Below are 144,179 nucleotides of genomic sequence, written 5' to 3'. Positions count from 1 at the left end.
AAACATAACTATTGTTGGAAATACATTTAAGTTTGTTGAACAAGAGCTACTATTTCCGAGATGGATTCATTCAGTGTACAGGTCACTCCAAAACATTATTTACATGTTATAAAAATACAGTAGAAATTTGAGAATTTCCCTGGACAGTGTCAACTATCACTATGTTTTGAAGATGTACTGTACAGTTAAAGCTACTATACAACACCAGCAGCAGTGTTTATAAATTGCTTTTCTTCATTCAAAGTAAATCCGGTGAGAGCCAGCTACAACCCATGGCTGGTCATTAGCTGGTCTTGCTGGATTTACCAGGTCTGTCTGGTCAGGCTCACCCTGTTAGTCTTAAAGCTACATGAGATAACTCGGCACTTTGGCAACCCCTCTGGTCGTGATAAAATCGGCACTGCGTTTTAAGAACCACACTTCCCACAATCCCCCACTCACTCGCTGTAATGATGGGGGGGAAATGATAACAAACGTGCGTGCGCAGACTGGATTGGAAGATTGTAGCTACTTTCTGGAAGGATGGCTTCAATGCAGGTAAACACCAGTCTTCTTTCTTGTATGTGCATGTAGATTTTGTTTCGCTGGGCGAAGTGTTTGTCTTCCTGATGTTGTGACACACGAAACGTGTCACTTCCGTTTCCACCACAAGATTTCCCGCCAGTGTACTAACCAGTATACCGAAATACTAAAATAATAAATTCACATGCAGTCTCATGTCCCGAAAATGATTTTTGGGGTCTTGCTAAGGCCAATTAATAAACTAATAGCAAGTAAAAGTGAATATTGAACCATAAAAAAGTTCTCATTGAGCTTTAAGGGGGCATAACCATAGGACCTTGTCTCATTGTTGCTTGCGGCTTTAATTCGATTTTTATTACACATTTTATTGCACAAAGTCTCTTAGTCCACAGGCAGAGAATGATCAGAGACTTTATTCTCAAATGAAATCAGTACAAGCACAAGACATAACAAGTAACCCCAAACTGAACAAACCTAATTTTGAGGCCAATGGGGTAGATGGTGATGGTCTAGATGACACTTCTCCACACACCCTGGTCCAGCATACCAGAGTTAAGTTCATCAGCACTGTAGCCAGGGTCCTTCATCAGCATGTCCACGCATGTTGTCTTTCGAGCACCATGTGTCTTCACCATGCTTGGGTTCCCAGAGGACAAGGTTTGAAGTGATGAGGTCAGGAGGGCGTTTCCTATGGCTGGCTATCCTCAGTCTCCGCTGACGTATCTTTGTGGTCAGGAAACACAAACCACAACGGTTACCATGGTTTCGCGTCAACAGCACTGCAGCGGCAGAGGCATCGTTCGTATCTTCCGAGGGTTGCCTATATCAGATCGCCTACCTAGGTCCTAAGTGGAAATATCCAAATTACAATATGGCCAAGGCATTCAATTATATTTATACATCATTTTAAGAACTCTTACCTATTCATTTCACCGTTACCCTAATTCATTATTATTATTAGGACTATTGTCAATAAAAAATTTCCACCGCTGCTGCTTCAGCACAATTATTTGTAGGCTTAGTTTGTGTTTGTTTGCATTAAAACAAAGCAGGCCTGATTTTGTTTGTCCTGATTTTATGCTCATTTCATCTTTACTGTTATGAAGCACTTTGGGCTGCAATTCGTTTTGTGTTGAAAGTTGCTATACAGTTTATTAAAACAAGCCCATAAAAACTGCACAAGCTGGCCGTATGAACCTGTGTTTGTGTCACGGGTGCGGACCTTCTATTTCTACTGGGGAGTATCCGTCCAATCAGGGCGCAGAGGCAGCTTCCAAGTTCAACAGTTTATTGTCTTTTAATATAAGGAAACAAGCAATTAAAAAAAAGTGTCTTTAGGCCACTATTGGGTCCAGTCTCTAGTCCGATTCAGGCCAAGAGCCTTCAGTAGTCCTTGCGGCGGCAGTCCCCGTTACGCTGTCTGTCGACACGGGCCAGGAGGTACAGTGGGTCCACCAGCGGTATCTTTGAGACAACAAGGGCAGTCAGGGGAACGGGCAGCAACCCACAACAAGAGACAGTGTGCTGCAATTATAAGTGGGGTGTCTGCTAGTTACTATTCACAATTGGTAGACTACTAATAAAAATGCTTAGGCCGCTGTTACGGGGAGATAGGGACAGAGTACAATGGGGGGGGCCTCATTAATTAGGCTAATGTTTAGCCTCGGGCTAAACAAATGGCAACTAATACACTGCAACCCACTCCAAACTATACACTCCAAATAATAAATCAAAGAGAATAAGCTTCATGAACACACGGCAAACATGAAGTAGAAATCAAATCAAACTAGAAGATAACTCCTCCCCTCAATGACTGTGGCTACTATCCTCTAAGCAGGTTAGGATGTTGCAATAAAAGCGAATTAAACTTGTGGAGTAGGCCAACTACAACAGATGGCGCCTATGCGCAGAATGTAGGCGAGTAACGATTTGCTGGGTGGTGAATCAAACAATGGAAGAGCGGCACTTAACTGGAGGAAGGGTGGAACGCGTCCCCACCCCTCCACTGTCATCAAAGACTCGTGCGCAATGGCGCTGCAGTCGGACCGCGGCGCTCTGTTCCGTCTTCCCGTGTGGTCTTCTATCTGCCCAAGGCACACACACAGGAACGTCCAACAGCTGTAGGTTCGTTTGGTTCTCTGGTCACGCCGATTGCACCGTCATCCACCATCAACGTCTCTCCTCGTCTGTCCGCACCTGCCTGATATACGTGAGAGGAGAAACCCCAAATTGACCACACCTGTGTGCCAATCAACCCAAGCGCCCGGCGCACCGCTAGCGTGCAGACGGCCACCAATTAGTGTTCTAATTAAGGCCGTGCCCTGTTACCACTGCACACCCACTCGTCACCCCGTGAAATTTGTCCTCTTGTCATTTTCTGCAAATAATGTCTGACATTCTCAATTTTGGGGAAAAGTAGCATATAGAAAGTGCACTTACTCAAAAACATCTATAAATAGTAAACCATACATAGTAAACCAGGATGTTGCTGTGATCTCATCCTTTCCAGAGCTGTGTTCACCTGTGGTCTGAAGTATAGGCTTGTTTAGATTGCAGACCATACCACTAATATGACAACCAGAGATTGCACATATTTGTCTCCAGGATCCTGTATAAAGGATACACAGGGATTTCCACAATTCTTATTTATTGAAAATAAAATAATATTGAAAACTGAAAATTGGGCAGCACCGATCACTATTAATTATTACGAATTAATTATTATAAATTACGAAAATTATTAATCCCCATCAATGGACCCCTGTCTTTCTTGGCAGGGGAGGGGGGGGGGGTTCAAGAGAGGACGCCCTGGATGTGTCTGGGAGGGATGGTGTATCGGACGTGGATGTGCCTGCGAGGGATGGTTGATCTGACGTGGATGTGCCTGGGAGGGATGGTTGATCAGACGTGGATGTGCCTGGGAGGGATGGTTGATCAGACGTGGATGTGCCTGGGAGGGATGGTTGATCAGACGTGGATGTGCCTGGGAGGGATGGTTGATCAGACGTGGATGTGCCTGGGAGGGATGGTTGATCAGATGTGGATGTGCCTGTGAGGGATGGTTGATCAGACGTGGATGTGCCTGGGAGGGATGGTTGATCAGACGTGGATGTGCCCAGGAGGGAAGATGGATCTGGACTGGCCTTGATGGTGGGGTTCGACATGCATGAGGCAATGAGGACAGGTGGAGTCAAAGATTGTTTTGACCCCACTGCCTCATGCATGCCATCATAGAAGCTCCAAGTAGCAGGGGTTTCTTCTCCCTGGTCAGTCCCAGAGCCAGTTGGTGGAGCTCTCAGCTCCTAAAACAAACAGTGGCATGAGATATCTGCAGCATCTAGAAGGCTATATTCATGTTATGTGAAACACATTTACTGTGTACTTCTTTAAATTCACCCATTTCTTTAAGGCCTGTTTTGGACTTGCCTGACCCTCCAGGTTCATTTCTATTATGATGAAGCTGTTAAGAAATATGTCCGGGAAGATGGTTAAAATGTTTTGGTCAGAATGAGTGCTGTGTGACTCCTCCAATCACTCCACATCTTACCAAGTAGTAGTCCTACACATCATTTATCAAGTCCTAGTAATGGGATACAATCACACAATTAATCTTCTTTCAAAGAATCTTAAACATTAAGGTGTTTTTGGTTGTAGGCCTAATCAGTGAAATCTGCCAATGGAACAAGTGAAACTTTGCTTAATGTTTGGAAGAAGATGCATTTATCTAAAGACAAATCACTTGTCCTATATCTCACTGAAATGTTGCTTGTTGGTTGAGTGTCTACATTACGTGTAAAAAGATGTGTTTTGTGGTGAGTGGCAGGCCATTCATGGACTAAACCTATGAAAAAACTTACTCCCAAGCTTCTTTAGTGCCGTTTCGTTTTTTTGTGGACAACTTTTCATTTTCCATTCTCAGTTTGATCAGCTGTTTAGTCTGAACAACAGTCCTGGTAAATATCCACCAGCCACCACTTTACATTAAAATCAAATGAACATAATGTAGCGTTTTCTGAACTGGAGAACGGAATTTGATGCGAAATACAATGCAAATGTCGTATAATTTGTGAGGTCGTATAATTTGTGAGGAACTTACATTTGTACGGCGCATTTTCCATTTCGGACAATAAAATCAGCTGCACATGTGAATCGAGCCTGCATCGGTGCAGACTCGCTACTGAGGGTGTTATAAGCCACTTCCACTCGGCGCAAATTGGTTTCGGATGGCACTTAATATGGCGCGGCCTCCGCGTGAACGCGCAAACCGAGGGGGAGTGCATAGGGCGAGGGAAGAGGAGCTGGATTCGAAAAGGGCCCTAGTCTACACCTACCTCCGTACGGCGAGGACATCTTGTGGATGGAACACATGAACATTGTTGACCTCCACATTGGTCTACCGCTGATGAACACAAAGATACATCGGTGGAGACTAAGGATAGCTGACCATATCGAACGCCCTGACCTCATCACTTCAAACCTTGTCCTCTGGGAACCCAAGCATGGTAAAGCCACAAGTGGTGCTCTGAAGACAACATACGTGGATATGATGAAGAAGGTCATGGAGAGTGGTTTGTCAGATGGAGCTGTGTGAGGATGTTAGGGCTAGCGGAGGAGGACCCAAAAGCAGACTCAAAAGGCTTGGAGGTGAAGCCCGGGCCAGGCAGGATCAGGTCGGAGAGGCAAGTGGGGGTCAGGCAGGGACGTGGTAGTCAGACAGGCGTGGGTCGGGCAGGAGCATGGTAGTCAGACAGGCGTGGGTCAGGCAGGTTTGTGGTCCTCAGACAGGCGTGGGTCAGGCAGGCTCGTGGATCTCAGACAGACGTGGGTCAGGCAGGAGCGTGGTCCTCAGACAGGCGTGGGTCAGGCAGGCTCGTGGATCTCAGACAGACGTGGGTCAGGCAGGAGCGTGGTAGTCAGACAGGCGTGGGTCAGGCAGGTTTGTGGTCCTCAGGCAGGCGTGGGTAAGGCAGGTTCGTGGTCCTCAGACAGGCGTGGGTCAGGCAGGCTCGTGGATCTCCGACAGGCGTGGGTCAGGCAGGAGCGTGGTAGTCAGACAGGCGTGGGTCAGGCAGGTTAACTAGGATAAATGAAAACAAAGAACGGTGAGACAGGCTCGAGTAAGGAGTAGGGATTTAGCTGGAGTCATGTTACCCACTGGGTTGGTCAACGATCTGGTGCAGACTGCTGTGTGGAGCGGCTTCTTAACCTCGTGCTGATTGGCTGATTAGCTGCAGGTGTGGGACCGCTCGGTGGCAGATTCGGAAGAGGCCAAATCACCGGGATGAACTGCAGGTGCTGGTCGGGGGTGCGCTGTTGCTGATGGGCACGCAGTTCCCTCTGCGCCCTCTCATCTTCTGCGCCAAGGTCAGGCTCACACGCAGGGGCAGGGTCAGAGGCAGACACTGGTCCAGAGGCAGGTACAGAGACAGAGTCGGGGGAAACGGACCGGCGAGGCAGGCGCGGTGGAGCCGTGACAGAGGAAGTGGCCATTCCTACAAACACTCCTTCTCAGTGATTGCAAAATTTCCTCCGACGGAGAACCTGCTCCCAGCCGGCTTTAGGTGACTGTGGTGGTTTGACAGATGGAGGAACGTCCAGCTCAGATTGTCCCTTTAGCGCCACCCCACTAGACACCATGGGGTGGATAAGGCGCTAGCGGGGCTGTCTCCTCTACTGGTCCTGGTGATCGCGAATGGTGGTCTGACAGATGGAGCTGTGATAGAAGGGACTGGGTCAGATGGACCTGTGACAGACGGGGCTGTGTCAGGTGCCCTCTTCATCAGAGAGTCCAAGGTGGAAGTGGTCGCCCCTTGACAGACTTCTTCCCACTTCTTACGAATGAGCCTCTGACACCGAGAGAGCTCCAGATCTCGTCTCCAGTGGGGCTCGGGTGATCGTGGAACGTCCGGGTCAGATTGTCCCTTTACCAGCACACCACTAGACGCCATGGGGGTGGATAAGGCGCTAGCGGGGCTGTCTCCTCTACTGGTCCTGGTCATGGAGAGTGGTGGGGTGACAGAGGGAACTGTGACAGAAGGGACTGGGTCAGATGGGGCTTTGTCAGGTGCCCTCTTCATTAGAGAGTCGGAGGTGGAAGTAGGCGCTCTTTGATAGGCTCCTTCTAACTTCTCGCAAAAGAGCTTATGATGCAGAGAGAGCTCAGGACCTCGTCTCCAGTGGACCTTGGGCGATCGTGGAGTGTCCGGCTCAGATTGTCCCTTTGCCAGCACACCACTAGATGCCATGGGGGTGGATAAGTAGCTAGTGGGGCTGTCTCCTCTACTGGTCATGGTCATGGAAAGTGGTGGACTGACCGATGGAGCTGTGATAGATGGAGCTGTGTCAGCGGCCCTCTTAATCATAGAGTCCGAGGTGGAAATGGCCGCCCCTTGATAGACTCCCTCCCACTTCTTGCGAAAGATCCTCCGACGCCGAGAGAGCTCCAGATCTCGTCTCCAGTGAGCCTCGGGCGATCGTGGAGTGTCCGGCTCAGATTGTCCCTTTGCCAGCACACCACTAGACGCCATGTGGGTGGATAAGGCGCTAGCGGGGCTGTCTCCTCTACTGGTCCTGGTCATGGAGAATGGAGGTCTGACCGATGGACCGGTGACAGACAGTGCTGTTTCAGATGGAGCTGTGACAAATGGACAGGTGACAGATGGGGCTGTGTCAAATGAACCGGTGACAGACGGGGCTGTATCAGATGGAGCTGTGACAGACAGTGCTGTGTCAAATGGACCGGTGACAGACGGGGCTGTGTCAAATGGAACGGTGACAGCTGGGGCTGTGTCAGATGGAGCTGTGACAGCTGCCCTGTTCACCAGAGAGTCTGAGCTCTTGCAACAGAGCCTCTGACAGCGAGGCAGCACCAGACGCTTCCAGTCGGCCTTGGCTGAGAGAGGAACGTTCAGCTCAGAATTGCCCTTTGAACTTTTGCCCTTGTGTGTCGGGAAGGGCTCGGCGACGACGCCAGGTGGCACGGGGGCGGAGCCTCTACTCATCTCAGACACCGGGTCTTGTCCACAGCCCCCCGGATCATAGGAGTCAGAACCTGAATCGTCCATTAGCGCTTCCAAAAGGGCAGGGAAGTTGTCACCCCGGACTGTCACACTGTCCAGCTGGGCCCTTTTGAGATACAATAAAATAAAATGACTTTTGATGATTTCAGTACACTTGTACAATCAAAATGCATCATACCACACATCTCACACATGCATGCACACGCGCACGCACAAAAAAACACACATAGACACACACACACACACATACACACACACACATGGTTGGATACACTGAAAAAAACATTATGAACTTACCAATCAATGTCTTCAAGGTTTTCATCCTAATTTATAAAGGAAATACCAGATGGATGTTGAGGTCATTAAGGCTTCACAAAGACAGAGCAAACACCATGTTTCGAACACAAGGATGCCCACAAGTACACCTGGCATCAGAACACCTTAGGCCGAAGGTCGATGATCGATTTCGTTATCGTATCATCTGATCTGAGGCCATGCGTTTTGGACACTCGGGTAAAGAGAGGGGCAGAGCTGTCCACTGATCACCATCTGGTGGTGAGCTGGTTTCGATGGCGGGGGAAACTTCTGGACAAACCTGGAAAACCCAAGTGTGTAGTGAGGGTGAACTGGGAACGTCTGGCGGAAGAGCCTGTCCGGGGAGATTTCAATTGCCACCTCCGGCGGAGCTTCTCAGGCATCCCTGTAGAGGTTGGGGACATCGAACATGAGTGGTCGGTGTTCAAAGCCTCCATTGCTGAAGCTGCGGCTGGGAGCTGTGGCCTGAGGGCCATAGGTACCTCAAGGGGCGGTAACCCTCGGACACCGTGGTGGACAGCGGTGGTCAGGGAAGCCGTCCGACTGAAGAAGGAGGCCTTCCGGGATATGTTAGCCCGGGAGACCCCAGAAGCAGTTGCAGGGTATCGACTGGCCCGGAGGGCTGCGGCTTCGGCCGTGACCAAGGCAAAGCAGCGGGTGTGGGAGGAGTTCGGAGAAACCATGGAGAAGGACTTTCGGTCGGCACCAAAGTGTTTCTGGAAGACCATCAGACACCTCAGGAAGGGAAAGCGGGGGACCATCCAAGCTGTATACAGCAAGGAGGGGACACTGCTGACCTCAACTGAGGAGGTTGTTGAGCGTTGGAAGGAGCACTTTGAGGAACTCCTGAACCCGACTAATCCACCCTCTACGATGGAGGCAGAGCCGGAAGATGATGGGGGGTCGTCAATTTCCTTGGAGGAGGTCACTGAGGTAGTCAAACAACTCCACAGTGGCAGAGCCCCAGGGACTGATGAGATCCGTCCAGAAATGCTGAAGGCGCTGGGTGTAGAGGGGCTGTCTTGGTTGACACGCCTCTGTAACATTGCGTGGAAGTCTGGGTCAGTGCCGAAGGAGTGGCAGACTGGGGTGGTGGTCCCAATATTCAAAAAAGGGGACCAGAGGGTGTGTGCGAACTATAGAGGCATCACATTACTCAGCCTCCCAGGGAAAGTTTACTCCAAGGTGCTGGAAAGGAGGGTCCGGCCGATAGTCTAACCTCAGATCGAAGAGGAACAATGCGGATTTCGTCCTGGTCGTGGAACTACCGACCAGCTCTTCACTCTCGCAAGGATCTTGGAGGGGGCTTGGGAGTTTGCCCAACTTGTCTACATGTGTTTTGTGGACTTGGAGAAGGCTTACGACCGGGTCCCTCGAGAGGTCTTGTGGAGGGTTATGCGGGAGTATGGGGTGAGGGGGTCCCTACTTGGGGCCATCCAATCCCTGTACACCCAGAGCGAGAGTTGTGTCCGGGTCCTCGGCAGTAAGTCGTCTTCTTTTCCGGTGGGGGTTGGCCTCCGCCAGGGCTGCGCTTTGTCACCAATCCTGTTTGTGATTTTCATGGACAGGATATCGAGGCGTAGCCGTGGGGAGGTGGGTTTGCAGTTCGGTGAGCTGGGGATCACGTCGCTGCTTTTTGCAGATGATGTGATCCTGATGGCATCAGCTGCCTGCGACCTCCAGCACTCTCTGGATAGGTTCGCAACTGAGTGTGAAGCGACTGGGATGAGAATAAGCACTTCTAAATCTGAGGCCATGGTTCTCAGCAGGAAACCGGTGGCCTGTCCGCTCCGAGTAGGAAATGAGTCCTTACCCCAAGTGAAGGAGTTCAAGTATCTGGGGGTCTTGTTCACGAGTGAGGGAACCATGGAGAGGGAGTTTGGCCGGAGAATCGGAGCAGCTGGTGCGGTTCTGCAGTCGCTTTACCGCACTGTTGTGACGAAAAGAGAGCTGAGCCAAAAGGCAAAGCTCTCGATCTACCGGTCTATCTTCGTCCCCACCCTCACCTATGGTCATGAAGGATGGGTCATGACCGAAAGAACGAGATCACGGATACAAGCGGCTGAAATGAGTTTTCTCCGGAGGGTGGCTGGGGTCTCCCTGAGAGATCGGGTGAGAAGTTCAGTCATCCGGGAGAGACTCGGAGTAGAGCCGCTGCTCCTTTGCGTTGAAAGGAGCCAGTTGAGGTGGTGTTGAGGAATTTACATCCAAACACCTTAAACCTTTGTTCTCTCTCTCCTTTTGTAATTCATCACCTCCCCCAAATATTCACATAGCTGTGCTAATATACAAAATGGCCTCCAGGAGGCCATACACTTTGAATCTGTCTACAACAGAATAACCATCCTTTGTCCCCAATTGCCGCCTTTTTCTCATGTCACATGTCTGTACTTTTGGCCACGCCTGCCATTTCATATGACGTACAATGGAGTAGCCAATCACATCCTGGAAGCACCATACCTGTGTTTTGAGCACATATAAGGCGGTACTAGGCGAGCTTAAACTCACTTGTCTGGATAAGCCACTCTTGTTGTGTTGTTCAGAAAGTCCTTGCGCTCGTATGTTTTCACAATAAACCAGACTTAACCTTTTGAGCGAATCTTGGTAAATCCTTTTTACTAGATCAGTAATTCCATTACAATTTGGCGACTCGGGACGGGATCGGCTGCTGTGGGGTTCACCTGGAGTGAACAACGAAGGAAGCCAGACGTGCGGAGCAGTAGCGAGCTCTGGAAAATCTTCTCTCTTTGCGCCTATTTGCATTGGTTCGGAGAAGTCTGCCTCGTTGGTTTCACTCGGCTAAAGTCACGGTACGTTGAAAAACGAATCCTTTTATGCTTGGTATTTGCCTTGGTTTCGTTTCAGATTGTGTTGGTCTAGATTGTTGAAAACAGAAACCCCCGGGGTGGGTTTTAGTAACTATCTAAGGAGTTGTGACTCAACAATAGATATATTATATTGTATTGTTCTTTGACTTCGTCCTTGTTTCGTTACTAGGGTATATGCCTTTCAGAAGAAGTGTGGATTTTGGTCTCGTGATTTGTTCCCCTGCAGTTGATGTACAGTTAAGGTTGTTTATCGGTTGCAGTTTAGAACGGTTTTGAGTTAATACGCCAAAGTTGGCACAGAACGGGCTTCCCTTTGGCCGGTCGCGGGAGTTGTACCGTTGAATGTTTTTCTCAGCGAAGGTTGTACCGTTGAATGTTTTTCTCAGCGAAGGTTGTACCGTTGAATGTTTTTCTCAGCGAAGGTTGTACCGTTGAATGTTTTTCTCAGCGAGGGTAGCTACTGGGAGTGGTTTGGTAGTAGTCCATCCGCATTTCTTGGAGAAACGTTTTCCCCTTTATCCCGGGTGGTTGGGTAGCTTCCAACCAAGAGGCTGGTGGTTCAGCCGGGCAGGCAGGCATATGGTTTTTGCTTGTTGTAACGTGGGCCTTTGTTCGTCTTTTGTGTTCTGTGTCCCTGCACGGGGTTGTTCGTTTTGTTGTTTACTGTTTGAGCCTAGGCTCTTGCCTTGTATTGTTTATTAAGCGCGCCTATTATCCAGGTAAGTATTGTAAGTATTTTGTACACTGTTTCGACTGTTAAATCCTAACTACTAGATCTAGTAGCTGGTCACCTGGGAGATGCAGGAAAACACCACTCCGCTCTCCCGTGATCCGCCATCGAGCCAGAGGGAGAACAAAGGACCAGTTGCTGGGTGAGTTTCTTAGCGGTTTAATGTGTCTTTGTTTCTTTCCAAATTGTATTCTTTCCCGCCGTGAGTTAACTATAAGGTTTCCTTTCATTGCTGTTTTGGGGTTTTAGGCTGCGTAGTGTTTATTAGGGATTCTACTGCTAGCTTGCAATTTGTCTAGCCCTGATGAGATTGCTGCGCTGAAGCATTATTGTGAGCTTTTGTTGGCAGATTTCGTTATGCGCTAAAGCATTTTCGATTTCTTACATCCCCATCTGACACTTAGTGTTAAATTTTTAGCTAAGATTCGGGCTCAGCTAGAGGTGTTTGAGATGTCTAGGTTAAGGGAAAAGCCTGTTAATTCTATAGACTGGTCTGCTTTTAAGATTTGGGAGAGAGTAGCACGAGAGGGTTTTTTTAGGTCAGGAAGGATAAGGAGGTTCAGCAGACGGTCTCTCCGCCATTTCCCCAGCAGAATAACTCTGATTTAAAATTTGATTTTTCCCCCTCGACTCGTTGCTCCGTGCTCACACCACCCAATCAGGCTGTTCTTCCCCCTTTTCATGCTCCCGCCATTAGCCACGTCCCTTCTCTCTCCCCTCTACAATACGAGTTAAGCGCGCCCCTTTCTACGAGGTATTACACCGAACAAGAACAGGTCAGGAAGGAAGAATTGGCTAGAGCCTTAGACTTGGGGTCGAGCGCCACCTGCTGGAGTTCCCTTGAACAACCCACAAGGGAGATTTTAACTAGCCAAGATAGAGCCATTTTTTTAAGGTAAATAAACAGGAGAAGACAGATGTAGCTGAGGACGTAAGGTTTGTGCATGATGGTGGGAGGATAAATAATGTTTGCCAGTGTCTTAATCTGAATACAGCATCTCCTAACCCAATTATATATTTTTAAATGGTTATGTTAAATATCTCATGTTTATAGTTTGAGGCACATTCATCGGGCCTGAGTGTTTTTCTGAGTGTTTTTACAGACAACTGTCATTCCGGGAGTGATGGGTGAATGCCGAACCAGGAGACGGGCACAGGACCGGAGGTGGAGATGGAGGTTACCGGCCTGCTTCCCTACAGATGGGCGACCTGTGGTTCGTGGGATGCAGGGCCAACGCCATGTCACCGACTCACCGTGAACGACAGATAAGTATGACATAGGGAAGAGACCATTTTGTCCGAAGCGTGCCCAATACTCTGTCCTCAAATGCAGAAGAGGGAAGTTTTAGATATACAATATTTAATAATTAGCTATACAAATAAAGCTTTGATTGATTTTTTGATTAATTGATAATTGATGTTTTGTTAATTGTAAATGAAGCGAGTTCATTTTAGTTATTTTATTTGAGTGATGCATTTTTTTTTCCCCCATCTCTGTTTTATCCTGACTTCAGGGAATTTGTTTTCACCCTTAGGGGGTGTTGTTTTGTTGAGATGAGAATAAGAGCAAAATCCAATTGCCTTGATCATGACTGGGGACTGGGCATGTTAAAGTAATTCTTACACTGCCCCTGATGTCACTGTAGGCTACTGCAGAGCCTAGATCCCTGCTACTGTCCGATTCGGTAAATGGACAAAAGCTAGATCCCCACTGACAAACTACATAGACTGACGAGCCCGACTGGCTCTAATGACACTTGAACAGACACCCTGTTTAAGTTTTCCTGACTGACTAACACAATTTTCCCCCAAAGCAGGAGCTTGCACTTAACCATGTTTCTGAGTATCTTCAACAGACTGCTGATAACCGTGCCTGACCAAAAAGGGGAACAGGGAGACCAGACCAGAGGACTCAAAGAGGGGAACAGAGGGACCAGACAGGGAGACCAGACCAGAGGACTCTCCTTTTGCTCTTCTGTTTTGTCTCTGTTGTCTCTCATCTGTGGATTCACAGGTCTCTCCTCCCATGTCTCTCAAAGACATTGCCGACCTGCTCCCCGTATGAAGTCCCCACTAAGGAAAGGTGACCATTCCGGACGCCAGAGAGGGCTTCTTCTTATCATCTCCAACCAGGCCGTTGGGTCCTGATCCGCGACCTGGGGCCGTACCAGATTCAACTCACCACGCAGACGGCTGCCAGAGTAGCTGAGAGAACTTCGACGCCGTTGCGTCCCAAACCAAGGAGCAGAGGAGCAGCCTGAGAACAGGCCAGAAAACATGGAAGAGAAGTAGATGTAGCGGGGTGAACCTACCCGTCAAAGATGGAACAATCAGGACCAGGGCATTCTGGCCTGTGTGGAATAGCTGTCGAAAGTAGCTGAGAGAACGGTCCATGCAGCCGAACCAGAGATCTCAAGGGCAAAGCGGTCACCGCCACACTGTCCTCTCCTCTGATGAGCAATCGGAGAGTGACCTTGACGGTCACCGCCACACTGTCCTCTCCTCTGATGAGCAATCGGAGACTGACCTTGCCGGTCACCTCCTTCTCGTGGTTGTGGTATGACAACGTGGACAATCTCAACAGCAATGACTGCACCTCTAACCGCACACACTGGAACCTACATTAAACATTCAGAGACGCAAACATGGAAGCTATGATCCAGAGGAAATTACATGCGATTATTCACAACAAGAGTGAATGAACTTTGAAATTATCTTGAAAAAATATCATATTTGTTTACAAGAGTTACAATGGTTGAAACATGAGTTGATAAATAAGTTTGGGTTTTTCCTCTAAATTGACCAAGAGGTTTTTTGCCCTTCTTACACTGGTAACCATTCATCTTTTTGCCTTGTTCAAACTTTAAATCAAGGTTTTTGGTGAATGGTTGTCCACTTTTAGACTATAAATAGTATATAATCATGTCATCATTTTTACCTTGTTTCCTGTCATATTTCTGTAATTCCATTACAGTGTTTCGGGCATCTAGTGAGGAATCCTCCTGGGCGCCTCCCTAGGGAGGTGTTCCAGGCGTGTCCGGCTGGGAGGAGGCCCAGGTAGACCCAGGACTAGGTGGCGGGACTACATCTCCGCACTGGCCTGTGAGCGGCTAAAGATTCCCCAGGCTGAGCTGGTTGATGCTGCTAGGGAAAGGGATGTCTGGGGCCCCCTGCTGGAGCTGCTGCCTCCGCGACCCGACCCCGGATAAGCGGATGAAGATGGATGGATGGAAGATGGATGAAAGACAGAGCAGCTTCTGTATTTGTTTGAATTGTATGATTAAAGTACAATGAAACTTTGATTACCAACCTTAATGATTCGTTGGCGATTTCTCCATTGATCTAATAGCCAAAACACAATCAGGATCACAGAGAGAGCAATCAAAACTCCCGTGCAGAGGAGTGTCACATAAAGATCCAGGAACTGAAAGAGCGTCACCTCAGGACCTTGGTATACATGTCTACTTGAAATTGGCACCCTCTCTTGGGTTCTAAAAATATGATTTATTCCACTAGCGAACATATTGGCAAAGTCACATCTTTAGCAACATGTTCTTCTCATCGCAAACACCGCACTGACGCTTGTCCACTTGTTACAGCAGGATGTACCTTGCCGCTGTTACGTGAACATGTTAAGCCACTGCAGGTCTGCTGCAACTCTTGGTTCTTTTAAAACAAGCCTGAAGACTTTTCTTTTTGCCACTGCTTTCTAAGAGGAGCTATGTTTATCAGTATACTGCACTGTAACTTTTATTCCTGTATTCTATTTGTCCTGCTTTTTGTTTAAATATCTATAATGACTTGCTTTTTGTTTTAATGCTTTTAATTTGTCCTGCCTTTTGTTTTAAATGTCTATAATGTCTTGCTTTTTGTTTTAATGCTTTTAATGTCTCATGTAAAGCACCTTGAATTGCCCTGTGGCTGAAATGTGCTATATAAATAAACTTGCCTTGCCTTGCCTTGCCTTAAGCCGTGATGTGACAGATCAGATAGGACACTGTGACTGGACGGCTAGTCCAGGCGGCCAACTAATTGAAATAAATGTATGGCTAGATTTAAATAGATTTAAGCTATTTTCTTTTTGCTTAAGACCCAACGATACCCCTTATTTAATACACTCCCACATTCAGAATTAAATAGGAGCACTTATAGGGCTTTGCGAAGGCTGCAGAGTAAAAGTATTGCTTTTCCATAAAAAATGATATTTTGTCTGAAATTATTACATTATGAAATTTTGACTGCCCGACAATGACACTCTGTTGAGATCATACCAGCCAGTATTACAGCGTTGGTACTGCGCGCTGGGTTGCCAGGTACTATTCTAGTTTCACCACTGTGAGATTAGCAGTAGCCAGCAAACGTTATACTTCCATGAATTAGCAGCATTATAGATGTTGGTTAGCATCAAGTGTGTGTGCGACTATAAAACGGCAGCTTTTCTGTCCACTTCCGCTCACTCTTTTCAGCTAAACGTTTGGTAAAATGGTCGAGTTTTGTCATCCTCCCAATGTTCCTATATCATGAAAACATTTTCGTCGCCCTCCAAAGCTGTCTCCTCCTCACGTGTCAGGCTAATGTTTCCCCCCATTATGGAGTTTATTGTGCCAATTGGTCCTAGTACAGTTTGCTTTATTGGTTCAGACAAAGAGGACAGTTCAAAACGTAGGAGAGAGAAATACGAGTAAGCTGTGGGTTTGACTCCTTTTTATCTTCTTCTTTTTTTATAACTTAATACGTATGCACATATAGGCTATAGCCTACATTGCTTGCCTTCCATACACCACACAAGCTCGAGCAAAACTGTTGTTTGTCCGTGGGTGTGTCCAACCCCAAAGTCAGTTTCCACACAACAGCATACGTGTATACGACGTGTGCTCCAGATACACCGCACAGCCCCGCATCTTTACTGATTCAAACCCAGAAATATCTTTTTTTATTTTTTTACTTAGCTCATAGAGAGATAGAGATAACAGAAAAGATAGATGGAGAAGAAATAAACATATATAGACAAGCAAAACTGTCTCATGAAATGTGCCTCGTCTTATGTTCTTATCACAGTTATGCTTTAGCAGCATGCGTTCTGAGGTAGGCTATAGTCAGAGGTAGAACAAATAAAAGAAAATGATAAAAGAAAATAAACATAAATGACTAACTGAACATAAATGGCTAACTAACACAGTTTATGCAGATAAAAGGATCAAGGCAGGGCAATAATGCTTACACAGGACAAAACACTTGGCTCCTGTGTCTCGCTAATCCCTCTTGCTCTGCCCCCTCCCTTCTCCTACTCTCTCCGGTGCGTACTGTAATCTGATAGTTTCCGATCTAAACACTATAATTCACGCAACTCGGCAGAATAAACCTGGATCCCACACCCAGTCAACTGCTAGTTCATATACAGGTCAAAATACATAAAGACGTATATAATATAATGTAAACCCCCTTTAACCTGCAGGCCTATATAAACTGTAATTCAAACAAAGCTTAAATTCAGAGCCTGGTTACTCGAAGTCAAATACCGTTAAGCAGTGTTCAAATGTGATACGGGACTCAAACCCTTATCAAGAGACACCAGTCTCCGGGGACACCTCCCAAGGGTGGGCCTGGTTACCCACGAAGAAACAGTGCTTAGTTCAGGGACTCTAACCCCAGTAAAAAAAAAGACTCAAGAGCCTGGTTACTCAGATAGTCAAATACCGCTAAACAGTGTCAAAAGGGCCTGGTTACCCCAAAATCCTAGGATAAACAAGACAAATTCTCCTCTGAGGGTGTGTACTTGGTTCCTACCTTTCGGTTCGACGCGGTACCGGCAGCAAGCCCCCTGCAGAGTCGGGTCCGCCCCAGGTCACACAGCCCATGTCCAGGTGTAGCTTCTGGCGACTTGTAGAACAAGTCAAATTGTTGTGGAAAACTTAAGTTTGTAGGAATACCAAGCAAATAAACACACCGTCCTCAGGACTGAAGTTGAAGATTTCATTCGTCTGAGCTCAGAGGGTGAATTCAGATACAGGGAAACAAGGCAAGTAGATCGGTAAAGAATGCACAAATGAATGAATTCAAATATGCTCCCTTAAATACTCTGTAAGGTCTCGGCCCCTAGACGCAGGATACTTTGTTACAAAGATGCATTTCTGATCCTGTGACAGCCTGTTGAACAAAGGCATCATTGTGACTCCTGGTCAGTAGTAGCAATAGGAAGGTCGTGCCCTAAAATCTAACCAACCCTAAAGATTACGTGCCTACAGGTAAATGGCAGAAGGAAGGCCATTACAGACTATATTGTAATTATAAATTCCATTACAATGGACAGTGAGACTCAGAAACGGCTTGATACAGTATTTTTTAGAGGTGTACTTATCTTATGTAGCAATCTCCAATTTGAGTACTGCACCATACAATGAAGCACATCAGTTTGTGTGAATATTTGTTGCAGTTCAGTTAGGAAGTGACACATGGATAGATAAATAGCTCATGTTTGGGTCTGACTTGAGTATTAATTTGGAAAAGTAACAAGGCAATATGCCTGAACTACATCAAATGTGTGTGGTTATCAAAATGTATGCACACAATTTAGCCAATAAGAAACACATATTTGTTCAAGCCCTGGTTTGTTATGATTATGTTACCTGTAAGAGGACAAAACAGTTTTAAACATCTCAACAAAAATATACGACCATTATCTAAAATGTTGCATGAAAACTTGGTCTCGGAGAGATGTTGATCAGGGAAAAGCACCTAAAAAGTCTTGTATCTAATGTTTTGATATTTTACATGAACTGCTTTTCCCTCTAAGGTAAATCATTAAGAGACTTTTGAGGAGATTAGTATGATGCCTGCCTAATAATATGATTATTAAGACGAGTGAGTTTGCTCCAGCAAAATACGACTCTGTAACTCCATGTAGCACTCAATATAATAAAAATAATAATAATGTTCCTTAGTATAAAGTACATAACACAATTCGATCAACTCATTAATATGCTCAACAAACTTCTTTTTCGTCAAGATTCATTTAGTTAATCACATCAATTTTACGGTTAAACATCTGTCCAACTCTATTCCGAATCTCAGTTAGTTTAATACCATATATAATTGGGTTTATCAGAGGAGGCATAACCAGGAACTCAACAGACATTATATTCCTCAGTGACAGCAGGCTGGTACTGCTACCATAGCGAGCATACATGACATCAAATGTGAGTGACATGGTGAAGTTTATAATGGTGATCAGGTGTGGCAGGCAGGTCTGCATGAATTTTCTCCGGTCTGCCTGGGATCGCAATGATGCTCTGATTATGTGCACATATGAAATTAGTATGAAGACAATTTGAGACAAATGACAAAACGTGAGAACAAACCCGTATATGTTATTCAAAGTGGTTTCAATGCAGGATAGCTTAACAACCGCCCAGTTTGTACAGTATAGTTTATCAATGTCAAAACTACACAAGGGCAGTCTGATTGTTAGCACTATCCCAATGATTGCCTCTAATAGTGAGAAAAGCCATATAATAAGAAGCAATTGCACCACCTTTTGAGTTGTCATAATGGAATGATATTCTAATGGTTTGCAGATTGCAACATACCTGTCATATGCCATGACTGTTAAGCTTGTGAATTCACAGAAAGCATATAAATAAATTAGACATATTTGTGTCAAGCAACCAGTATATGATATCACATAAACATCAGATAAAAGGTCTGCAAGTATCTTTGGGTAAAAACTTGAAGCACCATAAATTCCATTAATACACAGATTGCATAATAATATGTACATTGGTTTGTGCAGCATTTCATCCAACACAATGGTAACAACCAGTGTTAAGTTCACAAAAATAGTAAACAAGTAAAACATGAGAGCAAATGCAAAATAGATTTGTTTGTTGGTCCGTGTCTCATTTAATCCATGAAGCACAAATACCATCTCTTCAGAGGCATTTTCCATTGTGACTGAATGCTGGCAAAGACCTTGTGCACAAAGAACTTTAGAGGCTTTCACTCTCACCAATTGAAGTGAAAATGGCAGTCATTATAAAAAATAGCTGCAATATTACAACAGGTACTGCACACTACTGCAAGTTTCACTTCATTCTTATTCAAAGTGTTGTTGGTTTTCCGGTGTGTATTGTCTTCTCAACGGTAACTTCAGGGCATCCCAAAATATAGCTTCAGTCTCCCCTACAATGAAAGGGGAGCACAATCCGTGTGTTTATATATATATATATATATATATATATATATGCTGAAAAATCTTAATTGATCGTCAGTCAAGTCAAACACAAAAAGTACCCTACACGTTTGGCAGATACAGTTCAAATCTAGATTGAAGTCCCCAGTGATAATCATTCACATTGTCTCTGGATCTCTGCACAGAGAGACTGAGCAAACTATGCCGTGTATGAGACTTTAAGAGCTGTATCTGAGCTGTCGTAGCCATGTTCCTGATGTACGGTGTATGGAGTGGCAGCTGCCCCTGCAGACGTGGCCTTCTCTGGAGGTCACCTGAGAGCTCACATGAGACCATGTCCATAATGAGAGTTTCCAAAACAGGAAACAAAGAAACATAGACATTGTCCTGCCCAATATTATAATTATAAACTGAAATTAACACCACCTTAAGACTGACAGACTGGGGGAGACTGACCAAACAGACTGACCCTCTCTCTCTCTCACTATCTCTTTCTCCCTCTCTGCTATCCAACTAATGACCAGATAAGGTTTGTAGCTGGTTCTCGTTGGATTCAGTATGGTATGGTATGATAGCGTCATCTACTCTGTATTGAGGTCATTATGTCACACATTTACCACGGACTCAATGTTATATACCATCCAGTCACAGACAGGGGTAGACTGACAGACTGGGGGGTAGACTGACAGATAAGGGGGCAGACTGACAGGTGGGTAGACTGACAGACAGGGCCATAGACTGACAGGGTTGCCCACCAGGTAAATCTAGTAAGACCAACTAATGACCAGCTACGGTTTGTAGTTGGTTCTCGCTGGATTCAATATGGTATTAAAGCGCCATCTACCCTGTATTGAGGTCACTGTGTCACACATTTACCACAGGCACAATGTTATATACCACTTAGGAGCTAGAGGGCACTGTGTGCACATTTTGGATGGGAACTATAGTACTTTGTACAAAGTGCAAACATTGTCACGCCACGAATCATGCAATTTTTTACAAAACAACTTGTTCTTATCAGACTTGATGGAGACAATGCCCAAGAGTAGGCTACACATGCAGACAGATGCAGACTAAATCGGGTAAAGCATTCATGAGAAAATTAGGTTTAAAGCGCCAAATTTCAAATACCTGTAATGCTCTTGTTTTTTGTTTTTTTTAGATATTTGCAAATACTTCAACATGGTGCAACATGGTAGTGACCTTAATATTGTATAAGAGGATAAGGACTTGAACTTTGTGGTCAACATGTTTTTACTTAAATAGGCCTATCAGTTTCTCTGCCATCTTGGATTGGATTTTTAGCTGCGAACACCCTATAGGGAGACATGCACCCTAAACCTACTTGTGAACTTTCAGACTGATTGAACTTATGGTTGATGAGGAGAAACATTTTATAGGTTTTGCCAAATTGTCAACCTGCAGCCAAATCTATCAGGGTGGAAACTATGGGTCCAGCTGACAAATGTATTCCCCATGAGGAATGACATAGGTTTGCCAAGTTTCTTACAGTTTGTGGGACCTGGAGATGGAGCAGTATGGAAAAATAGCCCAGTGCTTCAATCTACAATCACACCCCGAGCTGTAAAATGATGTTCTGTGTTAAGGTAATTCAAAACACTCCCGGCCTAAGACAAAAGTAACGCACTAGTGAGCTTTTTGGGGGGCGAGAACCTGTACTGAAATTTAATTAGTAAGTCGTTACACCCTCGTTACTGGGGAAAGTAATAATGTTATTGTAACTGGATCCTCCCCGTGATTTGGATCCACTCCAAAAAGACCAGCTCAGTGTTAATCCTGGTGACTGACTGACTGACTGACAGACAGACAGACAGACAGACAGACAGACAGACAGACAGACACGCAGCACCGAAAACATAACATCCTCTCCAGGACTTTGTCTCGGGCAGAGGTAGTCTGGAGTCAAACGGCACAAAACATGGGCAGAGGCACAGCGCTGTAGCCTACCTTTCAAATCCAGCTGCATTTGAACTTATTTCAGTCGTGACTAAACCCTAACTAATTTAGGTAGTACACTTTGCCGTTTGTGTAATAAAAACCTCTGTGAAGTAAGAGTTAGTTAACGTGGAAGAAAGTCCAAGTAAATCGCACCTTGTGTGCCAGATATGCTACCGACAGCTTGCTAGAGTGCAGGGCTCGTTGGTAATACTTCAAAAGTTGACATCTGCTGTCAGTGACCAATCAAATGTCAAATCAGCCTCTCCACACAGCCTACTATCTGCGCAGGCCAAATAGCATCCGTTTGAAAATCCGATCAAATTCTCATTGGTGTCCACGAATATTGCTGCAGTGAGAGCTTCTAGGTACTCAGAATAGGGCAGAGGTAATAAAAACCAAAAACGGTTTTATGTGAAGAGCCTCAGAAGGCAGGAAATTCCACCTTCCAATGATCACCACGACACTAACTTTACCGTGTACTAACAAGGTTTTTCCTGCACAAAGCTTCTACACTGTACTTCAAACAATATGTTCTCACCACTGGGCAGGCTAGTACTTTTTTGCTTTTTAATAGACTATATACCTACTGTATAGCGGCTGCTTCTCTATTGTGCCAATACAAGCCATAACAAACCCTATAATTATTGCTTAATTGTACACTTTAATTAAAATGAAAATTACCTGGTTCCAGATTTTAAAATGAATAGCATAGGATGTGTTAGCACTGGTCAACTGAGCACAATAACATGTTTTTAGAATAACGGATCCAATCATTAGTCCACTCTATGTCCCGAGAGAACAATTAATAAACCACAGACTTGTGAGACCCAGCAGGCTCAAACATAAACAAGTAGTATCCTTTGGTTGCCAGTTCTCATTAGACTCATTGAGAATGGGCCAGAGACGTACAGTACACAGTGACAGTAATAACCTCCCCTCAGACTACAGTATAATGCAAGAAACTGAGTAAAGTTGGCCTTTTAGACCATCAAACTCTAAAGGCCATTGTATACTGTAGAATTACTGTTAGGGCTGACCAGTCAGAGTTTTGTCAAATTAGAAATGTTGGAAACTTGGTAGTTTGGCATAACTATAATGTATGTACATGCTCAATCCTGCAAACTTTCTTAGTGACAGCCCTTTATGAAACATCGACCTGACCAGGAGAACATAAGGGCCTTGAGCCTTTGTATGTTGTCAGGAAAAGTGGACAAGCCAGGCCAGCACTCCCAACTGGAATAATCAACTTTTAATCTTTATTGATCTTATGCAAGCCACATAGCACTTTGCCTTTGTATGTTGCCCATATGAGATAATGTTTAGAGTTATGGTTTATTGTAACATTTGTAAAGCCATCACATTTATATCAATGATGGGATTGGTATTAATTAGAAAGTTGAGCTTGATGCAGCTCTACAAAAGTGCCTATGATCAGGCAGGCCGATACTCTACTCAAACTCTTACTAAAAAAACATGAGAGTGTGTATTGCAGTCAGTTCATTAAAGTTTCTATTTTATGCTCTCATACAGTGCCGTAACCAGCACCTAGAAAATACCAAGGTCACGAGTCTCAGCGGGGATGGGAAGGTTAGGTCAATAAACTCTACTGTAATCTGTATCAGACAGTAGGTTGGCCGCGGCCAGGGGCTTAGGAGACCACAGCACATGCTCCTGTATGGTAAATGGACTGCACTTATAAAGCGCATTTATCCTCCCCAAAAAAGGCCTCATTCACACACACATTCACAGCAGCTGCCTGCTCATTGGGAGCAATTTGGGGTTCAGTGTCTTGCCAAAGGACACTTCGACATGTGGACAGGAGGAGGCGGAATTCGAACCGCCGACCCTACGATTATTGGACAACCCGTTCTACCACTGAGCCACAGTGTTAAAAAATCAATTAATCAATTCTGAATCGATTCATGAATCCCAAAATCGATCTTTTATTTAATGAATGAATGAAAACATGAAGGAATGAATAGTTCATTCATTCATTCAATGATTCATTCATTCATTCATTCATTTTTGTAAATCAGTATCGATACCCAGCCGTAGTAGGCCTGTTGATGTGTTGCATAACTTGGCAGTCATGTAATTAAGGTTACAGCTAAAAAAAAAGATAACCCTCATCAAATGGCATGTTAGTCATCACCAAAGTCTCAAGATTGGTTGGCTCTTGAGGTCTCTAGAGTAAAAACCGAACTAGGAAAGATTGCATTCAGTTATGTTGCTCCTAGAGCATTGAATAGGTATCAGATGTCTTTTAAACAGGCTGCTAGGAGAGCGGCACTAGCTCATGTATGTATATAAAGCTATCTTAAAAGGTCAAAAGCTACCCAACTTCCTAACATCCCTTATTACTTGGCATTCAAGCAATTACCAGACAAGGTTTTAGGATTGGTTGACTCCTGACGTCCCTAGTCAAAACTGAACTTGGAAAGACTGCTTTTAGTTATGGTGCTCCTAGATTATGGAATAGGTTTCAGGAGTCTTTTAAGTTGGATCCCTTAGTCATTTGGGACATTTTAAATGGTAAATGGACTGCACTTATATAGCGCTTTTCCACCTTAGCGGCACTCAAAGCGCTTTACAATGGCCTTTCATTCACCCATTCACACACCAATGGCGGCAGCTGCCATGCAAGGTTCTAACCTGCTCATTGGGAGCAATTTGAGGTTAGGTGTCTTGCTCAAGGACACTTCGACATGTGGACAGTCGGAGCTGGGATTCGAACCGCTGACCCTTCGATCATTGAACGACCCACTCTACCAACTGAGCTACAGCCGTCCCTTTTTTTTTTTTAAACATTTGATTCAGGAATATGGGGTCGGTGTCTGTATATTTTATGTTTTAGATAATATTGTCATTATATTTAATTGTGTAAAATGTATGTACCAGTGTAAATGAGACATTGGTCTCAGTGAGCTTCCCTTGATAAACAAAGAATAAACAAATAAATAAATACATAAAATAAAGAAGTCACCTTAGACATTTTTAGGGATATGATTTGGGAATATGGGGTCGAGGTCTGTATGTTTTGGTTAATGTATTTGTATGTGTAGAATGTATCAATGTGATTTTATATTTTTTGTACTGTTTTATATTGCTTATGATGTATTGTGTAACCAGGACACCATTGTGAATGAGACCTTGGTCTCAATAAGCTCCCCTGGCTAAATAAATGTAAAATAAATAAAAATAAACTAGAAATGCTGCTCAGAGTGCACAGACCTCTGCCCGTGAATGCTTCTCATGGCTCTGTGTGCTGAGCAGGACATGTTTGGTATGTCTGCATTCGTTAGGTTGACAGCTTTATTCCAGTCCAAACCACAAGCCTCTGTGACCTTCCCATGTTGGCAGTTTCAATTCCTATTGACAATGAATGGGCAGAATCTTTTGCTCCCAAAGTCCAAAAAACAAATGGAGGTGAATGGCTGGCCATGTTTGGGGGGCTTGTGGACTCCACTCAGATGAGGATGATTTCTCTAGCCCAGCCTCTCCGTTCAGATGAGGATGACCTCCAGCCCAGCCTCTCCCATTTCAGGATGGACGCCTGATAGGATGCCGTTTTTGTAAATCATTTTTTAGAGTTTTTTCCCTGTCTGCCTGCCACAGAATGTGTTTTTTTTTTTACATCATTTTTATTGTTTTTATAACTAACTGTATATTCCATAATATTTTATGTCCAAATGTCATATAATGGGTTGCAAGCCCGACACTGTACACCTTTTTTTTTCTGGCTATACGTAATGTGACAGACCATACTACACACATTACATTACATTACAGTCATTTAGCAGACGCTTTTATCCAAAGCGACTAACAATAATTGCATTTAACGTAGGAAGAGCCAATGTACTACTACTTGCCAGAACTCACAAGTGCATCTTCTTTCTAAAACAAACAAGTGACTAAGAGCATAATCTAGTGCTGAAGGCAAAGTGCAAGAATCACAATCTAAAGTACAGTGCAATATAATATAATAAGTGCTTAGGTGGGAGGATTGTTGTAGTACTTCTTGAAGAGATGAGTTTTGAGCCTGCGACGAAAGATGGGCAGCGACTCTGCTGTCCTGACATCAGTGGGCAGCTCATTCCACCACTGTGGGGCCAGGACAGAGAAGAGCCGTGACCGTGTCGATCGACCGCAGGAGCCTCGGAGTGACGGGGCAACCAGTCGCCCTGAGGTAGCAGAGCGTAGTGGTCGGGAGGGGATGTAGGGTTTGACCATGGCCTGGAGGTAGGAGGGGGCTGTTCCTTTCATTGCCCTGTAGGTTAGCGCCACAGTTTTAAACTGGATGCGAGCCGCTACTGGGAGCCAGTGTAGGGAACGGAGGAGGGAAGTTGTGTGGGAGAATTTGGGGTGGTTGAACACCAGGCGAGCAGCAGCTTTCTGGACAAGTTCCAGAGGTTTAATGGCTGACGCCGGTGCCCCCGCGAGGAGGGAGTTGCAGTAGTCCAGGCGGGAGATGACCAGGGCCTGGATGAGTACCTGCGCCGTTTCATTAGTGAGGAAAGGGCGAATCCTCCTGATGTTGTAGAGCATGAATCTGCAGGAACGTGTGACGGATGTGACATGTGAGGAAAATGACTGTTGGTCATCCAGGGTCACACCCAGATTCCTCGCAGTCCGAGTCGGGGTCACCACTGTGTCTTCAATGGTGATGGCCAGGTCCCGGTGCGGACAGCCCTTCCCCGGGAGGAACAGCAGCTCAGTCTTGTCCAGATTGAGCTTGAGGTGATGTGTCGTCATCCACTCCGAAATGTCAGCCAAGCACCCAGCTATGCGTGTCTCCACTTCTGTATCAGAAGGGGGAAATGACAGAACCAGTTGGGTGTCATCGGCATAGCAGTGATAGGAGAAGCCATGCGAGCGAATGACAGAGCCCAGAGATGTAGTGTAGAGGGAAAACAGGAGAGGACCCAGGACAGACCCTTGTGGAACCCCCGTAGTCAGACTATGCGGTTCCGAGGTCGACCCTCTCCATGTCACCTGGTAGGAGCGGCCCGTCAACACCAACACACCTTTTCCTTTCCTCATCCTTGCACACATTTGCACATTACACACACCACACACTTTACATATTTATTATATTGGCTACATATTTACTAGGGCTGGGAATCGATTCAAATTTCAAGAATCGATTCGATTCCGATTCACAAGGTTCAGAATCGATTATCACGATTTGATTCGATTCAATATCGATTCGGTTAGTGTTACTAAAACCTGTTTTTTTAATTTTATTTAGCTGTAACCTTAATTACATTACTGCCAAGTTATGCAACACATCAACAGGCCTACTACGGCTGGGTATCGATACTGATTTCCAAAAATGAATGAATCATTGAATGAATTAATGAACTATTCATTCCTTCGTGTATTCATTCATTCATTAAATAAAATATAGATTTTAAGGATTTCCTGTAGGAGTCTTTCAAATCCTGCAGGATTATAATATTCCTACAGGAATCTAACAGATCCTACAGAAATTCTTCAAATCCTGCAGGATTATAATATTCTACAGGAGTCATGCAGGTGGAAATCCTGCAGGATTGTAATATTCCTACAGGAATCTAACAGTTCCAACAAAACCTGCAGAATTTAGGGATGCACCGATGCATCGGCCGAACAACGGCATTGGCCAATGTTGGCCTTGTTGACTGCCATCGGCCTATCGGCAAATAAAATGACATTCACCGATGGTAGTGGCCGATGTTAGTGGCCGATGATTCGGAGAACGCACGTGTAGTTTGCTTTCAAATTAAAGTGAAATGAAACACTTCATTTCTTTGTTTCCCTGGCACAAAAGGGGGAATAAAAATTTAATAAAATAAACATCGGCCATCGGCATCGACCGGATTGTTATTTTAAGCATCGGCAACGGCCCAGAATTTTCCAATCGGTGCATCCCTAGCAGAATTATAATATTCCTCCAGGAATACAGCAGCACGTCACATTACACAATTGTCCAAGTATGTTAGCTAACATTACCCACTACTTTGCCACTTTTTCGTCTTAATTCAACATTACGGAATACTACCTTGCTTCGTCGTCGGTCGTTGACGGCAACACTGGACTGCAATCCGTTGAAACACTGAACATGAAAGAAGACGCACAAGCTACCTTTCGAGGACAGAGACCAACGGCAACTTCAGAAGCTTCAAGCTTGCACTTGAAAGCGAGAGACGCATTTCCAACCGTCTTTTCGAAGACAAGTTCGTTGGCAAAGATCAGGTAAGATAGCTAGTTAGCTAGCTATAGTTGTCACAAAAATAAATTATTATTGTTAGCTAATTATATGACATTTTATAAAGTAACGTTACTAGCCTAAAGATACAGCCCGGATTTCTGCGCAAACCTGAACCTTCAGTACCACCCGGTATGTTGCCCGTTAACGTTACATTGTATTCATTCGGCTAGCTAACGCGGTTACTTTGTTAACGTCAACTTAGCTGGTATAGACTATCTCGGTATAAAATGAGCATAACGTTTTTTATGTTTTGGGTGGTTTCAATGGTATCTAACGTTATGCTAGCCTACTGTGTAACGTTAGACTATGATTTACCAAATTAGCTCACTAATCTAATGGTTTTTCTTCCTCTCTTCAGCAGTGAAGTCCAACATAACGATCTGTCTTATCTGGTCTCATCCTCTGCAACAGGTATTATGGGCATGCACTCTCCTACTGGACATTGAAAGGAAATGTAGGGCATGGGTTGACAGCAAATTAGGTCCATCCATTCGTGTTTTGATTGTGACAGTGAGGCTTGTGAACATAAATTGTGGGATAACGTTAGCTAATATAGGCTAAATATAATTTAGTATCTGTCTCTATCCCCGGCAGACAATGTGGGCACTTATTGAGTGGTGTGAGGGCTCGCCCTTGGATGTTGTACACACAAAAAATTCTTCAGAGCACCTATGCGGAGGGAGACAAGGTGGATGTGGAGTGGGAGGATGAGAGTTCTCCCGCTGTAATCATCAAGCTGGATGGTAACTATTTAGCCTATTTAATCCTGATGCTGTTTCTTTACTTCAGTGCATTTCATCAGCTACTCCACATTTCACATATGCACTCATGTCTTAACCTGATGCATTAGGTGGTTGGTCTCAGAAGGCAAATGTACTCCCCAAATTAACATTACTGCTACAGCCCAGCACACTACAACCCATATGCTAAATTTATGTAAGCATACCTTTTTAGACAACAAAGACAAAATCGAAAGGGGTTTACAGAAGATGGAGGGAACCAGGCCAAAGCTCACAGCTGATCTCCCAAAGAAGAGGCCGGTCATACAATAAAGAGCTTCCTCCCCAAGCGTATCCTCCCCTGACCTGTCCATGTCCTATGAAAAAAAAGGTAAATCTGAATAAACATAATAGATAATCGTGCACAGTCACATCTTCAACCTTGCTGCATTGGCAGTCTCTGTGAATGTAGCCGGGTAGAAAAAGCTATAGTCCCTATTTGGCTCTGATTGACAGGTAAGCTATATCCTCAGGTTCATTCACGGATAGTAGTGATGGTCAAGAACGGGCATGAGACAACAGTTTCCCCCAGGACTACAATATTTATTGGTTTGTTTGAGCAAAACAACACTTTAATTATGCAGCTTAAAAACAGTAGAAAAATATAGGTATGCAAGACATTAGTGTTCTCTGTAAGAACTATGGATACTATGGATAGATGTGCTACATACAAAAATTGATGTTCTGCCGGTTAACGGAAGAGACTACAGAGGCTGGGACGTCGCCATGGCCAGTGAGGGGAGTAACGAGGCGACAGAGCACCCACCATGCCCCAGTGACACCCACACACATACACAGCACACACACACACACAGCAAGGCACAGCAAACCTAAGTGAAGAAAACCAATAAGGGAAACTGAAGAGTGAGGGTTTACCAGACACACTCGTGAAGGGTGACCGTGAAGGGTGATCGTGAAGCGCCGGTGAGGACTCCGTCACCAACCCCCCACCGCAGGGACAGCCACGCTCCAGCCTACAGGACTCGTACAGAGAGAAAGGTAGAGAGACAAAAGAACACAGGTTATGTTTGGCACAACACAAGCACCAACTTGGCCTACTACTAAAGTCTGGGAGAAAATACAATAATCTCAACTTGGGAGTCACCACAACAGTGAACTCCCAGTGTACAGAATAAGTAACCAAAACAATAAGGAAACGAAACAGCAGTGGCAACGTGCATCTCCGCTCATAGCACCAGGCCCCTACAGCGGGCTCAATACATGGGGCACATAGGACAGGACAGGATGCTAACAGGGGGACCTCTCATCTGGCTCCCTACCGCTTATTGTCCATGAGTGAACACTATACACGGGGGGCTATGCAGCAGGACCGGGGTAAACGGATCACAGCCTCTCGGAATCACGCTGAGGGACACAAAAAGGTAGCTTTCCGTGACTGCAGGGCTGGCGCCATTTATAGCTAACAAACATTTGAAAGCAGGAAGTTGAAGCATCTAAGCTCCGTCCCCCAACTACGGCAGTCGCGGATGCACAAATCAATCCCTGCTGGCTACATAAAGGTGGAAATAATAATAATAATAAATTATTTATTTAAACTACAAAAAAATCACAAATCCTGATGGACACCATAAAATTGAACAAAAAAAAAGATTTTCCTGCAGGAGTCCTGCAGGGAAATTCCTGCAGGAATTGTGCAGGACTTTTTTGTAAGGGACGGTTATGCAATGGAACTAGTGCTAATGTTTTTACAGGCAGTAATAATTGGCGCAGTAATATTTCACATAGAACGGTAAAGAGGCTTTGCCCGTGGTATATTGTGAATATACAACGGGTCTTAACCAATCAGATTGTGAGGTCGGAACTACCCATTGTATAATTAAGCAATAAACCACGAGAGGCCGTGTGTTATAGTGATTTTATAACAGCTAGGGGGCGTTAGGCACGACGCGAAGCGGAGTTGCCAACAACAAAATCTTTCCTTCTTGAAGACATAGAATCCTTTCCATGTCCTTCCAACAGCAGGGAACCCGCGCCCCTTGAATTACAAGTCTGCAACACTATCAATTGAGCCATTGGGCAGTCGTAGTAGTGTGTGCTTTGAATCGAATAAGTCTATCATGGGTTGGTAAATACGGGTTGAAACGAATTAGTCTTAGCTGGTTTAGCGCTATTTATTGATTGTATGTCGTAGTGTTGTTACTCTGACTGCATCGTTGAAAATAGGGGTTGAAAATTTGGGATTTCTGAGTTTCCGGGTTTGAATCTAAATAGCCTAATGAATGAAGTCTGATCAGTTGGTAAAATTATAGCCCTTTAAATAACCAATTTTATGTTGACTACTGTCTCTGCCTTGTCAGACAAGCCTACTGTAGTACTGTAGCCTCACTGTAGCAGTGCTTTACTGCCCCTCATGGTTGCGGGTTGTAATATGTTTTTTACTGCCGCTGCCGCCAACACTGTATGCCTTCAGACGCGGGAGTATACTTCTAATGACTGTACATGATTATAATGGAGAGTGATGAGGTAAAAAATGCAATGCTGAGGTCACTGACCTCTGACGAGAGGTCATATTAAAATTGCCTCCAAGTCTGAAATTAAACCTTGGGGTAAGATTATATTCTGAAACTTTCATGCTTTACTATTATATTATATATATATTATAAAATGCACAATTGGTTTGCCTATCTGCCCCACTAAAGCTATATGCATTGTTGCATCCATTGTCAATTCAAAAATCAACATATCATTTTTTGTTCTTACTGTACCTCACATCATGTCTCCATCTGTGATCCACAATTTTCAAAGCCTCTGTCCTACATTAAACACTCAGAAATAAAGGGTTTTGCAGAATTCTTCAAATGTTAAGATTTTATTATAGAAATGCCAAAAAGAATCACACGCTATTCAACAACACTCACAATTTATGGCAATATGTCAAATAAAATGGACTGCTTGTAATACGTTTTTTCTAATCAATGTTAACTGATACTGTAGTATGATTGCATACCATGCTGCAAGAAGCCGTATGTATATTACAACTAAAAAAGAATGACAACTTCTTACAGTATTGGCTTTTTGGAATGTTTTAGGTACCGTATGTCAGCTGAGATATTTCAAGTCAGGCTAGCTTCTTATTCAGTTCAGCTCAGACTAAAGATTAGTCTACTGTATGCTTCTGTATGATTCACGTTATTGACATGCATTGGCCTCTACTCTAATTAGAGCTAACATGTCCTGATCCAATAGAAACTCCACAGCTTCAAATGCTAACTAATTATAGAACTCACGCTCAATGTACAGTACAACTACACAATGTTAAGTTACAATCTTGAGTTATTCATGCAATGTGTGAGGCCTACTGTCTTTAGCAGTATACACACACACACACACACACACACACACACACACACACACACACTGCAAACAGCCCAGTTCCCTACAAGCCCTACACTCAATGTACTGTACAACTATCATAATGTGGAGTTACAATCTTGAGTTGTTCACACAATGTGTGTAGGCCTACTGTAGTTAACAGTATACACACACTGCAAACGTCTCATGAAGCCCTCTACAATCTCTACACAACATTGATCACACTGAAGCATTGATCAAGCTCACAGCCAATCAATCAATCAATCAAAGCTTTATTTGTATAGCGCATTTCATACCCAGAGGCAACACAATGTGCTTTACAGAGAACAAGGGAGGTGGGCATAGCCAAGGCCTGTCATCAATGGGCCTGGGTTGGGTCATGTTTGGATTTACAATTCTAATCAATACTTGACACCAGACCTGCTGGCGTGGGTTTCAAATGCATCAAACATCATGTGACCATATAAAAACCCGTCGTCTGATGATTTTTCTAATACCGTTTCTGATCTCTTTGGTCCTGATGCCATAAACAAGTGGATGGAGCAATGGGGGGAAAAAGATGAATTGAGCTGAAATAAATCCATTGATCTCCCTAGATACTGTGCTGTGTCTGTTATAAATAACAGAAAATAATTTACCACAAATTTTCAATGTGGTACAAGACAACCCACATCTGCCAGCAGACCAGTTACAGCACAACTGAGCACTTATAGGATGAGCAGACCATTAACCTGCGGGCACATACCAATTACACAGGTTTCTTCAATACTTTAAACCCAACATAGATAATACATATACATAACAGTTAACAGCTCATACACTTATGTGACCCAGTCTGGAGGTTTCGTCCTGATTTCGGCAGTACGCAAAATGCACTAGAGGGAAAAATGTTTTATTTGTATTTTTAGTTGTCCTTTTTTTTTTTTTTTTTTTTCTTTTTTTTTACATATTACGAAATATGTAATGTTGATAATGTTTGCTAGCCAGCTTAGCTGTAGCTGTGTTGACAAAACAAAGGAACCACAGGACCACACTCTGAGACCTTTGCTTTTTGTTTCAAAGTCAGCAAACATCTTCTACCGACACTACAGAGAGCATGGTGCAGTTCCATGCCAGAGATATGCCAAACATGAAGACCATCAAAGAGTTGTCATTCATCAAAAACTACGCAGAGGACAACTCCATTGTCATGCCTGGGGCCTCATTTATCAAATTCAGGTGTAAAAGAGGGCGTACGACAAAAACGAGAAAAGAGAGGACTGCCGCATATGACGAGAATATTTACACGCTTTTCGGATTTATCAAACATGCCGTACACGCTGCTGCGCCGATTTCTCAATGATAAATCCCACGGTGTCGTAGAAGACAGCGGACGTACACACGCCTCGTGTTCCGCCCTCTCCACGCCCAAATTCAACCATATATGGTCAAAACTATGACAGTGCACAACGTGGTTACCTGGAAGGAACTGACATAATGTACTGTAGCGAGGAACAAAGGCAAGACAATTATGTTTATGGAAAAACGCGGAAAGAAGAGAAACTTTTCGGAGACGGAGGTGCATGTGCTTGTTGGTGAGGTCCACGCGAGGAAAAAAAATCATCTTTGGAAGGTATTTGTACTAGCCTACCTTTGTCTAATTGCTCCTACAGTTTAGGTAGCCTACTGTACGTTTCGTGCATCCTGTATTTGGCGTAGGCTACACGGACATTCTGTATTATGTGGCTGTGAGGAAAGCAAACATTCCAAACATTCTGTGGTAGGCTATGATTGATTTAGGACCAAAAACAGGGAACGATAACACAGATGATCACTTCATAATGTTAGACCACATTAAACGTTTTCCCCTCTGGGAAATTAAGACTCATCTAAATCACCCGGTAAATCTCACACATGCATTTATTTGGCTGCCAACAGAAAAACATATCAAATGAATATGGCTACACAATGAAATGTTTAATGCATAATAAAGTTTACAGACAAACTCAAAGAATATGACTGAAATTGTTTCTCCAGACTCTGACGTGGGGTGGGACTCAGAGGAGGGGGAGTCTGCAGTGGTCCTTGACCTGACGGTCGTGCCCCCGCAGGTTGTAGCCTCCACCTCCAGCGCCACGACCTCCAGTGCCTCCGTCTCCACCGCCAACGCCTCCGGCTGCCAGCGTCCCTACCTCAAGGGTCCCTGAGGGCTGGGCTTCCTCTCAGACGCTATGCTGGAGGCTCATGACCCTAGAGGCCCAGAGGGACATGGCAGAAGGGATTGGGGCAGTTGTGCAGCAGTTGGTGGAGGTCTCCACACTACACCACCAGAGCCAACAGGACATCCTCACTGCACTTCATTCCCTCACACATGCTGTCACGGACCTCACACAGTCACTCACTACCACACTCACGGACCTCACACATTCACTCACACACCTCACACAGTCACCCACCAACAGACAATAAAATGGTAACAATGTTAACCTTACTTGTTTGTGTCTTCATAGCTGGCGCATGACCTCAGTGCGGGCCCTTTGGCCCTGCTGGTAACCCTCATGACTGGGAGGGGGCTGAGGGCTTGGGTCCTCATTTTGTGGTGGGGTCTTGACTGGTTCTCATTCTTATCAGCTTTGAATATATATCTTGGCAAACATAACACAGGATGATGTACAAGGAGGGGACAGATACCTAGTGAAAGTACTATTGGTTGCTAGTAAAAAGACAATAATGAGGGCTTGGTAAATGGACTGCACTTATATAGCGCTTTTCCACCTTAGCGGCACTCAAAGCGCTTTACAATGGCCTCTCATTCACCCATTCACAGTAGCTGCCATGCAAGGTGCTAACCTGCTCATTGGGAGCAATTTGGGGTTAGGTGTCTTGCTCAAGGACACTTCGACATGTGGACAGTCGGAGCTGGGATTCAAACCACTGACCCTTCGACCACTGAACGACCCGCTCTACCAACTGAGCTACAGCCGCCCCTGGTATAAGGTGGAACCCCCAACCAAGGAGCAGTGGCTGGGTGTTGTAAAGGAGATTTATGTTATGGAGTTCACGCATGCATTGAGGATGCAGGAAGGAAAGTTTGAAGGGAGATGGGAAAAATGGATGGATTATAGAAGGAAGTGTGATGATACCACTAACATTGAAATTGTAATATTTGAGTAAGAGAAAAAAGCTGCATGGATGGAAGTACCCATAAGCTGTTATTGTTAGTTTTTATGATTTATTGTATTGTCGTTGTATGGATGGAAAATGCTAATAAAGATTAAAGTAAAAAATAAAAAGAATATGTATCTTGGCTATGCACACACCAACAAGCCAGCCGTCATGCGCAGCGCCTGCCTCCAGTCTAGCCCCTACCCTGTGTTCAAAAAGGGTGTAAAAACCCGTCTAAATCGGTACGCCAAGTTGAGAGGTGTCGTACAAAAGCGCGTAGAAAGGCAACTAAATATCCGCCCTTTTTGCTTGATAGATCGCGCTATGGGGGGGGGGAGAGGGCGTACGCCTGAAATCGCGGAAAAGACCGTGTAAAAGAAGGCGTACCTCAATGATAAATGAGGCCCCTGGACGGTACCCTGGTCACAAAGATTTGAAGGCAAAGTTGCTGCCATCAAATGTCACCAAAGCCTCAGTGTGGCATATCTACAAAGATGCAGTGGGGAAGCTTGGTATGTAAAAGTAATAGATACTAGTGTTATAATATGTATGTATATGTAATATGTAATATGTACACCTGTATCTCGTACTGATAATATCTTTTAATATTTTGTTTGCAGGGCACCGTGTTGTTAGTCTGGAGAGCTTCAGGAGGCTGTGGAAAACACTGCTCCCTCAAATAACAAGAACCAAACCCAAGACGGATCTGTGCTGGCAGTGCCAGAAGAACAACTACCATGTGCAAGCAAGGAGATCACAATGCACTACAGCTTTGATTTTGCACAACAGGTGAGAATAAGTTCATCCTATGACACCACTGTTTATTTGGTTTACCCCCCCCCCTCTCTCACACACACACGCCTCTGTGATGTTGATTTTCAATGCATCTTGTCTTTTATCGCCTTTTCTCTTAGGTCCACTTCCCTTCTGACCCTCATCAGCGAGGACCCATGTACTTTTTGACTCCTCGTAGTGCAAGTGTGGCCTTTTTGGCGTCTGCTGTGAAGGGATGCCAAAGCAAGTGAACTACCTGATCGACAAAGGGATGGCCTCAAGCAAGGGCAGCAATGCAGTCATCAACTACGTCCATCATTTCTTCAACAACTATGGAGTTGGAGAAACACACGTGGACCTTCATTATGACAACTGCAGTGGACAAAACAAGAACAACTAGTGCTGTGGTACTGTGCTTGGCGGACCATGCACAAGCTTCACCTGAAGCTGGACGTGCACTTCCTGATTGCAGGCCACACCAAGTTTTCCCCCGACTGGTGCTTTGGCCTGATCAAACAGCGCTACAGGAAGACCAGAGTGGACACTTTGACTGACATCGCTGGGGTGGTGAGAGACAGCGCTCCTGTGAAGAGAGTCAACACCCCATAGCTTGTCGGACTGGAGGATGGCACAGTACTTGTTGGAAGCTACAACCAGCATCTGAGTAGCTACTTAAAAAAGCTCCCAAACATTAAGAGTTACCAGCACTTCAGGTAATTATCATTGTCATGTATTAGCTATTCCATTTTATGGACATGGTATGGTTGTATTTTATTTGTGGGCAATATTTTAATGCAATATCTCCCTTCTGTTCTTTTGCAGCTTTGATGCTGGGATGCCTGGTGTGGTTGAGGACAGAGAACACTGATGCAACACCAGTCAGGTTGTAGCTGCTGCGCAACGCTGATGCCCAGCCCCCCAAAAATGGTCTTCAGGTACAAGCCCCACCCGGACTGGACATGGCCAGACAGCAGTATCTGTCTGAGAATATAAGAGAATTCTGTTATGAGGCTCAAGACATAACTTGCCCCCTGCCAACCAGCAGCACAGAAGAAGCCCCCTGCCAACCAGCAGCACAGAAGAATAAGAAGACTGTCCGTGTATAGTACTCTGGTTGTACTATACTGTACATAATGGCACACATGCCACCCCCTGGACCAACAATTGAACACTTGACACTTTGCACCTTGTCTATAAAATAGACAACTGACTCTGCATTACTGTACACTTGAACCAACACCTGACAACACTTGAGCAATTGAACACCTTGTCTATGAAATAGACAACTGACTCTGCACTACTGTATACTACTGTATACTTGATATGTTATGTAATTGCACTGCCTGTATCATGGACAGTCACAGCCATCCATGATCAGATGGGATAAGTAGACGAACATGATACTGATAGAATGCTAGTTTGTCAGTAAATTGCCGTTAAATGTCTAACTGCGTACCTAGGACTGGAATGAGAAACTGATCAGCACTGATGCTGAGGACAAGCGAAGACAAGAATTCCAATGTACCTGTTCGCTATGCATATTGTTGCTATTGTTCGTACCTTTACAACTTATGTTTGCATCATGTAACCTACAGTATATAACCTATGTCACAATAAAAATAACTTGAAACTTCATCTTGTATTCATATTCATAGATTTAGTAGTAGAATTATGAAAGCTGCCTTTAATTAATTTAATGTATTACTGTTTAGTAAGCTTACTAGCCAACATTGTCATTGAAAAGCCCATCAAACTACCACTGACAGATAATGACAGCTAGTCCAGTGGGGGAGTGGTTGGGGGAGTTGTTTGGGGCGGGGTTAACCAGCTACTGTTCCCACCCATTACCTGGCTGTGAGAAGTGTGAACAGCTCTGAATCTTTGAAGCCTGTTTTCTCTGCTTAGTGAATTCAGGTGTGCCAACATTCACGGAAGCATATCTTCAAATATTTGCAGATTCCAATGCATGACACATTATCTGAAATCTTACAATTTACACTTTTATAATCTGTAAAAAACTGAAAAATGACCTTGGCAGACATCAGGACCAAACCTCTGATGGCAGTCACATATTATACATTAAAAAGTTCACACAACTGTGCTGATTCGTACAATGTAAGTATCTAAGCCGTGTGACTTATAGTTTTAGCTGTATGACGATTTGTTCGGCAACTGCACTCTCCATTGAAACGTATGGGCCCACACTAACTTTTGAGCTGCTAATTTTGCATAACTAACTTTTTCTAACTCGTCGCCATGCCTACAGTTTTTAAGCTACACGGACATATCATAGCCTAAAATGTTCTGCATTTTCTCAGGATTCTTACGGTGTCAATATCTAGGCTATGACCTTTATACTTTTTGAGAGAGAGCTGTCTGAAGCCGGCATGCCTTTCCATTGAAGTGAAGGAGAGGATGCTCAGGGTCAGTTGGGATTTGAATTTGGGGACACACGCAGGCTCTCTGTACAGGCACCCTTTTATGACTATTGTGGTACAGTAGCATAATATTCCTTCCTTCCTTCCTTTCTTCCTTCCTTCCTAGCTTCCTTCCTAACTTCCTTATATTCCAAGAAATATTCAGAATGACGGTCTTTTTCAGGCTGTAAACTCATATTAATACCTTTTCTCCTCTTTCAGACTCAAATAAAATTGGCATGATAAATCCCATGCCAATGTTAAAGTTGTTGAACAGAATATTTATTTTGATTTGGGGAACAATGTATTAGCAAGAAAAATGTTTCAAGTGACACCTTTGATGTAGTACATACTGTAACATTATTGTTGTCAATATCCATTAGGTTCATACAAATTGTTAATCATATTAAAAACAAACAGTTTTAGGAGAGATTATCTTGGATCCACTTGAAAGTCAAAAGTACTATTAGAATAATCTCATGAGCAGATGCTAAAGAAAGCCCAGAAAAAAAGTGACAGGTAAGATCAATGCCTGTGTTCTCTGAGTGGTTTCATTGAATGTCTGGTTCAATTATTGAGAGACTAACATACTTATCTATCAGGTGACAATCAGGTGATATCACCACACCAAATCTATAATTGCATTATAATGTTTGCATATGTCTTTTATCAAGTAGTAAGGCCTTAACCAACTTCTACCTGGGCCTTGCTGAATTGTGAATGGCAGCAAACATTTTAATAAAATCCTTCTTCCTGCTTCCTTCTTTGCACTCCTTTATTAATAATAATATAACAATAATAATAGTAATAATAATTATAATAACAATACATTTTTATGTGCTGTCAGTACGTTTTTTAGCACTGCTCTATCAGTAGAAAGTCATGAAATGATGCCAGATTTCTTATAGAATTTTTTCAAAGATATCATAATATTTGCTGTGCTTAGCCCATAAATTACTGGATTCAAAATAGGGCAGATCATTAAGAAGTAAACCGACAGAATGATCCGTAATGTCACAGGAACATGAGTCAGGTTAAATCTGCTTTGAAATATCTAAAAAAAAAGCCCCACTTGTAAAATTCAACAAGGAAACAATGTGAGGGGTGCAAGTGTTAAGAGCTTTCTGTCTCGACTCTTTTAAAGAGCTTACACAAATTTCCAGAATTTTCACATATGAATAAAGAATGAGAACCACCGGAAGGCCTACTATTATAAACATCATGAAAATTCCATAAATATTATTCACGTGTATTTCCACAAGCCAACTTGACAAGTGAATAGTTAGCATTGATTACATTTTCACAAAAATGGAAACGGAGTCAGTGAGAGAGTAACAGAGAAGGTACCAAAGGAATAAATCCAAATGAATGCTATTAACATATATACATTGAATGGAGACATGATTTCAATGTATCGCAAGGGATAACAAATGGACACATATCTGTCATAGGCCATAACAGCCAGATTGGTGAATTCAATAGTCCCGTATGTGTGCAGACAGAAAATCTGCATGGCACAATGCATTTTAGAAATGTCATGAGCATCTGACAACATATTGTGTAACAGCCATGGGAAAATCCCTGTGCTTCCATACAGTTCATTTGCAAACAAACTGCTGAGTAGAAAATACATAGGTTCATGCAGCCTCCTTTCAGTTACAATCAGTTCTATGATTAGTGTATTGGCAATTATTATTGACAAATACAAAATAAATATTATGCTGAAGTAGAAGTACCTGATACTTCCCATTTCACCATAAACAGAGAGTTTAAACAATGTGAACTGGGATGAATTCTCCATTAAAACAAATAATTACATAAAAACAGAGAGAAAAATATATTTGTCAATATGTTGCATCTATTGAGTTTGTTTTTATTTGCTGAGATACATATTTCAAAAGAAACTATGAAATTACTCTTAAGTCCTGTTAACCTGGTAACATGTAAGGTAGATCAGACAACTTACTGAACTCACAAAGGCAATGCAGAGTAGACATTAAATCTTAGGCCTTAAAGGAGAATGCTCGTTTTTGACAACCTGGACCTTATTTACGGCATATTATAAGACGTATGACTCACCGAGATAACTTTGGTGTAATTTGGAGGCCTGTAGAAGACATTTTGGTAAACAATAGGTTACAGAAACATACTAATAAGTAGCAGAAAAATAGTAGATCATTGACAGTCTAGTCTGATAGTTACCTGTATTACAGAGAAGATAAGAAATACACTCATTAAGTAAAATTACATTCAGAATGAAATGTCCATTAAAGCAATCATTACAGTATGTACCGAGGACCAATACAACACTCAATTAAAATTCTGAACAGAACACATTTAATATATTCTAGTGCCACTGCGTGGATGGTGACTCATTACCTTCGCCCAAGGATGAAGTCCCAGGGGGAGTCATATTTTCGGTGTGTTCATTAGTCTGTTTGTCAGCAGGATTATGCAAAAACTACCAGACTGTTTCAGATGATCATCATCATGACAGACATCAGACATATGCCCTTTCCCATTCTTTTTCCCCAGACAAGTAGCCTTGAGTGTGACAGGTCCGTGCTCTCCTTTACACCATAACAGGCTGAGAGGATGGTAGTGGCTTGGTCGACGACTTGCTGGAACGGTGAATCCACATCGCCAGTGGCTGATTTTGCCGTTTCTACCCAGCACTTTGATGACAGAGCCTTTCCCCAAACCATAAGACAATAGTGTCGCATTCCAATATGGCATGGGCAAGGAAACGGCTCTTGACAATTTGTGAAGGCTTGGCCAGTATCAACTTGATGTCCACTATTGCCCTTTCTCAGAACACAGAGGTGACCCCTCCTGCATGCGTGTGTGTTCCTCTCAGTGTTGCCGCTTCCTGGATGGGTTTGTGTGTGTCATACTATCAGATGAATAAACTTGGATTTCATTCATTTCAAGTGGTATCTTTTCCCAAAAAGGTTTTAGCAAGTAGGCTACTTGCTGTCCATATCTGTGGCAATCCAAAACTGTATACCAAACTCAGGTTTGCTTGCAATGTATGAATGGGTATAGACTGAATGGGTATACACTTTTACTAGGAAATAGTTTGTGTGTGTGTGTGTGTGTGTGTAGCCTACTTGCTAAAACCTTTTGTGTGAGACTAGCAAAAAGCAATGAAAGACAGCTCCGCCACTGTAAATGCCCATGTGTTGTGTTTTCGAGCCAAAATATTCCCGTGTTGCATGATCGTCCCAGCTAAGGAAATAGGGAAACAATACAAAAACTATAAGACATAAAGGTGCAAGTGTGCATTAATTGTGAGTTGTGTGTTTGTGTGTGTGCAGCCTGAGGCTGACTGTCTTTGTGTGTGTGTGTCACAGGCAGGCATTTCAACAGGCCAGCTCAGTTTCACTGATCCACTGGGCTGTCACACCACCTGCCTCTGCAGCGCTTTGCAGCTGAAGGCAGAGCAGTTAGAGACACTCCATAGCATACGACAGCTCTGCCCAGGAATGGATAAAGTCCCCATGCTTCTCCAGAAAATGAGATATGTAAGACAAAAGACCACATTTATTAATATACATGTCAGTGGTTTAATTTTAGCAGCATGGTTCCCCTACAAGTTTCTTTGCGTCCACATCTCTGAGAACCTGTCCTGGAACTTGCACACAGACCACATAGTGAAAAAGGCACCGAAGCTAGCAGCTAATAGCCATGCTGTTCATCGAAAATATTACATAATCAAATGTACCTCAGGGATCATAACATTGAATTACAGCTGCTGTGCACCACTGGATCGGGGCCGAGCGTTTTGAGGAGGAAGAGGAAGGACACAAATGACAAATACATGAGGGCCTCTTTAAAACTTCAGTTAATACTCAATGAGAACTTTTTATAATTCAATATTCACCTTTACTTGCTATTGGTTTATGAATTGGCCTTAGCAAGACCCCAAAAATCATTTTCGTGACATGAGACTGCATGAGACCCTGTGAATTTACCATTTTAGATTTTTGGTATACTGGCTAGTACAATGGCGTTAAATCTTGTGGTGGAAATGGACTGACACGTTTTGCATGTCACAATATCAGGAAGACAACAAACACTTCACCCCGCGAAACGAAATCTACATGCACATAAAAGAAAGAAGACCGGTATTTACCTGCATTGAAGCCATCCTTCCAGAAAGTAGCTACAATCTTCCAATCCAGTCTCCGCCACGAGCGTTTTTATCATTTTCCCCCATCATTACAGCGAGTGAGTGGGGGATTGTGGGAAGTGTGATTCTTAAAATGCAGTGACAATTTCATCACGACCAGAGTGCCGAGTTACCTCATGTAGCTTTAAAAAATCTTTAAAATCATGTGTCTGAAATTCAAACGGTACAAAACCTGAGTAGGCATTAGCATGTTTATTCTGCATCACCCGGGGCTAGAACTCACAATCAGACACCAAGGAAAAGTCATGTTCTTGTTTGAGCCAAGTGAGAAGCTGGCAGTCTGACCCCAAAATTCACACAATGAATTCACACAAAATTCATACAATTCTATTTTTCTAAAGTTAGTCTTAGCAAAGGGATTATTATTATTATTATGCTTCAACACACACACGGGCGCACACACACCCACAGCTGGCAATAAGAACTTACCTCAAGTTCTTCCACTCGTTCGTCTTCTGTCGTTCCTCTATGTAAAGTCGGAAGAGCATCACGTTTGAGGAAGACCCTTTTGGGAGATTTCTTCGAGAATAGCCTAGGCTAATAACATTTGTCCTCAAAATGCAAAGCGCACACACGGTGATCTAAGACCCGAAGAATATCCACGGGTGTGTTTACGTCCAAGTAAAGAGATTCTAGCCACAACTTCAATCTTGCGGGATCGTTATAGGGATGTCTATGACAAGTTACAGATGAACGTATTTTGCCACAATTGGCAACGGCACAATAGCGTGTCATTGTTGAGATCCCAAACAAATGCTTCGCACGAGCCTGTCTTATTGTTGCGGCTAGCTTTTCAAATAAGGAAGTTGAGCCGGAATCCACAAACGTCGCCTACCGCGAGATCAGGGCATTGCGCAATATCGGAATCAGTTAAAGCCGACGTTTACACATGTATGTGCTGCGACTAAATAGTTTGATGCTAAATACTTTTAAAAAGCCTTTCCAGATGAACTAGAATCCTACTTTATGGTGAATTATATGCCATAACGCCAACTAACACCTTGTCTTTGAAATCGAGAGTTTAACATGTTTTTGAATAATTTTTCTAGATCCCCATCCACATCCATTGTATGACCAAAACGGTGGTAGAGCAATTATCAACTTTCTCGAAAATACTAGCTTTGTCAACGTTTTGATCTGAATCATTGTATATGATCACAGTAACCCTAAAACAGGGCTAAACATGCATTTTCCCTTTACTATTCCTTTAAAGTCGCACTGAAATGAAAAAAGCATTCCGTCTCATTTTGGTTCACATAATTGGTCATAGTGTTCACCTATTCAACGATGTATGCCAAAAAATTACAAAATTCTACTTTTGTTGTAATCTTATATCAAAGTATATAATTTCTTACTTCCTGGAAAACGGTAGGTCACATGCAATGACGACAGGTACCTTAGATTTTAGGCCAATAATCTCACGACATCCACCCGTCAACCAACGCTATCCTTCTATCGAATCTGTCTAAAGTTCTTAAAACCCGTCCACTTGTCAATGTTCCAATCAAATTCCTCTAAACATATGTCCTACCCTCATAGCTTGTTTGCGTCGGAAATACGTCAAACTACGGAAGTAATGGCGCGTTCCAGGAAACCCGTAACTCGTGTTTTTCCGACCTTCTACACGTGAAAATGCACTGGAATGGCAGTCAAACCCGTAACTTCCCACCCGTGAACTCGTACCAGATCGATGTACTCCCAGTTGCGCTCTCTGACGTCACACAGCCCTCTAAGCAAGATGGCAGCCCCCATGGGTATGGCGCATGGTATGGCGACAAAGATAACTTTAGTGCAACGTAAAGTAAATTTGTATGTTGTAATCAAAATATTACAAACGATTATGCACTACAATCTGCTATGTGTATGTAATGATGCCCAAATATGTTGACAAGAGATAGCTAGTGCTAGCTAGCTAACATTAAGGTAAACCTGAACGTGACCATGCAAACGGCGAAAAGTCGATGTCAATAAATAAAATGTAACATACAATTTCTTAGCATAGCGAAATTAGGCATACAATGTTTAGCTTGCCAGCTCTGACATTGTGCCAAATCTCAAGCATTTACCATATCGGCTTGTTTACATTTATCCAGAATGCCACGCATTCAGACAGTTTGCCTGGAACGCTATGAAGTCGTGAGTCGTGACTTGAAGTTGTAACTTACGGGCTCAAAATCTTATCTGGAACGCGGCATTGGATGATCTCAAACGTCCATTTGAGTGCGAATTTAAAGCAGTTCAATTCTTAAAATTTGTTGAGATTGTTAACACAAAAGGGAAACTCAAGCTAGATTTTTTGTTTTATTTTTCTAAATTTAAGCACTTTATTTTCAGATGCACATTTTTCAAAAGCTACTTTGCTTTTAAATGTAGACCTCATTTTACTCAAGTTTATAGCCTACAGTACTTTTTATTTATAATCCCTCCTAAATGTGAAATCCCTCCTAAATGTGAAGTGTCAATAAACAGGTTGAAATATTGTTGAAATGTAACCTACTTTATTTGATTTTTAAGTATGTTGGGGACCATACAACTGAAGTGAACAATATTTTAACGTCACATGCATATTGCACAGTAATATACAGCAAATACCATAATTTGATAGATATATGCAAAGAAACGAATGTGTTGAGGGCATAAAAAACGCACGCATCACCACCGGACCCTGGCTTGAGGCAATTTTGTCAAACTGGACCTCTTGGAACTTTACTTAATTACCCCTGGATTAGAGGATGAGTCAACTGAAGATGAGTTTGAGCGATACTGGGCTGAACTGTTTCTTTGGTGGCGCGGTAAGGCCAAACACTTCCCCGGACTGAAACCAGCTTGCAAATCGCTACCTCTGTGTGCCTGAGACTTCTGTGCCAGTGAAGTCTTTTCAACTTCGGCCTTATTGTCTAATCATCTTAAATCCCGTCTGTTGTTGCTTTTACATGTGTGGCCTGAAAAGCCTAACCCTTGTACCAGATTATGGACATGACAAATATTATACAGACCATATTGTGACAGTGAAGACATCTCACTGACTGGAATGTTGCTGATCTCAAGCAATGCCTGATAAAGATCTGTAGGCCTTCCAGGCTTGAGCCAGGGACATCCTTCTCTCCCCTACCCAGTGACTAATCAATGGGACGTGATTGTGTGAATCAATGCACTGTGATTTACCCGTGTCAAATTACATCACAGTCGGGGACTCATTATAATAATCCCGCCCCTATTCGAATACCTCCAATCACCTGCATTTGTTTACCTGGCTATAAAGTCTGACATTATTTGCAGGTCCCGCTAGCTAGCATAGTGTCTTTGCAAGGAAAATGCTCTGTTCTTGGGTGTACTAAGCAACACAGATCGCTACATCGTCTCCCAAACTCAATGGACAGAAGAGCTGAGTGGATACATTTTATTTTGATGGCAGCATTCCCACTGAAATTGGCAAAACACTGGCAGTGTGTGCTGGCCATTTTTTTATCTGATTGCTTTTCCAACCTGGGTCAATACAATTCAGGATTTTCAGATAAACTCTTTCTGATGATCAAGCAATACCAACTGTCTGTGGAAATCATGCAGAAACTGTAAGTAATTATGCTGTGTTTCTTTACATATAGTACTAACGCTAGCTAGCTAACACAAACAAACTCCCCTTTTGCCTCAACCCGGATGCTCGTCTCATCATATACGCTAGAGTTAGAGAAACGTTAGTGGAATGAAATTGGTAGGCTTCTAGTTAATCTAGCGGTCATTAAAAATTATAAAATGTTAAGAAGTGGACATTATTGGATTTCCCTCGGCCTACAGAATCTAGCTTTCATTGTTTGTAGTCGAATGGTGTCTTATAACCTGGTGGTGTCTAGCTAGTGAATATAGCTAGAGGTAACAGCATGCAACCTTGGAGATAATAACATGGGCACTATCATTCAGTCAGAGAGAGAGAACAAAGAAATCTGTCACAGTGGCATTGAGTGTGGATGGTCCAGGCTAGCCAGTTATATTTTAGATAGCATAGCGCCATCAACAGCCCTCGTTCTCGAGCCTGCCGACTTGCTCTTAAGCTTAACTTATACTCAGTCTGTCGACAGAAAAAAAATTCAACCGACATTTAGCACTTATACTTCAGCAAAGTGTCTGATCACCTCCATGGTAACTTGCAGACGTGTGGCTGATTGATCCATGGCAACGAACATGCCTTCTATCTAGCTATCCAATAATAGCTGTGCGACAAAAGTGACAGCGTCTGCGACATTAGAAAGTTTGGTAGGTGCAAGACACCCCTGTACGACACAAAAAAGACAGTGAGGTAATTTCTGTCTGTCGACACTTTCAAAAGTGTCGTACGACAAAGCATAAATTGGCCTTTAGCTGAACTCATTTGCATATGAAAAAGGCCTCTATCCGCTCAATCTGATCTCGTGGTCAACAGAGGGGTATAGAGGCATGCTAGAATCCTTATTCTGAGTGGTATTTTAAGAAAAAATACTCAAAGACATGTCTTGGGGACCCCAAAGATGTAGATTAAATTGTTGAAAATTTGCATAATAGGACCCCTATAAATTGTGTAGAGGTCAGCTCAAATCAAAGCATTTTGCAGCAGGCTAGCCTATAAAAACATTTTTCTCCCTAGGCCCAACAAACCAAAAATGGTTTGGCTATTTTTTTGTACAGTAGGCCTTTTATTTTTATTTAGTTTTTATTTACACTGTTTTTTTACATTATTCTTTGTGTTTTTTTGTGCACCATTGTTGAAAAATGTAGTTTTAATATTAGGACTATAGTAATTGTAAGCAACTACGAGAAGTTTTTGACTGTCATTTTAATACTGATGCCTCTCCATTACCTACTGTACATTAGCAAATGTTGCCATCTGTAAGATGATTGGCTGTTACTTCTATACAGTAGATATCCGCTCGGCTGGTCGGGTCATCCAGAAAGGATGAAACTATTTATTTACTCATCGCTAGTCATCCTGACAAGTAGCGTCTTTTTGCTGGCTTCCAAAACGAATGCCAAACTAGGCAAGATATCTTTAAGACAGGAAGTGGTGGTGCTCATGGGAAATGCAGGTGTCTTTCTGTGAAAATACTACCACTTTTGTCCACAGGTAACGCTAAATCAACACAAACTGAACTAGAAAAACCGCGTAGCGGCTAAATGCCTCCGCCCAACAATGCAAGTTGAAGTTAATATTCAGTTGACCTTTGACATTTGAATACCAAAATCTAATCCAATTAATCTAATTAAGTCCAACTGGACATTTTGGCCAAATATGTACAAATTCTGGTCAAGACTTTCTTGAGATATCGTGTTCAGCAGGCCAAAAACACCTTTTGTGAGGTCAGTGACCCTTGACCTTTGACCCCCACAATGTAATCAGTTAATCCTTGAGTCCAACTGGACATTTTACCCAAATATGAACAAATTCCGTTAAGCCTTTCTTGAGATATTGTGTTCATCAGGCCAAAAACACATTTTGTGAGGTCACAGTGACATTGAACTTTGACCTTTGACCACCAAAATCGAATCAGTTCTTCATTCAGTCCAATTTGACATTTTGGCCAAATATGAACACATTCTGTCAAGCCATTCCTGAGATATCGTGTTCATTAGGCCAAAAACGCCTTTTGGGAGGTCACAGTGACCCCCACGGTCTAAGCAGTTCATCCTTGAGTGCCAGTGAACATTTGTACCAAAGGGGAAGAAATTCCGTCAATATGTTCCCGAGATATTGCATTAACAAACATCGTACGGACGGACGGACGGACGGACAACCCGAAACCATAATGCCTCCGGCCAGGCTATCACCTGGCGGAGGCATAAAACTCCTCTTAACTGCTTTAACTTATGCTATTCAATGATCAGGGGGGAACATTGCCACTAATGTGTGCTCACATTACCATACATTTTGTGTAAATGTAGCCTAATAATTTCATTTGTGCAAGACTCGTCGAAAACCTGTGCAACAATAAGAATGCATATGAGTGCATTCTTGAATGCATAACAATACAAGAGCCATCCTATCGCTTTCACAACCTAATTGCTGAGAACTCAGAAGCAGGCCATTAAATTAGCAAAATAGTTTATACATTCCAACAAAGGGGTAATGACCTTGTGCTGTTAGTGAGCAATTGTCTCCAAACCCCCCGTTTAAATTGACAAACAAGACAAAGAGTGAGTTACTTGAGTAGCCTACCCTGTGTAATTAGAAATGGGCTATCACTGAGCGGTAAAGAACGCAGACGGACACTCTGTCCGTACTCTACGACCATTTCGTCCGTATTTTGCACGGATTCTGAAAGCTTACGGATACGGGCGTAACAGAGTAGTACGATGGCCTTACCACCGGAAGTCGTGGGGGCAGTGTAGCCGCAGTTTAAGCAAGACACTTCCAGACACAGCAAATTTAAATGGCGGAAGTTTTTGAGGACAGGCCATGGATGTATTAATAGAACAGGCTGTGCGAGTTGGTGAGGAACTTCAGACATCTACTGTGATGTCACTTTGCCTGGGCACAGTGATAAACAAATGTAGCTGAACAGCTGGGAGGAGTGCCCTCTAGTGGATGTATTCAACTTACTTAACCAAACATAAAGGACGCATGGAAGTATGTGGGCAGTGACTGTTATAATGTTTGAAATGGACGGATAGCGAGCATAAATAAGCATTTAGACTAGTCGTATAGTCGGTTTCAAAACCACCATCTAGTCGGCAGAGAAAATAGTCACTATGCACATCCCTATTGTACATACATTTAAAACACATCATGTTTAATATAAAATAAAAACTGTTTACTGTGGTCATTGTTATTGTTTAATTGGAGCAGTAATGACCCTCACAGGAATCCTGAGTTGCATTAGCAGTAGCTATTTCCATGCACTCATTTGCAGCAAGACACATAGTGAGACCCAGAGGGCATCTGAAAGTTAGAGTGGACGTTCAAGAGATAGTGGCCTCACCTTTGGGACTAATTATCATCTCCAACTAGGAGTAATCAGAGGATTACACTTACTATGATCACTAATTATTTTTTGTATTTATGTAAACATTTTACAATTTAGATATTTTACCACCTGTAGCATCAGAAAATTATGATTTTAGGTATTTTATATGTTTACAACTGTAAGACTCTTATGAACAAGCTCATAAAGTATTCTAAATGTTCAGCCGAGCTCAGGTAAACTCATTGTTCAATCAGTGTACTGTACAGTAACAATGCACACTTTGTAGTCTAAGATTTAAACTCCATGGGGAAGGATATGATACTGGTTAGAACTTTCAGAATTGTATTGCGACCCCGTTGACAATAAATGTAATCATAAGCAAAATAAGGTCTGTGTTTAACACAACGATTGTAACACAAATTAAAAGCTAATAAATAGACTAAATGTACATGGTATAGTAGCCTTCATGTGTTTGGCACACAAAATGAGAATGCAGTTTGTATTTCAGACACTAAAGAGATCTTGATATGCAATCTACAGTATTTACTTTAAACAACTGGGAATACAGTGAATATACAGCCTGAGAAAGGAGTAGCTTAGTGAACAATGGTGGTGTAGATTACCCTGATGAGGCGGATGGTTTTATCTGTGTAGAGAAACAGAATGTGAGCTCGCAAGATCAGGATGGTCTCATGGTGCTAGCTGTTAGGCTCAGCCAAAAATATATATATATCTGCAGAGGTATTGTAGTGTGTTATTGTATATCTATTAACTATTGGACATATATAAACTATTGGATACAGCCACAGTTATGCTTGACCTGAAGGTAATAATGTGGTTGTAATGTAATGATATTTACACTAGATGGTGGAATAAACTCAAGCAAACTGAAGGTCTGTATACTGTAGGCCATAATTCATCTCTCACATATTCATACTTTACCTCTCACACAGGCATATGACAGAGATAAGATACTTAAATAATCCTCGTGGGGGAAATTTGGGAGTTCAGCAGTGTAAAAAGTACAGCAGAATAGATAGGGAATATACATAGATAATATAATAGATACAATTAAATTACAAGGAAAAAATATATGTACAAGAAAAATATATCTATACAGTATGCCTAGATATAGGATAAATACATGGGTAAAACACAAAGATATCTATGTATAAATATAATATTAAATCACTCAACTCTTACCCTTATTTTGACCCAGAAATATTTGCGTTGCAAAGTATTAAATTAAGGGAGCTATTGAGCTCCAAAGTGTCAAAATGTAATTTTGTATAACTGTCCCGGTAAAAAAATTAATGACAAAAGTGATATTGAAATGTGGAAATTTATCCTAAAAACATAAATGAACACCCATGGCATAATTGTGTTAGTGTTTGCAATACTATATAGAAAAATGGGCAACATACTGTATCAAAAAAATAAATTTACAACTTGAATAACTTTTATCCCGACTTTTTCACTTCATCAGTGTCATTCAGTATGACAAGAAACTTAAGAAACTGGGCTCAGCATCATGATCATGATCACAAGTTTATACAGTTTACATATTTTTAAGCAATGGTAGTGTCTACTTTTCATGTCAGTGCATCTAACAAAAATTGATAATGCATGGGTTGTGTCTTTTGTCTTTTCCCACGTGACCTTCATTCCTGTCTGGGCTGATCATCGACCACTATGTTCCTGTGATCTGGAATAAAACAAGCGCAGAGGTAGTGTTGTTTTCTGTTAGGGTAGCTAGCTTCGGGGCTCAAGCGCACGACACGGAAGGCAGAAAAACTCTTTGCCCAGCAGGGCGTTTATTCAGAGAGCTGGGAAGGGAGGTTGCGCATAGAAGCTCAGGTCGGGAGCCTGGCGGGCTGGAGGTTGTGGCTGGTTGGAGTAGCCGCGGCGGGTGTGAGCCGAGAGACGGGCAGGCAAGCCGGATCACTGCAGCTGGTCATTCTGGCCTCTCTCCCCCAGCCCTAGTCTCTCTCCCCCAGTCCTAGTCTCTCTCACGCGGCCCTAGTCTCTCTCACGCGGCCCTAGTCTCTCTCGCGGGGCCCTAGTCTCTCTCACGTGGCCCTAGTCTCTCTCACGCGGCCCTAGTCTCTCTCACGCGGCCCTAGTCTCTCTCACGCGGCCCTAGTCTCTCTCACCAGCCCTAGTCTCTCTCCCCAGCCTCTCCCCAAGCCCTAGTTTCTCTCTCCCCCAGCTAAGTCACAGGTAAAGTGTTCACAGCAGCGAATCACAACTTATTAATCAAAACTATTTTATTATAATAAAAAATTAATATAATAAAATAGCCGACTGGACTCGAATGAGTAGTCAGCTGTTTGGCAGCCGCTCAGCCGACACTTATGGAAAGCACTGATGCAGTTGTTAGTACTGATTTTTCTGAAATGCGTGTTATAGAAAAAAAAAATCAGCACAGTGTCTGCCTCAGCACAGTGTCTGCCTCCAGGGACAGCAAGGAGTGCCCAAGTCCAAGTGCTTAGTCCAGGTCCTGGTCAAGGGTATAGGCAAACTTTAGATCAGAGTGGAACCGGCCTAGTGGGCCTATTGGCCTACATAAAAATACTAAATGAATATATCCTAATAAAATACTATAATGAATAATTTATGCCATTCATGGAAAATAACAAAACTTAAAGGAGAATGTTCGTTTTTGACAACCTGGACCTTATTTACGGCATATTATAAGACGTTTGACTCACCGAGATAACTTTGGTGTAATTCGGAGGCCTGTAGAATATTTTAATCCAGCGTGAGCCAAGTATATCCATGTAATGGTGCCGGACGGGGCACTGAGAATGCAGCTTCTAAAAAATCAATTTTCTGCCGCGAAACGGTTGTTTTCATCAATCTGTTTTTATGAATCACTAGTTGTGCTAACATAGAGCGAGGGCTTGTTGTGGTGTTCACATGCCTCTGTAATATGATCTTTAGAAACATCTTTAGAAACGAAATATAGCTTCCCCACTTGCTCCAGCACGCATGCGCACAGCGCGCAGACTGGCTATTCCCCGTCTGTAGGCTACACTCGCGGCTCACATTCTCTACGCTACGATCGGCTTGTTGGTGCCTGGAATATTGTGTGCAATATGGCTGAATATTTATCAGATTTTGAGGGTATAGAATATGATGGAAGCCGATCGTAGCGTAGAGAATGTGAGCCGCGAGTGTAGCCTACAGACGGAGAATAGCCAGTCTGTGCGCTTCTGCATACCAACTACCGACTGTTTTTTCATAGTGTATTCTTACATAGTGGTTTTTGTGGCTTTGTTTCGATCACCCTTAGGAGGCCATTGACACCTACACCACTCATATAATGGGTTTCGGTGTCGCTTATCTAAGTGCTATGACTGCATTTATTGGCTACAGGGTCAATACTATTCCTTCAGATGTACGTGTTTTAACAAGTTTGTTGTATCTTCTTGTTCCTGGGAGTTTAAATCCAGTCATTTATGGTATCTGAACAAAGGAAATTAAAGTTCATTTGTTTAAATATGTTAGATGTAGGCCTTATACAATTGATACATTGTTACACTGATCAAAATGCTGTGTAAGATAAGATAAGACTTTATTGATACCCCCAGGGGGAAATTTGACGTTTCAGCATTGAAAATTACAGAAAGGCTGGACAGAAACACTATATACAGAGTAACAAAAAAGACACTAGATAAAGGGGGGGGGGGGGGGGGTAGCAGCATAAAAAGGGATATCAGGGACTATGTACATCCATATGTAAAGTAACTGTGTAGTATATAATAGAATAAGATACTGCATACATTCAGTCTGTAAAAATATATATATAACTATACAGTATATATAATATAAGTACATACTGTAAGTCTAGGCTAGGAGTACATATATATATACACGATATATATGTACTTGCATACATTGATTCTATATAAATATATCTCACTATACAAGTATATAAGTCAAGGAGTATACATATATAGTATACATACATACATCTAGGCTGTCTAGGTATATCTAGTAATACACATGTATACATACATACATACATACATACATACATACATACATACATACATACATACATACATACATACATACATACATACATACATACATACATACACACCTCCATGACACACGGAACGCTCAGGCAGTTATACAGTCTGATGGCTGCTGGCATAAAGGAATGTCTGAACCACTCCGTATTGCACCTGGGTGGGATGAGCCTGTGGCTGAAAGTGCTCCCCATCTGCCACAGCTCGCCATGGAGTGGATGACGGGTTGTCTAGGATAGACTTCAGTTTGTCCTTCATCCTCCTCAGTGTTGTCAGTCCAGCCCAGTTTGTTGTTCAGGTGCACTCCTAGGAACTTGTATGAGTCTACCATCTCAACCTCCTCCCCCTTTTTCAGAGGGAAGGAAACATGATTCAGGGTTGCTGGCAGATTCCGGCTTGTTACCTGTCCTGGAATAGCACGCAGTATCTTCATTATCTTTTTAAATCAATTTAAAGTTGATTTTGATTATGTTCATTAACAATGGTGATTTAAGTGGTATTATGTGCACCAGTCACTTGTAAATATAATTACTAATCAATGCATATAGAAAACCATAATTGTATATAAATGGTCAATGAAGATATGACTTAATTAAACTGATGTTCTTAATTATATCCTGGCATTTGAACAATCTAGAACAATGTATTCTTGAAAACATACTTCATCATCTAATACATCATACTAATATGATGGGTACAAACTAAACAAATGGGCGTAGAGTGCATTAGCAGTCCCTGACCAAGAACTGTCCAGAAGACATTTTAACATGCAAAAGCTCTGTTAATTAGTCTGTGTTTCAAAGTGTGTCTGGACATAATTGGTCACCAAGGATTGGCTACTTTTGTTTGGCAATTGTGGTAATCATGGAGGGAATTCAAATGATCGAAAGCATAGTCTTTTTTTTATTTATTCAGGACCTCAAGGATCTTTTATTCGCCACACAGTGATCAACACACAAAACACACAAAATGAGTGCCGACAACCACACACAACGCAAGCATCTGCGGTCGCCAGTGGAAATTCTTCCTTGCATTTAACCCATCCCAGCCGTCCTCCTCCAGGGGCAGACAGGGGCGCCCTGGGACCACGTCCAAGTGCTAGTCCAAATCCTGGTAAGGGACTGGACTGAAGAGCCTTTGTTCTTCTACATGTTTTTCATATTGGGTTCTTAGGGAGGAAACCCTTGCGAACATGGGAAGGTAATGCAAACCCTGCACAGAAAGGCCCAGAAACCTTCTTGGTGTGAGGCGAGAGTATTTCCTAGCCTACTACGACACCGTGCCGCACGTGAGATTTTGGGGTTCAGTGTCTTGCTCAAGGACACTTCAGCACACTCCGGGAGCTGGGATCGAATCGGGGACATTCCGGTCCCCAGCCGGCCGCTCTACCTCCTGAGCTACGTGCCGCCTCACGTACACTCTGAACAACTGCCACACTACAAGAAAAACAGGAACTTAAAGTATACCAGGTAGCCACAAATATTATTTTATTAAAGATAGAGTTGAACATACAGGTTTTCTTCAACCCTTCAAAATAGTTGACTATTATATAATTCTAATCATTCGTATAAATAATAATAATAATAATAATAATAATAATTATAACTACTTTACTGTAAGGATTCAGAGGTGTTTTTGATCTTTCTGTTCAAGGAACGTTTGTACCAGTAAAGAAACAATAGACATTGATAAGCATCATATGATCAAATATCAGAGAGCTGGACAAAACTAGAATCTTTCCTACTTTGAGTATGATACTGTACATATTAACATGTTCCAAATGTCCAATACCTCTGCATTGCATTTCATTATACAGTACCAATCACTGCATGTAGACTAAAAAGCCTGGTAATTTGTATTTGAACAGAGAAGGTGAGTCATAAGTTCATTATTTAAGTATTTGATATATCTTTCTTATAAGGGAACATGTATTATTCAGAAAGTATCACTGATCATTGCTGTGGCAGAAATCAAACCACGGCAGCTAGAGCCTCTCTAGACCAGCGATAGCTCCATGATGATCTAGTCCCTTAAAGTATTCTCCAGTTAGCTAAGAGCTGAGCATGGGACCCTGCACACACAAAACAAATGTTGTAAAATCACTGCACTGGTACATGGCCAATGTTTTATGTGTCTCAATTTCTGTATAGTCAAAATTAATGTTTGACCTAAAAAGGCTTATTATGCGTCTTTTTCACAAAACATATAAAGTATTGTCATGTTTCATGCAAACAAGGCCATCCATTTGTATGAATAGATATAGATCTTCATTGCACCACCTCCATCTCAGCTCCATGATAGTCATGATAGGCTGTAGGTTCAAGGGAGGTGGGAGCCACAATATCTCACTAGAGGTCATCTCCTCACATGTCAGGAATGCTACACATCACAAAGTAAAACGTTGCCATAGTTTTCCTCTCTTTGTCCCCAATGAGAACACAACTCTACAGTGTGGACGTTTCTGTAGTTATCCCCGTGCAAATTGTCATAATACTTTGACAAATAATTTCTGAACAACAATCTGAATTGTTTGTACTCTGAAAATTTGGTTATGGGAAAATGGTTATTCATTTTCAATGCATAGAAGAACTATACATGATTACAGTTTTGCATTGCCCATCCCTTTTCCCAAGAGTCAAATTACTGTAATGTGGTTGAATTAGTCAGTAGATCTAGTCATTGCAAATCCATTTCCTTACACATAGCCAGAACTGTAATTGCAGTGTATTAAATAGAATTGTCATACAAAGTTACTCTTGCTTACTCCTAATGAAAAAACATGTATAACAAAGTGACATTATAGGCATGCTACCACTGGAGTTTGTTTGAGCCATGATGAAATGCTAGAACAACTGCTTTAATCAGCAGGCAATTGTTCAGAGCTGCTCCATACTCAACATCCACCCTCACAATGTACCACCTAGGCTGCATTTTTCTAGAGTTTTACTTCCTCATTGTATGGAGAAGACAAATGTGAACAAGAACACAACAACGGCACCACTGTGAGTGTTTAAAGGGTCACCCGGACTCAGGTTTACCTAAAGGGCTCAGTTACCTTCCCAAGACCACAGCGATACAACACAGGAAAACAGACAACTCTGCTTTATCTGTCATTCAACTTGGGTGAGTCTGTGCCCTCATCCTCCTCCTCATCTTTGTCGTCTTTTGCACCAATGAGCCTCTGCCGTGCAAAGTCTTCAAAGATGATGTCATCATCACTGCAGGAAAGAATTCAGTCACTGTAGTTATTCAGCTTTGAAATCAGTTGTCTTTGCCCCTACGAACGACAATGGACACTGATCCGATCATCGTACGGTGTTCCATCAGGTGTTGCGAATGCAGTATTTTACCTCATGTGTACAATAATTTACTGATTTGAACTTGCCAGCACATACACTCAAAAACTGTTATGTCAGCACATGATAATTAGAGCCATCAGCGTTAATGCTTTTGTAGCCTGAGAGAGGGAAAAACCTGCTACCCGTTCTTTCTGTCATGTTTATTGATGGCACCGTAAATCAGGATAGAAATGATAATAGGTGTGTGCTTGCGAGAAGAAGAGCAAATTACATGAAACGACATTGAATCAATTATTCATAATTGTGCTCATCTACTTGTTAATGTGCATGCACGGAGATGGGGCTGTTATGGGGAGGAAATGAAACAGCAGGAAGTGAGCCATGTATTATTGAGGAGCCATGCAGCAGGCAGGCCCTCCATGCTACGGTAGATCAGCAAGACCAGAGGCAGGCTGCTGCTTACTTTGTGTCAAATTCTATGAGGTTTGTGTCTATCGGTGCTTCGTCTGGAGCTGGAACAAAGGGAAATTAAGTATAAAAACATTGATGTTCACCACTTTTGACTGGAATTACATTTTTTTGGCAGTATTGTTAGTTGGAATATTGTTTTCAAACGTAGAGTTGGGAAACATATGTAGCATTGATAATACCATCTCTGTAGATTGAATCTTCAATTGGTTTAGGATGCATCAATGTGAAGGGGAGCTCCACAGAGACATCGCTGAAAAAGAGAATAAAACTACATGTAGGTGAGGATCATATAAACCACATAAAAGAATCAATTAAGAAAGGAAATCATTCAATTACTAGGGTTTGTTTTCAATCGTATGAGTCAATCGAATGTGTAAAATGCAATTACAGAAATATCAGAGGTTACCTGGAGGCAAAATCCCCTAAGAGTCTGAAATCAATTAAACATTGTCAATTTCCACTTAACAATTATTACCGTTTCATACAAATACTTCATACTAATAAAAACATTATTTAAAAAATAACTACCCACATTTAAAATCAAGTGCATAATGTATTGCTAAGATCGCAAGCAAAGCGAAATGAGTAATATGAGACATTATCATTGTACATTCATGTATCACACAAAAACCCAGATGAATAGTTGGTGCATACCCGCCTCGAGACACGACCAGCTTCACTTTGACTTTGTATGACACAATGATGCCAAGGATCTCCTTGTTGGCCCCCTCCCGTAACCTGCTCAGAAAACAGACGCAAAATAATTGGTAACCCTTCCTTTTACAGTCCCTACACTGATGAAAATATTGTGCTTGACCTACTTTTAAAATTAAGGCAATATTTTTGCATCAATATTATTATGTAGATCAAGCAAGACTAGTCTTGGTATAAACTACTTAATTTTAGTAGTAGTATTAAATGTAAGAACCTAATTATTCAAGTAAAGTCAATTTAACTTGTCTTCATTTCTCTAGTCTTTGTTTTGTGTGTGAGATCTAGTTAATTAAGTAGTTTATAAAAAGACTAGTCTTGCTTGATCTACACAATATTCTGATGCAAAAAGTTGATTGAATTGAATCTCAGGGTAAGCAACCTCAGAGTTTTTACTAAATCTGCTTTCTGGACTGCCCCCTGGTATATTTGTTTATCAACTTATATTTCAAAACATTTTGAAGTATAAGTATTTACCTGGTAAATATATGGTATTTTAGTATATTATTGGGTAATTACCACTGGTAATAAGTATGGAAATAGAGAGGAACCACAGCTGGTTCCCCGCCACTACAGTCAAGGACAAGACTAATTTGCAGCGGGTGATACGCTCAGCGGAAAAGGGTGATCGGCTGTGCCCTGCCCTCCCTCCAGGCCCTGCACGACTACAGGGCGCTGAGACGTAGCCTGGTATGACCATCCCAATCTAGCGAGCTCACTGCTTCGCTCCGCAATATTGGTCTGGCCTTCGCCCCATAGAGAGCGATTACGTGGGCGGGGGTACTTGCCTTGACAGACAAATACCTTCAGCCAATCAGCGTTCAGCACACTTTTGCCAAATCCAGTCAAAAGAATGGCAAAAACGTATTTTCCACCGACAAACTCCGCTAGTGCATAGTCTTGTTATTTTTTAAGTGTTGTGATTAAGTCTATTTCTGCAATAACTGCACTTATAGCTGCGTTTATTCTTCTAACGTTAACGTTACCACTTGTTGCTTCTAGAGCCGCCATGTTTGTTTAGCGAGCAGCAGGGACACGAACCAATCAGGGGCTGCTTTCCACTGTGGGGCGGGACAGCAGTTAAAACGCAGTCCCTGATTGGCCCGGTATGGTCTGGATTCTGGCATAAGCGCTCTGGAGGAGGCGAAGGCCAGACCTTTCTGCGTTAGTGAAACAGAATGTGAGCTCGCGAGAACGGGATGGTCATACCAGGCTAGCTGAGACGGGCCAGGAAGATCATGGCCGACCCATCCTACCCGAGCTATGGCCTGTTCCCACCGCTCCCCTCTGGCAGGAGGCTGCGGTCGTCAAAGACTAAAACTGTTCGACACAGGAACAGCTTTTTCCCCTCTGCCATCAGCCCTATCAACAAGGCTCCCCTCTGACTCTCTCCCCTGCCCCCTGCAATTTCAGAACTATACTGAGTACTGCACTCTTTTGTAGGCCAAATGCACTGCTAATGTTGCACTATATTTGTATTTTGCACTGTCCTGCACTGTACTAATAATAGTACGCAATTAAACTTGGGCTGTTACCTACATAAACCTTGGATAACTACAGTGCATTGATGCATAATAGAGGAGGTGTTTCTAAGATTTGTCCGTCTAATTTTCTAGGAAGTACGCAATTATTACTAAACTCACTCCACTAGTATAAATAATGTCTGGCTGCGTCACGGGAGACCCAGGTTCAAATCCACCCCTGGACAATAAAAATACACAACGCAGATGAGTTCAAATCAGTCACACTGATCATCCCTTTCCAAGCAATCTGCACAAACTTGTACCATATATATTCTGCATTGTTACTAAGTAAAAGATGACAATTTACACAGAAGTAAATCTATCAGAAGTAAATTGTCAGAACACTGAAACTATACTGTTATTTTAACTATACTGTTACTGAAAATATATGTTGTGTATTTTAATTTACTGAAGGAAGACTTTTTTGCTTCAATGGTATTACCAGGCTCTTACCATGTACCTTGTAATAGATGATTCTCCTCTCCAAGCAATCAACACAAACTTGCCATACAGTATATACAGTACAGTATTCTGCAGTTACCAAGTAAAACATGACAATTTACTTGGTAAGTAATCTTACTGTAAAAGGAAGCCATTTTGTTTCCATGGTATTATCAGGCTCTTATTCTCCTTTCCCTACCAACCTAAACCAGTCACAACTACAGGTGCTTAGTTGAGTTGATGGGTAATAGGAGAGGTTTTTCTTAGTATTTCAGCTGTAGTTCCTCTGTATTTATCTACCAGTGGTAATTACCAAATAATATACTACTATTTACTATATATTTACCAGGTAAATACTTAGTAATATACCTGCAGCTAAAGTTGCTCTGTATTTACCTATTTAATACTGTACCAGTGGTAATTACCCGATAATAAAGTACAAATTGCCATATATTTATCATATACTTTACCAGATAAATACATATAGTAATTAGGGGACTGTAAAAAGAAGGGTTACGAAATAATTAATATCTCTGAAACTTTTACATTAAGACTGACGTACAAGTACCAGATTAGACAGCTGTGTTGTCATAGTCCAATATCATAGTTATTCAATATTGTAATACACTGCACTCACAATGTACTTGACGCCAAGTTTGTGTCTTCGTGCTTCAATTTTCCATCCAATGCCAGACCACGTTTCTCCCGGTTGTTGGCAAGGAAGGGGGTAAGGGTGAAAACTTTACAAAATGTTGCACTTGGAGCCACAATGTCACTGAAAAAAAGAATAGTTGATATTATGTTTACTACAGCACTGAGAAGTAACATCAATGTTGCGATAGTGTGCTGCATTGCTGTGCTCTGAATCCACATGACTAAAAGTTGGTAAAAGCAGACCCCATATCTTCTCTTAAGGTCATGAGTATAGTGGTAGTTTATCAAAATCCACAGAATCCCTATAAGGTATGATTATATTCAGCTGTAATATCGCATAAGCAATTTGTTGCTGTCAGTTGAATGATTGAGGTAAATTAACATACTCTGACTCCTCTGTTGCGACAGGGCACTTGTACTGTGCTGTGTTGAACAGGCAAATATCCGCATACTGACGCACTGTAAATAGATATAACAATACTTAATACCTTCTCTTTGGAAATACACTTGGGATTAGACTATGAAGTTGCAGTACTGCACCTGAAATCTTCATCTTTTTCACCGTCTTATTTGTGTTGTTTGTGACATGTACATTAACACTGATTGGCTCCCCGTGGTAGTAGATCTGAAAGTTACAAAAATAAACTCAAAACCTACAGAGGCAATTGAAATATCATTCTCATTCACAATGTTAACATTCAATATCCATGAATAATATAAGTTCCTAAATGCTGTGGATGTCAGGTTGTGCTCTGTCACCTCTTTATCCAGTGAGGTCTCCAGATGCAGGGGCTTGTCAGACATGAGGAACTGCCTGGTGGTCTCTGCCATGGGCTGAGGGCCAGGCTTCTCTGGCGCATACTGAACCTTCCTGATCACCAGACGCACCGAGTTCCTGAACAGTTTGCAAGGAGATGTCAGGGAGCAATCGGCAATGTGCCACCGTTTTCACACAAATTTCACAATAGACTGAAAGATAGATTTAAAGCATACTACTGTAAATAGATTGCTGTTTGACTTCAAATATTTACCAACTGGATGTCATGGTTCCATTTAATATACATATGTATATAATAGCGCTGGGCTGATCAATCACATTAAGAGTATGTACAGTATGTATACAGTATAAATAAAGACATACAGTTATTGGTACTTACTGAACATACTGTATGCTAGCCTTTATAATCAGTACGATGGTCTAAAGCTAGTGGTATTGTTGCTTTTAACTATGTGTACGTGTCCACCTGTGTTCCTTTGGAGCGTCGGCTGCGGTTGACTGTGCATGTACGCAAAATTAACGCGCCACAAAATATCACGGGCTTAATGGTGTGTTTACTGATTTTTACCCCAGACTTCACAGTTGTCTAAGCCCAACACCCCCCACACACACACTTAAAACTGTTTTAAAAAACTTTACCTTTTGTGGATTTTTTCTTCAACATTCTCTGCGCAGAAAGCTTTTACTTCAAAGTCAACTCCGCAGGCCTTAAAGACAAAATTAATAGAATAGAAGAGTAGTGATTTTAATTTAGATTTGGTTGAATGTTGGATCGTTGGTTGAGTGGGTCTGCTGAAATTAACCCTTGATGTTCCAAACAGACCTTTCCTGTGTCCTCTGGTCCTGGCTGCAGGGTGACTGAGCAGGGAAGATTGAGTGGAATCTGTTAAAAGAGAAAAAGAAATTCTTCAGAAACAATTTCAAAATGTATTACATGTACACAAGTCCTTAAGAAATGTTAATTAGCACTGTGATGAATGGTCAGAAAAATGACCTCAAAGGTGAAAGGGTAAGCATGCTCTCCAAGCTTCTTTATCAGTCGCTCCTGGAGACGAGTTAGACTCTTCTTATCTTCAGGCACAGGTGGGAAGGCCTGGATGTTTGCCACAAAGAGATCCTTCCGAAACGTTAAGCCCAGGACATCCAAGTCCTCACGGCCATAACGGAAGGCGCATGTCAGAGTTACAAACACTGAGGACAGAGGACAACGGGAATTCAACTTTTGAAAGATATTAGGCTAAAGGCTTCTTCCCTTATAATTATAGAAAAATCTTTTTTTCCAAATATTGTGTGCAGTCAAATACTAAGCACTATTCATTAAAGGTACATTGTGTAGAATTTTGTGGCAGAATTTCATGTACACTTGGCAAAAATGGAATATAATATTAGATAGATACTTTAATAATAACTCCCATAGGGGAATTTGGGGGTTTCAGCAGTGGAAAGGTACAGCAGCAGTAGGAAAAAAAATACAGCAGAATAAATATTATACATAATAGATTAAATTAAATTACAGGAAATACACTGTATGCTGTAAATAGAGTATGCATAAATATAGGATACATAAATACAAATACATATATACACACACACACACACACACACATACACACACATCCACAACACTCAGGCACTGTTATAGAGTCTGATGGCCGCTGGCACAAAGGAGTGCCTGAACCGTTCTGTTTTGCACCAAGGTGGGATGAGGCTGTGGCTAAAGGTGCCCCCCATCTGCCACAGCTCATCATAGAGGGGATGAAAGGGGTTGTCCAGGAAGGACTTCAGTTTGTCCCTCATCCTCCTCTCCACCACAGTCTCTAGGCTGTCCAGTTGTTGCCCCATGACAGAGCTGGCCTTCCTAACCAGCTTGTTCAGTTTGTTTGTCTCCCTAGACCTAATGTTGCCTCCTCAGCAGGCCACGGCAAAGAACAGTGTGCTGGCTACCACAGACTGGTAGAACATCCACGTAAGCCTGCTCAAAGGGTCTAAGCCTCCTAAGGAAGAACCGTCTGCTCTGTTCTTTCCTATAGAGGGCCTCAGTGTTGTCCATCCAGTCCAGTTTGTTGTTCAGGTGCACTCCCAGGAACTTGTATGAGTCCACCATCTCAATTTCCTCCCCCTGGATGGTAATAGGGGTTGGGGGCCTCTTGTTCCTTCTGAGGTCCACCACCAGCTCCTCGGTTTTACTGATGTTGAGTTGTAGCTGGTTCTCCTCAGACCATCTGACGAATCTCCCGACCACATCCCTGTACTCCTCTTCTGCATATTCACTGATGCAGCCCACAATAGAGGAGTCATCTGAGAACTTCTGGAGATGGCACGCTCCACAGTTGTAGAGGGAAAGGTGACAGGACGGTTCTAGTATTGCTTATCACCACCTGAGACAGGCAGCCCTGCAGTCAGTCATAATGTGGCCCACCAGTGAGGTAGTCCGTGATCCAGGCCACCATCTTGTGGTCTACCTGCATGGCTGGGAGCTTTTCTGCTAACCAGAGGGGCAGGATGGTGTTGAATGTACTCTCACTGTGCTTCCTGGCCTCTCCCAGTGTGCATAAGCTATGTGGAGCAGGTAGATGAAGGCATCATCTATGCAGATTCGGGCCTGGTACGCAAACTGCAGTGGGTCCAGGAAGTCCCTCACCATGGGCCTACGGCGGTGCAGAACCAGTCTCCCTTCATGACATGTGATGTCATTGCCACTGGCCTGTAGTCATTGAGAACACTGCGGCGTGCTTTTTGGGGCACCGGCACAAAGCAGGAGGTCTTCCACAGATGTGACCTCTTCAGCCTCAGAGAGAGGTTGAATGTGTGCTGGAACATATCGCACATTAACACATTGCACATATACTGTATATACACACATTGCACACCACTTTGTATTTGCCATTTACTATATATTTTGCACTGCCTTGTCTTTGTACTGTTCTGTCTAGTCCTTGCATCCTGTCTATTGTTGTCTATCCATCAGTGTTATGCACCAACTGATCAGAACAAATTCCTAGTACATATGTAAAAACCTACCTGGCAATGAAATATGATTCTGAAAAGTATGTTTTAATAAGTGTATAATCCAATGAAAATAAGAATCATTATTTTTACCATAGAATGAGCCCTTTATATCTACATAGGGATGTAGCCATATTGCCCCATGTAATTGTATTCAGTTGGTTGCAATCTGTAACCTCACCAAAGGTCACACACTGCACCTTTAATTCAAGATTAACAGGATTAGTGCTTCAGTTCGAGTTATACATTTCATCACCTTTTCTCTCCTTCAGGTACTCTGGATCTATCAAAACCACACCATCTGGAGAGGGTGAGAGATGAGAGAGGGATTTTATATTGGGAAACGAACAACACAACACATTTGGTTTAACTATGGTAAGCAATATCATACTACGGCCCAGTGCACAGTGAAGAGTAGACAGATTACTGAAGAAGTTGTTTGCAGTCGAAAGGTCATGGTCAATGCTGTCTTACCCACAGGCTCAACAAGGTCTACATGGTCCACAAAGTCCCTCTTCCCCAGATATACTGTGAGCTAAGGAGAAACATAGTGCAGTTGGTAAAAGACTTCCTGGTAAAAAGAGATCAAAAATCACAAAATTAATATTCAATCTATACTGACCAAACAGAAAAGGGGAAGGAAGAGAAGGTAAAGCAAATAAAGACTTCTCAGTATTCAGTTTTCTGTTCTGCACACTGATTATGCTGATTACCACAAGGACTTTTCTCTGACGGTTTATGACAGATTATTCATGTTTCTCTGTCTGTGCCCAGTTTCCCTGGATAGACATGTGCTCAGTGTTTGACCGCAGGGACCCCAGTGGCCCCCGGAGGAGAGATCGCTCTGCTCCAGATTGAGCTGACCATGCTGGAGCTGAGTCACAGGCAGGCAGCTCTTTCATATTCTGCCCACAGTCTCCTGCCAGGCTGCAAGGCTAATGCATCTCATCAGACAGGGCTTGTGTGGCATATAGCCTACTGTACACACAGTACAGGCCAGCCAGAGAACAACTCACCTTTCCATTGGGACTCGCTTTCTTGAATACCCTGGAAAAAGGAGAAATGGGGGGGGGGCTTGTTTAGTTTTCATCCTGTGTCATATTTGTAGTACAACCCCTAGTCAGCATATAGTATTGCAGTGCCTGATGACCCGTTAGGCAGTGCTATTCATTGACCTCCTCCTGTTAACATAAAAACTGTACGCCTGGAATCAGCAGGCCTTTATGGGAGGATGATACAACAAACAGTTGTATCTGAGCCTCAGAACAGTGTGACTGGAGAGAGATTCCCCCTGCAGCCTCTCTCCCTCACAGACTACACTCAGCCCTGCTGCTTTCTATGTAGCATTCTGTCTGTTCGTAATGGCGTCAGATGCAATTACCTCCATTACCTATCTCTTGACTCTTAATGTTGTCATAAATTAGCTGCCATGCCTCCCGGAACTCCATTAGGCTGCAGAGCAGACCCTCACAACTTCCCCCTGAACAAAGCCTTCTCAATTAAGGCTGTGGGAACAACTGCTGAATGCTTCACAATAACTGAAGTACTAGAAAGATCTCATGGACAACCAGATGGGTTCATTCACCGTTCACCCAAAGCTTGAATCCCGTGGGTTCATTCACCGTTCACCCAAAGCTTGAATCTCGGGGTTCAGTCACCGTTCACCCAAAGCTTGAATCCTGTGGATGCTGGTTAATACAGTGTCCTACCATAACAGGGTAGCCACAGTAGTCTCTATCTATAAACATGGATACTATCACAACTGCTGAATACATCTAGAATGGTACTGTATCTTCCATTGCCTGTTCTTTATCAGAAGTCTGGGGTATCTAGAGCAGTGTCTACAAAACAATGTGTAGGCCTACTTATTGTATCTAAAGATGTTGAGAACATAATTTTTAAAATGGTGCTCAGAGAAAACAGACCTCTGCCCCTGAGTGTATTTCGTGGCTCTGTGCACATCAAAATTTAATGGGTTCTAAACTGGCCCATGTTAAGCCTGTTTTATACTTCTGCGTAAACGGACAGCGCACAGATGCAGAGGCCGTCTGCGTCGTTTGCAGAGGCTGCAGAGAGGCCACAGAGACGCGTCGCGCACATCCAGAAAACGTCCGTTTTCTTGTAAACAAGCAAGCCCAGCAAAATGGTTCAGTTCGAGGAGATGCTAGCGGAGCAGGTTCGCAAGTACCAGCACCTGTATGATGCAGACTCAAAATACTATACAGTAAAAAAAAGAAACGTGTCTTTGAATTCATGGAGGGAAATTGCTGAGGTAATGAATGCTGATGTGAATCAGTTGGCCAACAAGTGGAAAAACATCTGTGACAGATTTGATGGGCCATATTATTTTGGGAAATCTAATCTAATGAAACAAAACTTAATTTTAAATCTGGCTAAAGAAGCTACATACTAGTACATACTGCAACTCGCCTGCTACATGCTATTTAGTACATACTACTCCACAAAAACATGTTTAGTATGCGAGATAAATGTAGCATGCTACTCGAGTCATCCAGTTAAAGTGACGGGCTCTGGCTCGCATACGATTCATGTTAAGTTTACAACAATATTGAGCTAGCCAGGCATTGGAGTTGGTCATCCAGCAGGCTCGATCCCCACCTTTCTGTATAATCCAAACTGTGGAGTGATAATAATCCACAAAATGTTCTTCATTTGCCTCGTTTAGCACCAGCTGCAACACTCCCCTCCAAATTAATTATCTCCGTTAGCAGGGCTAACGTTGCACTCAGTAGCTTGTGTTCATTATTATTATTGGGGATGGTGAGAAGCTTGTGCAGTGGAGGGGTTCTTTTGGGGGAGTTAGCCGTTGGTTTGTTATGCTTAAATTATGCTAGCCAGCTAGTTCCCAAGCTTGTATGATAACGTTATTTGATTCAGATATAACGTAGGCTGCCTGGTACAGTCCACTGACCAGTTGGTGGTTAGCTATGAGAGGCAGGATCCCAGCCGACCGTTGCATTCCCCCAACCCGCAACAGAGGGTTATCAACTGGGCTGGGACTCTCCCTCTCATCACTAACCAGCAACTGAGCCAATTGAGCTAAAGGTGGTTAGCTAGCTCGATCGTAAATTACTCAAACTGAATAAATATGACACCGATAAGCACACCGATGCCCAGGGACGTGCACAGATAGACACGAGGTGGTGCTAGAGCACCTGCCCTTTGCCCTCTGGACAAGGCAAGTGCCCTTTTGAAAGTTACTTTTTTTCTTTTCTTTAACAGTGTAGGCCTACTGTATGTGGCCCATGGTGACATCGATCGATTCTCGATTAAAAGCGTGTAATAATAATGCCCCAAAATGCATTGTCATTTTGCCAGCCCCCCCCCCCCCCCCCCCCCGCACACACACACACAAACACACACACACACACACATGCCCGCGGCACACCCGTGCCCCTCCCCTCCCTCTCTTCCTTTGTCAACGGTAAACGCGAAAAGCGGACACAAACGGAGGCGCGCTACTCCTCAACTGCCCTTTCCCCATCCAGAGTGCCCGAGTGATGACAGCTAACCAGCCAGGTAACTAACACATAAACGAAACAAGTGTATTGTTTGCCCCGTAAGCCTCAGTTGAAAAACTATAACTTGCATTTATTTGTCTCTGTTGTGAAGTAAGTCACATACAGCGCCAAACAGCTAAGCATAAACTAGAAAGTACATTTCCTGGAGAAAATGTGAGGTGGGCTAGCTGCTGCAGCTGTATGTAACAGCTACTGCTAGAAATACTACGGACCAGGCAATCTCCATGCACCCACCGGCGAAGACCGTGCGTCTCTAGCCCACTCAGGGGCTGAGTTGTGGGGTCTGTGGCGTGGACAGTGGCATGGTGGTGAGACTCCGCCCCCTCAGGTCAGATCTGGTCGAGGACAGTGTACCCCTCTCCGGGCCACATACCCGCCCGCACCGGTGAAGACCATGTGTCTCTAGCCCAATCAGGGGCTGAGTTGTGGGGCCCGTGGCGTGGTGGTGAGACTCCGCCCCCTCAGGTCAGAGCTGGTCGAGGACAGTGTACCCCTCTCCGGGCCACCTATCCGCCCGCACCGGTGAAGACCATGTGTCTCTAGCCCACTCAGGGGCTGAGTTGTGGGGCCGTGGCGTGGATAGTGGCGTGGGGGTGAGACTCCGCCCCCTCAGGTCAGAGCCAGTCAGGGACAGTGTAGCCCTCTCCGGGCCACCTACCTGACTCAACCGGTGCAGACTGTGTGTCTCTAGCCCACTCAGGGGCTGAGTTGTGGGGCCCGTGGCGTGGATAGTGGCGTGCTGGTTAGGCCCCGCCCCCTTGGGTCACAGCTAGTCAGGGACAGTACAGTGACCTCTGGGCAATTTCAATGCATCCACCAATGAAGACTGTGTCTCTAGCCCACTCAGGGGTTGAGTTGTGGGGCCTGTGGCGTGGATAGTGGCGTGGTGGTGAGACTCCGACCCCTCAGGTCAGAGCCAGTCGGGGACAGTGTACCCCTCTCCGGGCCACCTACCTGACTCCACCATGAAGACCTCCGGGCAGTCTCCTTGCACCCACTGGTGAAGACTGTGTGTCTCTAGCTCAATCAGGGGCTGAGTTGTGGGGACTGTGGCGTGGTGGCGAGACCACCACGCCACCACGAAGAGAAAGAAAAAAAGAAAGAAAGAAAGAAAGAAAGAAAGAAAGAAAGAAAGAAAGAAAGAAAGAAAGAAAGAAAGAAAGAAAGAAAGAAAGAAAGAGAGAAAGAAACAAGGAAGGATGGAAGGAAGGATGGAAGGAAGGAAGGAAGGAAGGAAGGAAGGAAGGAAGGAAGGAAGGAAGGAAGGATGGAAGGAAGGATGGAGGGAAGGAAGGATGGAAGGAAGGAAGGAAGGAAGGATGGATGGAAGGAAGGAAGCAAGGATGGAAGGAAGGATGGAAGGATGGATGGAAGGAAGGATGGAAGGATGGAAGGAAGGAAGGAAGGATGCAAGGAAGGAAGGAAGGAGGGAAGGAAGGATGGATGGATGAAAGAAAGAAACAAAGTAAGAAAGATGGATGGATGGATGAAAGAAAGAAAGAAAGAAAGAAAGATGGATGGATGGATGGATGGATGAAAGAAAGAAGGATGGATGGAAGAAAGAAAGAAAGAAAGAGAGAAAGAAGGATGGATGGATGGATGGATGGATGGATGGATGGAAGAAAGAAAGAAAGAAAGAAAGATGGATGGATGGATGGATGGATGGATGAAAGAAAGAAAGAAAGAAAGATAGAAAGAAGGATGGATGGATGGATGGATGGATGGATGGATGGATGGATGGATGAAATAAAGAAAGAAAGAAAAAGAAGGAAGGAAAGAAGGAAAGAAGGAAAGAAGGAAGGATGGAAGGAAGGAAGGAAGGAAGGAAGGAAAGAAAGAAAGGAAGGAAGGAAAGATGGAAGGATGGATGGAAGGAAGGAAAGGAAGGTAGGATGGATGGAAGGAAGGATGGAAGGAAGGAAGGAAAGATGGATGGAAGGAAGGATGGAAGGATGGATGGAAGGAAAGGAAAGGAAAGGAAAGGAAAGGAAAGGAAAGGAAAGGAAAGGAAAGGAAAGGAAGAAAGGAAGGAAGGAAGGAAAGAAGGAAGGAAGGAAGGATGGAAGGAAGGAAGGAAGGATGGATGGAAGGAAGGAAGGGAAGAAAGGAAGGATGGATGGAAGGAAGGAAGGAAGGAAGGAAGGAAGGAAGGAAAGGAAGGAAAGATGGATGGAAGGAAGGAAGGAAGGAATGAATGAATGAATATGAATGCTACCACAATAGTCATAAAAGGGTGCCTGTACAGAGAGCCTGCACGTGTCCCCAAATTCAAATCCCAACTGACACTGTGAGCATCCTCTCATTCACCTCAATGGAAAGGCATGTCCGATTCAGACAGCTCTCTCTCAAAAAGTATAAATGTCACAGCCTAGATATTGACACCGTAGGAATCCTGAGAAAATGCTGAACATTTTAGGATATGATATGTCCGTGTAGCTTAAAAACTGTAGGCATGGCGACGAGTTAGATAAAGGGTAAAAATACAAAATTAGCAGCTCAAAAGGTAGAGTGTGTGGGCCCATACTGCCCTACAAAGCCAGAAGACCGTAACTTATTTTTTGTCGAAAATGAGTTTTTGTCATTTTTGGGACATTAAGCATATACTTTATCATGTGTACAAGTATCTTGAGTCAATTGTGTTGTTTTTTCGAGAAAATAGTGGGTTGACTTTACCTTAACTTCCAAAAGCGCTACAGAAGCCAAGGCAGAAGAACGTAACTTCAGTTACGGTTCTTTGCCATGGCTTCTCGGCACTCTTCAACGTTCGATTTGAGATACGGTAGGCTCTGCCTTTGTTTTGCTGTGCATCAACGTGGAGTTAGCCTACTGTTTACTGCGCTCAAGTTACGGTTCTATATTTGTATAATAGTCTATCTGTCACTGAAGCATTTCTGACACACACCTTAGTTATAACTTGAGAATCAACACTGCTCCCATATGCGATCAGAACAATGCAAACAACGCATTGGAAAGAAGCAATGCTTGCCAGCTATAAGTTATCGTAAATCATAAGCAATTAATTATTATTTTTTCCTGTCAGCCTTTGACAGCTCGACAGCGAAACAAACTTGGCGGACTGTGATAGCCCAACAGTGTGAGACACTTTCTAGGACAGGCGCGAGTGCGAGTGAGACACAACTCCTAGCCTAATCATACACACGCACGCACGCAATATGTTCAGCACTAATGATTCACAATTAGGCCTATAAAGATAAACATTGCCTACCTTTTCTTTAACCTGATCAAATCTATTGCAAACGCCGACAAATTATATCCACAGCTGTTTTGAGTACGCTGCATTCAAAACGTTAAATCCATTATTCTTTCTTGACATGCAGACAGGTTATCCTACTGACATAATCCAATTCAATACAAAACGCGAGTCTGAGTCCACTATCCTTGCGTTGGTTGTAACCCTTGCATTCAACATTGTCTAACATTGTTTGCAAAAAGTTATCCTCCACATGCAAGAACGTGTTTGTTGACCGAACGGATGTTGACGTTTGTAAAGTAAAAAAACAACAACATCCAATCACGTTCGCTATGAATTGATATCTGTTTTTTTTCTTTCGATCTTCATAATGCTGTGGTCACAGCCATTATCTGGAATGGTTTTTCACAAAGTATTTAACCACCTATAGGTTAAATAATTATATATATAATTATAATTCATCCAGTGAGTAGATCTCCACGACAGTGTGGGCACCCCTGTCATAATCATAATGTAATAAATAGGGCCTAATGATGTGCGAGTTTGTAATGCCTTCAAATACACATTAATTCATACTCATTTACATTATATTATATATATATCATCAAGCCTAATTGTGCCATGATCAGTAGATTGTATGCAGATGGTATCATTATTATCATATACTGATTTTGTATAGTGACCATAAACCAATTGATTGATCAAATGGAAGTTACTGCCTTTTGCCTTGGCATGACTCCATATTATTTACAGGCAATGCAAAGGCAGAGTACAGTAACTTCCAAATAAGGGTCAAAGGTCAAGTTTGAACTTAATATTTTTATGTAGATAAATTACTTCATAGAAAAACTAATAATTGCCAAATTTTCAATATCCTACCTACAATAGATTTGGCTGGACAACAAAAAAACTTTAAAGTCATTTTTCTCAGTTCTGCACTCTGGCGAGTTAAGGTCTTTTGCCTTTGTAGGGCAGCATACATTTCAATGGAGAGCGCAGTTGCCGAACAAATCGTCATACAGCGAAAACTATAAGTCACACGGCTTAGATACTTACATTGTACGAATCAGCACAGTTATGGGAACGTTTCGATATATAATATGTGTATGAGCTGTTAAAACTGTAGGCATAGCGACAAGTTAGAAAAAGAGTAAAAATGCAAAATTAGCAGCTCAAAAGCTAGAGTGTGTTGCCATACGTTTCAATGAGGAGCGCAGTTGCCGAACAAATCGTCATACAGCGAAAACTATAAGTCACACTGCTTAGATACTTACATTGTACGAATCAGCACAGTTGTGTGAATGTTTTGATGTATAATATGTGTGTGAGCTTTCAAAACTGTAGGAGTGCCAGCAGTTTACAAAATGTGTGAATATTTTCAAAGCAACTGCTGCCACCACTCTAAAAACATAAAGTTTCTGAACATTCCAAAAGCAGTTTCAAGCAGTTTCAATGGGACAAAAAATAGTTTTAAAAGTTACATTTCTAAAAAACTATAACAAATATCAAAAATCTGAATGGATCCGTTCAAGAGCTGAACGTCATGAACATTTTAAAGTTTGAATGAGGTTTCTAGCACAAAGTATGAAGAACTAGTAGAGGTTCAAAAAAGCGGGGAGAATAATAATAACTAGAAAGTACATTTCCTGGAGAAAATGTGAGGTGGGCTAGCTGCTGCAGCTGTATGTAACAGCTACTGCTAGAAATACTACGGACCAGGCAATCTCCATGCACCCACCGGCGAAGACCGTGCGTCTCTAGCCCACTCAGGGGCTGAGTTGTGGGGTCTGTGGCGTGGACAGTGGCATGGTGGTGAGACTCCGCCCCCTCAGGTCAGATCTGGTCGAGGACAGTGTACCCCTCTCCGGGCCACATACCCGCCCGCACCGGTGAAGACCATGTGTCTCTAGCCCAATCAGGGGCTGAGTTGTGGGGCCCGTGGCGTGGTGGTGAGACTCCGCCCCCTCAGGTCAGAGCTGGTCGAGGACAGTGTACCCCTCTCCGGGCCACCTATCCGCCCGCACCGGTGAAGACCATGTGTCTCTAGCCCACTCGGGCTGAGTTGTGGGGCCGTGGCGTGGATAGTGGCGTGGGGGTGAGACTCCGCCCCCTCAGGTCAGAGCCAGTCAGGGACAGTGTAGCCCTCTCCGGGCCACCTACCTGACTCAACCGGTGAAAACCGTGTCTCTAGCCCACTCAGGGGCTGAGTTGTGGGGCCCGTGGCGTGGATAGTGGCGTGCTGGTTAGGCCCCACCCCCTTGGGTCACAGCTAGTCGGGGACAGTACAGTGACCTCTGGGCAATTTCAATGCATCCACCAATGAAGACTGTGTCTCTAGCCCACTCAGGGGTTGAGTTGTGGGGCCCGTGGCATGGATAGTGGCGTGGTGATGAGACTCCACCCCCTCAGGTCAGAGCCAGTCAGGGACAGTGTACCCCTCTCCGGGCCACCTACCTGACTCCACCATGAAGACGTCCGGGCAGTCTCCTTGCACCCACTGGTGAAGACTGTGTGTCTCTAGCTCAATCAGGGGCTGAGTTGTGGGGTCTGTGGCGTGGTGGCGAGACCACCACGCCACCACGAAGAGAAAGAAAGAAAGAAAGAAAGAAAGAAGGATGGAAGGAAGGATGGAAGGATGGATGGAAGGAAGGATGAAAGGAAGGAAGGAAGGAAGGAAGGAAGGAAGGAAGGAAGGAAGGAAGGAAGGATGGATGGATGGAAGGATGGAAGGAAGGAAGCAAGGAAGGAAGGAAGGATGGAAGGATGGATGGAAGGAAGGATGCAAGGAAGGAAGGAAGGATGCAAGGAAGGAAGGAAGGAATGAAAGAAAGCAGGATGGATGGAAGAAAGAAATAAAGAAAGAAGGATGGATGGATGAAAGAAAGAAAGAAAGTAAGAAAGAAGGATGGATGAAAGAAAGAAAGAAAGAAAGAAAAAAAGAAAGAAAGAAAGAAGGATGGATGGATGGATGGATGGATGGATGGATGGATGAAAGAAAGAAAGAAAGAAAGAAAGAGAAAGAAGGAAGGAAGGAAGGAAGGAAGGAAAGAAGGAAGGAAGGATGGAAGGAAGGATGGAAGGAAGGAAGGATGGAAGGAAGGAAGGATGGAAGGAAGGAAGGAAGGAAGGAAGGAAGGAAAGATGGAAGGAAGGAAAGAAGGATGGATGGAAGGAAGGAAGGATGGAAGGAAGGAAGGAAGGAAAGAAGGAAGGAAGGAAAGGAAGGAAAGGAAGAAAGGAAGGAAAGAAGGAAGGAAGGATGGAAGGAAGGATGGATGGAAGGAAGGAAGGGAAGAAAGGATGGATGGAAGGAAGGAATGAATGAATATGAATGCTACCACAATAGTCATAAAAGGGTGCCTGTACAGAGAGCATGCACGTGTCCCCAAATTCAAATCCCAACTGACACTGTGAGCATCCTCTCATTCACTTCAATGGAAAGGCATGTTGGCTTCAGACAGCTCTCTCTCAAAAAGTATAAATGTCACAGCCTAGATATTGATACCGTAGGAATCCTGAGAAAATGCTGAACATTTTAGGATATGATATGTCCATGTAGCTTAAAAACTGTAGGCATGGCGACGTGTTAGAAAAAGGGTAAAAATGCAAAATTAGCAGCTCAAAAGGTAGAGTGTGGGCCCATACGTTTCAATGGGGAGCGCAGTTGCCGAACAAATCGTCATACAGCGAAAACTACAAGTCACACGGCTTAGATACTTATATTGTACGAATCAGCACAGTTATGGGAACGTTTCGATATATAATATGTGTATGAGCTGTTAAAACTGTAGGCATAGCGACAAGTTAGAAAAAGAGTAAAAATGCAAAATTAGCAGCTCAAAAGCTAGAGTGTGTTGCCATACGTTTCAATGAGGAGCGCAGTTGCCGAACAAATCGTCATACAGCGAAAACTATAAGTCACACTGCTTAGATACTTACATTGTACGAATCAGCACAGTTGTGTGAATGTTTTGATGTATAATATGTGTGTGAGCTTTCAAAACTGTAGGAGTGCCAGCAGTTTACAAAATGTGTGAATATTTTCAAAGCAACTGCTGCCACCACTCTAAAAACATAAAATTTCTGAACATTCCAAAAGCATTTCAAGCAGTTTCAATAGGACAAAAAATAGTTTTAAAAGTTAAATTTCTAAAAAACTATAACAAATATCAAAAATCTGAATGGATCCGTTCAAGAGCTGAACGTCATGAACATTTTAAAGTTTGAATGAGGTTTCTAGCACAAAGTATGAAGAACTAGTAGAGGTTCAAAAAAGCGGGGAGAATAATAATAATAAAGAAAGAAAGAAATAGTGGGAATATCATAAGTTGGGCTAGCTTCTGCAAGCTAGCCCACCTAATAACTAGAAAATTGCATTTCCTGCAGAAAATGCGTGTGAATGCTGAGCAGCTGAACGGAATAGCAAAAGCATTGCTGAAAATGCATGAATGTGAAAAATCTGAAATGTCAAATGCATCACACCTGAACGGCTGAAAATCCTGAAAGCTGAAAAGCCTGGAAGCTGAAAAACCTTGAAGCTTATTTGAACTGTGACACTGGCAGAATTGGAAGCTGAAGTGCATTACATGAAACAGCTAAGAACTTAAATACATTGCTACAAAAGCTGGAAGATAAACTGTTATACTGTAATGATGGAATGTTTAAAAAGATTGGAAGCTGAAGAACCTGGAGGCTTAGCTGAAATATAAAACTGGGAGAGTTGGAATCTGAACTGCATTGCCTAAATAAGCTAAAAGCTGAAATAAATTGCTACAAAAGCTGGAAGATAAACTGTAATACTGTCAAAGCTGGAACATGGAATAAATGATGGAATTTATTGATAAAAAGCTTGTAGGCTGGAAAACCTGGAAGCTTAGCTGAAATGTGAAACTGGCAGAATTGGAACTGCATTACCTAAAGAAGCTAAGAACTTAAATAATTTTAAACTTTTCAACCTGAATAGTTTAAGCCTTGAACTGAGCCTTTAGCTTGAAAGATGAGCAATAGAGTAATACTGTCAAAGCTGAAAGATGGAATAGATGATGGAATGTATAGCTTAAAAGCTTGGAAGCCTGTCGGGACAGTACAGTGACCACTGGGCAATCTCTATGCACCAGACGGTGAAGAGCGTGTGTCTCTAGACCACATGGTCTGAGTTCTGTGGTCCACGGTGTGGATAGTGGCGTGGTGGAAAGACTCCGCCCCCTTGGGTCACAACCCATCGGGGACAGTACAGTGACCTCTTGGCAATCTTCATGCACCCACCCGTGAAGATCATGTGTCTCTAGCCCACTCAAGGGCTGAGTTGTGGTGTCCGTGGCGTGGTGGCGAGACTCCGCCCCCTTGAGTCAGAGCCAGTCGTGGACACTGGTGGCCGTGCCGGGCTACCCACCTGCTTTCACCAGTGAAGACCGTGTGTCTCTAGCCGCCTCAGAGGCTGTGTTGTGAGGTCTGTGGCGTGGATAGTGGCGTGATGGCGAGACTCCGCCCACTCCGGTCAGAGCAGGTCGGGGGCAGTGCACTGACATCCAGGCAATCTCCATGCACCCAACAGTGAAGACCGTGTGTCTGTAGCTCACTCAGGGGCTGAGATGTGGGGACAGTGGCGTGGATAGTGCCGTGGTGACGAGACTCCACCCCCTTGAGTCAGAGCCAGTCGTGGACACTGTAGGCCGTGCCGGGCTACCCACCTGCCTTCACCAGTGAAGACCGTGTGTCTCTAGCCACCTCAGAGGCTGTGTTGTGAGGTCCGTGGCGTGGATAGTGGCATGTTGGCGAGACTCCGCCCCTTCCGGTCAGAGCAGGTCGGCGGCAGTGCAGTGACATCCGGGCAATCTTCATGCACCCAACTGTGAAGACTGTGTGTCTGTAGCTCACTCAGGGTCTTAGTTGTGGTGTCTGTGGCGTGGATAGTGGCGTGGTGGCGAGACTCCGCCCCCTCGGGTCAGAGCCAGTCATGGACAGTGAAGGCCACAACGGGCTACCTACCTGCCTTCACCAGTGAAGACTGTGTGTCTCTAGCCACCTCAGGCTGTGTTGTGAGGTCCGAGGCGTGGTAGTGGCGTGGTGGCGAGACTCCGCCCCCTTGGGTCAGAGCCGGTTGTGGACAGTGTAGGCCGCACCGGGCTCCCCACCTGCCTTCACCAGTGAAGACCGTGTGTCTCTAGCCACCTCAGAGGCTGTGTTGTGAGGTCCGAGGCGTGGTAGTGGCGTGGTGGCGAGACTCTGCCCCCTCGGGTCAGAGCAGGTAGCTGGCAGTGCAGTGACGTCCGGGAAATCTCCCTGTACCCACCAGTGAAGACCGTGTGTCTGTAGCTCACTCAGGGTCTTAGTTGTGGTGTTTGTGGCGTGGATAGTGGCGTGGTGGCGAGACTCCGCCCCCTTGGGTCATAGCCAGTCTTGGACAGTGTAGACCGTGCTGGACTACTCACCTGCCTTCACCAGTGAAGACCGTGTGTCTCTAGCCACCTCAGAGGCTGTGTTGTGAGGTCAGTGGCGTGGATTGTGGCGTGATGGCGAGACTCCGCCCCCTCCAGTCAGAGCAGGTCGAGGGCAGTACATTGACATCCGGGCAATCTTTGCGCACCCAACAGTCAAGACCGTGTGTCTGTAGCTCACTCAGGGGCTGAGATGTGAGGTCAGTGGCGTGGATATTGGCGTGGTGGCGAGACTCCGCCCCCTTGGGTCAGAGCCGGTCATGGACAGTGTAGGCCGTGCCGGGCTACCCACCTGCCTTCACCAGTGAAGGCTGTAGGTCTCTAGCCACCTCAGAGGCTGTGTTGTGAGGTCCGTGGCGTGGATAGTTGCGTGATGGTGTGACTCCGCCCCCTCCGGTCAGAGCAGGTCGGGGGCAGTGTAATGACATCCGGGCAATCTCCATGCACCCAACTGTGAAGACTGTTCAATCTCGCCTTTAAAGCGATACATAGCGTTTTCTCCGGTTTTCCCGGAACTGCGCCCCCACAGACTCTGCGAGTAAGTTCACTGTCGTACTGTCGTAAAGTTATCAGATTGTCTTTTTCTTTTTCTGGCTTCCTCCGTGATGTTTTGCTTCGGTTTTCAACAGAAGAGCATTAGGGCCAACAACTGAGTTTATTATTTTTTTAAGCTTCTGAGTTTAAAGTCAGCATTTCTGACTTTAAAGTAAGAATTTCTGAGAAAAAGTCAGAAATAACTTCTGACATTAAAGTCAGAATTTCGGAGATTAAAGTCAGAATTTCTGACTTTAAAGTAAGAATTTCTGAGAAAAAAGTCTGAAATAACTTCTGAGATTAAAGTCAGAATTTCTGAGACAAAAACTGAATTTCTGAGAAAAAAGTCAGAAATAACTTCTGAGAAAAAAGTCAGAATTTCTGACTTTAAACTCAGAAAAAAAAATATCATTGAGCTAAAAAACGCATGATATCCATAGACGCCGGAATAGTTATCTACTACTGTGTTGTTTAAGCACAACATTGCGCATGCGCACTTCGACTGAATACTGCGTCCCGGGGGCACAAGTTTTAAAAGGTTGGGGAGAGCCGGGTCAAAGGTCGCACGGGACGAAAGTCGCGTTCGCTTTTTCTCCAGAATGACTGGACCTGCAATCATGTGGTTATACATGCCTGTGCATGCCGTGTACTCCATTCACATTTTGGGCACAATCGTAGCATATTTGACAGAGATATCGACGGAAAACCACTTTTTCCCCATGTAAATAAAATAATGGTCTCATAACCATTTTCCGACTGTAAAATTGTGTTCACTTGTTTTAGTTTGCAAACATATGCAATTTTCTTAGCACATCTACTGGCTACATGATAGCATAGGTTTCAAGTTTTGTGCGAGCAAGTCGTCCCTGCAAGCCATGGAGAAATGACAGGAGACCGTGGCGGGACAAAAGTCCCATCCCGTAGAGGGACAGAAGTCGCATTGTGATGGCTAAGAACCAGAGGGGTGCGCGAGTGACATTTGGGCAGAATGAACAGGTCAAATGAAAGCTCTCAAAGAGATCTTTCTAATGCTATTGGCCAACTTTTTATGCAGTTTTAATGTGAAAGATAAATCTTAAATGCAGTCAAGACAAATTATTTTGCCTCATAACTTTTGTCAAACCCCCTCGTTCCAGTCTTGGATTATTAGCTAGGCTACTTTCATTTACAATGACGTTACATTATAAACACAAATAGCTTAACCTATAGGCCCACATAAACACAATAGCCTAAAACCATGTTTATTTACAATGTATTTTCTTTCATTGACAGCATGCCAAGAGTTAGGGTGAGGAAAACGACACGCGGCCTCTTTAGCCAAACATTGCTGTTAACCCTGCGTTATTTCTAAGGATTCTGAACCTATAACATTGATTACTTTGATACAAACATGATATTATGTCTAATAATACATTTGTTGAAAGTAAAGAGAATTACATGCCCAGAAAACAGAGGACACACTTTGCAGCAGTGTGACTTTTGCCCCTCTCCTATGAGACGTCCCGCTCGGCAGGGACAAAAGTCGAATTGCACTCGGTCTGTTCTCGCCCTATTTATGTTAAACTCTTATATCCTAGCATGATCATTACAGTTGATAATAGTGAAGGACATGTGCAAGTTGTGTGTCATAAAATGTGGAATCTCTATCTAATAATTTCGGAGTAAATGGGATCAAACCAAAAAATTCGACTTTTGACCCGGCTCTCCCCTAATAAATGTCAATGTAGCCTATTATCTTTCGAAGTAGACTGTTTGGACGATTCAGCTTACTTTTAGTAAATCTAATCGAATTAGCACCAGACATGTTTGTAAAGGTCCAAATATCGCGATGTATTGTTTTAACATGATCATAAATCCATCAGATCGTGCTTTATCTAAATATTTAAGAGGACCTTATGAAAACGGAATCGCATTTCGCATGAAACAACGCAGCCGTTTTCGCCGGTGATTGTTTACTTCCGTGGCGTACAGTATCGGAGCAGAAGCGGGAGGTATCGGGGGCTATAGCGGGAGGTATCGGGGGCTATCCGACTGGCTGAGGTGATTTCGCATCAAAATACAGCGGTAGCCGATGACGTTTCCTGCGCTCTGCATTGTGGGAAACAGTATGGCACAAAGTCTGCTCTGATGCATACTGGCAATTTTCCCCGAATCAGTACAGCATCTGGGTACTTTTCGCATACTGCAGATTTTCTTTTTGTTCGAATACTGCATACTGAATTTCGGCAAAATCAGTACATACATGCGCAGATTATAATACGGGCAAAAAGGGCACGTGCCCTGGCCTCCCCCCTCTCCCAGCACCTGTTAGTTTTGCCCATAGGGCCTAATGTTAGCCTACTGCTGCCTCGCGCTTGCCCTTGAGTGACAAAAGTAAAACGAGTGGTGCCAGCGGGCAAAAAAGAAAAAGAGAACAGGAAGAAAGAGAGGCGATAGTGATGAAAAAGGTCAACATTTTTCATAAAAAATCAGCGAGAAGCTAGGCGGCCTACTGTAGACGGTGGCAGCAGCTCACCCCTAGCACCGATGCTAGCAGCACCGCCACCCACGGCCATGGTGGCACCACCTCAGGACCCTCACCCCGACACAAGCAGCTGCCCAGCACCTATGGGGGAGTTAACTTCTCCACCTTCTTCACCACCTCAACCACCTGACGTTACCGGGTCTGGCAGCAGCATCTCACAGGCCAGTAACGTTAATGCTGTTACTGAGGGCACACCTGAGGATAATGTCAGCCGCTCCCGCAAACAAACGGAGCAATGCCAGTGGATGTACACAGTAACTGACCCAGCCTTGTTTAAGGACATAACTGAGGAGGCTCGGGCTGTGTTAATCGAGAGGGGAGTTTCTGCTTTTCATAACCGGAGGAAGTCCAAGTCCAATTATCCACCCTCAATCCGCTACCAATGCTTGGGAGGTAAGGCACGCTCCCTCACTAATAATCTTAAAAATCTAATAATAAAAAAAAAGAGGGCGAGACAGGTGTGTGTCTAAATTGCGTAGTTTTTGTTTGTTAGGCCTATAATAACTTGACCTTTGTTTGGCCGGCCGTCGCAGAATGGTGGGGGGTGGGGCATGTCAGACATTTGTGCCCAGGGGCATATCATTTGATGATCCTCCCCTGAGTACATACTACTAGTATAGTATGCGGTTTCGAAAACGGCCCCAGTGTATTTTGCGCTGTTCTACGTCATATGCAAGCAGGAAAGTGATAGTGCCATCTAGTGTTGAATGTGTATAATTACACGGTCTGCGCAATCGGCCGCTGTATCATGAACGACTAGCGCACGCAAGGTGACGCACAGAATGCACACACGCGTTGACACAGAAGCATAAAACAAGCTTTACACCTGGTAGTCTGGTAGTTTTTGTGTAATCCTAGTCCAAAAAATGAATGGAGGTGAATGGCCATCCCAGTCATGTTTGGGCAGCTCGTGATTCACTGGGGTGGAGGTAAAAATAACTGGATGTGAATGGTTGGCAGTATTTGGCCGGCTCTGTGGCGCCCCCCTCGGCTCACAGCCGGTGGGGGGCAATGTGGTGCACTCCACCCCGCACACCCCAGTCCAAACCCTGTGTCTCTAGCACCCCCACACAGGGTGCTGGGCTTTGTTAAGTTTTGTTTTCATTCGTGGAACTGGCCCGTGATTCGGATCTGCTCCAAAATTGAATGGGTTCATGATACACCCCTTCACCGAGTTTCATAAAAATCAGTTTAGTAGTTTTTGTGTAATCATAGTCCAAAAAATGAATGGAAGTGAATGGGCAGTCCGGCTGTGAATGGGCAGTCCGGCTGTGCTTGGGCGGCCCGTGGATCCGACCTGTGATTCGGATCTGCTCCATAATTTAAGACGTAAATTGGCCCATGCTACAGTACACCCCTCCACCGAGTTTCATGAAAATGGGTCAGGTACAGTAGTTTGCGTAATCCTGGTTTAAAAAATGAATGGAGGTGAATGGCTGGCCGTGTTTGGGCATCCCACAGACCCAACCCGTACCTCGGATCTGCTCCAAATTTGAATGAGTTCTACGTTGGACCATGCTACATCCTTCCACCAGTAGTTTTTGCGTAATCCTGCTAACAGACAAACGCGGCTGTAGCTCAGTTGGTAGAGCAGGTCATTCAATGATCGAAGGGTCAGCGATTCGAATCCCAGCTCCAACTGTCCACATGTCGAAGTGTCCTTGAGCAAGACACCTAACCCCAAATTGCTCCCAATGAGCAGGTTAGCACCTTGCATGGCTGCCGCCATTGGTGTGTGAATGAGAGGCCATTGTAAAGCGCTTTGAGTGCCGCTAAGGTGGAAAAGCGCTATATAAGTGCAGTCCACTTACATATGCATGCACACAGGCACGCCACCGAAAACATTATCTCTCGCCCTGAACTGTCACGGAGGTAACTAGAAATGGTGCTCAGAAAGCACAGACATCTACCCCTGAATGCATTTCTTGGCTCTGTGCATGCCAAAATTGAATGGGTTCTAAAATGGCCCATGCTACACCCTTCCACCAAGTTTCATGAAGGTCTGGTAGTTTTTGCGTAATCCTAATTTCAATCAATGGCGTGAATGGCTGGCCCAGCCGTGTTTGGGCAGCTCGTGGACCTGCCCGTGATTCGGATCCACTCCAAATTCCAAAATGTAATGGGTTCTATGTTTGCCCATGCTACACCCTCTCACCATTCCACAGTTTCATGAAAATTGGTTCAATAGTTTTTGTGTAATCCTGCTGACAGACATACATACAGTAAGGACGGACGGACAGACGTACAGACTTACACACGCCACTGAAAATATTACCTCCTGCCCTGCACTGTCGCTGGGGTGGAGGTAATTACTTTACAAACTATGCTTACCCTTGCTGTATGAGGGTCATTCATGCTGATTCTCAAAAATATTATGATTCAAACTGTTTTAATGACTCACACTCACTGGAAACTAGAAGCCCATAGATACAGTATGAGCTTCCATGCGGGTGGAATCTCTGGGGTATGGCTTTTTCAATCAATGGAAATAGCATGTGACCATCATCAACAACATTAAGTAATTATGGATAACATCCTAAGGGCAGAGAAAAAAAAAAAAAAACAACGATGTTAGTCCCACCCCCCAGCTGTGCTTCCTGTAAGAGTTCGATTCATATCTGGGATCATATCTGGGAGTCTGATCTGCTTTCTACACATCATAAATCCTCTCTTGCCGACAGACAGCAAATACTCATATGAAAGAGCGGGGTCCTGCAGAGCAGAGCGCAGGGTGGGAGGTGGTTAAGTGGATGAGAAAGGGGGTGGGGGGGGGGGTGGGGGGAAGTGGAGGAGGCGGATGACTGTCTCTGCCTGTTTAACACACAAACCACGGCAGAGGTAGCTGCCTTCATCAGGGTGATGAAAACAAGCTTTTACTTTTTACCAAAAGCATGTCAATATCTCACCATGATGGAAAAGAGAATCACTGCACTAAAACCACTACTCACGAGCACACCATACCGTCGTGATCCATGTACAGCTATCGTATCTGTAATTGTGGTTGAGTGAGGAACACTACACAATCTATAGAAATACTAAATGAGATGAAATACAAACTGAGTGAAATGAATTTGAGAGCAAGCAACAAGCAGCAGATACACAAACATAGTTAAGACAGTAGCATACTAAACATTTGTCAACCTTGGAGCTGAAAGTTGCTGTATGAAGTAGGCCTGTACGAATGAGTATGAATGAGTAATCCGCCAGTATGCTCTCCATAAAGACTTCGAAGAGGCACAGGGGATGCACAGGGGAAGAAGGCCAATTTATTGACAGTGGCTGGAGACTATCCTGCCCGGGCATGGATTTCCCAAGCAGTTATGTCAGATGCTTTCAGCCGAAATCAATAAATGAATACAAAAGCCCTTGTCAAGGAGCAGTTGAGCCATTTAAGCTCAGATAACTCTCTATCCCTACCCAGGACACACAAACACTCACATGCAAGCATGTACAGTACAGTAAGTACAAACATACAAGCCCATTCACAGATTTTTGGATACGTACACACACACACACACACAGACACACACACACACACACCTGCACACACACTTACATACATAAACACAATTACTCAATTTAAGAGATTTTCCTCATCGCATAATTGTATGTTTCAAATTAACCTCAACTTGGAAAGACTTTAAATGTCACACACTATTACGTTCATTATCTAAGACTATTTCCAAACAGCCAAGATGAAGAAGATGAAGCTAATCATTGTTTTGACGGAATATAACTCGACATAAATTGCAAACAGACTAAATATAACTGACTGCTCAGTAGTGAAAGACTGAGAGCTCTCTACCACTCCATTATTGTTCCTTGAGTGAGGTAGGTTACAGTGTAGTGACACTCCTCTGTGGAAGACACACATACTGATGCAGGAGTCCCAAGGCTATGTGTCATCCCCTGAATGGCTGTGATGGTGGGATCAAAGTAATAGAGGGGTCATATAACTACTGTCAGATCTGGTGGCATATGGCAGGGCCAATGACCTCGGCACAGCCGTGGGTCAGGGTTCAATAATAAATATTCACTTGGTCTGTCACTTTGGACAGAGAAACTATGATGTTTCCATCCTGCTACAACTATGGTCTGCAGTACACCAAAGGTAGGTTTCCAAGCTGATACCTGTATGTCTGTTATCGTGTCTGACGTTATGTCTAATATCAAAACAAGTAAATGTACGGGCATCTTTGAATTACCGTGTCTTTACCTCTGCTTAGTTTTTGGGTAAGTGCACTTTTCAGCCCATGAAGTATTAACATCAAAACAGTCATCTGTACCTCAGCTACTTGTGTTTTGTTCTCATTTACTGTATATCCTCTGGTGCATGGCCAGTCCCAAGCCCTATACGCTTAATTAAATAAAAACAGTACTGTAATGGTGTAACTATGGGAAACACAAATGGCAAATGGTGTGTATTTCTTTAGTTCATGTACTACTGTGTCGCTACATGATTTGCCGGGGATCAAAATTGTTTTAGTAATCAACAATTATTTTGGAGTGAGCACCAGTATGTAGCTGAGAAACTCCAGAGATGTCATCTTCGTCATAAACTGCACATTCTCATCCCGCTGTAAATGGAGCCTTTGATCAGCGAATCCCAGCCCTTTCCTGTGGGAGTCTCTCAGCTTTAGGGCGAGGCTCACAGCTTTGTGTCAGATGACTATGATGAAATAGAAATATAATGGAAAAACAGGGCCTTGGATGTTGGCTGCTACCATGTTTTGGCATCAGGAATCACAGGAAAGTATACCTCATGCTTATCATGTTGTTGTTCCTCCCCACATAGCCAAACCTGTCCAGATGTGTGGACCGTGATGTGGATGATGACTGCTGAGAGACGAGATAATGTTCAGAAGAGATCTGCACCTCAGAGCTCAGGAGACCGAAGCTAAGACACAGGCGGGAAGAATCTAATCTACTCCACTCTGTCTCTGAACAACACCATTCCAGCACATGATACATTTTGAACTTCAGGTTGCAGAAAGAAAAAGGAACCAATGTTATGATCATTATTCACTACAGTATGACCGGGCAACATTTCTGGTGTATGAAGTAACACCTTGGAGTTGTGTGACAAGAAGATAAGCTGATGGTTTGACTTGGTTAGCACTGCGGCTCCTATGTTAGCATCCAACATGACATGGAGATTAGGGACTAGCCTCGGCACACAGAGGGAACAGGAGGGCTGACGTGATGAGAGGTGAGCGTTAGGGCGTGTGGAGAGGCAGAGGCTGTTGTATGGGCTGAGGTTCCTGCTGGCTTCCATGTGATCTAAACATCAAGACTTCAGACCACCCAGATAAAAACATAAAGGTATCGCCAAAGGGACAATTTCACATTTGCACGTATCATTCTCACCAAAGATAAACAGCTAAGCTGATGAAAACCAGTGATTTTTGCCATAGAGGAGATGAGGTATTTTACAATGACAGGGCTGGGGTGGGTACTTGTTCACCAACAGGGTCTCAGAGGCGTTTTTAGAATCACATACGGCCATGGGAATCCCCATACCTGTAGGCTCTTGACAGGATTCAGTCGTCATAGATACATGGACCTGTTTGAGCCCCGTGAGCAGAGACAGAAAGCACACTGGTCTTTCGCTCTGCTGAAGCCGTCTGTTACCCTGGAGATGTCATTTCACATGCCCAAATTCACAGCTTAAGTGTGACATAAAATGGCCTATTCAGTTAGCTCACATTTACTAGAAACACTTTAGATTGTTGTTTTGCTACACATCTCAGCTGCATTTTTAAGAAAGTGCTCATAAGAGGATAAAGGCCCTGCTACCCAAACAGCTGTATGAGAGTATCTACTAGACTGACTGCCTTGGTTGGACTGGGAGAGTGTCTGGCATGATGTTACACATTACACATTACAACCTTTGGCTCTGTGTTTGTGGGGAAATGATGCACAGAAAACTGACACACATTGAACACGCTCAGCAACATACAACATTGCACAAGCAATGCCCATGCATGTCTGCGCGCTACACACACACACACACACACACATGAATACACGCCAACACATGCGCACACACACACACACCCACCCACCCACACACACACACACACACACACACTCACAAGGCTTGAAGTAACAAAGGGACACAGCATGGGGTATCCCATGGCAAATTTCTCACCTAAAACATGCAGACGAATAGAGAAGCCATGGTTTAGAGAAAAAATACAGCAGTGCTGTCAACTATCCTCACGACCCTATTCAGCAACCACTGTCTAATTCACAATCTCAATCCTGATGATAAATGTTGCTTACCGTGTGCCTTTATCACCCATTGTGAGGATTGTTGTGCGGTAGAGTCCCCGTTCACTCACTGTACACAGACTGTAACACTGTTGTGCAGAGAGGCGAGGGAAAGGGAGGTCGAGAGAGAGAGAGAGAGAGGAGGAGAGGGAGGGGATGAGAGAAAATTTACTGATGCAAACGTTCTGGCTGTGGAGGCTGGGTGGGTGAATAGAAGGGGTATCCTTTCTGTTGGACTACTCTGTGCCGTCTGAGCCCTCTCCAGATGAATGGACTTAAAAGAGTATCTCCAACGATGCTTGCAAAAACCCCTTGTAATAAGAAGCAGGTGATCCATACACCACCCCCTTCTGGTCTGGTTATTTCTGGGCTGTCTCTCCCCTGGTCACAGCCTAAGTGCTAAAACGGTGAACAGAATATCCAGATCTCAGTGGGAGTGAAAAATCAGAGAGATTATTCTCAGTAGTAGTCTTCCCCCCGCTTTCCGCTCGGAAGCGCACACTGCCACAGCGCCTCACCACGTCTCTGTCTCCCTCCTCCCCTCCCTCCCTCCTCGCCTCCCTCCCTTCCTGCCCCCCCTCCCCTTTCTCTCCCTCCCTCTCACTATTGCACACTCAATCTGTGAGAGCGTGTGATTTGAGGAGTTGGAGATCATTTCGCTCAGAGAAGGTCTCTCTTTCCTGACAGACAAACTAATAAGATAAGAAATGCATTAAAAGAGGAGAAAGGCCTTTAGCTGCCAAGCTGGCAGAGGCCAGCCAATATGTGTCTTTGCACCCGCAAACAGTAAGACCCTGCTGTAACACTATCACTACTTGAAGGTGAGCCTGCATCCATAAATCATAATACAATTGATTTTCCAATAATTAATTAAAAATGTCAAGAAAAACAGGTTGTATCGGAGTGAAGAAAATTGTATTTTGTTTTATTTGTTGTAAGAAAAAGGATGTAAAATTACAGATACAGATTGATTAATGCTTGTCAACTGAAATAAAAAATAAATTGAATCCAACTGGATGTCCTCAGATGTATTCTCAAAAACAAATAGATAGCCCCAGTATTTTTATGGCATTTATTGCATAGTATTAAAATATGCCAGATTCACTGGAACAGTATAAAAAATAATACTCCCCTTTATCAGGCTGGCTGTGGAAAATTAGCAGATGTGTTTCAACTTATTTACCCAACTGACTCACCACACACACACACACACACACACACACACACACACACACACACACACACACAGTGCCTTGTTGAAGTTAGCCCTTAATACACCCATGAAATATCAAACATTAATCTTATGCACACGAGACGATCCTTTAGTGACAATTCTGTTATAAAGTTACTACCATAACAAGCATGAATTAGCAATATCTGCGGCCACATACGTGCATGTGCAGCCAGACCACATTTTTATGGACCGACCGACCAACTAACCGACTGACAGAGCAAGCTATAGAGCTGCTGGTCACAGTTAAAGATAATGTATGACTAATGAGGAAATTAACATACAGTATAAACACACTCACTGTGGACACAGCCATTTCCTCTCACCACGGTGCATTATGGTGAGAGGAACTTGAGGGAATTTTGTACTTAACAAAAGAAAGGTTATAGAGCCTCCATACAATATGGTCATCAGCAGCACAATGGCATTAGGGAAATAATACCTAGCAGATCTAAGCTTTACAGTCAAACAGGTCCTTTGATTCTGAGTGAGGACCTAACTCACATCTCTTCAAAGCTGAGATGGCAAATGCTGACGCTGATTAACACAGCTACACTGTGCATAGCAAGACACACTGAGGGCAACATGATTGAGACTGTAAGAGTCAGAGGGAGAGCGAGAGTCCATGGCTTACTGTACCTCTCCAATATCTAAAATGGAAAGGCAAAACAGTCTATTCCCTTCCAAACTGACAGTTCCTCAGTCAAATGTACACTATGGTTCACTGTAAACACCATAAAGCCTAATGACTACTTGTATGAGTAATCATAAGCCACTTAAGGACAGGAACATATCCCTTCTTACTGATCAAAGAAAAAAAAAAGTTAGTGTCCTGAGACCAGACAGTATTCATGTATGTCCCTTTTTCAAAATGGTTTAGCACAATCCATTTCAACCTTTTAACAATCATAATTGGAAGAACTTCCTCCAGTAGTGAACTCCACCTATAATAGTGAATGAAGCCTGATGTGTAAGGCAAATGGTGGTATACACTTAAGATACGGATATCACCACACACTTTTTACACATATTATGTATATCTTGTGGTTCACGCACAGGCTCCTTATTTAAGTTGCTGACAGTGGAAAACCCACGAGTGTCAGACATGGGGCTTGAAGCCATTGCCTTCTGTTCTGTCAGACTTGTAGAGAGAGAGAGGATCGTCACATTTGTTCTCTGAGGAGTGCTTGATGTTCCCACTCTTGGGATAATAAGCTTTTTATTATTCCTCATTTCACTGAAGGGAAGGGGGGGGGTGCTACCATGACAACGTGACCTCCAAAAGTAATCCGCAGCCTTAGCCAACCACGGTCTGCTCAGATGTCGCTCCAGAGGACTGCCCGGCGAGTCTTGTCTACGCTCACCACATACTTCCCAGACACTGACCAGGACACTGCATTGATGGGGGAGCTGCAGAGAGAGAGAGAGAGAGAGAGAGAGAAGAGAGAGTCACTAAATCTCATTCATTTCAAAGGCTATTCAAACCCACCGACTGCAGGACAGATTTGACCAGCTCTTTCCAAGAATCTCAAGATGTCCAGAACAGATGGACAAAGCAAAGCCAAGCAGAGCAATCAATCCTTAACAGCATCACTCAAACTGTTTCATATCAGATTACAGGACAGTCACAAACTGTTATTTCCCTCCTAATGTAAACTTAAGATAATGGCCTGTAACGTTTCCCCAGTATCCCGATAGCCTCTACGAACTGACTGAGAGGAAGTCTAATTGAAGCTGGGTTGGCCCTGTGTAGGAAGTAGGAATTCTGAGGTGTTAGGTTAGATTCAGAAGACAGGCAGACAGCTTTATTCGCTGTAAAATGCACATAATGCCACTTTTACATGCCCCTTTTACAATTACAGCTGGGTCAAGCTGTGGTGAATTAAACAATGATTAAATTCAGGAAACTTTAATATTCTTGCAGAGGTAAAGGTCCAGGCGAGTGTCCTCGCATGAGTTGTAGGCCTACTCCACAAGGGAGGGGAAGCTGAAGGAGTGCGATCCAGTTCAGTGCCGTACCTGTGCATGTCAGGTAGGCGTGTCTCCAGATTGCCTGTCTTGACGTTCCAGATGTAGACTGCCCCATTCGCTGAGCCGGCAGCCAGGTAGCTCCCATCAGGACTGGACATAAAGGATGCCAAACAGTGGGTTAGGTTAAGGCTGAAATACAACAGTAGATTCCGATTGTGTTCTGAAATGCCCCAGGCAATTTCCATACCGTTGTTGTTGCTATACCCAATAGGATACTTGCCTAACTCCTGAACACCGCAGATATAAGAGGTCATTTAAGCAATAAACCACAAGAGGCCGTGGTTTACTATGATTTTAGAACAGCTAGGGGGTGTTGTTAGGCGCGACGTGAAGCAGGGTTACTTACACGATCAGAACAGTTTTACAGATCTAGCGGTCAGTAAATTCGACCAAATTTCAAGAGGTGGACATCACTGGATTCCTCTCGACCTACAGAATCTAGTAATGTGCTCTAATTCATGAGCAATTGACTCATGTTTACGAAGCTGATCAACATTGCGCTCTGGTCAGCTGCACTCTCTAGTGAAGTGCTCAAAACGCGGCAGTGTACCCGGATGCGTAGTTTGCTGTAAAATAGCAATAATGTTGTGGTTAAGTTTTGTGTTGATTTAGATTTAGAATTATTTCAACCTTTTCTCCAAAGCAAAACATAGGGCGGGTGTGAACCCAACCAGGAGAGATCGTAGTTTTAAGTTTTGGCTCTCTATAGAGTATTTTACAACCGGTGTGTGGATATAGAGTATTTTACAATGGTTTCCAAGCAATCAGAATCAAGGACCAGAACTACCTATTGTATCATTTAGATTATAGTCCCCCAGATCTAAATGGTGATGTTGTAGGTCATACTGTTAGTGGCGCATCTACCAGCGCCTCATATCCTGTGTTGTGAACAGGCTGAATATCAGGCCTAAGGGTGGACACAGTGGGAGGTGCCTTATAAACCACCATTCTAAGCTCCAGGGAAGTGTCCAGGGGATGAGGCTGTCCCATTAAGCTCACATTCACTTCGTGCTCTCTCAAGTTACAACACCAGCCCTGGCCCTCGAAACCACCACAAGGCATCTGGGTCCGCCTGTTGTCATGGAAACAGCAAAAATGTATTCCTCAGCTAGTAAATCAACACACATTACAGAGAAATAGCCCTCCCTCCAATCAAAGACTATGTTGCCTTTGTACTAGGACAGTGGAAAAAGTGTAAGGGACACTGTGCAAAAGGGGGATTTGTCAACAAAATGCTGCTAGCTATACTCCCTTGACCTTTAAAACAGGAAAGGAAAACCTAACAGCACAAACTGTCTCTTCTATCGAAAAACAACACAGCATTCTTAATTATCTTTCAAAATCCAAAATTCTTCTTTTGAGAGGCTCTGACTGACATCTGTCATGATTCCATACCAGACCAGGAGCCTACTAGAGTACAATCACCATTACAGAATGGCAATGCTGTCACCCTCACTTTTCACAGAATCATCATCAACAAAAGCTGACAGCCAAGCTGCACAAAAGAGAACGCACTGGTAAATAACATGCAGTGCTCTTTGGCAAGGTCAGCAGGAATACCATCACAGCTTTTTTTTATTCATCAAAAAGCAGCAGCATTGCCATTACCAGACACAGCACAAGCAGAGTCCCACTGGAAATTGTTAGTACAAATTACAGATTGAAGTACTTGCTGACTTCAATATTCGTTGTGTGCTGCCTCGGACGGGCAGAAAGTATTGTGTTATGCAAAAATATGGGCCATAGATTTTAACTGGGACCAGATCCATTCATCAATTGGGTAAATCAGATTTGGCTGTGGTAGCAATTATATTAAACATGAGAGGTGTTATCTAATGCTGGGACAGAGGCAAATTAGTTAAGATTGATGACATTATAGCCATAACCCTGTTCCTACATCTGGATACATTTACTGCAATTTCAGCCGGCTGTGTCTCAGAGAAAGACCCTATACTGTAGGTGAGACTATTGTGCAGTTCCCCAGGATATGATGGAAACTCATACACCAAATTAAACATATCTTGCCATCTGTCTTCAGCCCTGGGGTCCTGGCCACCTAAACACTAACTATGCCCCATTTCCACCGCACCAAAAGTACCTTCTCGATTCTACTCTACTTGCTTTTTGGAAATTCCCACCGCGCAAAAGGTGCGGAGGCAAGGTGAAGCATTTATTTTTTAGGACCTACTCTGTCGAGGGGCGAGCGAGCTGTTGCGAGGTCGTGCAAACACTGCAGAACGCTGATTGGTCAGAGAGAATTGTCTCTCGCTGACTACTAGCCTGCTTCAGTGAAGCTCACGGTGCCAAGCCTCCCAAAATAGAACTCCTCATCCTCGTATTTCTGTCCATGGAAAAAAAATAAAAAATTCAGCTGATATTTTAGTTAATACTAGATTGGTCTAGGAAAAGCAGTTTTGTGTTCATATGTGTAGTATTTATTCTGTTTGGGAGCAGCAGTGAAACAAGGAAGTGATTTGGCATGAAAGTTTAGGTGTTTAGATGTTTAGACTCAATCTGTCCATGGAAAAAAAAATCCAGCAAATATCTTAGACTGATTGATCTCGGAAAGCAGTTTTGTGTTTGTTTGTGTTTATATGTGATATTTATTCCCTTTCCCTACTGCTGTCAAGTAGCAAGGAGGAATGGAAACTCATCTAGCGTAGCACGGAGAACAGGAAATCCCTCTATGATGTCATGCGGCGTTCCTATGACGACCAACTACATTTAGGGGAATACTATTTTGCAGTGGAAAGTGCAGTGAAAAAAAGTAAAGCAAGTCAAGTCAAATCAAGTTCAATCAAGTTGACCCGTCTCTCTAATGGTGACTTTAAATAGCATGGTACCGACCCCATACCATGCTATTGAAAGACACCATTAGAGAGACGCCTGCTATGCTCCATGTCATGTCACAGCTACCATGTCACCTGGAACCAGGAAGGACCTCAGCAAAACAGGAGAGTTCATTTAGCTTTGAGTCAATACTCATTTAGCATTGAGTCGTGGATTGTGACTCAATCCCTCCAGATATAATTATGTGTTCTGAGAAAGGCCCTGTGGGATAGTAGTGTAGATCCAATGGGAGTCGAGGTTAAAGGAGTAGTAAAGGGAAAATGCATGTTTAGCCCTGTTTTAAGGTTACTTATGATCATATACAATGGTTCAGATCAAAACATTGACAAAACTAGCACTTTTGAGAAAGTCTAATAATTGCTCTACCACCGTTTTGGTCATACAATGGATGTGGATGGGCACCTTGAAAAATCATTCAAAAACATGTTAAACTCTCGATTTCAAAGACAAGAAGCTCACCGAGGGGGTAATTGGTGTCCGTTGGTGTTCTGACATCAAATTCGCCGCAAAGTATGAATCCTGTAGGGTTTTATTGATCATTTTATGAAATTCATTGACTTGTATTGACGCGCCCGTTGTAGATGTGTAGATCAATCTGCAGAGGGGATTCAGGAAGCGGAACTACTTACGTTAGCTATTGTTATTGTTTATGTTGCTAGGCTACCTAGTTTGCGGAAGTTTACACACGTACTGTATGTGCTGCGACTAAATAATGCTAAATATTTAAAAAACCCTTTCCAGATGAACTAGAATCTTACTTTGTGGCGAATTATATGTCAGAACGCCAACTAACACCTCGGTGAGTTTCTTGTCTTTGAAATCTGAAACATGTTGAAATATAACATGTTTTTGAAAGATTTTTCAAGATGCCAACCCACATCCATTGTATGACCAAAACGGTGGTAGAGCAATTATCAGACTATCTCAAAAGTGCTAGTTTTGTCAACGTTTTGATCTGAACCATTGTATATGATCATAAGTAACCTTAAAACAGGGCTAAACATGCATTTTCTCTTTACTACTCCTTTAATAGAACATCAAGTACCTATATCTTGTACTGTATGTCTACTCACCTGAATACAGCCTTTGTGCTGTCACAGCCACATTTGAAGCCCTCGGCACTAAAATGAGAGAGATAGAGAGTAGACTAGTGAGGTACTTTTCATTCATCTGCATCCAGCTCCAAGAATACACATCCACGTTCACTATGAACAGGCCTTGATGTAGCAGGCCTAGAGCCCTCAGACTGGGCCTTGTTTTAACCAAAGGTCTGTTTCAAGCATAGAACTAAACCCTTGACCTTGATGGTCTGAGGCTGTGGAGTCGACCCACGGAAGGTACATCATGACCTGAGGCCTGGTTTCCACCGGGAGCTTTATTCAGCGAGCACAGAGGACCAGGCGACTACGGTCAGGCCAGCCCGGGAGCTTCAATCTCCCTACCTGAAGCCTATCCTGGAGTTGGTCATCCTCAGGTCCACCACCTGCAGGCAGTCGTCCCTGGAGCAGCTGAGTAGCTGTGTGTGGTCTTGACAGATGTCCAGGGATGTCACCTTCCCTTGCACAGGGACCTCCTGTGTGCAACTTGCCGTCCTGTGTGTGTGCGCGCGTGAGGAAAGGGGGGAGTGTGTGGTTATTGATCCCAACGCCAGCTGGAGCTGAGACGAGCCTGTGTGTCTCTACATTCCTCATACACTCGTTTTGTGATTTATATAAACAGGAGGAAAACAGAGATCAAATCTGATTAAATCAAAACCAAACTGCTGTGGTGGGTTTTCTTTTGACATGAGGCTTACAAGTCAATAAATGAAGATGTATGCAGCAGCAAATTTCACTATGTCATAACAGACATAATCCCAAAACATGGCCAATGTGGAGGAGGGAGACTATTATGTGGGCTGACTGTTGCTAGGCGACAGGAGAACATGGGAGTTGTCAGCTTTGCCAGTGAGGACTGCTATTGGGGAGAAAATGAGACGTGTCAGGGGCTCTGCTGGGGCTACATAATAGCCATCATTTCCAACAGAGAATGAACAGATATTATCTACACAGTAATCAGAGAAAACTAAACAGGTAGAAATTGCTGACAAATTCTTTGTTACCTGTCACAATGAGCTTGGATGTATTGTATGACAGCAGAATAAGGTAACTAAGCATGAACCATTTACATGCACATGCACACGCACACACACACACGCACGCACGCACACACACACACACACACGCATACACACACACACACCGCGGGCTGGTCAGGGTAAGTTGTGATGTTGGCTTGACACTCCACAGGGGGGAAGTGGACTCCTCTGGCACATCATGTGTCATTATTCTGATTTCAATGACGCATCTCAAATGGGAAAAGTACTCTGCAGAAAGCTCTTTTTTGTGATGTGAGCCAAATAAATAAGTGAAACGTTAGTATTTTGTCCTCCTTGACTTGGAAATGTAATATGTTCTACCTTTTCATGTTTTTTGTAACATACTCAAAAGGGATGTTGAGGAGTCCTCTAGGCCAGCGGTTCCCAAACTTTTCAGCACGCAGCCCCGAAAATAATGTAGGGTGACTATACACTACATGCGAATGAACTGATAGGCCTAGGCTATACAGACACAGGCATAACAACAAGAAAAGAACACAATCTACCGTTTTATTTTACAATAGCAGCAGCTGTTGTATTATTTTAAATATAAATATTTAATATTATTATTAAAATAGGCTATTTTTAATCGTTTTTTAATTGTATTTCACAACTCCTGGAAATAGGCTGTTTTGAATAGTTTTTATGATCTCACGCACCCCCCCACATCATCATCTCAGGACCGCATCCCCGTCTCACGACTCCTACTTTGGGAACCACTGCTCTAGGCAAGGGCTTACAACACTTCCTTTATCTCAGCACACACATGCATGACTCACACACACACACACACACACACACACACACACACACACACACACACACACACACACACACATACATATATGCACACAGACACACACTCACAGGTTTTGTGACTTAATTTTCTTTTGTCTGGCATGAAAACTGATAAGAAACCCATTAAAAATGTCCTTACCTACTGTCCCAAAAGCGTATCTTGTGGTCATAATGTCCGCTGACGATGAAGTACTCAGAGCACACCACGTCACTGCAGTAGGAGATGACTTCAATAGTCTGTATGCCTATATGAAATGGAAACATAAACATTTGTACATTAAGTACTAAAATCCACCACTATATTAACTTGTGGTAGCGATTCGAGAAAAGAGTGAGTAAAGGTAACATATCTAAACATGAATGGAACATTCTTCAGATCTGACCACGAATCGGATGTTATAGCACATGTCTGTAGTACAGGCGGTTGATTGGACTTCCTGAGGCGACAGTCACTCACATGCTGCACGGTGGAGATCCCAGATCTTCACTGTCCTGTCAGCACTTCCTGTCACCACCTGGCGCAGGCTGCATTTGAACTTGGCCGCTGTGACTTTGCGTGAGTGGCCTGTCAGAGTGAGCTAAGACACAGCCAAGGCTTAGCCAAGGTCATCCTGCTACAGTACATAAGAACATGCTCTCCACATGCTCCTTCTTATGCTTCTACACAGTAATAAGTGTGGGATTCAAAGATCTTTAACAAGGCCCATAGTAAATTTTTAATTGCCACAATGACAGGCTGAAAGAATTTTCTTCCCACACAAGTCAAGCAACACAGAAAAGCAATCTAGTCATTTTGCCCAGATGAGACAGTAGCGTTCTCTCCATCCATGGCACATGCCAAGTTGTATAATGATGACACTATCGGCTTCATCTGAAATCTCATGGTGGTTACCTTGGGAACGCGATCGTCCAGTTTCCAGAACAGGGCAGATTTGTCATATGATGCAGCTAAGATCCTGGTACCCTAATCGCAAGGACAGAACATAATACAGGGTCACTTGAAGCATTCTCATGGAACGCTTGAAGCACCTCTATCACCATTCTCTCATCAGAAGTTGTGTGTGGAGGCAGAAAACAATCATATTATATTCACTGTTGCTAGCTGTCTCCGTGTAAGTCCTTAACCACATATTATGTCATATGTTCCTCCACAAAACACATCCATGGGAGTAGATCATCGTTAAGGAGCACCACACAATGGCAGAGGAGAGAGGAGACTTTAGCGATGCCAACCCCATCATACCGTTCGGTCAAAGTCGATGCTTGTTATTCCTTCATTACTGCCATCTAGTGTTCCTATGTTGTGGAGCATGCCTGGGACAATGGAAACAGAGGACACGTGAGCGAGCTGATCCTTGGCACCGAGCAACATCCATGCTTTCCAACCGTCTAACTGACAAAGATGTCTGAGTGAATGCATACATACGTGCGATTTCTCTGTTCAGCATTCACATGCATACATTTTTCTTTCTTACTATTCATTATTTCATGGACACTTATTAAGGTCTAACAGAGCTGGATAGGCTAACATCTGCTGGGTATCAGTCTCACACGGCCAGTACACAGACAGTGAGGCTGGGGTTTGGTGTGTGGGAAGGTGCAGGTGCAGTCCTCTACCTGCTTTGATGTCCCACAGCTTGATGACTCGGTCTGTGCCCCCTGTGGCCAGCAGGTTGGTGTTGGAGCTGAATCGCACGGCATTAATACCCAGCTCATGTGCATCCTGCACAGTGAGAGAACCACCAAATCATTAACAAAATGGAAAACAAAGGTTAATCATTGGTTCAGATATGGAACAGCAATTTAATAGCTAATTTGTGTACTCGTGCTGAGAATATGTTTTGGCCTTTGAGAGTATTTTGATATTTTTTATATTGAGATTGATCAAAAAAGCAACTAGTGTAGTCTTATCCCAATGACTACAGCCTGAAATACCATGCACAAAAAAAGGGATATGAGCCAAAAGCAGAAATAAAATGCACCATTTCCTAAGAGCAGCGGTGACTTGAAGCTGCGTCACATCTAAATGCGGTACCACAAAGTCATGCAAATCAGACTATATGACATTCCTCCAAATAAGGAAGTGGTAGGCAGAGAGAGCACCTTCAGCGGATCATGCTAGTTCCTCTGTGGTGTGTGTGGGCCATTCAAATGAAAATGGCCCTGCCTGGTGAGTGCCTCCCAGTGACAGAGCAGCTCTGTGTCACAGAGGACCTCTGTTTGGGGGACACAGACAGCACTTTGTCCCCCAGGGGACAGCCAAAGCACTGACCAGGATCTTCCTTCCACTGCGCACCATGCTAAAGAGGCACTATTTACATGAAAATACCAATGAGTTGGTTCTGAATATTTCCTGATGTCCGTCACTCCTAATGTGGCCTTGGGACAATAAAGTCAGTCACTTGATGGAGTGAAGGTAATAATGGCTAGGTGCTCTTCTCTGTGAAAGCAATACCAGCGATTAGTGGTAGACACAAAATGGTTGCTTAGCTATGTAAAATTTGAGTTCTAAACAAGCCAAGGGATGTAACCACTCCATACTTATCCTATTGTTGACAAACTGTTCACACGACAAGATGAAGCTGACACACTGTCTAAATGTCCACCACAGTCTATGGACAGTTTACACCAGTATGGTGGCTTACCAACACATGCAGTGCGTTAGCAGGAACCCTGGCAGCCAGACAGATCCCTACTGGTGCATGATAGAGGTCCTCCTCCAGACTGCACACTGATTTCCCTCGCCTCTTCTTCCTGTATAAGAACACAAACAGCCACAACAATGTATGATTCAGCTTAAAGCTCCACAGGGACAAAGGGCAACATTTATGGTTGACTGGAGTTTACACTGATGTGACATGGTCTCATCTGTCTGTGACCAGAGATTCTAACAAAGCCTGGAGCAAAATATTTAACAAGCTCATGTACTGTGTGAACACAGTTTGCAATGACTGAAAAAAACATAGTTTGGGCTGTAGACAATACTTGATGCTTTAACGTCTGACAGATTTTCTTCGGACATATTCATATCACACTAGGGGCTTTGTGACACAGACACACACGCATGCACGCACGCACGCACACACACACACACACACACGCGCGCGCACACACACAGAAACCAATTTGAAATGTCGCAATATGTGTGACTGAGTTTGCATGAAAAGTACACAATTCATAATTATTGTGACAAAGGGTCATCTGAGTCATGGGATCATGCACTGTATGTGGAAGGTCAGACATAGATCCTCAGAATGTTCTTTGTGACTGCACTCTATCCAAATGCTCTGTATCAAATTGTGAAAGGGACTGTGGTTTCAGGTCGCATTAAGCAGTAAAGTCAAAGTCTCTATTGGTCACTTTCTCTATTCATACAAATATGATGTGCTGTGAAATGTTATTGCTACCTCAGAGGGTTGCAAAGGGGCGGAACATTTCTGGTATATTTCCAGAAACTTTCTGGAAATTTACCATGGGAAGTTAAGCTTTGGAATTTTGGAAATTTTGACCTTTTTTGTAGCCTATAGCAGCTTTTTTTCAACAATTTTGATTTGATGAATTTGATTTTCTATACTTATTTTAGGATTTTATCCTGTTTTCATCCAATTTGATAGCCAACTGACCCTGACCTAGTGTCCAATTACCCCCTACTAACTGTTGACAATTCGTCACACAACCCGGACGATCAGCAATACGAAAGGGAGAGACAACTCCTTGACTATCTCAGCTCTCTACAGTAATTTCAACAACAGACAGGGTTGCTGTTGTGTGACGAATTCTCAAGCCGAGATTAAACTAACCACCCACAGGGAGCGGCGGTCCAATAGGCCGCTCCCTCTGGCATCCGACCATACTCGGATCTGGCGAGACCACCGGTTCCCGGTAGATAGCTGCACTGGAACACAATGCATTAGACTGCTATACCACCGCAGATCCCTGTAACAGGGAACTTAAATGTAGCCTAGTTGGGGGGGGGGGGGGGGGGGATCATGCTGCAATTCTAGATCTTGCAGCATGATCTTGGTTAAAACAACCTGATTTAATGCAAATTCAGTTGAATTTCCACTCTGCACTGTGCATTCCTCCACATGTGCAGTGCATTCTTCCACCCCATGCACAGCTAATTCCTAGCATCCTGCACACGGAGAGGGCTGTAGAATCCATTAAAGTTCTACTCACAAATAGATATGCAAAAAATGACATTTTTAAAATTTGTATTAGGAAGGTTTGCCTGCATGTCTGCTTATGACAAAACAAAATGTTTATATGTATGTCTGTTTACAAGATAAATACAATTGGTATACATAATCCCAAAATTCCCAATTTATTCCTGTTAATTCCCATGGAAAGTTTCCAATTTTGAATATTCAAAAGTGAGCTTTTATATATATAAAAAAAAAATATATATATATATAATATATAAATATATAAGTAGAGTAACAAAGTAAAGTAAAGTAAAAAAAAAAAAAGAAAAGAAAAGTGAAAATGAACAAAATATATATATATATTCAAGAATGAAATGAGCCGAAAGATATGCGCAGATTAATTTACAGTTGGGTTAAATCTATAAGAATGTTAAGTCTATGAGCCTGAAGTAGCAGAACTGAAAACAACTGTGTCTGTGTCAAGGTTTCGCCCCTCTGTGTGACTAGTCATAGTGGAACAGGAGCCTGTGGCTATGATAAAGACGTGCTGTAGGTAAAGTAACTCACTCAAACAACTCTTTGAGGGAATCAAGTATTCGGGGCGATGTTGCTGAGGCTGACCTGAAAAAAAGGTTTTAAGATCTCTATAGTTAGTAACTTAAGTGATTTGGAGCTTGAGTGCACTTTCAAGTTAGAGAAATGCTTCTAAAATAATTCCTGTGTAATACTCTTGAAAACATTTCTGTGTTCAATCTCTACCTAAAAAAGTGTGCTTAACATCTACCTGAACAGTCGAGTTTGGCATCTCTCAAGCTTCTCCACCACCTCACTTTTAGGAGAAGCATCTCTGGAGGAAGGAGCACTCACACAACCTCTGGAAGTCAACCAGCAGAGTAGAAGCCTTTAGCATCCTTTGAATATATTACTGCTATGTTAACAAGCTTATTATATTATGTCACTACTGCATTATGTTGCGTTTCTAATTGACGTCAATTAGCTCTACGCTAACCCGCAGGAGTGCACTGTAGATAGGAATGCATCGAGACGTCATTATCTGTATCTGTATAATCAACATAATTATTTGTATTCATATTTGTATTCGGATAGAACCCGGAAGTAGGCGTGGGTTATACCGGGAGTTGAATTAAATCATATTTTCTAATAACTTCATATTCATTGGCAATGCAATTTTTTAGCATTCAAAGCAACACATTGATTTAATATTGGCATATAATTAGTTCTGAAATATATTTCCACATTCGAGTCCACCCACTAAAAGTTTGTTGATTCTAAATTGAAGTTCTCAATGGAGTGCAACAAATTGCTTTCTGTCTGATATCAGGATAACTTAACTGGGAAGTGATGGAAAACAACTATCAAATACAAAAGTAGATGGAGCTGTGCTACCATTTCAGATGCCAGCTGTCACATGACTAGCAACATTAGCTCTCAGAGTCAGGACAACATGAAGCGAGCAAAACGGAGTTTGGACATGAATGAAGTATGCTGCTAAATGTGCCACGCTGTTTTAAAACTTAGCAGCTGTACTATGACAATGCAGGCAGCAGTACCACATATGTAGTAAACATCCCAAAGCCACATTTCGTCTCAGACTGAGTGTAGCCTTTTTTTGTAGTTATTGTCTAGTTGACACTAACGTTACATTATGGCTTAAGCCATGTTTTTTCCCCATAACGTTACTGTAATGGATATAAAGTCTGCCGGTGGAACGCGCTTGCAAATCCATGCCTACCAAAATGGAATGACCAGCTAACATTAGCTGAATTAAGAAACTTACTACTTGACCTTCCAACTTGATCTGACAATGGGTGAGTGAAAATGTGTCCTCTATTACCGCCTCACTGTAGGTATTGCCAGTGGTCTCAGATTAGCGCGGCGTCTCCTGTGATTCACTCATCAACATCAACAATAGGCTAATGCGGGTGACGCACAAGGTTTTTTTTCCTTCCTAATAATAACGAGTAACTTCGGATAGAAAAATTATCTGTTTCCAAGGCATTATCTGTGCCTTTCCAAATAACATATCTGTATTCTGGCACACCCCTAGTAGGTCAAATGAACAACATCTTATGGGAAGTGTAGACTAATTACCTCGGCATCAACTCTGAGGTGAGTTCTCTTTCTCTTCTCACTGACCCATTCTGAATTCCCAGTCATCCACTATCTCTAAGATTCTCTTTACTACTTTCAGTCCAAAGTGAAGAGCAGGGGGAGTTTGGTCAAAAGGCACTTACACATCAATGTTTACTTTCATCTTCACAGCGGTCTCCAGTTCTTTTTGAAGGTTCGCCTCCCTAGCTCTGTGATGAAGAATATTGAAATAAATTACATAAAAAATAAATTAATAGTTAATAGACATTGCAAAATCTTATCTGCAGAATTCCATTCAAATACTTTGTAAGGATTTGAAATTCCTCTTGCATTATCTTATGCAATAATTACATTCATAATCAGTTGTACTCATTGAGATGAGAGCAGTAGGGCTGCATGCTGAATCCGTTGCACCATTAAAGCCCTCTTTAAATACTCTAAAATGCATAATTTCTTCCACATTCCTCGAGATAATGTCTAATCTAACATGACTGGATAGGTGAAAGCATGTGTTCATCTGCACAGCATTTAACCAATCCTATCGTATTGGATCTGTGGTTTTCCATAGAATGGAGGAAGGAAGGATTCAACAATACAGTACGTGTTGACATTGGACCTTCAGCAGCTCACCTCACTCTTCTCTCATTGCGGCTATTCATCTGAACGGCAGCGAGCTGCTTCTCTTTTATCATGTCCTCCAGCAGCACCGAGCCCTGCACCTTCTCCTCCCGAAAGGTCTTCTCCATGCTGCCGTGTCGCTCCAGGAGAGAGTCATACTCTCGCTTCAAAACGCGGTTCCCCTCCTTCACCTCAGCCACTCGGGCCTGCAGGTCCCCATAATTGCTCTCCACACCCAGCAGACGACGCTTCATCTCACACATTCTGACCCAGACAAAAGACCCATGTTAAATCAACACTCATCTACTGGTGTTACATTAAGAGACACAGCCCACACAGAACCATTCATAGTAATAAAAACATGAAAGAGGCCATGTTTCACAACTTTCTAGGGAATAGGCCTCACCTGGCATGTTGCTCATCCAGTACAGATTCCTTGATTTTAATCTCCTGCTGAAGCTCCACCACCTGGTAAGCCAACTAGACACAGAAGAGCAGAACTGATGCCCTGGAGAAGTGTCAACTGACACATTAATCTAATTCCTTAATTCAGTTTTTGCATGAAATCTTCAAAACAGAATAAAAAACAGAATTTCATAAGATGAAATGTCCTAACAGTGTATCACTGTATCAAACACACCATTTAGTTATCAGCTCATTAATACATTTGTCCTTATTCCATATGTCCTAAATACTGTATACAGAATAATTACGTCAAGCCAACTGTCTTGCATTTGATATGTGTTATAATATAGGTCCATTTTTCTAGTAGTCCCACCTCTCCTGTTGTTTTTCTCAGAGCATCATTCTTGGAGGCCAGGGATGTCAAGGAATCCTTGGCGGAGGAAGCAGATGAGTACCTATAACACATACATGTAGTCGTAGTAGTAGTAGTAGTAGCAGCAGCAGTAGTACTCTACTGAACATTTCACATACATTTACATCAATGCAAGTTGGTGTGTGGTACAATTTGATTATTGGAACATTATCCATCATAATTACCTTGGAACACCCAGAATGCCTTTGGTAATAAGCACTCGTTGATTGGACCTCTCCAGCAGGTTGATATCTGCATAATACAGAGACAAATAACACACATGGCTAACATTTAATAGTAGCACATAAGACTAGGCACACAAACATCAGGCCAGTGGGCCACACATAGTAAGAGATAATGAAGGGTTTCATTTTCACCTTTGTGTCATGTCGCCACACAAGTGTCCTGATTGAAGCCTCATGACAACTGACTTGTGATCAACCCCTTTATTATTACCGCTAATAGCCTACAGTTAACGCCTTAGTTTCATGATATCCCAAGCACAATACAGAACATGGCAGAAAAAGTAAGCTATTATAACTACTATAGCTTTGCAGGTTTCGATTCCGTTCCCGTCTGATCGATGGCTTAATCATAGACATAGCGATTATTTACACCTCATTAACAAACAAGTGTGTTACATACATGATCGTATCAGATCTTGAAACATTGTTTTCTGAGACTTATCCCGGTGTTTCAATTGCCGCATGATGTGACGCTTCCATGACTCCATGATGAGGTTTATCTTCTCTGCTGCTTTAGACGACTCCCTAAATTCCACAACAATCGCGGCCATTGCCAACTATTAAATGGAATTCCGGTAGGACACAATCTGTAACTTTTCCATTGTCAATTTCTAGTCGAGTCTCGCTGTCAGCATTGAAATGACAGACAGTGGAACAACAAGTTTCTCAGCCAATCACGCATTACTTTCTTTTCCTAGTCGTCTGCGATCGTCATAATCGTCATTGGAAACACATGTATACGGCTCTAGCCTGGCATCGCCAGTCTGATCTCGCGAGCTCACATTCTATTTCACTCCGCAGATCAGTCATCTCTGTTATCTAGCATTTTTGCGAATCGGGTCTGGCGAAACAAGGCTACCACGGCTCGGAGACACGCCTAAAATTGCATTGAATATATAATCGAAATAAATCACGTTTAGAAGTAAAGAAAACAGAAAAATAAACACTGCATCATATGTAAAACTTTATTTTAATGGAAAAGCATAAAGCAAAAATTTACATATTTACATTAAAATGCTACACTAAAATGCACATATAAACAGTACATCAGGGTCAGGGATATAATTGGAAAAAAGCTCCAAAAAAATAGTGTGTCTGACATCCTGATTGAAAACAAATTAAGCAGACAAAACTTGATTGAGAGAAAACTCTTCAGTATCAAATACCACAGCTAGAATAGTGTGGTATATTCTAATAATCATTAGTTTGATCATAATCAAACTAATTTGAAACACTGACTGATATTTAGGGCCACTTTTTAGTTATGGCTGACTGACATCTGACCTAAATGTCAAAATGAAGAACCTTTATCTGGTTTGATAATTGCAACTTCCTGTTTTAAAAACAAGTGCGCAGACTTTACATACACTAGTGAGTGCAACTTCAAGCACAATGAGCGATTGAACAGTCTAAGAATGACACCACCATTACAAACAGGAGTTACACATGACAAATAGTTAACCAAAATAAAACAAAAACATTAGGAAAACGATCAAAAGAAACATTCAATAAAATATACATGAACTTAAATCAGATAAAAGCTAAAACTGGCATTGCACTTAAGTCAGTGTTTAAATGAATTTCAGTCTGTGCCCCCCCAAAAAGAAAGGTTCACTCAAAAGTGTTTGGACAAAGGTGCTGTTCATAAAAAGGTCACTATAGTGTGGAATTCATGGTGGAATGAAAGCCTGTTTAAAATGTAAACAACGGTTAGAAGCAGAACTTTCCATTAGGCGGTCCTCAGTGGCAGTCCATCTTTTTCTCTGCGATTCGTAACAACATATCCGAGTACTTTTCTAACAGGGCCACGGTCCTGTCATCCCTCAGCTGGCGCCCAGGTGACTGATCAACAGGAGAGCCGCCTGCCTTGCATGCTGACCGGCCGTCCTCTGGGCACACTGAGTCCAGTTCCCGCCGGGCCTCTGCGAAGGCCTCCTTCAGAATGGCCGACATCTGCGACTGCTGCTCCGAGCTGTCTGACATGGAGCACACCTACAGAAAGACAGGGACAGGTCCAGAACTTACAGCAGAGCTCGGCATGATTTATAAGACATAAAAGCAACTTGGGCTTGGATAAGGTTCTGCACACTCCTGAATTATCAAGCTTACCCTGTTGTAAAAGTTGGCTGCTCTCCTCATGGTGCTCCTCAACTCTTCGACAACCTGGTTACACACCTGGAGGTTGACAGTCTCATCTGAACAATCTGTGAGGAACAGAACATACGGCACAGCATGGTAAACAGAGATGTTCCCTGTGTTCGATGTCTACATTCCCCCGAGTGGCGACGAGCAGATGAACGGTCTAACCTGCGCTGGAGGCGTCCGATTGTTCCCCTAAGCCTTCTGACGGAGGGGCGCCATCCCCAGGCAGAGGGGAGGAGGGACTGGACCGCTGCAGTTGTGTCTGCGGCCCTCCCGCCTCCCTCCGTGTCTCGGTCAGCACAACTGTGGCATGGTCCAGGCTGTGCGGTCGCGCAGTTCCCCTGGGCGTCAGGCTCTCTTCAATGCTGCTGATGCACTTCTTGCCTTCCTTGCCCAGCGAGCGCATCTCTGTGGGCGTCACCAGGGCTGGGCGGCGAGGTGAGTCCACTGTACGCTGCCGTGCCTTGTGGGACATGGGCGACACGGAGGCGAGGAGGGTGGGGCATTCGGGTGCGGCCAAGTCCAGGTGGAGAGCAGCTCTTGCGCTGTGATTGCCAGGAGCAGGAGAAGGAGGAGGAGTACACCCCAGTGATGAAGGCAAGATGGAGGGGGTAGAGGTGGAGGAGAGAGCCACGGGTGGGTGTGCTGAGGGAGGGAGGTTCTCTTTGCAGTCCTGGTCTGAGTTCAGATCCTGGACGGACGACGCCTGGCCTTCGATAGGCTTGCTAGGCTGCTCGTCTGTGGGAGAGATATTCAGGCCCTCGCCCACAGAGTTGCTCTGGGACATCTTGGCCCGGGAGCTGGCTGTGGTGCCCATGTAGCTCTGGCGGGATGGCCGGGTCAGGAGCTCCTTGTCCAGGCCCGGGAGGGAGCCTATCTGGCCAGAGCTGGCAGGGTCAGTCTGGGAATCATTGTTCTGAGAGCTGCACTGTGATGACAGAGCCTTGCCTGTAATGTCTGGTGGATTATAAAGAACAAAAAAATCAGGATTGGCTTCAAGAGGGTGTAAGCTATAGAAACCAAAACACACCTGTGGTCCCAAATTCAACCAACACCTGAAGTGAAAAATCAACACATTTACCACCGGAGATTAAGGAAAACCCAATGCAAGTCCAGTGTAATTTGAGATTTGAGAATTTGAGAATAGAAAGAATAGACACTAGCTTCCCTAAGAGGAGTGCATCACACCAAATCATCGCATTGTGGATCCCATGGCCATGTTAATGGTTTGACACTTGCACGCACGCACACACGCACACAGACCTCCCAGGGAGTCTCTCCAGTGGATTACAGCTATGGTTTTGCGGCTGCAGAGAGGCCGAGGGTGGGGTTTGGGGATCTTCTGGGCCGGGACTGTGGCGCCGCATCTCTTTAGCGCCGCCGGACAATGACACCTGACAGCTCTGTCTGGATCAGCCGGTGGTGAGAGCCATGTCAGACCACACCGTCACACATGCCAAATGAGTCTAGGCCTACAGGCCCTACTGTCAGTATGAGTCAGGGAGGTGATACGTCCCGCTGACAAATTTCCCCGTTTGTATCGGGAGGGGAAGAGACAGTAAAACCTTCTGAGAAAATAAGGTCTGACATTTTGTTGATCCTGAATACAAAATCTAGAATTATAACTGTACCTAGAGAGAGGGTAATATAAAAAATGATATATCATCGCATACACTTCAGACATTTCCCCCCGACTAAGGATGGGTATCGTTAGGATTTTATCGATACCGGTGTCGATACCGATATTGCTTATTGACACCGATACTTATGGATACTACTCTACCACTTTGGGACACTGCCTGGGATGATGTTTCTGTCTCAGTTGGCCTTCATTTACATAGTGGACTGTCACTGTAATATAGGGATCCTGTGTGATACTTGTTCAGCCATTGCTGGTTTTGGCTACTTTTTACACATTGACAAGCTCAGCTATGTTTCTCTTTTTAACTGAAAAAAACTGGGGTACTGGGGTTAGGGCTGTGGTCATCTCCCTACAGCAGGGGTGCCCAAAACATCAATTGCGATCGACTAGTAGGTTGCAGAAGCTATACTGGTAGATCTCGTGCCATTCAAAAGAAAAGCCATCAAAAAGGCGACTTGATGACGTGTTGAAGGGCCAGCAGTCACGTCACCTCTCGTTGTCCAAATGAGCAACGTTTTCCTCCTGCTAATTTGTAGATTACAAGTGTGAACTGCAGTTTAGCTGAGCATTTTAATGATTAAATCATGCGTGGGCTGATTTCATCATTGTTTAGGCTTGTATGTGTAGCTGATATTAGCTTAGCAAAATCAACCAGAAACTAAAAAAAAGTCAGGATTATGCAACCCTGGCTGATCCATTCAGTGCAAGTCATCAGAGTGTATTGTGCTGTGTGAGTTATTTAAGGGACCATACCTGTCATAGGATTTGATCTCCTTAAACTAGTCACCCAACGTATATCACATTACCGCAATCCATTTTCCGAAGTAAAGCTCATGTTAAAAGATGTTTGCATTTTCGTGTTTTACTTACATTTCAAAAGTTGAACATGATGGCTGTAAAACATATTTTTTAAATTGTTCCCTCGTTGCGCTGACAAACTCGTCCCAGTTAGTTTCAAATAATTTTCAGTAGTTTTCATGTTATATTATTTTGGTTCAAATTCGTTGAACTCCTGCGCTATATTCTCTAATCCACCTACACTAGATTCTCTACCCAGCGCTCCTAGCAACGGCTGCCATGTAAACAGGAAGAAGACAGACCTTTGGCGTAGGCTGTGCAAAGAGGGTTAAAACGAAAATAATAACTACTGAAAATTATTTGAAACTAACAGGGACAAGTTGGTCAGCACAACAAGGGAACAATTTAAAAATATGTTATGAAGCCATCACGTTCAACTTTTGAAATGTAAGTAAAACATGAAAATGCAAATATCTTTTAGTGTGAACTTTACTTCGGAAAATGGATTGCAGTAATGTGATAAACACTGGGTGAGTAGTTTTAGGAGATCACATCATATTTAGACCGGTATGGTCCTTTAAGTAAGTTAATAATAATTGATTTTGAAACAGTAGCCGTATATTATTATTATTGTATGTTGTTATTTTTTTTAAATGGGTTTTCAGCAATGGGATTATTTTTAAGATATGACTAATGACACATGAATTAAAACCTTGCCAAGTGACAGAAGGGCGGAGGTTCCAGGACAGTGAGGTGGGGGCCGCTGCCGGGGCGGGGTTTGGGTGGTAGATTTTGTTGTGCTGGTCATTTTAAAAGTAGCTCACAAGCCCAAAAAGTGTGGGCACTCTTGCCCTACAGTAACAACAGTTAACAGTTGTTGTTGTGTTTTTTTTTTGGGGGGGGCTCCAAGGCAATAATTGGGGAAACACTGTACAGACTTATTTATAATAATGCTAATGAGTGTTACCTGCATCTTTAGCCTGGCTCATCTGCTTCTATCAGCATTAGCATTAGCCGCTTCACTAAAGCAGTCAAACACATTGCACTGCTTCACATTTACCGAATGTGAAATTTGTGTTTTGTGAGGTTGCTGGTGTTGCCCCCTTTGGACACAACTAACTTTTTACATACATTTTTTTTTATTTTAAATTTAGCACCGTCAGTAGATTTGATGAAGTACTGTTTTTTCTGTCCGTCACTATGCCTACTTCTTCGAGAAACAAACAATAACAATGAAACATCACCCGTCACCAGCAGCTTGGTCATGATTAGGGGACAGATGCCAGCTGTAGGCAGATTTATGAAACAAATGTGGCTCCATGAATTTATGAAACGAACGTGTTAAATACTGATAGCAGCATCGTTTGTACATGAGCTTATCAATATTCTGGTACTGACCCCATGATGTACCGGTACCTGAAAATACCAGTTCCCGATACCCATCCCTACGCCTGACAGCTTTGAGTGACAGTACAGTACTCACCACTGGTTTGATTTTCCAGTTGAGAGGAATCTGTGGCAGAGCTCTCGGGACGCTGCTTTGAGTCCACCTGAAAACATCAGCAACCGGTCAGGAAGTGATTTTACACTACGGCTGAATACTCAACCCCTCTGTAAAAGTAAGTAAGTAAGTGACTTGAGTGAGTGAGGGAGTGAGGGAGGGAGGGAGGAAGGAAGGATTTAGAGAATTTAAACAGGGCCTGTGTGTTTTGTTAGCAAGGATCAGTACCTCAGCAGTGCTCAGGGAGGTGCTGGGGGGCAGGCTGCTGGACTCCTCAGAGATCCTGGGGGGTAGGGCTGCTGGGCGTGAGGCTTGGCCAGGACCCATCCTGGAACATCACACAGGAAATAGGAGAACGACAGACTAGATAAAATCATCTCCACAGACAGGGTGTGAGGAAGCATGGTGATGATATTTGTGTCAATATCCGTATTATTGATGTGGTACTTGTTTATTTTATGTGAAGTCAAAGAAAATGTTACAGCCTGAAGTTTTCTAATCTAATCATTCAACAGAAACTGCAAGAAGGAAAGCATTCTCTCCTAACAAAACGTTCTGTGCATCTCTGACATGGAGAGAAAAAGAAAAAAGAAAAAAGTAGCCTGCTGGGGGGGAAAAAGGAATGTGTTGATATTAGTGGAGATCTGGGGTGACCAGAGGGCAGGTGCGACTGACCGGAAGCGGCTCTGGAAGCGAGATAGAAAGCGGGTAGAAATGCTGAGTCGAGGGTTGAGGAAGAGGCTCTCTGTGGGCGGCTGCAGGCTCCGGATGTCCGTGTCAAACTTCTCTGTAGGGGCCAGAGAGCAAAATAACACACCAGAGTCAGAGTGTATGTACAGTACCATGGAAAAAGAGGAGACAATTTACACTTCTATGAAAGGAACACAGCTTTTACACCATGTGTATATATTGACGAAGTCGGGGTTGAATGAACCGGAGAGACATAGAGACATATTAGCTCTTGGGCCACTACAGAAGTCTTACCTTCACTGGCCTGATTGTTGGCCAGAGTAGCAAAGTGACGCAGTAGTGTCTCCTGATCTTCCTCCTCCTCTTCCTCCACCCCAGAGCTGCCATTGGAGCTGATCTGACTGAGGGAGTCCGTGTCTGCGGAGAAGGCAGGACCATATGATGCACTTAACAGACAGAGATAACAAAATGGGTTCGGCTGGGTCGATTTTGACTGCCACACCTTAAAGGTGCAATATGCGGTTTGGCTCAGAAGCACTTTTTGTTAAGATTTTTTTGAAATTCTCATTATATCCTGACAGCAATAAATAAATAAAGTGCTCTGTCACTAAAATGAAATAAATCCATAATCTGTGGAAGTCGCAGGACTGTAAATCCAATCATTTTTGAAACATTTGTTTTCCCCCCATTTTGGAGGAATGGCTTTGGAGGCAGCCCTGAAGGGAGGGACGGGGATTTTGTCGGTTGCATTTTTAAAAATCGTTCAATTATTTTCCTAAGTCTAACAGAGAACCACAAACCGCACACTACACCTTTAAGTCGACCCACAGCTGAGTAGCGGTGGACAGTGAACTCTTGTATAGGCAAATGGCGGTCTGTGACACGCCACGGACATGCTACTGTATATGAGTAGTGCAGCAACCGGTCTATTTGTCAGCACTTATGGAGGAGCCATTCTCACCATCCTGGGGCTGGTCCTGGCTCCCAGCAGAGCCCACACAGCAGGCGCTGTCTGGACTCAGCTCCTCCTCTGCCCATCCTTGCTCCTGTTGCTGGGCCTGGTGCGGCTTGACCTCCCCCAGCGCCCGCACGTCGAATTCACTGCACGCACATACACATCATCAGAATATACAGAAGACAAGATATCTCTCGCTTTGCCACACATACACAAACAAGGACCGTACCCCTCTCCGCCTATGGACAGGGCAGTGCTGTTGGCAGGGTAGAGGATGTAATCGCTCCTCTCTGGTGAGTTCAGCCCCGGAGCAAACGGCTCCTCACTCTCTGGCAGAGGGAGGAAGTTAGGTCTCTCCAGACTGGACCCGAATGTCGCACTTGACCGCTGTACACAACACAGGAACAGGCCAAAGTTAAAGGAGATATCCCCTCAGATAGCATAAACATGACCGCAATATCCACTAGAAATAGATAACTCAGTGTTAACGTATATTTATTTGGAAATAAAATAAAAACTAGTGTATCAATCACCTTGTCCTCTTCCTCCATGTCCACCTCTTCCTCTTCCCCTTCTCCCAGAATGTTGTCCAGACTCTGAGGGTGGAAGTGGGGATCCTCCTCCTCCTCCTCCTCATGCTCCTGCTCTTCCTGGTCCTCCGGCCTGCTGGGGCTGGGAGACAGGGACGGGAGCTGCTGGCTCCTGGCCTCCAGGACGGACCGGAGGACCTGGGGGTCTGACCGCTTTGCCCAGCGACCCCGTGGCTGCTGGGGCCCCAGCTTTGCCTCAGCCGTTGGGGCTGTGGTGCCGAGCGCGCTACCCTGAGAGACAGGCACACAAGATACAACCGGTAAGAAGGGAACTGCATTTTGTCAGCCGGACCCATACAGTCTATTCTCGAGTCTCGTCTAGGCTCGGTTTCCGCCGTACCAGTTTGCGGGCCCAGACGGGCAGTTTTCCGTTGGACTGCAGCACCATGGGATCAGGATCTGGGAAGTCTGGAGGACGCACATCGCAGAGCAGGGATAAATATTTCTGAAAACTGCCCGAAATCCAAACCCCAGATTCAAGCTCCCCCAGTTCAACCGGTCCTCTGACCGTATGTGATGTCCAATCTGGCAGGGGTCTGGGGCTCCTCCTCCTCCATCTTGGCCATCTCCCCTTCTGCCTCCAACATCGGGGGCAGCTGGCTGACAGGTACCGTGATGAAGGTCTCTCTCCTAGGCGCGTAAGCACACACACACACATACAAACACACAAATTCTAACAAGCAGTACCTATCCAGCTGAAAACCGCCAATTAGCCTACAACCCCCCCATGGGAAGTTAGATAACAGGAACCAATTAGCATGCTATGGGGTCATGAGGGATAGTGTCTTAAAAGTGACAGAGAAAATCCCTCAGAAATACAGAGGCAGCGCTGTTGGCAGATGACTGAGGCGCAGTCTATAAAACTGCAATGAAGGAATGAGGCATGTGGTAGCGTAGACTACCTGATATGTTGCTGTTTGGTGGGGGGTACGGCTGAGATTCTCAGCCCTGCTCTCTGCCTCCTCTCGTCCAGCTTCTTCCTCATAGATTTGGTCATCTGGGAGTCCAGCCTCCACACAAACACACAGCTGGAAGGGGACAAACACAGCACTGTAACATTATCTTACAGCCTAGTGAACACTGTGTAGCTAAAGAAGGTCTAGCAAAGAAAGATTTCCGTTAACTGTGTTTACCTGTCACCAGATACCGTGATGAGGTGCCTGCAGTCCTGGCTGAATTTCATACCAGTTACGATCTCTATGGGGATTAGAGGAGATAGCAGGGGCTCAGAGGAAATATTTGTAACCGTGATAAGACAGGGAGTGCAATTTATACACCATAAGACAAGCTATGGCCCATGGCTGCCACGGAAACCAAACTAAACATAGTGCCTGGGCATTGTGTTTAGTTTGGTTTCCATGGCAGCCACGAGCCATAGCTTGTCTTGTGTTATGAAGTATAAATTAGGGATACGAGGCCGGCGCATACCTGAGTGTCCAAATAAGGTGGCCACACACTCCCCCGACTCGTAGTCAAAAATGCAGATGTTCTTGTCAGAGCAACTTGTGGCTAGGTACATGCCAGACGGGTCTATCTGAACCTGTTCCCAAAAGAGAAACAGCTCAAGAATAAGCATATGCACAGTAGAAAAGCTTTGAGTTGACAAGCACGGTTGTCAATGTGCAGGGTACTATTCCCGACCTTACCTTAAGAAGTGTGCCTTCATCACTGGTGGAGCCCTTGAAGCACTTTTTCATTTTCCCACTCTTCACATTATAGACTCTATAGTGGGAGGAATGATGCTGCTTTAAGGTCCATCCTAATAAGATGTTCCGCACAGTCGGACCTGTTATCACTGTTTGGAAATGGCTTGTGTGTGTGTGTCTGGCCACGGTACCTGATATTCCTGTCCTGGCAGGCAATGGCAGTGTGTGCACATGTGGCGTCCAGGTCCATGTCATACAGGGTGGTCTTCTCCACCACATGGTGGGTCCGGGAGAAGTTGAGGCCCTCAGTAGTCTGGACAAGGATGGATACACAAAATCATCCAATTCAGACCTCCTCACATACAGCTGTCAGGTGTAACATACAGACAAGGCCCTGTCAACCAGTGAGCTACCTTTTCAGCTGTGCGGAAGTAGATGCTCTTGTCTGCGCCGCAGCTCACCATACGCACGTCTGGGCTCACACCTGCAAAGCTACACCATGAGACTCGCGGTGACACAAGACATTTCCGAGGAAGCTAATCGACACAAACTCTCAGAGGATCTCAAACCCTCAGAGGGTTGTCCCCACCACAGACCTGTGAACTTGATGGCGGTGATGGAGGCCGAGTGGTCGTAGACGGTCTGCTCCAGGCTGTAGTTGCGCTCCATGTTGAAGACGTGAATGAGGCGGTCTCTGCTCGCAGACGCCAGCAGGCGGAGGCCTGGGACAGAGAAAACAGTGCCATGAGCTTCTATTAAATCGTCCTTAAGTTTGGATTACAGGTGAGTGCTGATACTTCATTTTATCTGAACGTTTACTAGACCGTGCACCCGACAAGACTGTTTTATTGAGTCGGGCTTGCACCTACTTTTTTTCTACAGAGAAAACAGTCGCCAGTTTCCATCAAGAGACTTCGTTCTTGCTGTATAAATGTTAAAGTGGCTGTCTTTGGCCCCACCTTTTGGCAACAAGCAGTAATTGCAGGAGTTCTTGAACCACCAATCACGTCACCTGTGTGTTGCTACTGAATAAAGCGTGGGAATGTCACCACAGACACCCACTTCACAAAACTTGGCAATGCCGCAAATGGAAAGGCTTTCATGAATGGGGAATAAGCCTGAATCAGCAATAGAGAGGCCAAATGGACATGGATGGCCCATTTCCACCGGACCAAAAAGTACTAGGGCTGAGTATCGATTTGAATTTCAAGAATCGATTCTATTCAGATTCACAAGGTTCAGAATCGATTAACACGATTTGATTCAATATCAATTCGGTTAGTGTTACTGAAACCTTTTTTTTTTTTTAGCTGTAACCTTAATTACATGACTGACAAGTTATGCAACAAATCAACAGGCCTGCTACAGCTGGGTATCGATACTGATTTCCAAAAATGAATGAATGAATGAATCATTGTATGAATTAATGAACTATTCATTCCTTCATTTATTCATTAAATAAAAGATCGATTTTGGGATTCATGAATCGATTCTTAATCATTTGATTTTTTTTTAACCCAGCCCTAAAAAGTACCTACGCAACTCTACTTGCTTTTTTGGGCTTTCCACTGTGCAAAAGGCGCTTAGAGGCGAGACTCTAAAGCCACTTTTTAGGACTTGCTCTGTCGAGGTTCTAAGCGAGCTGTATGTAGCGAGGTCATGTCATTGCAGAATGCTGATTGGTCAGAGAAAGGTCTCTTGTTGATACTAGCTTGCTTCAGTGAAGCTCAAGGTGCCACGCCTCCCGAAATATAGTAGCCAATCAATACAAGATTGATCTAGAAAAAACAGTTGTGTTCATACAGTATGTGTGGTATTTATTCATTTGGTAGACTCCCGCACCCACACTAAGTACCACTCAAACAAGGAAATGATTTGGCATAAAAGCATGGAATTTGCAGATGTTTAGGCTTAATCTGTCATGGAACAAATATTTTTTCCAGCAAAAAATATGTTATTACAAGATTGATTGATCTAGGAAAGCAGTTTTATGTTTGATTGTATTTACGTGTGCTATTTATTCCATTTTGCGATCTCCATTACTCTCAGTAGTGGAGCCAGGCAATTCCTCATTGGTTGCATGTTGAAAGGGAAAACCCCTCTATATGAGGTCACACGGCGTTGCTATGACGACCAGTTACATTTAAGAGGATATTATTTTGGTGGGAAAGAGCAGAAAATAAGATGAGTCAAGTTGACCTGGTACCACGCTATGGAAATGGAGAATTATTTATATGAAAACCCTCGAGACTGCCACTTCAAGACTATGGTTACTGGTTGATGGAAGGTATCCTAAGTAGGGTTGGAAAATTCTGGGAATATTCAAAGTTGGAAACTTTCCATGGGAATTAACAGGAATTTAAGGGAATTAAAGTCACACTGAAAAAAGCATTTATATAAACATTTTTTTGTTATAAGCAGAAATGCAGGCAAACATTTCCAATACAAATTTTTAAAATGACATTTTGCTTAATCCATTTGTGAGTAGACCTTTAATGGATTCTACAGCCCTCTCCGTGTGCAGGATGCTAGGAATTAGCTGTGCATGGGGTGGAAGAATGCACTACACATGAGATGGATGAATGCACAGTACAGGGTTAAAATTCAATTGAATTTGCATTAAATCAGGTTGTTTTAACCAAGATCATGCTGCAAGATCTAAAATAGCATTTTATGTTACATTTATGCTACATTTAAGTTCCCTGTTATAGGGGCCTGCGGTGGTGTAGTGGTCTAATGCATTGTGTTCCAGTGCAGCTGCCCACCGGAAACTAGTCGTCTCGCCAGATCCGAGCATGGCCGGATCCCAGAGGAAGCGGCCCATTGGGCCACCGTTCTCTGTAGGTCGTTAGTTTAATCTCGGTTTGAGAGTTCATCACACAACAGCAACCCTGTCTGGTGTTGGAATTACGGTTGCGATCTGAGATAGTCAAGAGTTGCTGACCGGCCGGGTTGTGTGACGAATCCTCAACTGTTAGTAGGGGGTAATTGGACACTAGGTCAGGGTCAATTGAATACCAAATTGGATGAAAACAGGATTTTGTATATAACATTTTTAAAAAGAAATAGTTGAAAACAGCTGTTATAGGCTACAAAAAAGCTCAAAATTCCCAAGCTTAAATTCCCATGGAAAATTTCTGGAAAGTTTCCGGACATTTACCGGAAATGTTCTGCCCCTTTGCAGCCCTAATCCTAAAACAGGCCAAGTCCTCTCACCGGTCTCTACTGGGGAGAACTCCAGACATAGCACCTCGGAGTCATGGGCCTCGATCTTCAGGAGCTCATCCATGAACTGCAGACCAAAGATACTGTGGACAGAGGAGAGCACGTTATCGATAGGTCTGGACGGCCTGAGCTAGTCAGCATTCTGCGTGTACATATCAGGGCAGTGTGACAGGGAAGAACAGGAATTAAGCACCCGCACACTGGAATAAGCTCCCTTGTGGTTTTATTCTTGTGCAACATTTTGACACACAAAAAAGGGGGGAAAAAAGTCTTCCGTCAGGCATGATGATCAAAACCCTGAGGGAGCGCATTCCTGTGTGCGGGTGTTTATTTCCTGTTTCATACTCTGCTCTTGTATCCTGCACCTGGTTGATTCGTTTTGATGTGCATGCACTAGCCACCTTTCTGCAGTGCGAACGGGGAACTCTGCACGCATGCTGTGAGCGCTGTCTGGTTCTCACCGTAGGTTGCCACTGCGGTCTCCCGCGGCGAGGTGTTGTCCATCAGGACTGATGCCCAGGACCCTGATGCCGGACTTGCCGTCCATGCAGCCCCCGTCACCTCGCTCGGCCTCCACCTGCAGATGCTGGGTGTCCTCCCCGACGTACACAATCCTCATCAGGTCCTGTCTCCGTCAATCACACAGAGGGAGAAAGACGATCAGAGACACTAAATACAGAACACGCTCTAGTGGACCGCTAGTACTATAGATCCTAGGTGTGTTCTAGAAGAGGCATGTGGTGCACAAGCCGGCTTGGGCACGTACGTGGCTGTAGAGGTTGCGGAGGCAGCTGGGACCCAAGGCGCTGGTCTGACCCTGGCTCTGCAGGGGGTCGCTGTGCCACAGCCGGATGGTGTTGTCTGAGGAGCAGGTGAGGAAGGCTCCCGGGGGCAGACTGGCCAGCAATGGCTCCTCCCCCATATCAGGGTAGGTCTGATATAAAAACAACACGCAGGCGAAAAAGAATAGGGACAGAATAAAGGCTCGGCTCTCTCGATTAGTGTGCGGATGTGGCCGTGATGCAAAACCACCACCCACCTCTACACTCCAGACACAGCCGCTGTGGTAGAGGGCAGAGTAGACTTTCCCCACATTCCGGATGTCACGCACATCCCACACATACACGCTGTGGTCGTTATACACACAGGTCAGGTGACTTGTAATGGGGTCAAAGGTCAGTGCCAGGGTATCGGGGTACTCCGCCTCTGGGTTGGCAGCAAACAGGTGCCTGGAGAGGTAAAGGAGAGCGAGACAGTCTATACAGGGGCAGTGTTAATGTTATACATTCAGATGTTCTTACAATATCCCTTTTGCTTGTGCTCTAATCTTGCTTAAGGCAATGGAGCATGCGGTTTCATATATGACTATGACTGTGTGTGTGTATTCTGTACTCACCCTGGCTGGACACCCTGGGTGATGTCTACCCCAAGACAGTGGGGTCGGTGTAGAGTATTAATATAATGGAGGTTAAGGGGGTTGAAGACCCTGATGGTACCATCTGCACATCCACAAAAGATGTAGGCCTCGCTCACAGACAGACATCGGGCAGATGTGGTCTGTGAAGAGATGAGAAAAGCACCCATTGATTAGATTACCAGGCATGGCAGATCCATCAATCAGAAGCACACCTGAGCCACTTTAAGAGAGATCCTTAGAGAGATCCTGACCTTGAGGTCAACCCAGGAGTCCAGCGTCCTGCTGCTGTTAAACTGGCACAGCAGGCCTGAGCTGGTGATGCAGTAGGTGCTGCTAGCCATTTTGCCCCTCCCACACGCCAATCCACAGAACATGCTGTTCCTCTGCTCTCCCAGCAACCCTGACCGACCAATCAAGGGCACCGTGCTGTTGACCTGGGGGAGGAGTCAGGAGGATTGCCACAACAACAGTGTCAATGTCATTCAGAGACGATGCAACACTGTCGACACTACATCAATAGAGTAGTATTCATCATCAGCGTCTTCTCCGAGGCAGCTGTTCCTTACCCGTCTTTCCTTGGACGCGTCCAGGTACCAGAACTTGATATGTCTGTTTCCTGCCGTGACGAAGTAGCTGTTGTCCTCAGAGAAGGACACTGACTGAACTCTGCTTGACACCTTGTTCGAAGCAATTAGAGTTCCTTTCTGCACTCAAAACAAACACAGACCAAAACTCAAAAATGTGTTATTTGGCTGGTGGACTTGTCATCTCAAAGAGTTACTGCTGCTTTGAGCAAAACTGCCGTCAAGAAAGAAAAGCATTTGAACTGTTATCCTAGATGTGTGTAAAATGCACTGAAAGCCAAGTAGCATATTTTTCATAGCCCTTTTAGAACAAGACAAATGTATTAATTGAGGAAAAAATTATACTGTATTCTGCAGCTCTAGGTAGTTCAAGTCTGTAGTTGACATCCTGGGTCTCCACTACTCACCCTCCACTCCCAGACGTTGACCGTCATGTCGTGCTGATAGCCCACAGACACTATGTAGCTACTGTTGGTGGAAAAGGCCACACAGGCCACTCCATACTTGTGGCACTGGACCTCTGCCACCTGTGTCCTCTCTGCCACGTCCCACACTCGCACAAAGGGCATATGGCCACTCTGCCCAGAGACAAAGATAGAGATAGAAGCACAAGTGAATCAGCAGGGAGACATGGGAATGAAGCTGGATACCATGTCAAATAATCTGATACTACTGGAGCTGGGGGGGAGACAACCTTCAAAAGACAAAGTCAATACTAAAACATCAGTGCACTAACTTGAAAAAAACATTAAGCAAATTCCAATACAACTGCTTTGCCCACACTAGGAAATGAGAAGTGCTTAGCATAGCACACTGAAGAGAGTTGTATATCTCTGTTGCCAAAACAATCTAAAAATAGATTCACTTCTAGCTAGAAATTTAGGCCAATCTCATGTCATCATGAGATCCAGAGTGAAAACATTGTTGTCATTAGGGATAGCCGCCTACATTTGTAAGGCCAGTTCCTGTAGCAGCGTATATTGCACCCCAAAAATAGATGACTGGATTATAAAAACTCAGCCAGGCACAATAATGTTTCATTAGTACTTCTGACTTCAAGGAGCAACAGACCTTCACCAGGACCTAATCTACAAAATTCACATTACAATTCCACTACATGACCATTCATACAACATTCACCCTCCAACTGTATACGCACATCATCAATCAACATGGTCATGATAGGCTGTCTTAACATATACACATACAGCAAAGTGCACATATGCCAAACAAATCTTATTTTGACTCACGAACATTTCCAAGCACTTACCTCACCAGTGACTAAATATTTTCCATCCTGAGAGAAGGCCAAGGCAGTGAAGGTTTTTCTGGGAAACACAAACACAGAACTGACTTGATGGCACTCCTTGTTACATTAGAATCAAATTGTACTCCAATAACTCAACCAGACATTCACTGAATCCTAACAGAGACGACATGCGCAGGCACGCACACACAGTATACCTTGATGTATTGAGGACGTGGATCTGTTTGTTTTTCTTTGGGTGAAGGATCACAATTACACAACTGAAAAACACAAAAGTCACAGAAGCGAATTCTCAGCATAGCCTACTAAGACCATAATCAGTGTTTGCACTCAATAAAGCTCAGTCTACACTTACCCTGCTGGATAGGCAACTAAACCCGAGTTGGGGTCGCAGGTCAAGCCACTACCATTGGAGGTGGTGATTCCCAGGACTCTCTCAAGAACAACCTGCAATGTCCAGCAATTTAACTTCCATCACATAGGCTACCTTAGCTAATGTTTGCAATTCTGAGCAGTTTACTTGTGCTAGAGTATAATAATCTATTTAATGTATATAACGTTATATAGATGAAGTGCAGTGGCTAGTCATCACCTGAACTTCACCTGAACAACACAAACACGAAACATGGCATGAGACCAAATTCTGTTTCCTTTACCCGATTGTGAGAAGTCCGTCTTTGGTTTTGCCGAACTTTTCTCCGCACATTTATGGTCGCACTGCCATTGTTCACATTACTAGTCACTTTTCTAACCCTCGAAATCATATTGCAACCTCCGTACGATCCCTCTGCCATGGTGCGCTAACGTTATGTTGTTGATAATATAGCTAACTTTAGCTCATTCGACGCTGATGATAAAACTTTACTAGACCCGCGACAGCTAGAGGTCTGTGTTCAAATTAGCTAGTGCTAGCTAGTGCTAACTAACTTTACTAGTTTTAGCTAGCTAGAGCCTTTCAGCTAGCAGGCTAAATTCGCCGGCAGGACAATGCTGCCAATGTTAGCGAATATGACAGAAGTCTGTTGACGCTAGCGGATTCTATTTCTATTCTTCCTGGATTCCAGTTTAGCATAGAAAAACTCCCTTCAATTAGCTACGAATGCGTTTTCGGCAAAACACTTCGAAAAGCAACTACGGCAAGTCAAGAGATGAAACTTGAAACTTTTGCTGCAACGTCGTTGTCTTGAAACAAAACGCGGCGGGACGCATTTTTCAAACAAACACTGCCCACGTTGATTGCGCGAACCACGCGGAATTCTGACCATCTACTCAATGATTGGTCTTCGGGGGTTATGACGATTTATTTGGGGGGTCAATTCGATTTCCTATGTCCGTGGTGGCCAATACTAGTCCAGCCGACGCATGTCTGCCAAAAGAACATGTCTGTCTGGCCCTAGTCAACCAGTGTCGGAGAGTGTAGGCTATCTGATAAGCCCAATCACTCTTAAATGTGTTTTCTTTTGTTATTATTAAGAGACCGCTCTTATTAAGAGCAGCTGCCGAATCGAATGTAGACACTCGCAGTTCACCGGCGGGGCGCATGGACGCGTGAAATTTCACAGCCATGATCCAGTACTGATACGCATCCCTTATTGATACCATTTCCAAACAATTCCCAATGTTGTCATGTTTGATTATATCTGTAATCCACCTAAATGAGTTGGAAATAAATATGTCATTAATGATCTCAAGGACTACTGCAAATATATTTTACTTTATTTTCCAGAATTAAACACACAACAACCAATACCCTGATGAACACACTCAACAGCCAGACATCCTCCAAGACAAAATTAATATAATTCTATAAACACTTAGTGCAAAACCTGTGGAAAGTGTGGAAAGCGAATTAGACATGTACATTTATATACACCCCCCAAGTCTGAAGGTGCCCCAGCTGTGGTTGACCTGCATTTTTACAGTTCTAGCCATTGTCGGTAAGGAAGGATGTTGCTCACCCACTGTACAACTCTTCGATAGCCTAGCAGCTGATTCCCAGGACAATAAACAATGGCCTGGACCTTGGAGTATCTCCCCAACAGGTCAGCTGTTCACCTGTAGAAAGGTTCTGTTCTCGGGTAACCCTCTCGTATAATTAGTTAGTAGTTTTACATATTTGTGTATGGGTTGTGTCCCACAGTGGATAAAACCCCTAACCCCTACTATCAAGGCTATCACCCTCACTTTCATCCTTGCACTCAGACCCCCCCCCCCCTCCTTCACATTTCACTTAACATTGAAACTTAATTTCCTTTACATGTTTCAATTGTTTATGTATTATTATATTATATCTACTATGTATACTTAGATTTTATGCTTTTTGTCACTCACATGTCCCCCCTGGGGATTAACAAAGTGGTATCCTTTCCTGCTTTGAATGACAAGGAACCAGGTTTTTTGTTTTATTTTTTGTGTTTTTAAATATTATATAATTTGAAATATGTTTTAGTATTTAAGGTGCCAGCCCTGATTAGTAATCATAGTGATTGAGGCTCTATCAGGGTTGGGAGTTAGAATCCAGCAATCCCATTCTCACACTTTCTCTTCATCGATTGGCTGGGTGTACAAGTAAGCTGTGTCTTCTTCATAGATGATAGCCACCGTCTCACCAGCATCTGTCACTGCTGCACTTGTCTGTATGTATGCCTAGAGGTAAAGACAAAAATTGTACAGAAAATGTATAAATATATTGTTTCACTTGTGCAAAATTTAATTTCGTTAGATGCTTTTGATCCCATACCCTCTCTAGCAACTGTAGTCGCTCTTCATTGAGCAGGTTACTTTGTCTCAGCTGACTGACAGTATTCTCCAACCCCAACAGTTTTTCCAAATGACGGCGATGTCGCTGCTGCAGCACCTTCACCTTCTTCTGGAGCTCTATAACTATTGCCTCAAGCTGTTCTTTGCTTAGGCTATTCTTATGGTAGCTGTAAGAAAAAAAAAATGAAATGAATGTAAGAAACAAAAATACATCTTAGCAGGCAAATTAAATCTATTTTGAGCAAAGCAAATATCCGGCATGTTGGCCAACACCCTTACCGGTGCTCCTCTAGTTGGCTTCCTTGCTGATATGTGCTGTCCTCCTCCGGGGTGTCCCCCTCTGCTTCCTCCCCAACTGTCTCAAGTCTCTCCAGTGTGAGGATTAATGAGTTAGGGGAAGAAGGAGGCATGTGCTTGGACACTATGGGGAGTGTGGATACAATAGGCCTGGAGCTGAGAGCGGACGACAGAACTGTGTCTGGGGAAATGCTGAACTGTGAGGATGTTCCATTGGACAAAACATTAGGTATAGACTCAAAGTAAGCAATAATCTGAGCACCAGGGTCATCAAGTGTAAAAGAGGGCTCCTCAATCTCCGGGGCAACATTTCCAATCACCAGAGATGTCTGAGCCTCAACTGAGTGGCCAGTGTAGTCATTCATAGCCAGGGCTTGGTCTCCGGTCTGTATGGCTGTGGTGATCCCGCTCACCACCTCTTCTTGTCCATCAACAGGTGGGCCTTCCGATACAACAAACACCTCAGAATGCTCTCGACAGTCAAGGCCGCCTAGATCCTGCAATGTCTGAAATAAAGCCACAGGATAATCACCTTCGGTCGCAGTTGACAAGTGTGGGGCATCTTCAGAGTGCTTCACAGCACTTGATTCTACCAACACCATCTCTCCACACTGAGAGGGCTCAACAGCGATTTCATATAGTTGTACAGCAGTGTTGCGATCACTGTTCAGCTCCATGGTGTCCTTTACTGGCAAACCGTCATCAGATGAGGTCATCCTTGGTGTGCTGCTATACCGAAGCCTTTTGTACTTCTTCTCACAAGGATCCACACCTTTACGTTTCTATAAGACACAAATGGGAGAGAGAAAGTTATATCCTCCTAAACACATATCGTTGGAAACAGACAGACTGTTATGTGCAATGCAATTATTGCATATGTATGTAATGTTACTATTAACATGCTGAAACCAATATGGATACATGCAGGAGACTCAACTGAACTTATAGGGCTGTGGGCACGATATAAACTTTCCCCCCAAATACGATATTATAGATTTAGATACAGGAAGGCCCGCACCAAGTTTCATACCTCAGGCAACTGGAAGACAGTGGGCACTGCATCGTTTTCAAGATAGCGGATCCCCCAACGCAACTTGAAGCAGGAAGATGTGAAATGTTCATGGCAGATGTACTGGTGCCGGGACGGGACCCAGTCCTCACGACCCATGTTCTTCAACCACTGCTGTAACCGGTCTGGGTCATGCAGCGGAAACCTTGAACATCATGAATAGCAGGAAAAAATCATACACATTACAGCACACACCTGTAAACAACGCGCACAACTTAAGCTTTTAAACCAAAGCGTAGCAAAAGCACGGGTGATATGCAAGTGCGACCCAATACAGCCTCTACGACAGTCTGAAAAGTCAGCAAAGTCCGTTTTTTTATTGTTTATTTTTAGGAACATCGTTCCGAATCTAATCTAACTAGCTATCGCTGCTGATCTACTCACACGCACAGCAGTCAAACCTAGCTAGCTGTACCACAAACATCCCATTACATGAATTGTTCTTACTTGTAAAAGCTTTTCCTGTCAGAAATCGTGTTTCCAGAATCATTCTTACAGTTCGGTGCGGTGCAATACTTTGGCATCTTGTTAATGCCACCATGAAGGCTGTCGTTCAATACTTTTAGACACGTTTCGCAAGGTGAGTGTTGTTGAGATCAACCTGTGCTAGAATGGATTGCCCGGAGGGAGGGGGGAGGGAACTTCGCTACACGTCATCAAATACTCACAGCGGAATCGTTTCGCCGCCAGGAGGCGCGCGGACAACGAGCCTTAAGCAAGTCCCCTTCTCTCCCTCGGCCAGGCGAGCGTGCACGAGCAGGTGTATTGCGATAAGCGGGGCGCGTCCACTCAGCGCCGTCCTAGTAGCTGGATCCAGTTTCGTAAATCAGCCTCACCCATATGTCCACGTGTGACCCAGTAGATGCTTAGTGCTGTGATTGGTTGATGTATAGCGGCGTTCCCGCCCCCCTCCCTCCGGACGATCCATTCTAGCATCAAGCCTGGTGGTTCGTCACATATTCGTCGTGTGTGATTACGCACAAATTGTGCGACTCGCGTCATACATTTCTAGGAAATGTAACTGCTGTTCTCTACCATTCATCAGATCGAAGGCAAACAAAACATTATATGCCAGTTGACTAGTTAAAGGACAATGCTCGTTTTTGACAACCTGGACCTTATTTACGACATTTACGTTTGACTCACCGAGATCACTTTGGTGTAGTTCGGAGGCATGTAGAAGAAATTTAAAATCCAGCGCGAGCCAGTATATCCATGTAATGGCGGTGGTCGGGGCACTTAGAATGCAGTTTCTAAAAATCTATTTTCTGTCGCGAAACAGTTGTTTTCATCAATCTGTCTTGATGAATCGCTAGTTGTGCTTACATAGAGCATAGGCCTGTTGTGTTGTTTTTCACATGCCTCTGTAATATGATCTTTAGAAACGTCTTTAGACACGAAATAGCTTCCTCACTTGCTCACAGCGTGCTGGAGCAACGATTGCGCGCTGTGCGAATGCGTGCTGGAGCAAGTGAGGAATCATCCAGGTTGTCAAAAACGAGAATTGTCCTTTAACATGAACGCAATCCGTTAGTGGACTACAAGGGGCGGCTGTAGCTCAGTTGGTAGAACGGGTCGTTCAGTGATCGAAGGGTCAGCGGTTCGAATCCCAGCTCCGACTGTCCACATGTCGAAGTGTCCTTGAGCAAGACACCTAACCCCCAAATTGCTCCCAATGAGCAGGTTAGCACCTTGCATGGCAGCTACCGCCATTGGTGTGTGAATGTATGGGTGAATGAGAGGCCATTGTAAAGCGCTTTGAGTGCCGCTAAGGTGGAAAAGCGCTATATAAGTGCAGTCCGTTTACAAGAACATGTCACCGATACCTTTGACTGCGCATGTCAAAGGTATCAGTGACGCATTTTTTTTCAAAGATGGCGCGGTTCAATAGGGCTTCACTTTAGATTTCGAATCCTGGGGGCCTGATGGGGCCCAACTGTCACAGTCTGTTTATAAATACATCCATGGTTTATAACAGGCACACCCATGCCCAGTGTTGCAATAGCGTTTCCATGTGACCCTGATAACTTCTGGCAATGCATGCAACTTTGAGGTCATTCTCGTTCTCATTGTCATTCTTGTTCTCGTGTCGATGTCCTGTAACCCAGGCCTAAGAGGAGCAATCCTAAGAGGAAACGGATTTTACGTAGTTATTAGTAAAACACAAAGAACATTTTCTGACAGGCCAAGTTTCCTACTACTCACTTGGGTAAGATAGATCAACTTTATTTCAGACACACAGCAAGTCCATATCAAAAAATAAAATACAAAACGAGGACAACACAAAGCAGGAGGAAGATTAGAAAGGTAGAAGTGTAAAAGAAAAATTGCTGCCATTGTGTGGTCCAGATAGATTAGGTGATAAACAAACACACAACACATGAACAAAGTAGATATTCTTTAAAATCACTGGACTGGATTTTTTTTAATTCAATAACTCAACAAACATGTACAGATTTTTAATGATACAGTATATATACATACACATCAGTGTATATTATTGTCTAAAAAGTTGAGGGCCATTGGACAATGCAGCTGTGCACATACGAGAGGGGAGGATTGGTTTGTTGGTAATCTGCAAGTCCACACATTGGCTCAGTCACTGGTAAACAAACATACATTGGAGACTGGAGTGCCACCAGTGCCTGCCTTGTAGCAAAGCTGGTTGGGAAAGAAGATTGTGCAGAGCTGCCAGGTGAGCGGCACGGTGACAAAGAGACATGGAGAGCAGCAGTACCTCCCCAGAAAGGGTAAGTAGTACAGCAGTGCAAAATAAATAAAATGATGAATATGTTTTATTTGAACATCTGATGTGAAGAACTGTCTGAACACATGACTACTGGTAAACGGCACCTTTCAGAGTGAACCTATAGACCACCAGTATTGGACTCCAGAGAGACTGTTTTTTTTGTTTGTTTGCTTTTTTTCTAAAATGAAATCCAAACATAAATGGGATACGTTTTTCATATCTTCTGCCTTCTATCTTTTGCTATACTGTAAATAAAAAAAACCTCAATTTATTTGAAACTATGATGATATGATGTTTTGAAAAATACTGATATACAGGAACATGCTGCTTTCATCCCAGTCAGTTGCTCTTGCCCATGTACAAAGGCAAATAGTACAATTCTGGTCAGGTTGTTTTCACGTAAACCCAACAATTCTGATCAATTCCACAAACAGATCTTTGGTACATACCAGCTCTTTGATCACTTCAGTTAGGTGAGTATCATGACACTCAAATATCTTAAAAGCAAGCAGCTCCAAATATATTCATAAACATCTTTCAGGGTAATTTTCTTTACCCGGGAATGGTACCATGTGCTGCTACAAAAATTGGGATTTTTCCAGTTTTACCAATACAAGAAAGAACACACCCAATTCTTGACTGAGCTGGTCTAAGTGATCTCTTCCCATCTGAACTAACTCTTAATACAACAAAGGGAGGTATTGGGGAGAGGGTATGAAGAGAGGATAGTGACAGAACTATGCAAAGAGGTCTGCGAATCGCAAGTTCATAATTTTAATTTAGCAAGCTTATATCATGATGTGTGTAAATATAACAATGGGCATGATACAAGATTGTCAAACTGAAAAATTACAAATTTGCAAATTGTGTTTGCAACTACAGATATCAACGTTCAACCATGACATTAAAACACAGGTTTGCGTAGTTCTGGCACTATGGTCTCCTCAGAAGAGGGATCCCTTTAGCAGAGCCTGAACAGGGGCATGTCTAAGTGCTTGGAGGGGGTGATGTGGCAGGGATGGTTCAGACCAGGTGGGAGATCGTCGGTGCCTCACTCAGAAGAACATGGTCTCTACATCATCCCCATCTGCATTAGACTGTTAGCATAGGCCATGGGTTTGACATTCGGATGAGGCTGCAGAGGAGGAGAGAGGAACACAGAACAATGTCAATTTGCAATGCTGGATCTTTAAAAGGACGAGAACAAAAGTGTTAAAGCTATATAATAGTCTTGTTGAAAAAGCAACTAGAAATGGTGCTCAGTGAACACAGACCACCGCCCGTTCGTGGCTCTGTGTCCGTCAAAATTGAATGGGTTCTAAATGAACCCATGCTACACCCCTCCACCGAGTTTCATGAAAAGAGGTCTGCTCACATTCTCTACGCTACGCTACGATCGGCTTCCATCATATTCTAAGTCATCTTCTATCCTCAAAATCTGATAAATATTCAGCCATATTGCACACAATATTCCAGGCACCAACAAGCCCATTGTAGCGTAGAGAATATGCGCCGCGAGTGTAGCCTACAGACGGAGAATAGCCAGTCTGCGCGCTGTGCACTGCGCATGTGTGCTGGAGCAAGTGGGGAAGCTTTATTTCGTTTCTAAAGACGTTTCTAAAGATCATATTACAGAGGGCATGTGAAAACCACAACAAGCCCTCGCTCTATGGAAGTACAACTAGCAATTCATAAAAATAGATTGATGAAAACAACCGTTTCGCAGCAGAAAATACATTTTTAGAAGCTGCATTCTCGGTGCCTTGTCCACCACCATTACATGGATATACTTGGCTCGTGCTGGATTTTAAATGTCTTCTACAGGCCTCAGAATTACACCAAAGTTATCTCGGTGAGTCAAACGTCTTATAATATGCCGTAAATAAGGTCCAAGTTGTCGAAAAAGAGCCTTCCCCTTTAATGGGTTCTAAGTTGGCCCATGCTATACCCTTCCACTGAGTTTCGTGAAAATCGATCTGTTAGTTTTTGCTTAATCCAGCTAACAAACACATACCACCGAAAACATTACCTCTTGCCCTGCGCTGTTGCTGGGGAGGAGGTAACTATGTCAGAAGTGACATTAAGAGATGTACTGACCACAGCAGTGAACTGGTGAAATTCTGGCTTGAGGTCGGATCCCCTGAGGTGGATGTAGGCTCCTTTGTTCCCCATTTGATCACTGGGAGAAGGAGCAGAACAAGAGAACACTGTTAGGGGGGGGTGGGGGGGGGGGGGGGGGGGGGGTGCATGGTGTCAACAAGAACTGCAGTTGGTGACCTACCAGTAATTGGGCGCTGAGAACACGGTGATGCACTTCCCTGAGTGAGTGATCTCGTAGCCTTCAGCCTTCACCTCGTGACTACGAATGATGTACTCCAGCTTGTTCTGGTCCAGGAAGCGCTCAGTTACATCTGGACCAAACTGACAGCTCACTCCTCGCTTACTGATTGACCGCCCGCTCTGAGAGACGGAGAGGAGGACATATTAAGAAATAACATTTAAAAAAAATCCAGATATCAAATGCTGAATACCTTGAATATCTTGCAGAGACCACATGCATCAACACATGAAAACAAAGGGACTGACCTGGGGCTGAGGGTCCGACCACAGGAGGTCACACATCGGCCCTGAAGAGGTTGAGGACAGAAGAGAGTTCATAAATCATGAGACAACACTGTCCTCCATACCCTCTTAGAGGGGCACTTAACACAGATTAGCATTAAGCCATGTATCATTCCCAAATGCGCAGTATTTTACAATTAATGTGGTTTTCTTTCCCTCAGTGTTTCCTGAGGATATTATTCTCACTTTCAAAAAAACAAAAAAACTCTACAAATGTCAAATGACGCGTTTGACGTCAATTGTAGAGATTTGGTCCTTCCTTCTAATGCATTATGTTCCAGTGGAGTTGCCCACCGGAAACCGGTGGTCTCACCAGATCCGAGTATGACCGGATCCCAGAGGGACAGGCCTATTGGGCCACCACTCCCCGAAGGTGGTTAGTTTAATCTCGGCTTGAGAGTTCGTCACACAACAACAACCTTGTCTGGTGTTGAAATTATGGTTGTGAGCCGAGATAGTCAAGGAGTTGTCTCTCTCCCTTTCGCATTGCCGATCGGTCAGGTTGTGTGACGAATCGTCAACAGTTAGTAGGGGGTAATTGGACACTAGGTCAGGGTCAGTTGGCTACCAAATTGGATGAAAACAGGATACAATCCTTAAATAAGTATATAAAATAAAATGTAAGAATTTTTGAAAAAAAGCTGCTATAGGCTACAAAAAAGGTCAACATTTCCAAAACTCCCGAGTTTAACTTCCCATGGTAAATTTCCATAAAGTTTCTGGAAATTTACCAGAAGATTTCTGCCCCTTTGCAACCCTAGGCCTATACAGTGCTTTAGATGTATTAAATAAAACAAACAAAACAACATTATGGCTCCGAACACACAGTTTGAGGCATTGTTGGTGATGGGCTACATGTAGGCAGAGGACCAATATCCAAGCGTCGTTTTTTTCATAATTTTATAATTATATATATATATATATATTATATACTTTATTTTGTCACGACTGCCACCACTGTTGTTTCAATATGATGTTGTATACAATGAGCGATATCATTGGTCAAAATGATTTTGTCACTGGCGAATAAACACAAAAATCAAAACGGTTTCGATTACATTTCCTCCGCCTTTTCGCCCCGCGAAACTTCGCATTTGATGTGTACGTCTTCCTTCATGGGAGTTAATTCTATTATTTGCCAATTACTCGTACAAATAAATGGCGCTGGATGTGTAATAACCTTATGCCCCGCTAAGCAAGTGAGTGTTTGTGGTGTGCGGTGAAATGGACTGCTGCACTTCTGGATTAGGCCCAATTATTTCTACTTGGGGAAAAGGTTGAGGACAAACGCTTGAGATGCTGAACTACTGTCACAAAGTAGCAAATATGTTTTATGTCTGTATACTACCAATATATAAATGAAACCTAAAGTAGCCTACTTCAGGATATTTAGCATAAGCTGCCCAGTGCCCAAAGTAAATTGAAAGCTCTTCTTGAACCGTTTGGAGTAAATGCATGGGGTTGGTTTGCCTGCAGATGACTATAGTTGGAGTTATTAGCTTTAAAATAATGGGATCAAAGCCTGTAGGCCAATGCGTTTTGCTTTAGGTTGCGCGCAAGACAGCCAGCAGCCGGTTCCTCATCTGGGTCCACATCTAGCCTGTTTTCACGGCTTCGACATGCCGCCCATTGGGTGTGGCCAAGGAAGGCAGCGAGCGCAGTGCATTGTGGTAGTAGTAGGTTTCTTCCATTTGAGCCAAAAAACAATTTTCTGTCTTTTCTCTGGCCACAAGGCACAAATTTCACAAAACTGCATATTTGTTTTCACAGCTTCAACGTGCTGCCTATTGGGTGTGGCCAAGGAAGGCAGCGAGCACAGTGCATTGTGGTAGTTGTAGGTTTCTTCCGTTTGAGAAAAAAACAATTTCTGTCTTTTCTCTGGCCATAAGGCACAAATTGCACAAAAACTGCATATTTCTACTACATAGGTTCCCCAATTTCAATTGACCTTTAGATTCCCAGCGGTTAAGTACTCCTTTAAATAAAACACACTACACTTAGAATGTGAGCCTACCAGAGTCTGGTGGCTGTCTGTTTCTTTCAATCTTCCTGAGGTCATCCAACGTCACTCCATCCTCACTGAAGAGACCCCCGTGCATCACCTGAGACAGAAAATATATGATAATAGCAACAAACAAATTTCACATAGTTAAATATCTTGCACAGAAAAGGTAATATGAGAACAGAGCTATTGTGTTACAATGCATCACTCACCAGCACTTTGCTGTTCATGCACTGTGCCAGAGGCAGCCACTGGAAGACCTCGCTGAACAGCTGGAACATCTGGGCTGTGTACTTGGCCTTGACCTCCCCCTCAAATCCATACATCTGGTTCATGTTGTCAGTCTCATGGTTTCCTAAAGTGAGAATTTTAGTTGTTAAACCTTTTCCAACCAAATACACACCTACAAACTCTGATTGAAAACACAATCATTCTGATCTGAGAATGCTCACCCCTGAGCAGGTAGAAGCAGTCAGGAAACAGCAACTTAAAGCCAAAAAGTGTAAGAATGACCTCAACAGAAAAGGAACCACGGTCCACAAAGTCTCCATTGAACAGCTGTATACCATAGTTAAGTACCACGTCAGACATTGGTTCAGTGTATTACATTTCACGAACTGTACAATATATGACATTTAGCAGATATATTAAATAAAAAGCCATGATTTTAAAATCAAAGGATACATAAGGGTTGGTCTGTGAGGGCAAGCCATTCAACTCGAAGATGTTGAGGAGGTCATAGTACTGTCCATGTGTGTCACCACAAACGGTGATCTTTTCCGTCTGAGTTGGTAGAGAAGGGAAATAGTGATGTACAGTGGAAAGACATACGGGATGAATATTTGATAAAAAATAGAAATGATACTACATTAACATTAACAACCCAATGATCAAATCTTTACCTCTTTTAATGTTATTTCAACAAGACTTGGGAGTTTGGATAGAAGATCTTTCACTTGGATCAAAATCTGTAAAAAGATTGATTTTGTTACTTTACCGAGTACCTGTTCACTGACCACATTTAGGAATGGCTTTCACACCAGTGCAAACGCTATACCTGATAAGCACATTTTCTGTGCAATTTCTTCTGGTCCTTGAACCATTCCATCATCTCCTTCATGAACTTCAAAGTAACCTTTCCTTCTTCAAGTTTGGGTCCCGTGTACTCGTCTTCAATCACTGTGAAAGACCATATTAAAGAGATAGTTCACTCAATCTTCACTTATCTTGACTGTAAATAAATAAAATGTTGGATAAATCAATTATCGTATGTCACAAAACAGACTCACTCATGTTTTCGATATCTAAGGAGTCTACGACCGATCTTTTGATCTCATCGCTGGCGATGGCTCTCTCGAAGGCCTTCTGCTTCACTATCTTGTTGCACTCCTGGTACTTCATCTTGGCGTCTTTGTCATTGGGCCGCACCTTGACTACCTACCACCAAAATATGGGGAAACCACCCGTGGACAGATATCAGGATTTTGCACCGTCATACACATGCACCGTCATACACATGCAGCGGACAGGGAAATAAACCAACGAAATGTGAGAATGCAAAGGTAAATATAGGCTACAAGCATTTCAAAGTATTAAAAATGCAATCCATCCTGACACAGATACACGAAGATTCATAAGGCTAGGCTCCCTCTCTTTTCTCTTAAAGGGACCAGTGTCAGTCCTATCCCACTTGTGCTCTGACAACCACCTCTTTCACTAGTGTGGCTCTGCAGCAGAACTCCTTGATGCCACAGCTTTGCTGTATATACGTCATCTACCATGTAAATAGCACTGAAAACAATAGTCACTAAATTAGCTGTGGTATGTGCCATGCAATGCGCATTAACTCTGGATCCAACTGGCATCTTCAACAGATCAAAGGATAATCCCTGCTCTGTGCTCTTCACATAAGTGTCATACGAGTGTCCAACCCATGGCACAGATGCAAAGATAGAACTGGGTAGCACATTTAGCACTCCTTTTCTCTGTGAGTTGTTAAATTCTAGAGCATTTTAACAGTTTCACTTTCCAAAGTCATTTGAAGGAGAATTTAATTCTCCAGTCGAGGCTGTATTTGAGTCACAACATCAAGTCCAAATGTCAATTCTTACCGTCTCATAGTCTTTGAGCGCAGCCTTGAACTTGCCCAGAGCCATGTTGGAGGTGGCACGGCGGTAGTACCCCTTGATGTAGTTCTTGTCTATCTCCAGGGCCCGTGTGGCGTCCGCCAGGGCATAGCCATAGCATTCGGTGCGTAGGTATGCCAGGCTTCGGTTACTGAAGTAGATGGCATTGGCTGGATTGAGTTCCAGGGCCTCCGTGTAATATTTGATGGCATTCTCGTAGTCTTTCTCTGGAAGAACAAACATACATACATTTCCATCAGTATCGGTTGCAGATGGCAACATAGAGACAAATGTTCTCCTGGCTATCATGCACATATTCCTCAACACATTGAATCACCTCTGGGATAACAGACATGCCCCCATACCCACAGAAACTCTGCCACACAATGGCCCCATACTCTGACATAACGCATACCCTGTTGCATCTGCTTTCATTCTTCACAGTGACAGTGCACACTACAGATTTGGTAAACAGAAAGGTTATGCTTTCTCTTCAAGTAAGCAGTTTGCACAAGATAGCCACCTATATCACATATTTGCTAGTGTGTGCAGTTATAATGTTAAGCTAGCTCAGCATTGTATGGCTTTCTTAGCTATTTATTCCTTTGATGCGTAGATCCGCATAATGTTAGTAAAGTTAGGCTATAGCTACCCAGCTAGCTAGCTAACGTCAGAGACCCACGTCTGCCCAAGCTGTAAGATAGCTAGACATGCTGGCGGGCTACTTGGCTAACGTTATCAAACTAGCTTACAGCTTGGGCAGACGTGGGTCTAACGTTAGCTAAGCTAGCTATATAACTTTCCAACTATGCGGATCTACGCAGCAAAGGGATAAATACTTAGCGTATCGCGGGCCTGGGGCACATAGCGTTAGTCTATAGCACACAATGTGATATGTAGCTTAACAAATACAATTAAGTCAAAAAGTCAAATAAAGTAGCTGGAAAAAGTGCCATATAAAACGTGTTTTTTCCGGGACCTATGAGCTTGTCAGAAGACGAGCACTACTAGCTTCATTGAATGACTTGACATAGCGGCATGCCTGGCCGCACGCAGGTGTCTGCCCTCTCTACAACGAGTCACTGAGCCAGGGGCTGGCATGGCTAACTACATGCCGTTAGCAGTCAACTGATAACAGTGCTCTAGCTAGGCATTTCATAACGGTTCGGGGCGATACGTTGATCGATTGTTCTGTGATTAGCAAGCTACGCCAACTAGCTAACGTTAACCTACCAGTGTTACCTGATGCCTGGTGTTGCTGGCTCACGCGTTAGCTAGCTAGCTAGCTAGCAACCGGCACATCATGTGCTAGAAAAATCCAGCACCGGGCTGACACACAAACGAAGGGCACTGCCTTTCTTTAATTGTAGTCTGTGTCCCGATTCGCTTGTTGTGTTATGATACCCTTGTCAATCAACAGCAACTTATAAAGATTGTCATATTACCTTTAAAGTAATTATTCGCCTTCTCCTTGAGTTTCTCTGCATTATTATCTCCCTCCGCCATCTTCTCACTGCCACTTTCCGTATCGTGCGCCATGGACTGTAGTCGCAAAGCTGCCAGAAGGTCGTAAAGTAATCTTCTAGCGTTGATCTGAAATCATCGTTGGATACATAGATATAGGTTGGATATACTGCTATGTATTAAACGCTCGCCATATTTTACTGCCAAAAATATCCCACATCCAGCGAATATCGTCGTTTATCAACTTAAAAAAAAAAAAAGATATAGCCTACGTCTGGCTATATATTATCATTAAAGTTTTGTTTACAAACGTCGCTGAAATCAAAAATCAAGCTATTTTGGATGATTGTTGGACATTCAGTTCCTAAGTAAATCGTGTTCTTTTTTTACGGACAAAGTAGCGTAACAAACAATATTACGCGATACACGCGTAGCCTCTATTGAAAACAACGAAAGTTATCATCAACCCACAGGGGGCGCTAGAGATCTAGCAGTGGCGGTTCTTGAACATAGTAGCCTGAAGTTTGGGGGGTTTTGTTACCAATGTTTGTAGTTGTATTAGACCATTATCTTGGGGGGAAAAAATATGTTTAGTCATTGCACACTTCCCCTGTGGTCGTTAACATGTGTTTGGGTTTGAGGTTTGAGAATGTGGTAGGCTTAGTGTCCTGCCAGCTTAACTCAGCATTCGATTTCTGATAGGAGGAATGGGACAAAATGGCACAGGTGTCTCCACAAACTTAGTCACTCATGCATGCCATCTGACACACTCTCAACCTCAAATGACTGGTTGGCAAAAACAACATGCAACCTTAAACAGAAACACACCCCTACACACAAGCTGGCCTTTAATGGCCAGAGCACCCCATCAACACAGCCTATAACTGTTAGTCATTGAGCTCCTCTGCTCTTTTCTCTGCGTTAAACAACATAGTCTACACCCTGTTTCTGTGTGGGCCAGTGCTCACTCTGTTCAAATAAAAATGATCACCTAATAGTGTCACAGAAAAAGTGAGCCAGCTGGTCTCTCAGACAGATATTTGGGGGGACAGTAATATGTCTGACAAAGAGGATATATCCCAGTCCAGTCTGCTGTCCTGACTCATAAGGGAGTCCCGCAACGGAGAGCAAGAGGCCAAGCAGCCCAGTGACTCACTGTCCTCTTGTAACACATTGAGGGTGCGGATTAGTGTGAGTACTTTCTCTTGGTGAGGTTATTCATGAGTCGTCCATCCTGGCCGACTTGAGAGCTCTGAATGTGTCTACCTTTGCAATGGTTTTGTTTATAGAGGAAACTCAATGAATGTTTAAGATTAGCAGAGAGTGAACTGATGTTAAATGTAGAGGCCTTGAGAGAGAGAGAGAGAGAGAGAGAGAGAGAGAAAGAGAGAGTGAATGCAGACAGTGAGTGGGAGAGACTGTGTGGGAGGAAGAGGTAGGTGGTGGTGAGTGGTCCTGAGAAAGTTTAAACAAACAAAGAAAGGATTGCAGCATTACGAGCAACCGGAAAAAATACAGATGCATTGTTGGAGAGAACTGAGTGACATTCTAGGGCTACCTGGACGAAGAGACCTCTGTGTGACAAAAGTATGTTACATTAACACTGATCCTGAGCCACTACACAGCCATCCTCCTATTCAGGATGTGAAACCGCCACACACAATTCAGTTGAAATTGAGTACTTATCTCCCTCCTCTCTTACTCACATCTTCCTCTGTTATACACCCCACCATGTCCTTTCTGTGGTGCAGAATATCTCAAGACTTATTTTCACCTTGTCTGTATCTCATGAGCACTAATGAGAACTTGGCTTTAGGGGGTCTGCAGGGGTTCTGGGGGAGGGAGGGGGGGGGGAGGGCTCGATCATTCAAACCACATGTTTTTCTAGTGGGTAGCACAAGAGACTTCAAACAAAATTAAAGATAATTCACCAAAAAAGCAATTTGTTTTTCTCTCCAACTCCACCCTTCCTTTTCTGCTATTTCATAATCTCTCCTGTGCTCAATTTTGGTTAGAGTGAGTTCAGTGAACATGACACATTATTCGCGTAATAATCTAGTGATTTATATTTAGGTGAGGGAACAGAGTGTGCGGGGGAACATTGAGTGAGAGCTTTCCAAGCCCTATAGAGTTTCAGAGTAGGATCTTCTGCAAATCTGCTGCCAGATTGTAGATCAGCACCCTTACATGACACTTTACAAGTTCACTAGGGTTGTTGCATGTTTTGGAATGAGGAGTTGGAAATTTGATGTAATGGGAAAAGAAGCACAGAATACCTGATTAAAAAGATTGCTTCTGCCTTTACCTTTCCACATTTAAATCTAATCCCCCCTCCTGGTACGTCATGTAGTCTGGGCATTAAGGATGAAGTGAAGGATGGCGATGGTGAGACTAGAGGATAGAGGAAGAGATTGTGTTTATATTTTTGTGAGCGTCTGTTTACATTTCTTGTGGGGTTGTTTGAAATATTGACTAAGGTCTTTACCCTCAGTGCATTCTATGAAATCCCCCATCATACGATTCCGAGTGAACAGAGAACTCTTTGTCCCAATGTGGATGCACCAACAAGCTAGACTAAGATGGAGTGAAAGGCAGAGTGACAGTGGTAAAGAAATATGATAAAGCTGCTTGTGGTCATGTGTCTAGACCCCTTTCCTCTAAAGACAAAATCTTCCAGGTTTGTGTGTTTTTGTCATACACTACATTGGTTAGATGATAATTCAATAACGCAACGTAACCCCTGCACTGCCAATCATGTACCACAGAGTAAGAAATGGTACAAGTCCCCCCTTAGCCCTGAATTCTAATGACGGTATTTTCCATTAATAAACATTCTAGTCTTGGCAAGTCTCACCTCTGACAACATAGTCTAATTATGATTTTTATTGGATAATACCAGGCAACCCCCTCCTAACTGGCACCACAGCCCTATTTAAATGATTAAGTAAATTGCTTAAATATATAATTGACATAAAACAAATTAGTCAGTGGGAAATAAACATTTCTGGGTTCTCACAACCTTGCATGGAGATAAGCCCAACCCAAATCATTGTAGTCATTCCCAGTTTTTAGAATGGCTGTAGTGGGAAGCTTTCAAAAGTTATATAAGACAAATAAGCATGGAAGCTATCATGCTGCAAGACAAATAATCAAACCCCACTATACCTGTGCCTGTCTGCTTTCTATTTACTTCTGTTTGTCCTCCCCCTCTCTCTTGCCTCCTCCCCATATATGGCCCAATTCCTAATTTAAAAAAAAAGTAAGCAGTCATTTTTCCTTCCACTGTCCTCCTCCTCACCCATTCATCACACGAGTCTCCCCAGAACCTCTTCCTCTTCCATCATTCCCTCCTTCTTTGTCTCTCTGTCCTCATTTTCTTTTGAGCAGATGAGTGTTTGATGTGTGTTGGGCAGAAGAACAAGGGATTGGATACACACCCCAAACCAGAAATGAGAAATTCAACCAAATAGACCCATGTCTGTGAAAGAAAGAGAGAAAGAGAGTGTCTATGTGTATGCGTGTGTGTGTGTGTGTGTGTGTGTGTGTGTATGTGAGAGAGAGACAGAGAGGGAGCATCCACAGAGCAAGTAGAGAGACAGACAGATAGAAAAGTGGAGGGAGTGGTGGATGAGTAAAAACAATTGAAAAGAGGACCTGGCATCCAAGAGGAACACCAGTGTCCATATTTATAGACATTGACCTACCCAAACGCAGCTCTACTTTTCCCTGTGGTGTCATTAAACCAAGTTTATCCACCACATAGTGGCAACATTCCTCCACTTACATTTCTTATGTTAGGTTCCACCCAGTCATAGCTTACCTTCTCCAAAGAGAAGCTTTTCTGCGCCATGAGCTGGACAGGGCTCGCTCAGCCGCTACACATATGCAGTCCCCATGCTGCCGGCAGTGCTGTGTGCCCTTTCTGCCACTTGGCAGTGTCCGCTTTGTACCAGGCCTAACATAGGCTACACGCACCCACACTAATGTGTTAGACGGCGACCCACGAGTGGTTTACGCACACAGCTCATAAAAAGCTCTGTCTCTCAGTCAAAGGGACTGTGGATCAGAGCAGGGTAATTGTGAACCACAGCAGTCCTTTCATCTGGCAGTGTGGTTGTTGTTTTCACGCTAGCTAATGGTAGCATCGACGTGTTGTGGCGGGCCGTTTGTTTTACTTAGCAGGCACTGCTCCTACTGTTTATGAGCAATGAACGACGGAGCACGGCACATATGGTCAACCTTCCCTGCTGAAACCCACATCATAAGTGACTCAGGATGTGTGGGTATGCAACGCTCTTCTGACCACCATAAGACTGCAGAGCCTTAAAAAGAAGAGAGACTTCAATAGGTCTCAACCATCAAGGTGGTCCTAAGAGAGGCTTAAAAACCATCAGCCTTATGCCTTCAAAAGAGTATGAGTGGATTTGGGAGAACAGACAGACCAACAAACCAGACAGACAGATATGTTGAAAATGAAGTGTTCATGACATAATGCAAGAGCCTACGCCTTAAAATGCTTTATTGCTACTCAATTCACAATACATTCTCAGAAGTTCTAGTTGGTACCAAATAAGGGTTCTTTGGGGAGTGGAGAACCTTTTTACCTCCACCCCAGCAACAGTGCAGGGCAAGAGGTTATGTTTTTGATGGCGTGTGTTGGTTGGTTGGTTCTTTAGCAGGATTACGCAAACATTTTCACGAAACTCGGTAGGAGTGTGTAGCATGGCCCAACTTAAATTTTGGAACGGAGACAAATCATTGGGGTCCATGAGCTGCCCAAACACGGCCGGCCATTCACCTCCATTCAGTTTCAGTCTCAGGAACGAAAAATTCCCCCGTTTATTGTAGATGGGGGGAACTGGAACCATATCTTGACATGGGAAGGTCACAGAGACATGGGTTTTAGACTGGCATAAAGCTCTCAACCTAACAAAGGCAGCAATACCAAATATGTCCTGCTCACACGCACCTGCGCGTGTACAAAGCCACAAAATGCATTATTGCATGGATGCACGTCTGTGCATCATGCTCATAAGGCACAACCCTCAGCAGCACCGTTATGCGTCATCGGCTGATGTTGCACGATGAGGAAGAAAATGCACTCGCTTTCACTCAGGAGTCGAAGGAATGCAATTCAACAAGAAGGAGGTCTGTGCTCTCCGAGCACCATTTCTAGTTTAATGATTCTTTCTAGGACAGTTCTAGAGAGAAGGTTCTTTTTGGCACGGTTTTCTGTAAGGCCTGGTTCCGAAAAGGCTTCCCCCAAGAAAAAAAACTATATATAAACATCTCTATATAGAGACTTGAGGCTCTTGGCATACTTGAAATTCCTCACTGGACACAGTTTGGACACACCCAGTGTTGTTGGATATATCCAACACTTTCTCGGGTCAACAATGAAAGCTTCAGTGTGATTCTTCAAGCTCTCCATTTCAAGGCAGGCTATTGTATGTATTCATTGCTGAAAATAAATAACAAAAAACAGTACAATGGCCTAGATACAATGTGTGCCTGCAGTAAAATCTATCAATCAATAATCAATTGATTAAAATTTGTACTTTTATATGATATCCATCGTGGAATTGAATTCTCTGTTCATAGATGAGTCCATACTGGAACAAAAATAGGACCAGGAGCTCTGTGTATAGGCTAGGCTAGCCTATTTGCTTTCGGTAAATAGCCATAAAAAACAGCCATCGCTCTGCTGTCCGTGTTTGTTGATGTTTTGTTGCTCTTTCCAACCAAGAGCGACCAAGAGCACTTGGATGCATGTAGGCCATAGGCCTGTTACAACTTCACAGCTGATAAGTAGCCTAGGCTACCTCCGAGATGCACATAGCCTGGGGCCTATTTGCTTTGCAGCTGTGGTTCAGTCTAACCCCGGGCTCCCAAAGAATCCATTCAACAACTGTCAGCGTCCATCAAAAATCAAGAACCAACGGCTGCAGTGGAGCCGCTGTCATTAATTAAAATCGATTAATTTCCTTAGCGTCTGATAGTTGATGGTTGACGCTGAGGCTAACGGACCCAGTGGAGCCAAGCCTAAGCAGATAGTGATCTCCTGTCCAAAAACATAAACCTAGGATGCGATTCGGCAAGAACTTCTGGAATAGCCTAGGCTTCTGCGTTTGGTATGTCCATGTTTTATTGCAATTCATAGCGACTGGCTCCTCGATTCTGCAGTTGTGTGTCAGGATACCAGCAGGCTCTAGTAGGGGTGTGCCCGAATACAGATACATTATTCGGAAAGGCACAGATAATGCATTGGAAACAGATAGTTTTTCTGTCCAAAGTTACTCGTTATTCTTCGGAGGGAAAAAAAACATGCACGTCATCCGCATTACACCAAATCCTAACAATGCGAGCGGGAGAAGCGAGCAAGCGAAAATTGAATCGCTTCCAGTATTCTCAATAAACGCTTCCGAACCAGCTCAAAATCAGCTCTATATCAAAATCTGCCCTTTGCCCTATGACTTTCATTTCCGCTCACCTGCAGCATGGACGAGGAACGCTCATTTTCGAGGTCCAGCGACCCCCAGCAGCACAAGGACACACTCAAAAAAGACTCCATGTGGCTGGAGATTGCGGAGCTGTTGGGACTAGGGGTTTCAAGTAAGTGAAATGCCCTACAGCTGTGTGTAGAACGAAGCCTTGCTAGTAGGTAGCAAGTAGCTAGGTAGCAAGATAGCTAACGCTAATAGGACATACTCATTTTCCAGAGGGAAGTTTGGAAGGTTCGTTGGACGACGTCTCTTGCTTGGAAAATCGCTCGCTTTGGCTCTATTCCTGCAACATTTCGCAGACCTGTCACGCCTCCAAACTGTTTTCATTGGTTAAAATCTGCCCTATGACTTCCGTTTCCACTCACCTGCAGCATAGACGAGGAGCGCCTCATTTTCGAGGTCCAGTGGTGGGGGATGTTATATGACCCACAGCAACCATACTACAAGGTACACACGTACACACAGACATACACTAGTCCACTTCCGGCTTTAGGCCTGGACCTGGGCCAAGTCCCCCTTCCCCTCACCCTAACCCGGGTCCGTATCCTTTTCCTACCCCCTCCCTACCCCAACCCCTGCCTCTATCTGGGCCCAGGCACATTCACGCACACACAGACATACACCAGTGTTTGCCATGTCTCTCCTATGATGTTTTTAGCCTCTCTTACTCTGAAAATTTAATTTAATGTAATTTATTTCTTTATAAATGTTCTTAGCCGTTAGACAAACATACTCCAGGAGCTTGCTCGATCGCCTTGTTGAGAGGGGTCAGGGAAGAATTTTTACAGCTCACTTTTCTGGCCCCCGGGTGATACTGTTTTTTTGCTTCCCTCTGGAATATGTAGGGGTGGGACGTATGCCCACCTCCCTTGTTCTCTGTAAAGCGCATTGTGTTGCCTCTGGGTATGAAATGCGCTATACAAATAAAGCTTTGTTTAATTGATTGATGGATGGATGGATGGATGGATGGATGGATGGATGGATGGATGGATGGATGGATGGATGGATGGATGGATTGATTGATTGGTTGATTGATTGATTGATCAAAAGATTGGAGTGAAAGGATGAATGTGTGGAGGTTTGGGGTATAGTCCCATAAAGTCATCCCCACCAGGGCCTTGAACCCCCGTCTCCCAAGAGATCCAAGCCATAGTTGAAAGAAGAAGAAGTAGTAGTAAGAAGAAGACAACGAAGACGATTTATATGTAATACCATAGAATCCAGGCTAATATAATAATAATAATAATAATAATAATGTAATTTTTCCTAAAACAATCACTGTTTATCTGATTTGTTTGTCATAAATCCGATATTATTTTGTTTTACATGTAGAGAAAGATAAGATAATATTGTTTGCGAAAACAGAAAATCAATTTGACTCCTCATTCTAAAGAGCCATCATTCGGCCCCAAAAAAAAAAAAGTAATCCTCACCGGGACGTCACACTAACAGTCCAAATCCTTAACCATTCGGCCACCGGGCAGTGTGGTAATCCTAGTAAAATAGGTGTATTTGAAGTGGAACAAATGTTAATTTTCCTTCGTATATCCCCCCAGTTATTCGGATCGGCTCTACAATGTTATGGGTTCTAGGTTGGCCCATTCTACACCCCTCCATCGAGTTTCGTGAAAATCGCTCCGGTAGTTTTTGCCTGAGAGTGGTGTTGGCGTGGCCTCATTGTCCTGAGAGTGGTGTGGGCATGGCGATGGTGTGTCCTGAGAGTGGTGTAGCAACACTGTGTCTTGAGAAGGTAGGCCTGCAGGCAGATGCCTCTACCGTCTCCCGGGTGGGAGTCCTATGCTCTCACCACTACTCTACTTGTGCAGCGGAGATTGGTGGGTTGGTTTTGGTTTCCTTCTTCCAGTCCCTAGTGTGGGTTGGGGTAAGAATAAGGGTTGGGGTTAGAATAAGGGTTGGGATTGGGACAGGATCTGACCTATAAGGCAAGGGGTAAAGGTTGAACATGTGGACGTTTGGGGTACAGTCCCATAAAGTCATCCCCACTGGGGCCTTGAACCCCCATCTCCCTGGTGGGAGTCCTATGCTTTCACCGCTACTCTACTTGTGCAGTGGAGATCAGCAGGTTGATTTTGGTGTCCTTCTTTATAGGGAGGAAAAATAATCTCATCGCCCCCTAGTGGTAGCGTTCCTAATGCAGAGAGAATGAATGGGATTTCTCATAGACACGTCTTTTGAAAAATTATATCTTGGTCGACACCGAAAAGTTAGTAGAATGCCTTAAACGGCAAATACTTGGAGACAAACTTTATTGATTCTGGTGATCATAGTTGATTTTCAATCACAATCCGAATTATGAAAATAT

At 43.7% G+C, this 144,179-nt stretch overlaps 7 protein-coding genes across 7 annotated transcripts; all 7 read right to left on the bottom strand.

Annotated features, from left to right (window-relative positions):
- Positions 1 to 18,426: 18,426 nt before the first annotated feature.
- LOC311317106 (olfactory receptor 4E1-like) lies at positions 18,427 to 19,359 on the bottom strand (the record flags this gene model as incomplete). Its single annotated transcript, XM_084448116.1, has 1 exon — positions 18,427 to 19,359. One exon carries the CDS (start codon positions 19,357 to 19,359, stop codon positions 18,427 to 18,429), a length of 933 nt encoding a protein of 310 aa, XP_084304242.1.
- Positions 19,360 to 39,138: 19,779 nt separating this feature from the next.
- On the bottom strand, positions 39,139 to 40,008 carry LOC311317013 (olfactory receptor 12D3-like; the record flags this gene model as incomplete). Its single annotated transcript, XM_084448006.1, has 2 exons — positions 39,139 to 39,312; positions 39,595 to 40,008. The coding sequence occupies 2 exons, from the start codon at positions 40,006 to 40,008 to the stop codon at positions 39,139 to 39,141; spliced, it is 588 nt and encodes a 195-aa protein (XP_084304132.1).
- Positions 40,009 to 56,522: 16,514 nt separating this feature from the next.
- arrb1 (arrestin, beta 1) lies at positions 56,523 to 88,370 on the bottom strand (the record flags this gene model as incomplete). Its single annotated transcript, XM_084447887.1, has 17 exons — positions 56,523 to 56,637; positions 57,182 to 57,230; positions 57,369 to 57,439; positions 57,596 to 57,619; positions 57,844 to 57,927; positions 60,502 to 60,639; positions 60,905 to 60,977; positions 61,059 to 61,143; positions 61,278 to 61,413; positions 61,936 to 62,003; positions 62,120 to 62,179; positions 62,291 to 62,487; positions 64,559 to 64,603; positions 64,777 to 64,837; positions 65,319 to 65,349; positions 86,836 to 86,912; positions 88,356 to 88,370. The coding sequence occupies 17 exons, from the start codon at positions 88,368 to 88,370 to the stop codon at positions 56,523 to 56,525; spliced, it is 1,329 nt and encodes a 442-aa protein (XP_084304013.1).
- A 462-nt stretch (positions 88,371 to 88,832) lies between these two features.
- Positions 88,833 to 104,295, bottom strand: atg16l2 (ATG16 autophagy related 16-like 2; the record flags this gene model as incomplete). The annotated part of the gene is made up of 18 exons (XM_084443847.1): positions 88,833 to 89,464; positions 90,074 to 90,175; positions 94,009 to 94,056; positions 94,378 to 94,527; positions 96,010 to 96,115; positions 96,328 to 96,448; positions 96,763 to 96,834; positions 97,114 to 97,184; positions 97,488 to 97,593; positions 98,516 to 98,624; positions 100,583 to 100,636; positions 100,800 to 100,889; positions 102,271 to 102,336; positions 102,758 to 103,009; positions 103,152 to 103,225; positions 103,524 to 103,605; positions 103,748 to 103,814; positions 104,208 to 104,295. 18 exons carry the CDS (start codon positions 104,293 to 104,295, stop codon positions 89,371 to 89,373), a joined length of 1,752 nt encoding a protein of 583 aa, XP_084299973.1. The 3' UTR covers positions 88,833 to 89,370.
- Positions 104,296 to 105,547: 1,252 nt separating this feature from the next.
- Positions 105,548 to 121,039, bottom strand: wdr62 (WD repeat domain 62; the record flags this gene model as incomplete). Its single annotated transcript, XM_084447767.1, has 31 exons — positions 120,921 to 121,039; positions 120,620 to 120,711; positions 120,462 to 120,524; positions 120,268 to 120,325; positions 119,405 to 119,575; positions 118,980 to 119,117; positions 118,665 to 118,847; positions 118,393 to 118,553; positions 118,036 to 118,225; positions 117,763 to 117,930; positions 117,458 to 117,621; positions 116,988 to 117,079; positions 114,368 to 114,493; positions 114,185 to 114,255; positions 113,963 to 114,084; positions 113,772 to 113,847; positions 113,554 to 113,665; positions 113,259 to 113,322; positions 113,028 to 113,153; positions 112,634 to 112,755; positions 112,466 to 112,533; positions 112,069 to 112,356; positions 111,765 to 111,922; positions 111,542 to 111,681; positions 110,875 to 110,997; positions 110,566 to 110,677; positions 110,119 to 110,218; positions 109,873 to 109,939; positions 106,115 to 106,906; positions 105,917 to 106,011; positions 105,548 to 105,799 (listed from the first exon to the last, which is right to left on the bottom strand). Exons 1-31 carry the CDS (start codon positions 121,026 to 121,028, stop codon positions 105,548 to 105,550), a joined length of 4,602 nt encoding a protein of 1,533 aa, XP_084303893.1. The 5' UTR covers positions 121,029 to 121,039.
- Positions 121,040 to 121,970: 931 nt separating this feature from the next.
- Positions 121,971 to 124,947, bottom strand: LOC311312177 (THAP domain-containing protein 5-like). The gene is made up of 5 exons (XM_084442047.1): positions 124,838 to 124,947; positions 124,352 to 124,535; positions 123,304 to 124,103; positions 123,005 to 123,191; positions 121,971 to 122,910 (listed from the first exon to the last, which is right to left on the bottom strand). The coding sequence occupies exons 1-5, from the start codon at positions 124,912 to 124,914 to the stop codon at positions 122,797 to 122,799; spliced, it is 1,362 nt and encodes a 453-aa protein (XP_084298173.1). The 5' UTR covers positions 124,915 to 124,947; the 3' UTR covers positions 121,971 to 122,796.
- A 1,778-nt stretch (positions 124,948 to 126,725) lies between these two features.
- Positions 126,726 to 135,428, bottom strand: ppp5c (protein phosphatase 5, catalytic subunit; the record flags this gene model as incomplete). Its single annotated transcript, XM_084445667.1, has 13 exons — positions 126,726 to 128,274; positions 129,237 to 129,318; positions 129,421 to 129,599; positions 129,726 to 129,766; positions 131,776 to 131,863; positions 131,976 to 132,118; positions 132,216 to 132,321; positions 132,448 to 132,546; positions 132,666 to 132,731; positions 132,821 to 132,942; positions 133,053 to 133,200; positions 133,875 to 134,116; positions 135,335 to 135,428. 13 exons carry the CDS (start codon positions 135,426 to 135,428, stop codon positions 128,212 to 128,214), a joined length of 1,473 nt encoding a protein of 490 aa, XP_084301793.1. The 3' UTR covers positions 126,726 to 128,211.
- Positions 135,429 to 144,179: the final 8,751 nt, after the last annotated feature.

This window comes from Borostomias antarcticus, assembly GCF_949987555.1.
Source record: "Borostomias antarcticus genome assembly, chromosome: 1".
In the NCBI taxonomy this organism is placed as follows: Eukaryota; Metazoa; Chordata; class Actinopteri; order Stomiiformes; family Stomiidae; genus Borostomias; species Borostomias antarcticus.
This window is presented reverse-complemented; position numbering and strand designations above follow the sequence as displayed.

Bases quoted from the DNA above. Each gene is read 5' to 3' on its own strand.
- LOC311312177 (XM_084442047.1), bottom strand. From the start codon at position 124,914: ATGCCAAAGTATTGCACCGCACCGAACTGTAAGAATGATTCTGGAAAC. The intron at 124,104-124,351 runs GTATGAAACTTG...TGTGTCTTATAG, and splicing joins CTGTCTTCCAGTTGCCTGAG to AAACGTAAAGGTGTGGATCC. The intron at 123,192-123,303 runs GTAAGGGTGTTG...TTTTTCTTACAG, and splicing joins AGCCAACTAGAGGAGCACCG to CTACCATAAGAATAGCCTAA.